Source organism: Chaetodon auriga, chromosome 1, assembly GCF_051107435.1.
Source record: "Chaetodon auriga isolate fChaAug3 chromosome 1, fChaAug3.hap1, whole genome shotgun sequence".
Classification (NCBI taxonomy): domain Eukaryota; kingdom Metazoa; phylum Chordata; class Actinopteri; order Chaetodontiformes; family Chaetodontidae; genus Chaetodon; species Chaetodon auriga.
The window spans coordinates 6,482,345-6,626,523 of record NC_135074.1 but is presented as its reverse complement, the minus strand read 5'-3'; the positions used below and the strand labels follow the sequence as shown (position 1 = coordinate 6,626,523).

At 41.1% G+C, this 144,179-nt stretch overlaps 1 protein-coding gene across 2 annotated transcripts; it reads right to left on the bottom strand.

Annotated features, from left to right (window-relative positions):
• Positions 1–41,639: 41,639 nt before the first annotated feature.
• Positions 41,640–132,495, bottom strand: cdh8 (cadherin 8). 2 transcript variants are annotated; one of them, XM_076736513.1, is made up of 12 exons: positions 131,907–132,495; positions 129,269–129,816; positions 96,907–97,201; positions 73,839–73,958; positions 67,712–67,879; positions 67,287–67,474; positions 60,329–60,576; positions 52,203–52,339; positions 49,745–49,866; positions 48,896–49,013; positions 44,651–44,902; positions 41,640–43,791 (listed from the first exon to the last, which is right to left on the bottom strand). In XM_076736513.1, the coding sequence occupies exons 2-12, from the start codon at positions 129,524–129,526 to the stop codon at positions 43,304–43,306; spliced, it is 2,394 nt and encodes a 797-aa protein (XP_076592628.1). In that variant the 5' UTR covers positions 129,527–129,816; positions 131,907–132,495; the 3' UTR covers positions 41,640–43,303. The 2 variants fall into 2 exon arrangements, with proteins under 2 accessions (XP_076592628.1, XP_076592549.1); XM_076736434.1 differs by having other exon boundaries at positions 41,640–43,797; positions 131,907–132,493.
• Positions 132,496–144,179: the final 11,684 nt, after the last annotated feature.

The window sequence follows — 144,179 nt, the reverse complement described above, 5'->3', positions numbered from 1 at the left end:
AGCTGCAACACAAACCTGAAGGAGATTTCTCCTCATGCATAGAAAGCTGTTTCCCCCTCACCGACAATGTCTCCCTCGGGGATGCTCTACTGCCAACTCACTGCATGCAAAGTAGTCTCTCTCTCTGTCTCTCTCTGTGTGTCTCTCTCTGTCTCTGTCTCTCTCTCTGTCTCTCAATCTCCCCCTCTCTCTGTGCAAATGTTGGGGAACTTTGTGGCGCGGGATAAAAGGCGGGGAGCGGTGTCTCACAGAATTCGCCACCCTCCCTATCATCCAGATGATCCTGAATGCCAATTACCCTCCCCAGCTCTGCAGGGAGCGGCCTGTCACTCAGGATGCGGCTCGTGTGTGTCGGGCATTGAGGAGCCAGGCGCTCAGAGTTTGCCACTGGAGGAGTCAAAAGCCACAATATAGTACTGTTAGGCACTGGACAGCTGCGGGATAACCCATAACACACTACCAGCACACTCAAGGGCATGCAGGTATACATAAGCCATCTCACAAAAAAAAAAAAACAAAAACACAAACACATACACATACACATACACATACACATCTGCAAAGCGTAACATAGGCAGGCTACATCGGCAGGTTGAGCAGGAATTTCTGGCTCCAGTGGTAAGATCTAAAACTGTTTCTTTGGATCAACACACTAAAATCAATAAAACTCCCAAAACAAAAAAAGGTTTTAAATACTTCACTAGGTGTGATTGCATCAGGTCAGCAGTTAGTAAACTAGTCTTTCTTGAGTGGTAAAGGCTAGAGCTTGGAACTTCAACCTAATTACTGTTTCTAACGTACATATCCAAATGCAGTCCATCTACATTTATCAGTTTTAGCAAAAGGCTAAAATGTGGATTCATTAAATTACCCTTTCTCCTCTTTTGCCTCCTTCTCTGGTCTGCTATTATATAACCATTAAAACTGTTACATTTCGGCTGCCCCTGCTGAAAACTCAAAAAGTTTGTATGTTCAGCAGGACTGCCTCACAGGAATGACTGTGATGTTGTTAGATTGAAGATTTCTTGAACATAAAAGGGAAAAAAAAGGACCTACATATGCAGTGCATATAAAATAATCTTAGAGTGCTTTAATCTCTAGGTTATACGATGTCATGGTAACCTATCTATAATATCAAGGAATGGGGGAAAAAAGGAAGGAATTGACATCAAAAAGCAATTCATGCTTTTTGATCTGACAGAGCCATTGCATTGACATTTCCTTACCTAAGCCTATGTTAGGATGGCCTGTGTTATCTCCCCCTCATCATTTTTTCAACCATTTTTTGATGATTCAAACAGCACTGCGCTATCGGTCAGTCTTGTGAGCAGATGCTGCCCAGATCCCTCTATGCATTGCCATTTCGCCTTTATTGCCAGTCGGCTTATCCGGCACTGATGGAATTGTTAAAAAGCAGATATGAGCAGAATCTAGGAGGACCAGCCTTTGTCAGAGCATGCGTTCCCATCAGATGAGAGCATGACGATAAGAATCTGAGCAACGCCTGCAGGTCGTGTCACTCTATGCATAACAATCTACGGTTGTGTAGCTGAAAGAAAAACAGCCTGAGACAGGAGAGAAAGGGGTGTTTTTTCGATGAATATGTATAAGGTGTCTTGACTCTTCTTTTTGGCAAACCTGACTGATCAATATTGCACAGCACTGCGTTTCAAGCAAAGAGGCAAATCAAGGTCTTGTTTGTACTGTCTGGAGCTATTTACAGGTTGATAAGGTATTTGTGTGAGTATGTGTCCTGTTTTCACAAAAAAAAAAAAAAAAAAAAAAATCATCATCTTAAATCATTAACTGCAAATGATATTTAATTCCCTGTGATGACCAAGTACAGTGCAATTAAAATACAATTACCTGTTCTTTAATTTCTCATCTTTAAAAAAAAATGCATTGCAAAATCCATCTGTCTCATCCTAAGGATATTACTGAAGGTTTAAATCATGTGGAACCAATTCCTGGGTCAGTCCGCATCACTGTTGCTACAGATTGAACTTAGTTACCGAGTATAACAACCATGAACAGAAAAGAAGCATGTAAATGCAGATCACTTTGCAATTACTAGCAAACATTAGGAGCATCCACTCCCTAATTATACGGATTTCAAGTTGTTAATTGCTATCATATTAATGCCAGCACCAAATTATAGCTCCAGCCAATCTTCTTATAGTAAATAGTAAAGACTAAAGACATAATAAAAAGCAATCTAAGATGGAAGCGTACCAAGGCATGTAAAGTGTGGCTAACCAGCTGAAGAGAACAATAGCACTGCTAGTGTTTCTGGTAGCATCTGGATGGAAACCTCTCACTGCTGTCAGTTAAACCTGCAATAATTGAATTTTTGGCCAGTAGGAACAAGCTGGGACCCCAACATTAACATATTGTCGTCTTTTAGGCCGCTAATAGCGAAATTGTTCGCATGCAGTTGCTCATTTACACATTCATCAGATAAATTGGCAAATGCAGGTCCAATATCCACTCTCCTCTGAGCTCTCTGTCAGCTCCTCGAGGAAATATCTGACTCTTCAGCTGCCAAACGCTCCGCTATGTTCAGCAGTCGCTAACTACGTCTGTTCGCTGCCTGTGGTGGCCAAAAATAACGTAACAAGAGTGAGCTAGAACAGCACAGCATGAGGCTGTAAAACCAAAAATGAGCTGAAAGATACTATAAAGCTCCACTGGGAGTAACGGCAGAGTTGAGTGATAATTGTCTGTGGATTCAATGCTTCGAGTGACCCCTTTTCACATGAAGATAGTAATGTAATCCATTGATAGTAAGATGTTATTAATAGCTGATTTGACTTCTTAACTTCAGTGACTGTTTCACAATGACTTTGTTCTTACTATTTCTCAAGCTTAATGTCACAAGACTCCATAATTAATTAATGAATTTATTAATTGAATTCATCAGTCATTCATTGATTTTAACCCTGTCTGTATAGCTGGGTCTTACAATAACAGTCTAGATTATTGTCACTGTCAGCAATAGCTTTTTTGTGCCACTGAAGTAGTGGCTGTAATGTATTTTTTTGTAATAAGAAAAAAATCTCAATTCAGTAATTTTCCACGTATTAAAAGACATGTCATTATTAATTTTGAAAGGAAAGTACAAAGCAAAGTCTCCACACAACTCCTTTGTCACGATAAATAAATCAAACAACATATTCTGAAGCACTGTGGGAGAATATGAGTGATGCTAAAAGCTTTTACGGTTTTTGATTCTGCTCGACATGCCTTTGCTGTTGAGCATGTTGAAACACCAGTAATGTCACTCTGACCTTTGGCTCTGCCATCACCTCACCATCCTCCTGCACACACAGGTAGAGCTCCGTCTGGAGGGAGAATACGAGGTGACGTGACAAACAACCCCCAGAAAACAGGCTTTTCAACGGTCCAAAAGGATGTGTGCACGTGATCAGTAAAGACAGTTGCCTGTAAAGGTCAGGCGGGGCTGTTGGTAAACACTGAAGTGAAACTTGTGATGAGCCTTGACTTTGCCTCTTGATCAGCACCCAACACTCGCCTGGTGTATCGAGCCCGGGGAGCAGTTTGGAGCATCACTGGATAGTTGTTGGGTCTTCTGTGCCGCTTGATTGGAGCAAGACTGCAGGGCAGACAGAGACAATGCCAGGAAATAAAGACAAGATTGATTAGTTTTACTTTGACACACCTCCAACAACCCCCCAACACCACCCACACCTCCACTGCCAGAAAAGCAGCCAGCTTGAGAGGACACACATCAGATCTTCTGTCTGCTGAAGTGGACAGTGGTGTGCTTTCTGGCAGACAGAGCTGTGTGAGCTGGATCTGGAATACACGTTATTCTCATGTCTTTAATTGTACACTAGGAAATAGCGGCGCTTGTGTTTAACAAAGAGACTAAAGGACCATAACTTTGCACTTTTTGCGCTTCGTCAGGGGGTTTCCCACCGAGGGATCAGGACCCCTAAATGGGTCCCAAGATAAATCTGAGGGCTCATAAAATGATTAACAAGATAGGAAATATTACAAGCAAACAAACAAATTAAAAATATTTACTCATTTTCCAGGCATTTATTTTATCTTGACTTTATTTTCATTGTGTGGTAGTGCACAATTTTACCTTTTCAGGCCCCTAAACACTACTGATTAAACAATCTGACAAGGAAAGATCGCTTTTTTTATTGAACAACGACTATACTTTCGTTTAGAGGGGTCTTCACATCACAGCTTTGCAAACCATTCCATTGTGTTTTAGGCATCAGTTCATTTCTAATAAGTCAGCAGATTCTTCTGGAAGTTGTTAGTCAGCAGTAATAAATCACATTTAACATCAAGTCTGCATAAATGTTTCACTAAGTTAGTTACAGTTAGCTTATAGCTAATATCAAATCAATTTGCAGAACTTTATTCCAAGCTAAACATCAGTTTTGGACAAAAGTGTACACAAACACTGATGTCATTGTTTACTGACAGACCCTAGAGTACACTGAAGCGGTGGAGGTCATCTCAAGCAAGACGTTCAGCTTCCGTTAAGTTGCTCTTTAATATCAAGCAATGTGGGGAGGAGGGGGGGCTATAGAGCACACTGTAAACGCCGCATGGAGAACATGCATCATCAAGCTCAAACACTTCATCCACGCCTTCGAGACTGCGGCCTGACAGCCTGTAACACACCCGTTAGTTGGACAGCAACAGCCAACCTGTTCATGTAAACACATGAATGCATGTGGCAATGAGCATTTTGTCAAGCTGTTTATTCTTTTCCTTCCTCATTAAGGTGCTGTGTGCCGTGAGGCAAAGTGCTGAAGGCAAGGCAGGCATGCACTGGCTGGTCCTATGTGCTTTTCAACATGGCAGCGCTGCACGCAGGTTAATATGATAGTCCCCTGCCTTATCTAATGTGACGAGGGGCCTTTCTTGGCCGTGCCACAAAGCTGCTTTGAAGCATCTGTCAATGCCCTCCCCTGGATAAATGTCATGTGTGGAATATCTCAGGTGGCAGCTGCGCCATTGCAATGGCAACGGCAGGAAGCCAGAAAACAGCCCAAAGCCTTACACTCCTACACTTAGGACAGGGAGGAGGTTTCTTTACTTCTCTCTTTCTCTTTCTTTCTCTCTCTCTCTTTAGAATAATCTGCAAGGTCACACATCAGCAAAGTGACAAAAAATAAAAGATTTATTTGAACTCTATTTCTCTCAGAAACAAAAACATATACGGCATCTTCTACTTTGCTGCTTTTCATTTTTTTTTTCCAGCCATTTATTGCTTTTTATTTTCATCTGAAAGAAGAATGTTTGAGTCTGCAAAACAAGACACTTTGCCATTTACAGATAATCTTTAAAAATCACAGCAAACCAAGCATCTGTCTCTCTCAAATTTCTCAGAGGCAATTTTATTCACAGGGCTTTTTGCATAATGTCTTTTTAAATGGACAAAACCCTTTGATACCATGGCTGGCAATCCTCTATACACTGAAGCTCACTGAGCCTTGCATGCTCATTGTAATCTTTGTTACCTGCCATTAGACTGAGGTGGCAAAATGGAGGAAGCCTTGAAATTCTCATCTGATTGTCTTGCTGTTGCATCCGAGGAGAGGCTTCTTTTGCAGCTTGGCAGCATTGAAAGTTCAATTCAAATGCTTAAATGAGAGTACATCATTCATATCCTGAACCCTGAATGAACCTCTTTTCCTCACCAAAATGAAAGCAGCATCCCCTGTATTAATGTCAATAATAAAGTTTTTGCAACCCAGAATGTGGCCATGGCTTACGTGAAATCACCATGAAAGTAGCATGCAGGCCTTTAAAAGAGCGGCGTTATGCACTATATAGTCGCTTAACATGTCCTCATAAAAGGGCTGAGGGTTTCAGATCAATCAGCACATGAATCATGCAGAACTTTCTGTGTGTTTCAGGGTATTGTAGGCTGATTGAACAGCGTATATTCCAGAACATTCAAACTCATTATATGGTCACATTATTTTACACCGAAAAAGAGATATACGGTTATGATCAGTCTGAGCATTGCACTACCTGTGGAATAGATTTCCACATGTATGTAGATGATTTGGTTATATCCAGCACTGCTGTGGCCACTTGGGTGCAAGTTATGAACACAGTATTGACATATCATCAACTTGTTAGTAAGCAGTTGCTTATTTACACACCCAACAGTGAAGAAGCAGCACGATCATTCATTTGGAATCGTACTGTATTCTGGCTGTGGAAGTCCAATTTTCACTCTCTTTTAGCTTTATGTTGGGTCTCTACCACCTCCTGAGGGAAATAGCTCTCTCTTCAGCTGCCAAATGCTCCATCACCACCACCGGCTAGTCAGCAAGTGTCTGCGGTTGAGCAGCTAATGTACAGTGGGGCTTTAGAGTTTTGCACCAAAGACAGCCGCCTGCTACGGCCAAAAATAATGCTATGAGAGTGGAGCGGTCTGGACAGCTAAACAGAGCTGTAGCTCACTGTAGAGCTCCATAGAGTTGAGGGGAGCTGCAGATTCAGATGAAAACTCTCCGCTCTGGTGCTCATTTTTTAAGATTTTTATAGTAATTGTATCATATCATGGTTGATGTTTTGTGCTGTTTTGCATATATTTTCTTCTGAGTTGTGTGTATTTGTATAAAGGCCCATCTAGGGACAGGCGTTGCAAACTAGCTTAGGCCATAAATGAGGTGGTACAGTATGTGGCATTGTTTCATGCTATATATTCTGTATTAAAATAAACATAAATTGTCATCATCATACAATGCAACCAGTGATTTTTGTTGTGATTTCAATAATTGTGATAAGTTCGCCATCACATCCATAATCAGACCGCGGTAGTGTTTTTGTCCAACTCTGGGTATATATTAGTAAAGAAGAGGAAGAACACACAAATCTTTCCAGAGTCTGACAGTCTCACTGCCAAAACGAATTTGACGAGCGCCAACTGATCATTCCTGAGGCAAGGAGACGCCTTCCATGGATGAGGGAAGTAGATGGATTTGGACTTACACTGTCCAAAACTATATTTTAACTGGAGTTTCCAAAAAACAAGCAGCTCAGGAGTCAGCATTAAGCGGGTCAGATTAAGGACTTTAACATTATGAAAATAACATAGCCTTGCATGGGGCCACTGTTACAGCAAAGAAGTTTCAGTGGAGCACATAGAGAGCAGTGAAATGATTTCAGCTCGGTGTGAATGTATATTGCTGTTGTTCTACTTATCCAGTGAGGGTGGAGAAGCCTTTCCACTCCAGTAAAGACTTGGATAATTGGAGTTCTGTATTAAGATTGACACCAGATGAAAGTTGGTTATTAACACGGGGTGAAGCGTGGCAGATTGTTTATTAGAATCCTGTCACTATTTACAACCAAAAACGGCAGTGCCTTGACATTGAGAGTTCAATAGAAAGTGAGGTATCAAATTGATATTCTAGCAAAGGCAAGTTTCTGCTGTGACTTTGCTTCCCTGCTCCTTTTGAGTCCACTGACTGAAACTCAACATGTACAACACATAATGCCAGATGTCTGTTTTACAAATCAAATTGCTGTTATTTACAACAACAAAAGCTGCCGTGTTATACATTTGTGGAGAGCATGTTTTGTATGGTGGACATTTGCATTTCAGCCTTATTTTAAATTCAGTCGAGATTGAACAGACATGAATCAGATTCAATCACAAACAAACTGAGCTGACATTTAAAGTAAGATGAGGCTAAAATTTGTATCAAAAGTGAGACTTATATTGTCAAAAATACATACCGCAATTTATGTTATCTGTTTGTTTTGAGGCATTTTTTTCAACTTTCAAAGATTATGTTTAATTTCCATGGAGAAACAATGTTCAAGAAAAAAAACAAAAAAACCAAAAAAACTAATGTTTTCCTTGCAGCAAACTCCAGTAGGACAAAAAGGTGACAGCTCTGAGAACACGGCTGGACTTGCCTTTGCAGTGGTTTCTTTTTTTTCCACAGAATATGAATTCAACAAACAAACCAAAAAAGCTTTTTCTGCCCAGAATTAGCTTGTGTGTCCTTGGAAACATTGGCTCAGCAGAACTCTTTCGCTCCACCCAAACCATGACAAAATAAGGTATCGCATACGTTTACATCCCCCTTCCACTCTACATCACTGATACACTGGGTGGTGGTCAGTCAGTGTTCCCCCTGTCTCCTTCCACCCAAGTCACAAACAAAGGTCAACCAAAAACAGTTTCATTATAAACATGAGGTCAAGTGGACATGCAACCCTTCCCTGAATAAAAGAACTCTACAGATCAAAACAAGCCACAAGGGTGCCATATTTTTCATTCCAAGTAGCATTTTGGAGAAAGCCAATCAGTTTGCAGCTATGAGTCTTGCTGAACTTCATAGAGTGAAAAGGAGGGACGGAGGAGGTTTTCAAATCACAAATACATGCTGTTGTGCTATACGTATATATATGTGTGCATGAGCATAAGCATTCATACCTGTGTGAACCATTTGCAGGCATGTAGTGAATTACTGCATACAATGTGAAAGCACGTGCATGTGAGAGGGGCGTTGTTTCAAACTTCTTTCCTTTTACGTCTCAGCGCTGTCTCCCCCAGCTCAGGATCCTCAAAGCTCAAAGCTGTCCTTGATGTGGGTGTGTGGGAGAGGAGTCGATGGTGGTGTGTGTGTGTGTGTGTGGGTGCGGCAGGTGGTGTCTGGCTTAGTGACGAAGTGTTGCTGCTTTACCCTCCCAGTAAGTCAACATGCAGCGATCCACCATAGGTAAGCCAAGTCTGACTCAATCGCTTTCACTTGCACCGGTACTGACTCTTTTTCTCATTCTTAATCTTTCTCTGCCTCCCTCCCTCACACACAAACACACACACACACACACACACACACACAAGTGAAAATGTTAAAACAACCTTATCTGAAGCACACCAGCCTCCTAAAAACACCACGACATGCCTAATGAATCTGCATGGATTTTGCCTGGCAAAATCTGCTCCGACAGTATGAAATCACTTAACGTGTTTTGTATTTGCCCTGTTAAATCTTGCAGCATCCTGACTTCAGCCCAGCAGCTTCAGTTTCTAGTAAATGATGATGTCATGAAGCTTTGGGCTTTGGCACAGTAGACATACCACCAAAATGGGCTTATCTATCATGCTATACAATAAAGATATACAAAAAATGCAATGTTCTGCACCCCCTCCACCCCCTAACCCTCTGTCTCTTTTATTCCCTTCTTCACAATGTACAGCCTGATTCCCTCTGATGACTGGTGAATAGAAATGGGAGCAGTGCTAAATTATGCACAATGGGGATATCTACTTTCCTGTTTTCTCACAAGATAACGGCTTGTTGTTCCATCCTTTGTTATGGACGGTGCGTGCCCATGGGATGATTAGTAGAACAAAGGATGGGAGAAAGCAGACCTGCTTGTAGTTCAAAAACAAGTTCTCCATGCCTTTGAAGATGTGCACTTACTTCAGGCAAAAGTGGGTTTGGAAGAGGAGATGTGCATGCCATTGGACGCACACACACACACACACACACACACACACACACACACACACACTTACTTCCTATACTCCCAGCAAAGTGATAACCAAGACCTTTGACCGATTTGATACCCAACCTGCTGCCTGGTGACATGCACATGCAATTAAGGAAGTTCTTGAAAGGGAACAGACAGTGCACACCCTCAAGGTGAAGGTTACGAGAGTGCAGTTTAGCAAAGATATTTGATCCATTATACATTGTTTGTGTCTACAGCTGGTACAACGAGAATAATAAATATTGTATTAGCCGTGGGACCTACGTCTCCGTCTCCCAGACAAGTTCATAACATTCTCGGCAGGGAAGGGCGGGACCGCCTGTGGCTTTTTTCCAATCCTCTTCTGTTCTTTTCCCTCCTGCTCACTGAGATCAGTTGCAGAAAAGACTCCTTACAACATGCAACATGTGCACCACAGCTAGGCGATCATTGCATTTTTCATTTGGCCAATGAGCAACCGGAACACCAGCATCAGCAGCTTGTTAAAAATGGTGATCACTTTGTCACGAATCAGACTGCTGTTGCTTCCGTTGTCTCTCAGTCCCACTGAGGTTTTGGCGTTTTCCATTTAGACTGCTGGCTGTGTTGCAGTGTGGGGTATGTACTGTATGTTTGCAATAACTCAGATTAGTTCTCTACATATGGGGATTGAGGACTGAAGATAGCTATTATTATTGGACAATTTAACAAATAAAGCATGAATGCAGTACTGTAGGTAATAATAACACACTTTAATTGTGAAATTGAGTTCACACTCTTTATTACCGGCTGACATAAATCTGCACGGCATAACTCTACAGTTCAATTCACACTTCATTTCAAACTGACGCTAAGAAAGAGTATTTCTAAGCCTCTGTTGGTAGGTTTTATAAGTTGACATTTAGTTTTAATTCAGTAAAAGTAATCCCTACCATGGGTGAACAGATGAATGAGTCAGAACATACCAGAACCTCAGTATAATTGACTGCAAGATCACTCTGCTCTTTCCTCCCAAGGTAAATTTTGTTGCTCTAACATCTGAACAAAGCACTGGAGAGCAAGGGCTTCATCACTAGCAGTCAGTCAGTCTGAACACTAACTACTATTGGCTGGAGGGGTAGACAGAGAAAGATGGATTACACCTGTACCGTCCTTCAAACTTATTCTCCCTGGCTTTGAGGGAAAAGCATCAGGTAAAGCTTTTATGCACATATAATTGATTTTTTTATTCATGTTGCTGTGACTCACAGTGATGATCACCATCATTTTACTGTGCTTACATGGAAATTATTATTCGTCATTAATGCAGTAGTAGTTGTGCATATGTTCTGCTGTCGACCCGCATCTGTTGTTAGCGGCAGTTCCTACATATGGTGGAGGATATTTACCGTGCATGTCTTGCAGTCTGCCCTGTTTATGGTGCACTGCTAAGCTATGACAAAGGTGTTGACACTGCTCTACACTTCTTTCCTCACCTATACATGCCTTGTCATCTAGGTGCAATTTCATATCTCAGCCCCTGAATAACTGGTCTGGTGTTATTAGGGTCAGGTCTCACAAAACTCCCAGTGGATAGTAAGAAGAAATCTCCTCCAACCAGTTGTCATGGTGTTAAGTACAACAGTCTGGACAATCACAGTGAAGAAGTGTGAGGACTGGCTTAAGGAAATCTTGTCAATTTTAGAGCCAACTGTAAAATCTACACCACAAAGATATGCTAATCCTTTAACAGTGACCACAATTGTTCCCACAGGTGTTTTTTTTTTTTCTAACCTAGCCAAACTTCTGTCAGCAGGAGGTGACAAACAAGAAAACGGTCCTGTGAATGATTTTTGTAATGTTCCTTTGCTCAGTTTTGGAAGGAACTGATAATGTTGGTTTGCCAGTGGTGCCTACAGATCAGAGAACACTCCTGGTACATTTTGGAAGGCAATGACAATTTGTTTTTGCATAATTTGGAGAACTTCACTATTCATTCATGCTACTCTTTCAGAGATATTGAAGAGTATCCTATAGAAAAAACACTGGAAAGGTTAGGGACCACTCTGTGATGAAGAAAACATAATCGTGACAACATAACAACTCTCCCAATAAGTATTTTGCTTGTGTAAAAAGTTGCATTTGAATGTGATGTAGAAGTTTTTTTTCTTCTGCTAAAATGCAGTTTGTGTGTGCAGTAGACCAGTGAAAAGGATAGGAGGCAGAAAATGTCCTGTGCCATGTTCATGTTTCAATATCCAAGGGAAAATCCAGGAATATGGTATTTACCTGTGGCCCTCGACTATATAAGATAAGTAAAATGTAATTTCCCTGTGCAAATATGTGTGAAATTAAATACACAAAAAAGGACAGCTTTACAGGCCCTGGATTTATCCTGACCATATTTACTTAGTATTTTATTGCATGTTCAGTTTAAGAGAGAGAAATATCACAAATGAGTTTATGACATTTCATGTCTGGGTGGTTCCGCATTTCTGTGTGGAGGCAGCTCAGAAGGAGATATGCGGTAAGTAGTTCTCTATTGGCAGTGATATACCACTCTATCAACAGGCTGAAGGAGGGTTGTGATTGAAACAAGCCACAAATCCCCTTAAAGTACATTTTATATCAATGATAAGTTGTAGACGATAAACAGGTTGGGTGCACCATGTTTAAATCTCATCAGAGGTGTTTTCGGAGGAGCTTGCAGTCCCCTGTATGCATCACAAGTTGAGCCACTTATATGCCAACTTCTCCTGGTTTCCAATCCATTTGAGAGTTAGTCCCATTTCTAAGTTTGGGTCGCATTTTCCTGCCCTGAGACGTTGCCAGCTACAATCAGACTGCCTTGAACTTTAACCAGTGCAACCATTTTCATAAGCTCCATTTTCTGTTTGAGGTGGCGAGAGCACACTCATCACTTGAACCTTCCAGGGGAGTGTTTGTCACTTCTTTTCTTTCTGTCTTTCTTTCTTTTTATAACAGTGCTGTTCAGCCTTCAATTCAACATCTTGTGCGTAACTTGCACCCGACTTTCAACCCTCATATGCTGAAGTCATCCTGTGGGTGGTTAAACATGAAGAAATGTAAATCACTGGATCCAATAACTACAAGTAGTTGAATGCTGCATAAATGGCACATGGTGCAAGGCAAGCCTTCACAAGTAAATCAAACAATTGCCTGGAGTGGTAAATAAAATCAATATACTCTGAAGAATCTTCCACATTACAAGTCCCTCAATGTTTTTCTGCCTATAAAATGGTGTCCGCAGGTTGGAAGAGTACTTTTAAGACATGCTTGTTTCCATTCCCTGAAGCCATTCCCAGTAGGACACAACCTTAAAGGACAAATAAGCAAAAAATAGCCTCACACCCCCCAAAACAGAATGACAGTGAAGAAAAGATGGTGTTATACAGCTCCAACAAGGAGACAGCTCAATAAGTATTTCATTGGCAACTATGTATCTCCTTCCAAATAAAACTAAATTTCAAAAATTGAAATCATACATCTGCACTTCCTAGAGTGATGCAGTGCAATAAATCGTGATTATACGCCCAATATCCTCTGGGAACCCCATGTCGTGCTGTGAATATACAATTCACTTGATTGATCAGTCTGAATAAAAGGAAAAACTAATCAACTGTGAATAATGTTGAATAAGTCCCTGATGGTGCCATCAATTGAATCATTTTGTGTACTTCCTAACATGCTCGCCTTTATAGCACATACTTCTTCATGTAGGCCGCTGAGAGAAGGATGTGATGCAATAAGTTTATTCAGCTACAGTCCTCCAATTACCACACACAATAGCTGTTTGACTTTTGAAAAACAATTTCAATCAACTTAATTTTAAAAGGTTACATCAGAGATGCCACAGATGGTAATACCTCACCATCTGAAAATAAATAATTAAATAAATGAAAGTGACTGTTGGGCAGCCAAGAAAAATTAACATTAAATAAATGTAGGATATGTTAATGTCGAGACCTGCATGGATCAGAACAGACAGTTAAACTATGACAATACGGAGGGGTTAAAGTCTCAATGGAGAGATGTATAGAGTATGAAAGATCAATGAATGGTTAATTCTCAGGAATGGTGTTACGTTACCTTAACAGACAGTTTGACCAGATTATCTGTACCCTGTGCAGGTAAAACTGAACACAGCCATGCAGCTAATAATCTCTGTTTGCATAGGAACACCAGTGTGCATAACTATTGTCTTATGAATAGTCATGGGTGTATTCAACAGATACTTTCGGTCATTTTACAGTTTCTCTTCCAATTCAGTTTATCTTATTTTAGTAACTTTTAGGTTTTGTTGTTGTCCGGGCACACAGGTTTGCCCTGTTTGACCAATATTTATTAACATGTCCCCAGCAATTACAGTTGATTAGAAATTACTATTAATTGATGAGTAGAATGTCATCTGACAGAACCAATGGTCAACACCATTAAAATAAAACCTGTTTTGCAATAAGCTTCCCTTTTAAGGTACAATGTGGAACAATTAGCCACTTTCAAAGGTAACTCTTTGGCTGTAGCTACTAGCTGCCATTAGCTAGTTAGCTCTGTTAGCGGTGCAGCTAGAAGACTACTCAGCTAAGGGCTGCACCTGGAGCTTCGATCACGTGTGGAGAGTTGGTGTTTACAATGCGGGCAATGGAATCTGGCTCAGCAGCCTCAAGCAAACATGAGCAGATGGAGACCGAACACAGCTGCTGATACAGACAGAGGCCAGTTTGAAGACATGGAAAATAGTGCCGAGGTGATTTACCGCAGCTCCAACCAGGACTTTGGTGCCGTGTCAGACATGGCAGTTGGGGACAGGAGAGGCATGAAGCAGGAGAGGAGCAAGAGGAAGGTCAGGCATCAACATGGTTTAGAGTCAGAATATTTTCACATTTAAGTCAGTGAATAAAGGTTTATTGTGACCAAATCAGAGTTAGTGATTGTTGCAATGGTGGAAAGACAAACCAGTGAAGTTTGAAGGAGGAGGAACATATGCATATATTCGACCTCAATCACAATCTTGATGGTGTTTTGCAAGCCACTGTGACCCAAAGCTAAGGTAGAATTTTGGATTTATTTGACTGGCCAGGTCAGCTTGTTGCCTCAGATGTGATTGGATTTATGTTTAAGTTCAAGATAATCAATTTTCACATAGAATTAATCAAAAATATTTATTTCATTTTATTTTATTTTTTCCTGTATTTGGTGTCTAACAAGATAAAACAAAATTTAACAGATGCATCAATTTGGTCACAGCCAGTGTTTTGACCCCCTAAGCCCCAAATATCATTCTTTGTACCAAAATCATAGTGCGTCACCAGATTGCCATATCCACTACTATGCCTCCCTCTGGGGTGTACTTTGAGTCACCAAGATACCAAACCAGTTGAGGGAATAATCTTAGTGCATTCAAGGAAAACCTTAGTTGGCCAGTGCAACGCTGTGTTCCAGGGCCTGCACTAACACCAAAATGGAGCCAGTAATGTCAGTGTTAAAGCTAAATTCATGTTTCATGATGACTGTACACTGTACTGTACTGTCGTGTGCAGCCGACGAAATGGACAGGAGACACAGGAGTGAAGATGCTGTACTTTTGCCACATTCTGGGTTATAAGGTGAGCAATGAGCCAAACTCATAAATTGGAAGTTGCCCTTTGAGGCAGACCTACACTCGTAAAGCTGTTAAGTAAAATCCCCCAAATCCTCCCACAACAATAACAATAAAAACAGACCCACTTACTGTGATAGCAGAGGCTCTGCTTTGGTCGACATCAGAATGTCAATAAGAAGACATCATCAGCAAACTAATATATCACTGTAAGTGAAAAGTGATTCTAGGAGGAAGCGTTAAGCAATGTCTATGTATGTGTGAGTGATAGAGAGAGACCGAGAGACACAGTGAGAGAATAGGAGGGAAAAATAGAAGGAAAGCAAAGCAATTTGTACATCTCCGCCCACAGCGCTGCCAGCTCTGTGATGTGAGGGTCACAGTGTGACTAACCTACTAGCACTGGCTGGGCTGCCCTTTCTGTCTCGCTGCACCTGTTTCACCACATTAAACACTTCACATGTTCCTCGGGGTCCCAGCTCCACACTGTTCTTTACACTCAAACACGGACGTGAAGAAATGCTCATACACACATACACCTATACACAAGCACGCATTTGTAAACACACACACACACACAAAAGTTGAGCTGCTATAAAATGGAGTGAGAATGAAGGTCGAGAATAATAAAGATGATGTATTGAGTAAAGGTTATCCTGTCTCTAAGATGCTAATTGTTCTGTCAACAGTATTCATTTGCCAGGATTCCCAAAGGGCATGCATCCATTTTGTTTGTTCCAAGCAGATGGGTTCCCTGTGTGTGTGTGTGTGTGTGTAACAATGGTAGCTCCATGTTGATATGTGACTTTATTTATGCATATGTTGTGTGTTTGTGTTTGTGGTGTGCACACATTAGCATGTGTCTCTGTGTACCAAAGAATGCAAGTTTGAATTAACGGCCTCTACATCTGCATATGTTTGTATGCATGGATCCATTTGCACAGTGCAGAAACAGTGAGCTTGCACTCAACTCTGAGGGTAAACTGAATAATATGTCATAATGGCTTCAGCAGTGGCCCGGCTAGGATTTGAAGACACTGGAGAATAGTTGGTACCTGCAATACAGTCCAACAATCCAATACATCCTCAAACACAGTCTCCCCAAACATGGAACATGCTTAGCTTCAAAAGGAGAAGATCCACTGAAGGAGTTGTGCACTGAATTGTAAGGTGAATAGTGGAGTTGAAGTGAGGGGTACCCAGGGCCACAATTTGGTGAGGGCCCTAAAGAGCGCTGCAATATGAAAGGTTTCATTGTCAATTTGAAAAAAGTGGTAATAAAATATATAGAAATGATAAATCTATGAAAATAGTTTGACAGTTTGCATCTTTAACAGTCTCTTTTTATTAGGCTATCAGCTTAAAGGTATACATAGTTTTATCTACTTCTGTGGTGGAGCAGAAAACCATCATTAGTCTCCAAACAGAAAAGAAAGGGGTTAGACTGAAACCAATCAGAGGTAAAGCAGCTGTTTTATGAACACTAATTGCTGGTAACGTTTCAGAATGCTTTGATAATGGTATGTTGTGTGGTTTGTTGGCTGACAGTCTATATCTTGCAATTAAATGAAGCAGCCCTGCCCTGAAGACAGATCATGAGGGAATAAATGCCCCCACACTTACTTACTTACACAAGACCATGTGGTCACATAGGTTTATAGGGTGAGCCTAGTGTCATGTACTGTAGTGAAGTGGAAGTGAATCATTTGTACACTGTGGAGCATAATTTGTAGACATTTTGAAACTTAAATTTAATCAATTACATGATTGATCCTTGATTTAATATTCATGTTTACCAAACACCAGTCATTTTATTTTCTTCTGTTCATTCCACTTTGTGAAGTCTGTTGCTACATGAACTCTAAACTCATTGATTCCCTTTCTGACATTTGATGATGGCATCACTGCTGATGGTCAGCCACCATGTACATGTGATGGATTAAGGACACTGTGGGAGCTATAAATACCCACAGCCATATAAAACGCATGTACATAATGATGGCTGCTCTGGAACTGTTGGAAAGCTTTGCAGATAGAACACAGATAGCTGGTTGGATTGCTCTTCTCCTTTGCTTTTCATCAGCAGGTCTTAAGACCGATGGAGCAGGTGGAAGTATTGATATGCAAACAGCTGATTAGGGTATTAATTTATGGCTAACTGTGGGAGTGAAATTCTTAACCCAGTCCACTCACTAGATTCTTGTTTCACAGTGATAGTGGTTTATAAAAAACAGAATCATGCTTTTTGGTCAAAGATGTGTTTATGTATACAGTGTTTTTATCTGCTTTTATCCAGAGTTGAAGTCCATACCTGCATGGCCCCTTGAGTTAGGGACGGACTGATCATCTGGCATTGCGGGCATTTTCCCGGTGGGCCGACGTGCTATTTGGGCCGACAGTCGGCCACATTTTTTTATTTTAAATATTGGTCTGACTGGCCCATAATACCAGACAGTTGATCAGCGGCCCGATTGACACTGGGCTGGCCCAATCACATCGTTAAACACCAACCTCTTTTGCTTTGGTCCTGCCGGCGTAATGCATTTGGCAAAAAAAACGTCAGCACAAGAGTTTGTTCATAACCACCGACCGGCCCTCGACACACACGCTCGTCTGTGGCCTATAGGTTATCTTCTTCACTGACACCTGACGGGGCTCATCTCGCCCAATCATATCATGAAACACTCCAGTCTTTTGCGTCGGTGATGTAATCTGTTAGGATCTTTGAAAATGAAGAGAAAATGAAAAGGAGGTGCAGAGAAACTGCGAGACAAGAAGAAGCTGGCTCTTCAAGCCAACGCTGCCAAATGTGCAAAAATTTCTGATGTGTTTACCACGGCAGGGCCTTCATCAGCTCCCATGGCCGATGACAGTGGTGGTGGTGGTGACACTGAACAGGGACACGCAGTAAAACCTGCGGTAAGCTGGACTGCTTTCAGAACACTTGTAATGAGTAAAGCAACCCAACCCCTTGGTAAATCTGATAATGATAAAACATCCAGAACATATTTTTGGCTAATGTTCAATGACCAGGTTAGTTTGTATTCTAGTTAGTTTGTAATACCTGTAAATGCAGGTATTTATAAGACACTGTGTATGTAGCCCTCTCCCTCATTCATGTGTCATCATCCCTCTTAAGTTTTCAGTTTCTACACTGCTATTTTTATCTTGAAGACTGACCAATAATTAAATCTCTCTCTCTCTTTCTCTCTCAAACATACATACACAGAGTTCAAAGTTCATTCAGGAGTTCAGCTACATACATCCTTTTGGACTGGGTAAGTTCACAATTTATTGAGTAGTACTCTTGGAAGAGTTAGCATCTGATCTATCATTTCTCATCTCTACTCTTTCTCTTTCTCTTTTCTTCCTCCCTGAAACACACAGGTACACCCAATAGGATGAATTCTGCTTTAAGATCCATTACTGTGATGGAGTGGTGGAGTATACTTTTTTGTAGTGTTAATTAATTACACTTTTTTGGAAGTATTTAATGTGTCCACTCTCACTGATTCCCGTTAACTCATTGCATGGCTTAAGGTATGTAGTTTTAAAGAGTCGCACAGTTGGTATACATTCAACAGACCGAAAAGACCAAAAAGGTGTGCGTTATTGAATGTGGTGGGCTGGTCTGGTCATAAATGCCAGGGCCGATTTTTTGTCCCCGTCTGCACCTGCCTGGAGTTGTTTCATTTGTGTATAGATTTGAACTATTAACTGAATAGTACTGAATGAACAACTGTGGTGTTAAAAAAATTAACTTTAAAACCTTTACTATTCTGTACTTGCTTTGCATGTCATTGGCTTGCCTCTGTTGCGTAAGTTCTCGAGAGGACTGGATGACAGAACTTGGGGGTTTCACTCTGATTGCCATATACAAACTGATGATTGACTTCACTTTATTATTATTTTGCATTTATTTCATCATTGGAGCTTTTGCCTCTGTTTCTCTCTTGATAATGCTAATCCAGTCATCATGTTGACTTTCTTGCACTGCACCTCACAAAGATCAGCTGTCAATCAAGTTGAATGTCATGTCTTACTCCTCAGATCTCTGTTCAGTTTCTGTGTGTTCATTTGAGTTGCCTATAAATGCTCATGTTCACCCACCATTGCAAATCTATCCAAATAAATGTAGCCTGTTTTAATTTCTGAAAGTGGCGTGTTTGACTGAATCACTTTAATATCAAGTGAGTTCACACATGGTTAAGGACAAATATTGCAGTAAAATAACTGCAACCTAAAGGCAGGAAAACACTTAACTATGAAGAGGTCTATACAGAATATGAGAGTGCTGCATGTGCTCTACATGTATATAAATCTCATACATATTTTAACGAAAAGTGTTCACATGAATGACAATAAGAGGTTGGTGGGGTTGGGTCTTCAATCTGGTGGTCATATGTTCAGAGGAAGGCATGGAAGAAATGGATCAGGGAACAGTAGGTTAGTTCCTTTGCCACAGGCTTGCTTTCAGTTAAAGAGAGCACTCTGTCAGAGTGTGGCCGATAATGAGGGGCACACAGCGACACAGCTCACACTTACACTGTACAGTCTTAAGGTTAAATGATATGACAGTCTCTAACTAAGTCTTTTTTGCTTTAAAGGTCAGCTGAATATTTTATTGCCAGCCAGTCCTGGCAGTGTATTGAAATGGTAATGTAAATACCACTACAGGACAGCTTCAGTGAGGGAGGTCCCCTGAAAGGTCAGCCAGTCTCCCCACTGTTCCCTTATATTCATACACAAAAAGCAGCACACACTGTGTTGCATGCATACACTGGTAGAGACACACTCATTCACAACATGCAGATGCATCACAAAGGAACTGAACTCAGATACTGCAGTGCCAGGGTACACACACACACACACACACACACACACACACACACACACACACACACAAACCTATGCTTTTGTGTCCTTGTATACTTTTATTAGTTTTCTCCTTTTCATTTCTATTACAGTCTGTGTTAAACTTGTGCGCACTGCTTCATTTTGCTGCATCATTAGAGCAAAAGACAATTTCCTGCCCAGAGTCCAGGCATGGACATGAAATGAAAATGACACTGATTGCCTGCTGTAAAAGATGTAAGCTTCAGGGCAATATCTGAGGTTGTGACTGGTAAGACATCATTCTACTTTAGTGCAGGAAGTGGGGGTCAGAAAGTAATCTAAAAACCCACATTTCATCACAGTGAAGATTTCAGTGGAAAATTTTAGGCAGAGCAGCCATAAGTTAATGTAAACATACAGTAGACCCAAATGACTTGGTAGTAGGTGTTTCTGTACCGTTACATTACCTCTAATTGGTAGAGCTGCTTGATCTTACGGGTACATTAATTCTGACAGGTGGAAATGATGACGGGTTCTTAATGTTGGAGCAACAAGACACAGTAGACTGATCACAAAAACACCAAAGTTAACATTCGTAAGGCCTTCACTCCATTTCTATGTGTGAATTCCAGGTTTTGCCCATGCTGGCTCACTGTCATGCTGGGACATCTAAATCATTAGTTACATCTGTGCTTTTCCTGTTACGACAAGTCAGAATGGCTTCCACTCAAAAGGTCTATTGTTGCTGCAGGTACTGCATGCCTTTCGTACACTGGCACCATGGCTGTAAAATTACCAATAAACAGTGCTGAGGGTAAAAAAGCAACACATCAGAGTAATATATTACTTGGCACTAACAAAGAAATGTATTGCTTCACTAATTTGATGTTGGCAATATTGCTAATATATATTACAAATACTGTATCAGGTGACATCATACCAATGTCAATCCCCTTAATGACATTCAGCACAAAGGACAAGGACTCTAACACACTGTTGTTAAATATAGCTGGAGTCAAGAAACATAACAGCCACTTCACTAATGGTTAAAAATATAAACCAGCACAAAAGTGGCACTTACCACCATAAAAGTAAGTAAAACTTATCTAAGCTTGTTACCAAAATCCCTGTCAAAAGTAATCATAATGTGAGCTAACAGTGCCAAAGTGACCAGTAGCGTTGTTATTACAATATGCAGCCAAATGTAACACTAGTGGTACTAGTGGTTCTATTTTGGTGAAAGTAATACTAAAGTAGTGTAATCAGTAATGCATTACTACACATACTTATGTATTGTACTGTAAAGTAACTCATTGCATCACTAGTGAGGAGTGACATTAGCTAAAATATTTTGGTCAAAAATGAATTGCCAGGTTTTTCAATAGGTGAAAAGTTATTTTCATGAAATCAGTTGGGTAGTTTTGGCTTTCTGGTTGCTTTTCTGACCATTGTGCATAATCTCCAGAGCTCTGCAGGCTTTCCACCACAGAGCTAAACTGCCGTGCGGCTCACACATCACTGTGGCCTGCTCTACACATAGGGACCTCTGCTGAGCAATTGAAGCTTCTAGAATAGTGCAATCTCTGAAATTAATGAACAGATGTCAGTGAAATAAGTTGGAACTATTCAGTGATGTTCACTGGAACAGCTAACCAGTGCTAGCCGATGCTACAGTGCCAACCTTAGCAGCATTGTGGTTGTGACAGACAACCTGCCTCTGGAGGTTCTCAGAAAACAAGGACTATTGAACAGAAGTTGTTCAAATGTGGTGTCAAATGACCCTTACTGGCGTCAGATGGTCACATGGCATGAAATGGTCTGATGTTTTAACTGGTATGGGAGTAGAGTGTCACAGAAGCATGTATTATGTATACTATGTATTAATGCCTACAAACTCAGCGACAAATGACCCTGTAAGAGAGTGAAATTAAGTTAAATAAAGGCAAAATCTATGTATTGTCCTCTGAGCTCTCAGTGTTTTGTCTATTATGAAAGCTATGCCTGATATAATATGGCATTACATTCGTCTAATTACAGCCTACACTGTCTAATTAAGCTATCATAGGCCCATGTTGGTAGCATTAAATGTGGTCTCTAATTACACCACAATTTGATAGTGAAGAATACCATCTAACGGTAGCATATTTTGGATCTGATATGGGATTGTATTTGATTTCATTGTATATCATTTCTTGTAAAATGGTGTCTAATAGTGTATTGAGATCTATAATTTGGTATGATAGTCTCTAAGTATAAAATATTTAGGATCTAATTCGGCATTACATGTGGTTTCTAATGGCAGCATAATTAGGGTGTATTGTGTCTAATTATGGTATAACTGTGTTTGTTTGCTGTCTAAAAAAAGAACATTTTTCCTGATTTAGTGTAATTTGATACAAAGTACAGCTTGTTATGTCTTATTTGTGTACTGAAACATAAAGTGCAACCAGAGGAGCATATTACTCTGTAAAAACATATATCTCCATAAAGTAAACTTTTCATGAGCTAGAAAAAAGCATCTCTGTTATGTGCTTTGTGTCAATGTCTTTTTCAGCTGATCCAATGCATTTCAAGAGAATTTCTTCAATCCATAAAGAAACACTTAAATATTGAGTTATCTGAAAAAAATGAAACTCGCCAAAACTTGGAGATATATGTTTTGATTTGACAGTGAGAGTGGAGTGCTGAGGAGCCCTTCTGTCCTGGGTAAGCTGCTCTCAGTACGTGCAGTCATTTCAGAGACAGCTCGCAAGACCTGCAGGACATGGACACAGCCGAGGGTTGAACACTAACCTGCAGAATTTTTATGGATATTCTGCATTTGTGCATTTCACACACACACACACACACACACACACACACACACACACACACGTATATATAAGTCTGCAGGGGGTTCAGAATAGTTACACAAATGGTCACTCCTGCTCAATACTTTATTACAGCCGAGGACTTTAGCACTTTAGTCAACTTTGGCATTAACAGCTTGAATTATCTTTTTAGATAATTTGAGAAGTACTACAGTAATGTTTGACTGTATTCATTCATGATGAGAGGGCCTTGACAGGTGTAAAACACCGTTAATGTAATTCCATTAAGCATTCAGTGCCCACTGTTTATTCCTTCCGTCTGTACAGATCATGTTGGAGATGCAAACAAAACAGAAAACTTGCCATGAACCATGAATGGTTTATGTAATTTTCTTTTTAACTGTGTTCCTGCACAATAAGCAACTCTGAGAGTGTGTGATATGTGGAAAGTGGGTAAGTAGCAGAAGGTAACATGGTCGTTTTGTCAATAGACAGGGAATCATTAAAGTTTAACAGCCACATTTTAATCCTCTGAAAATGGAAGCCTCCACTCCCTCCACTCTCACACACACACACACACACACACACACACACACACACAAACACAAACACACACACACACACACACACACACACAGAGACACAATCACTTCAGAGGACATTACAATGAGTTACATTCATTTCCTGGAGACTTACCCTAACCATAACCATAGCCACTACTAGCCCTTACTCTTACCCTTACCTTAACTTACCCAGATCTAAGTGTAAATTGAATGATTTATGTTACAGGGACTAGCTTTTTGTCCTCAGAAGGAGGGCAAGGCCCCACAATGTGACCGTGTAAACACATTTATGTCCCCACAACATGAGTAATACACGTCCCCACACACACACACACACACACACACACACACACACACACACAGTGCCTTCATTCTCCATCCCTCTCTTCATCCCTCACCTCCCTCCATTTGATTTTGTCTGGGGTCAGCAAAGCTTCCTTTGCTCTCTTCCTCATGGATGCATTCCAGGCTGAGTTTCCACATATGCTAGGTGGTAGGGAAAGTTGCTGACGCTGGTGTAACAATGTGGAGCCCTGTAGAGCACATCTGTGATTTCAGCCCTCACTGAGACCATGCAGCACAGCAGAAATTAGCCTACTCTTGTACACATTGGTGGAAAGCTCGAATAAGAAGTCAATTTTTCACAAATACCAAGTTTTTCTTCCCTTTATGATTGATTGTTAAAGCTGCACTTGTGAAAATCTGCACCCATTTAAACTGGGAAACTAAAAGACACTCCCTCCCTATTAACACTTCATTTGGTTTAATTCTCACAATGAATCTCTGATGTCATTTCACCTTAAAGAACCCATGAATTAAATATTAGAAGTCAAGAAGATGATAAACCCACTAAGATTTACCAGCTGACTCTACAATTCCCCTGAGATCTATAGCATGGGTGGCACCAGGGGCCGGCTTACAGGGCTTAAGCTACCAATGTTTTCAACAAAGCCCCACATCTTTGCTCTTCATCACGGTTGGCATATTTGTACTGAACCCAGATCATCGCTGCTTTGGAACTAAGGTGTTTTAAATGGAATAGTCAAAGTGAAGCACTGACAGAATGGAAAACACAGCCCCCCCCCCCACAGTCTTTATCCTTTTTGCACTGACACTGGGAGCACCAGGCAGCAGCATTTTTAGTGGCCAGCTCTTAAGAGGAACACTGTAACAGACACCACCTTATTTCCTGGAGATGAGTTGTCTTGCCCAGTCTGAAGCCAACCTGCAGACCCCCTAACTCTGCCCCTTGGAATACAAACTGCTGGAAGTTCCAGAGTTGTGCCTTAGTACAAAATGTTATCCAGTTTTTGCTCATTCAGAGGCAGCTGATAAGTAATAAATGACTATTTATTTGCTTTTCATTCAGAGTGGCTGCAATATTTGTTCAAAACTGGATGAAGCATTTAGTTATGTTTGCCATAGAAAGTCACCAGATGCTAATTTTACTTATTCTACAATACGTGCCTTGGAGGCTTTTTTAAATTTTGTTGATTTTTCTTATTGAAGTTATTGTTCCATAAGGCACACCAACTGAAGTTCACTGAAGTTACATAAAATTGCAATTTGGTCAGATTAGAGGCTAAAATGAGTTTTTAACACAATGTTTAAAATGTAGTTTTGTCTTAGTTAGTGATGCAGTCAGGGTGCCCAGGTCGGTCATCTGGTAGAGCCAGTGCCCAATGTGATGAGGCTGTTAGTCATACAAGCAATGGCCACTTTATTAGGTTGATGTGTGATATCCAATACAACAGCTCAGTCATAAACTCTATCTTTATAAAGATAATAATGCTCAGTTTTCATTGAAGCTGTCAGAGAGGTATTCAGTTAATTAAACATGTTTAATTAGATGTTGGAGTTTGCAGTGGTGTTGAGCTGAACTGCATTACACTGAGATTTTTTTAATATCTAATGTTTTGCACACCTATTTTACGAACATGAGGGTAGAGGATTATTAGAAACACTTTTCACTACAATGCAGTCCAGCACAACACCACAAGCCACAGCCTCAGTAATAACCATGCAGTTGAATAAATACCTCTCTGACAGTGTCAACAAAAGCAGAACATGACGGTCTTCTTCAATGCAGAATTTGTGGCAGATATGTTGTACTGGACTACAGAAAATTATATAGGTGTGTTACAGGAGGCAAGATTTGTTTGCTAACAGCTAGCAGTTTGTTTGAAGTAATAGTAATAATAATAATAACTTATAGAGCAGCCTAATGTCTTTCAGATCATTGTTTGGTTTTACGTCCCACAAATGTAGTTTTTGCCACCAGCTGGTGAACAAAGTGGAGCCTTTAGTACATATTTCCCTGATGAGCTCAACGACATGACCAAACAAGAGCTGAAAGGAGGGTGAATATTGGACTCATATAGGTAGACAAGCAACTTGACTTTTTTTTGCCATCAAAAAGATCAACAGGGTATTACCATGTCAGTGTTTAGAGGTTGTTCTGCCACTCATACTTCTTTAAAGTGCTGTAAAACTGTGTCCGGTAGAGTCACAGCAGCCTCACACACCAGCAGGGAAATTGGTGAGAAAAATCTTATCACAGGTGATGGGAATGACAACTAAAACTAGAAAACATCCAAGGTTGTGAAAAAAAAAATAGTTTCCTTTAAACGTGAAACAGCTGATTTTTTTTTTTCTTTTTCTTATTTTTTTTAGCAAATAGTTGCTTACTTACACATTCAGCAGGTACGAATCAACATTATCATTCATTTTAAGTTGCATTTGTGTCCTGCTGATAAATAGAAGTCCAATATTCACTCTCTTATAGCTTTGTTGTTGGTGTGTACCAACTCCTGAGGGAAATCTGTCTTCAGCTGCTAAATGCTCCACTATGTTCACCAGCTAATTGCTAACTGTGTCTCTCTGCTGATTGCTGCTGAGCAGGTAGTGTGCGGTCGGTTTATCCGAGCTGAAAACAGATGCTAAAAATGACAGCATAAGAAAGATGAGAGTGAACCAAAACAGTAAAGTTGTTGGCCGGACAGATAAACAGTGAGCTGAAGCTGACTATCAAGCTCTCTAAAAACCACAGGGAGCTGCAAATTCTGGTGGTAATTATATGTAATCATATTTAGTATCAGCATGACTAACCTTTTCACATTTTCATTTGATACAATGACATAAGAATAGTGATTATAGCAGCTTTAAAACAAGAATGAAATGTTCAGTCAGACATTGGGTGGACCGATGGGGGGTCCGAGCCGGCTCCTCATTCTTATTTTAAAGACATGCAGCCTTGGCTATCCACAGTTATTTTGAGCCTAAGACTTACTTTTAAGATTTGGAAATGATTTCTAGTTTTTCTAAAGCTTCTAATTATTTCATAGCTATTATAGCTATATGATTATATTATTTACATTTCACTTTGTTGAATACCACTTTTAACTGTCACTCAAACCATTTTTTTGCATGGAGGCTATCACCTGACCATTACTCAATACTTCATTCATGGCTCTGATTATGTGGCTTGTGCTGCAGCGGTTGACAACCAGTTCTGCTCGGAACTTGAGAGCCCACTTTTAACAGAGACGGGTGATAACCAGATAACCAGATCATGATACTGGTTATCCAGGATCACCAGTGTAAGTTTCAGTGAAGCAAGTCACCCAGATAGAGAGAGACCTCAGGACAGAGGCGAGCGATATGGAGATTGACTGACACATGCGGTGACAGGGTTCTAAAGGGAGGGCATATTCAACATAGTTTCTACTGTATATCGGAGGGGACAGATTGGTATTTTCATGGTATCTTGGCAGAGAAAGTGTAATTATGTTTGAATTCCTCACTTAACTCTCCCTGCCATTTTGAGCTAGTCGCTAACTACTTTGTCTGTTTGCCGTTTGGTGCTGGGCAGGGAGTGCACATTGATTTATCAGTGCTTTTTTGCTAAAAGAAAAAAAAAAAGAAAGCTGCTTGCTGTGACTTGAAACCGGATCAATGAGAGCTGAGTTTGTCAAATCCCGCCCCCTTAAACTATGTGCTAAAAGGGGCTAAAACACTTAATAGAGTTGTGTAGAGCCCCAAAGTTGGGCGGTGATGCTTTGTGGACTTGTCATTATGAACATCTTTCACATTACAAATAGTCATCACTGATGGTACAAAATATTGATTGCTGCTGCAACTTTAAGAACAACCAAAGAACAATCTCTATTGGTAAAATAAAAGACAAAATGAATTTGACAAACAGAGCCAAGCTGTTTTCAAATCAGACTGGAAACAAAACAGCACCAAACCATCTTTTCAGCCGTTCCTCCTAGCAGCAGCTCTGTGGCCACACATATTTAGATCAATAAGACAAATAGGGACGGTCTGAAAACAAAGAGTGTGCCGCCCAAGAACTCCATGAACCTATTTATAACTGAGGCTTTGTCCATCGGAATAATGATCCCACAGCAAGGCTGAGACATCTCCCCAGGCCGGGATCCATATCCCTGTTAAGGCTGCCACCGCTGCAGCCAAACACATGCCAGAAGCAGGAAAATAACCCCTGGCAGTGGCCTCTGTCATGTCTTACGCATTATTCAAACATGCACTGTGGGCTTCATCAATCATCTGAGTTAGTTTGAAACACCCAAAACTTGACTTCATCAAACCTGACTGAAAGAACACGGTCAAGCAGAAACAGTGATTTGGTTATTGTGGAAATAAAGTCCAAATATTTAATTCATGCAGGCTAAGTAAAGTAAAAAAGAAAGTGCAGAGGAATGGCTCAATGTAAATGTTTCATTTAGGGACAGAGTAATGTGGTTTTCAGGGAAGACAAGGCACTTAAATATTAGTAAATTCGATAGATAGTCTCATCCAGTGTGGTCCCTATGAGAAAGCAAATGCAGAAAATTAAATTACATACTGTGGTTTTTTGTCTTTATTTCCTTAATGTGGACCTATAATGGAATTACTTCACTAAGAGCAGGATTTTCATTTATCATTTGAAATTCAGATGGGTGCATTGTGGGGAAACTTGCTGACAAAATTGAAACACATAAAAGTGAAACACAAGGCTGTCCCTCCACTTAATTAGAGAGAGCAGGGAGGACAGACAGAGAGAGAAAGCACGGAGACGTTCAGAGTGCGCTTGCAGAGGAATATTATTAACTGCTGTTTTTTAACAATGCTGCGGAAAATTAAGACTAAGTACTCTGCTTGATCTCTATTATGTCGCTATCATTTATGTTTGTGCACACACACACACACACACACACACTGGTGGACAAAGCTATTGGATTTATAATGCATCAAGCTAATATACTCGCACAGTCTAATCATTAAAGCCAAGGCCAAAGCTTTGACGTATTGATCATGCGAGGATTATTCTGGGTTAATGTGTCTGTTTTCCTCCAGCATTCTCTGTGTATACATTTTATGACATTTTAGTTGCTGTGAAGGAGCTTTTCCAGTTAATTGTTGATGGGGAAGTGGGATTAGAAAAAAGACGAAGTTAGCTTTTCTTTCTTTCTTTCTTTCTTTCTTTCTTTCTTTCTTTCTTTCTTTGCTGAAGGGACTGTTTGGGGAGTATATATAGCTAGTTGAACAAAAGTCAAAAGTTGTGTTAAGGACTGATGATGATACTGAAATCTCTCTAGAGAGAGTGCCATTTAAGCTAGCCCACTCTTTTCCAGCATCAGATCAGAACTATGATATAGTTAAATGCGCCATATAGAGCTAGCATAAAATGTACTGCATGTTTGTTACAACCTTACCTGTTCTGCTAATGGGTAAAGTGAACATATTACGGTGCTGAAGCCCCTCAGTAATGACAGAGATGCTGCCTGTGCCCCATTTGCTTGTTCAGTGACAATACTAATGACTATCATTTAGTAGCATTTGATACCAAAATCAGAGTGGCTGGAATGCTTGGTGATCAGCACGCACCATTTGTTATGTTTACCATAATTTTGCACTTTCTTATTGCTTTCCTAATGTTTGATTTTCGCTATATAAACATTCTTGTGCCATTAACATAGTACGCTTGCAGTCAGGGTTGAGATAAAAGGGTAGAGTTGGAGTTTTAGAGAAGTCAAGCATACCGTTCACTTGATTTCTTACAGTTCCTGAGTCAAAATAACTCCCTACAAGAGAACAAATTGAGAATGCTGCATTTGTCTTTGGTCATCAGTGGTAATGGCCACTGCAGACGCAAGCTCATCAGAAACATTGCTCCAAATGATCACTCATGGGTAATTCGAATGGTACTCAATATGAAATCATACTAGAACTTTGAAATGCAGACGCGGACACAGATACATTCTACACGATGTGAAAAGTGATTCTGCTCTGAAAAGTAGCGTGTATGGAGAGCAGCACACTGCAGAGACTGAAGCACTTTGCACACTTAGCCAATCAGTGGACGCTCACTTCAGTTCTGCTCTGCCGCCTGGCGCTCCAATTCACGGCACATTCTGCAGTCATCTAAGTAATCAGTTCGTACTTCCACCCTCCACACACTCCCAGAGCTGCATTTAGAGAATGTGCCATTTAGACCTAGAACACAATTAAAATTTAAATGTGAAGCTAAACTCTTTGTGCATTTTTATGTCACTTACCCTTGTGCAGTGATCACAGTGATGAATGTTGTAATTCATTCAGTTTCTCCTTTCTTTGCCCCAGCTTTGGACAAATCATGGGATTCATCAGATTTCTTCTGAAAAGCAATTAAACTACAATTATCACAGCTTCATATCATGTTATTGGTGTCAAAGGAGTGTCACACATTTCCCATTCACTTTCTATGCAGTGCATTAGAGATGAGCATTTCTTTCAAAATGTACAAACTAAGATGTTTTCCCCACCCAGGCACAGATTGACTTCATTTTGAATGGAATAAATGCAGTGTCAAAGGGAGTCGATACATCTTCTGCTGAAACAGGAAGTCCACATAGATGCAAACGTGTCTGTGTTTACCTTCTAAATGTTTAAGCATAGCCTAAAAGCCGAGTGAACCTTTCCATCAACTAGTTTTGTGTAAACGTTCTTCATATGATATAATGAGACTATATGAAAAACACACTGTACCTTTGTTTCCTTGGCACATTGTATTTACTGTAACTTTTTCTTCTATTTTAAGCGGCATTTCTTTATTTCCTCTATCGACAAACGCCAGGTGGTGTATTTGCTGGAAACCTTCTTATTCTTTATGTTTCATATTGTTTTTTGTCTTTCTGGTGCAGTGAAGGAATTTAACTGGCAGTGACATCTACTGGGCTGCTTATTGGTCATTTGGTTATTTCTGCAATATCCACAATGTAGCCCACTAAAGTAATGATTGAATGGTAAAGTTCAATCACAGATTCACTTCATTCTGAATGGTTTAACTGTAAAGTCATGAAAGGGAGTTGTCTTGTGCCTCTGATGACACCAGAAATCCACATAGATGTTCGTGTCCCAACTTGTTTGAAACATGTTGCTGCATCAAATTCAGAATAAGCAGATATTTACAAAAATGAATGCAGTTGATGAGGTAAAACATTAAATGTATTGTGTTTATACTCTTTTAAACTAACTCTATGTCAAACAGGATAAGCTACCGTAATTATGATATATATATATATATATATATATATATATATATATATATATATATATATATATATACACACACACACACACACACACACACACACACACACACACACACATAGCAATGGCAAAACAAAGGATGCCGGGGCTGAATGGTTACAGCCAACAGAAAACACCTCTACCTGCTGTATTCACCTATGATGGTCACACTAATTTCTGCATTGGCACTGAATGTTCTGTCTGGCTGTTTGCCCAAAACATAATCGCTGATGCAGAAGAGATGTGAAAGTGACTTTTAGAAGATGAAGGGTTTTCTGGCTGAGGCTACAGAAGCAGCCATCAATAGCTGAATGTTACTGTAGCAGCATGTTAACCATTCCATTCAATATTACATTTGTTTTCACATTATTTCCACAACGACCCTTTTTCCCCCTTGTATTTAGTGCGTAAAGGACTAATATCCACAGTAAATAATGGAAGTGGCACCAACATCAATCCAATATTTTCTTTATGTTGTATATAAGGTGAGCTCCATTATTTTCCCAAATAAATTAGCTGCTTCTATTAAATTCGTTCAACCTGACTTCAACTTTCAGAAACCAAGAACAAAGTAAGGATTGTGTTACAGAAGAACACACTTTATCAGCCCAAATGTGTCATGTTTGCACTTGACGATCACCATCACACTCCTTTTACTCATAACAGCTTGCCAAATTGGCATCTGTTGGGTGGAAGCCCCACCTCTAGAAGTTCAGAGGGGCCTGTATGCCTTTATGACAGCCTTGAACTGTAAAGCAATGAGCATGTTTTATTCAGATTTCAAACTGAGGTGGAATCGGGTTGCCTTCACTTCCATCTGCGGCTGAGAGATAGCCAGGGATTGATGCACAATCAAGGGAGGAGGCTTTCAATGTAGTGGAAATCATTTCTCTCTTTCTTTTTGTCATCTTTGTTGCTCCCAAAAATCAGCATGGTTCATGCAGTTTTCTGCTGCTTGTCGGCCTATCCTTACCTCTCTTTCCCTCTTACACACATGGTCATACACACACGTACAGGCACATACACATACACAACCCACTGTGGATGATTCAGGCTGACTTGGGTTACTTGGGGAAAACGGTCTGTGAATGGATGCTGCTCATGTTGAAAGAAAAGAAAAACTAGAGTGTCTGTTACCTGAGAGAGTGAAGGAAAGGGCCTGGGGGTGGGGTGGGGGGGGGGTGGGGGTTTGAGAAGGAAAAGGAGGAAGAACAGAGGAGGCGAAAAATGAGAGGGAAGAGGAGAAAAGGGAAAAAGGTTTTGAGCCAAGAGAAGGAGAGGAGTGCTGTTGTCCCCAGGGACATAATTAGGTCTAAGAAGGCTAATCATTGGACATAAAATACAACCTCTCCTCCTATATTAACACATAACCTCTTCTCCTCACTGCCGGGGGGAAGGCGGCGAAGGGGGGGATTATGGGAGCCCCCATAATCATTTATCTGGTGTCACATCACTTCCAAAGAGCCTGAGCGGAGGGCTGGGACAAGGCGCTTTGAGGCAAAAATCATCTGCATCAAAAGCTTCCAAGAATCAAAAGCATTTCCATGGGAATGCGTAACTGAAGTGCTCTTTCTTTCTTTCCGAGCTCCAGCTATTAGAGGAAGGGGAAGGAGAGGGCTGGAGAGAAAGATGGAGAAAGTGTGAGGAAAAAAAGGAAAGAAAAAAAGGAAACCTATACGTCTGGCAAATTAGTAAGCCTCATATGTTCTGTCTTCCTATGAATGAGTTTTATATCTGGCTGCTGTTCGGTTCCTGAGCTCCCCTGCTGTTCAGTTGCGTGGTAGGTATCAGCCATTTGCCAGCTCACTGGGGTGTCTTTAGATCTGTCTCCCAATGCCCATATTGAAAATAAATGATCTCGGGTGAGAACATATTTGTAATGATTAAAACATGCAGCAGTTATAAAAGATTCAAATCAAATTTTGAACTTTCAATCTGTTTCATCAATTCAAGGTTGTTTGAGGAAATGAATTGATTTTAATGATGCATGGGTCTGAGATGAGTCAATAATGAAACAAGCTGCTGTTGACCTGAATACCATGCTGTATGTATGCTCTCAGGGTCAATATAACAACGAAAGTGTAAACTTGACAGAAATTCAGCTCGACCAGCGTGCAGTGTCTCTGGACAACATTTGGCCTGCAGTAACCTTAGCCCTGTCTCTTTTTTCCCTCGCTATCTCTCAGTATCTACCTAATTCTCTCCCTCTTCAAACACTTCTCAAGGCATTCTCTATGGGCCTCTCCCCAGATCGGCTACTTATTCTACTATCTTTGCGGCCCTCCCAACGTGAGGGCCCTGTATACTCAGCCCCCTTTTCCCCTCAGCCTGATGCCCCTGCAGTCACTCCATGTCCCTCGACCCTGTCCCATCTTTCTCGCTCCTTCTTGGAAAATACAATATTTATCTCAGTCTGTTTGAGTTCACTCACCCCTATCATTGGGTGAGCTCCCCCTGGCTCCGAGGTGGATTAGTCTAGGACTCATTGACATTACATTGGTCATGAAATATGCATATCACGATCAAAGGTGATGGCAGGAGAGACGGCATCTCTACAAGAGCTCACAACCTCGTTGAAACCATAAGCGGCAGTGGATCACTTTGTGCAAAGCCGCAATGTTACAAATAAATTACTTAAATAAAACATGATTTGAGTGGATTGATGTGTGAGGGCTCATGTGTGTGCAAAGGAGAATGACAGAGAGACAATGAATTTATCTGTTTCTCATACACATAACACTTTGATTTGGATACTTTGATTTTGATATGAATTTAATGGTATTGATCGTTTATAACGGAGCCCAGCTGGAGATTAGTTCTAGTCATTTTTTTTTACCTGAGGCTTTGGGCAGAGAAGTCTGCCAACTCTTTCATTTCCCACATCAAAACATCTCATAGAATGAATAATACATTTGGGTGGAAAGAATATTAGGTTTAAACCAACAGGATTACACGCCAAGGAACATCAGTAAATGCATAAAGCCTGTGAAAATAGTCTCTTCAGTTTGGTATATGTTCAAATCGAAGACCTCAAATCTAAAGAATGATTTACCTTGACTCATAGTTCATAGTCGATTCTTAAAAATGTATGTGTACACAGAAAGTTTAGGCAAGAGTAAAGATACTAAAGAATAATCTTCCTATAGTGTCATTTACAGTGGTTCTTTGACCTTGATGCAGTATGCTCATGTCCACGGTGACAGTGGTAACATACTGATGTTTGGCAAACAAAAATTTGACCGGAAGTCATTCGGACTCATCATCTGGGTACTATGGATATCTGTACTTAGGGCTCTCAAGTCTCACCCCGTTCACACGCTACGCTCACACGCCATACCTTGTATTTCTCACAGAGAAATTACCAGGATACCGCCCACCAAGTTGCAGCGCTATTTTTAATAACAGTGGAACAGGTAGAGGAATTAGTGATGTGTCGGTCATGAACAAAACGGCTCTTATATCCGGCTCTTTGAAGTGAACGATTGGAGCCTGCTACGGCTGATTTTTTTGTTTTGTTGTTTTTTTCTCGACTTTTTTCTGTTCAAGCCGCATGTGATTGGTCAACTATATGATGTGTGGTGGCTTCTGTGTGTATGCACTGAGCAGGAGGGGGAGGGGCGGGGACATGAATCATCTTCAGATGATTCCCAGGATACTCCTTTCTGGGGGACCTGGCTTGCTTTCAAGAGAAAGGCCACAAGAAAGAGAGTCAAAGCTCACTGTCATCTAGATACCTTTTTTCTGCTGGATCTTGCTCTAGAGAAAGCCTCCAGACTGCTAGCTCTGAGCCTATTGACCAGCCAGCTAGCATGAACCCAGCCAGTTACCTGGCTGATCCCACTCTGGGGCCATCATCTGGGAGGCCCTCCAGAAGGAAGCGTGGCTCCTGCTGATGTCATGCCTGTCAACTGCAAAGCTCCTCGACCTCATCGCTGCCCAGCTCCTTGTCCTCACTGCTGCCCAGCGTCATGGAAGTCCCACTGCTTGGCTTCCCAACCTCCTGTTCCAGATGAGTTGCAGCAGTCTTGTGTGGTGGTGTTTCATTAGCTTCCTGTTTCCCTGCCATCGGTCTCAAGACCTTTTATCGGTCCCCAGCTCAGATCTCCTGCTGCTGGTCATTGGACCTGATCTCCAGCCACTTCGACAGCCTCTTGGACCTCCAGAGGGGTTCCACCTTTGTTGCTGATCTTCAGCATTGCCCTCAGACCGGTAAAAGTCATAATGTAAAAACTTAAAATTCTTAATAGATTTTGATCAACATACTGCCTGAAGAGTTTCAAATAGGCTGAAAACTTTGCATGGATTCCATAAGGCATTTTTTTTTAAATCCAAAGCAACTGATATAATTCCCCTGCAGATGTTACAGTTGCTATCATTTGTTAATTAATTCACTTCAATAACACAGTTTCACATATGATATATTTCTGTCAACACTTTGATGAATTACCAAACGATGCCAACATGTTCAGGCATTGTAATGGTCATCTCCACCACTTAGGACATGGCACATGTTCAGGACATGAAACCTACTGGGTGTGAAGTCCTCACTCCAAGCAAAGCCATGTCATGTAGAGAATCACAAAAGATTTTTTAGAGACACCCTAAGCTAAGCCTCACATTCATACAGAATTGCAGAGGAAAATGCAGATTCAAACACTTTTTTGTCTGTACTAAATGGGCACCAACGTTTGCAGCCAGAACAATTATAAATCTGTTCAAGAGTACTTAAGGTTGTGGGTCAAGGATCATGTGGAGGACCCAGGGACATCTGCCTACCCTACTCTACCACCTAAGCTACAGCAATCTAAATTAAAGAAAGGTGAGACCACAAAATTGGGTTGTACTAGCTGCTGCTAATTTTATTCATAATATAATGTTTCTGGATTACTTTTTTTGGACACTTGGGGACGGTGGAAACAAGCTGTGAACACAACAATGACACCCCCTTTAATGTTGATGTGATTGTTATCTTACCTTGCCTGTTTACACATCCAGCAGATACAGAGCAACATTAGCATTCATTTGGAATCATGCATATGGCATCTGATAAATCTTAGTCCAATATTCATTCTGCTTTTAGCTCCGTCTCCGTTTCTACCAACAGCCATAGATGGAGCCAAGGGGGAGCTGCAGAATTGGGTGATCATTTTTTGTGGGTTCAATACTATGAGTGACCCCTTTCACAATATACTACATAGTCATTTGATCCATTGTTATTATGAAGATATTAGTAGCAGCTTTAAGGATGTGAGTGTTTTTTCTAACCGATATATATTTAGCACCAGCATTTATGTGTGTACCAGTAGACTGCAGTGCCTAGTCACACCATGGGCATTTTTTTGTAAAATACAGAGCAATTTGATACAAATACAAATAATATAAAATCACAGTACTGTACAAAGCCTCATATATTCAGGGTGTTATCTCCGAAAATAAAATGATCAAACGAAAGCTGTGATCTAAAATAACCAGCTGTAATAACTTCCAACAGAGTAGTGTCAAACAAAGATAATCCAAACACACGAGACCTGCTCTGTAGTCCTGCAGGGCCAAGCTTCCTTCATGCCACGAGCAGCTGTGAGGAGGCCCTCTGGCTCAGGAACTGATTTAGGTCCCAGCAGTTATTTGGCTGAAGCCGAGACAGCGGTGCACCATCGAAACGGCAGGACAGTTATGGCGTAATTCTGCTGGCTGTGCTATCCACCAACAGAGGTGCTAATTAATGCTAATTGCGAGAGGGGGGTCAATTATACACTCCATGGTGCATGATTAGGACCACCGTGTTAGCGACCAATGAATCAAAACAAGAGCCATTCTCTCCTCTGCTGAAACCAGAACACAAAAAACATACTGGTGTTCAATTAAAAGTGCAATAAGAGGGATTTTCTATTCCCCTCTGTACAAAATGACCAGGGTATTTGTCCAGGGGAAGGATATATCTATAATTCAAAACCAATAATTTCACAATTACTTGGATTGTGCACACATTTTAAAACTTACTGCTACTGTGATTCAGCACAATGACAATGATGTTCCTCCTGGCCCCCACTCAATATTAAAAAACTGCATTCTACCTCCCTGGCAGCTGTCGATGTTTGGACAAACATCCAGCATGCAGAGACACTGTCCTTGTACTGGACATTTCTTTTGGGGACATACATTACAAAAACATGACTTTATGTTGTTTTATTTCCATGGTGCCATTGTTAAGCAAGAGAGTTGACAGACAGAAAGTTCTAACTTCTGCGTAACTGGATGTCAAAGTTTGCTGAATTAGCTTTGGCCACATCGTCCTTCATGTCAACAAAACTTTGAGAACTGCTAGCAGAATGAATTAGACCAGCAGCTGTGACCATATGGTGTTTACGTGGTTTGGCGGTTCAGTGACCGGTGGTGAGAACACAAGATTGTTTAGATCATTAGTGTGATTCTTTTCCAGTACAGAACATTTAATGGGCCCCAAAATTCTTCGTCCACTTCGGAAAGAAAGTTCGAAACAGCCCGCCTTTAATCTTTGCTGATTTTCATTATCCTTTGTTTAGACAAGTCCACTTACTCCACTACATATAGCTGCACCTGATTGCACTGTTTACTTTGATTTTCTTTTGTAGTGATGTTGTGGAACATTTCACACAACAACCTCAGAAGATGAAAGTAGACTAAATTAGACATGTAAACACTGTTTGATGGAACTTAATTAAAAAGTTACAGTTAAGGTTATTCTGCCTGAATAAGTTCAATCATAATGAGGGAATAAATTCATATAATAAAGAAATGGGTTTATTTGTGAATTCTGTTGGGACTCTGTAATTGAGAGGAAAGGTAAGAAAACTATTTGTCGAAGGGAAATTGCACAGAGCTTTTTTTTTTTATTACAGATATATGTGTTTGTAGAGGCTAATGAACTAGTTCTAGCAGACACAAAGCCTTTTGGAATAGTGCTGTGATAATTAATCATAGTCATTTCGGAATTCTAGAACATGCTGTAATACATTCTTCAATTGGCAAAATAAGAACACGGACAATGCTTCACTTGGTCAGTGTTCATTAATGTAAATTTGTTTGGGAATGTGCATCGTGTATGCATAATTACAACTAAAATGATGCCTTGAAGGGACAGTTAAAGTAAATCATAAAATGTATTTTATCTTTCTCACCTCCTGTGGTATTTATAATTGTGGTCATGGAGATATTTATTTTAAAATTCATTTGATTAGGCTTTGAGATTTTCACCATAAAGAAACTGAACTGACTCTTTTTACAGTGGTGTCAGGACAGCCAATGTCCATCAAGGATAGAGGTTAAGAAATCATATTAAAAAAATGCCCCTTGTACAGTGAAAATGATACAGGTGTGCCAAAAATGTCATCAAATGGACAAAGGCCACCAAAAATGTTCAAACTCAAAATATCCTCGCAAATGGTGCAGTCAGATTATTGTTTATAGCTTTTGCTTCTTTTCAAAGACTTTGAAGACAAACTTCATTTTCATCTGGACCTACTCCAACTGCATGCACAAACTTCTTGAAAAAAAATAAAATTAAAAAAGGTCCCATGAGCTACTGTCAATAAAAATGTCGACACTCGTAAACTATGCTGCAGTTGATAAAACACTGAATAAAATAAGAGGGAGGTTGGTGAATTATCCTGAGTAACTGCCATATTGTTTGATTAATTTTGCAAATGTCATTTTTTATGCTTTTAGTAAAAATAAAATTCATTATGGCCAAAAATGAATGTGAAAACTGGAACTGCTGGATACCACTGGATGGACGTGGGGAAATATACAAATACTGCATTATTAAGTAAACTTGGGGCTCTTACTCATGGAGGGCCCATCTCGTTTTGCAACCTTACTACTTTGTTGATGCATGTGCATGTTTCCAAATGAATCCATATTTAATCAAATTCCCTCAAACTAACTGCCACGCAGCAAACTTGGGGTTTTTAATACAGGACGGATGGTTGGTTTGCGGAGGTTTTGACAAAATGTATTTGTATTTAATTGCTCATTTGTCATCTGTTGTGTTCTTGATGGACACTTGAAGGGGTCAGGCTTTGTATTCAATGCACAGACCAGTAGGAGCAGGAGGTCAGGAGGGGTTCATTGCTCATTTCTGCCCTACAGCCTCCAAAGAACGGTTAATCCAGTCATGAAAGCAGTACAATGGTAAATATGAAAAAAAGAAGAAGAAGAAAAAAAAAAGCATGGTATCCATATCTCAAAATCCAGAACAGAAAGCGGCTTCCTTAATTTGTATGCACCAAAGTTTGTTTGTAATTGAGGGCATCTCTGCCAGGCAACAGTAATTACAGTTTCTACACCACGCGAGCCGGAGCCACAGGCCTGTCTTATAGAATCTGGCACATATCAGCAGGGAACAACAAGTGCAAGGTTGTCACCCGAGGGACACTTCCATTACGTGACAAAAGTGAGAAGATAATTTGATTTACTCTTTAGTTAGGCAACCTCTGTCAGACCTGCAGCCATACACAGCAGTGGGGATGCATGAAGATTGACTACAAATGAGTCTGCTGACCTGCCGGAGTTGCACATTCCAGAAAACAATTTGTGCTATCATTAAGCGGAAGATATCAGTTGGGAAAATGTGTTCCATGGCTGATTTTTGACTAATGGATCAGGTGTATAAAGATAGCAGCCTCCAGGTCTAACATCACTTCCAATTCCAGAGGGCAAAGGCATCTGAAATACCAACACCACTGTGGCAAGTTTTGAGAAGACATTGCAATGTGGAATTAGATGATAACGCCTCTGATATTTCTGATTTCTGACATCGTCTCATCTTTGTGACTAGACTCAATATTGTTTTACAAGAACATTAAGTGCAGTACTTTCCTGTCTTCACTGAGTGTGTGTGTGTGTGTGTGTGTGTGTGTGTGTGTGTGTGTGTGTGTGTGAGACACCACGCTCTATATATAGGCATATGTGCAAGTCGATTTGTGTGATTTTATACGTCTGAGTTCAGTGAGGCACAGCTGTTAATTGATACAATCAAGAGCTTTTGTTATTTAGGAGAAACCTCAATATCAGATAAAGCTGAACAAAAGCCTAATCTTTCTACAAGATTAACAAAGAGGAGACTACAAGAAATAAAAATAGAAAAGGCAAGAAACTAAAAATTGCGTTATATCTAATCTTCTTTGCACTTAAAAAAAATGTAATAAATAACAGGGGTAGATGAGTATTACTGTAACACAACACCACAATTTACATCCCAGACTAATTAATATAATGAAGGTCTTTCTCGTGCAAAGCTTTTATCTCCCTGGGCACATACTCTGTGAGATGGGGATAGCAAATCAGGATTAATACACAATGGTCCCCAAGCCTTATTTCTTCCCTTTGATAAGACAAAGATAGTGATGTTTTATTAATGTAGTTATACTGTCCGTTAAAAGAATGTTTAGAATCATATATATACCGTCTTGGTTGGACAAACTAAGTGACAAGAGTACAAGCCACGTTTTCACTGCTTGTTGATTATATCCTTGATTCCTTCATTGCAGCCGTATTTGAAAGGACTGTTCTGTTGCAATCAGTGTGACAGAGCCATGCACCATTCAATCCTACGAGTTATTTGAACAGCACTGTCGGCTATATCCTTCTACACGTTAAATTGTCCAAACTTCATAATGTCAAACTGATAAAGCACATCCTTAAGACAGTATATTTTCTGGACAACTGGAACTTTTAGGGATGAAAGGTTGCCTTCAACATCAGAGACATTTTCAAGCCACAGAAAAGCTGCTGAAAGGGGAAAATGATAAGCATTTGACATTTTTTTCTCCTGTTGATGTGTTTTCCTATCTTGTTGCTGTTTTGGGGGTGCAGGTTCAATCTAAAGCTGTAATAATAATGGAATGTTGAGTCAAGTGGGTTTGAAGTCCTTTTTTTCCTTTTTTGCACAGCATCAGGAAAGACAGGCCAACAGATTTTTATAGCATTCAAGGAGTGCAGAGACAGAATATGCTAGGTGACTAAGTGAGGAACAATCAGGGGGGAAATGTAATGTTACAGGGCTGCTTTTTGTCTTTTTCACACTGTTTGATGACACATTAGCCTGCCAGAAGCATTTTTAGGTACTCAGCACAGCCGCCCTATTGTTTTGAGGAAGGGTCCAGTTGTTTTCCATTTCCTGCTCTTAGATTCTGTTGCTCGATCTTATTTTGTGATGTTCAAGCCTTTCAAGGAGATATTTTGTGATGAAATGCTGCAGTATACTTATTTGGTATATCCATTTTCAGTCAAACTGCTTTCCCTTTTCACACCACCAAACACCAAAATATACCATGGAATTCATTGCAGGGCACAATGCTGTCAGCTTTTATAAAGGGGTATTCCAACAATTTTTAATAGTATTGCATGCCCGTAAAGTTTATGGAATTGCAAGTCAATTCCAAAGATACTGGTTGCTGCATTACCTGTAACGCAACCAAAAACATCTTTTGTTAGTCCTTCCATGCCTGGTTGAGTCCTGTGTCTTCAACCTGTGTCTTTCTGTTATGAATTAGTAGTCTCCAAGCCCAAACTCAGATAATCCTGATGAGATCACTGTGACATCATTTGGGCTATTTTCTCAACCTTTAGACAGCTCACTCCAGAGCCACAGAAGACAATTTACAATGATTTTCATAGGCTGAATTGGACTCTTGTCTGCAAAATTGGTGAAAAGCCTCATCAACTGATGTAGAATCTATGAGTTTTGACTGTCTGTGACCTCTCATCTACATAAGAAAACCACACCCATTCAGCAATATTTATAAAAATATATTTCACAAAGTAGGAAACAATACAGGGTATCTTAGATTACAGTACAGGGAGTAAATAATTGAACATACACATTTATAAGCATTAAAGCACAGTAGAAAATATGATCTGCATGTAGGACTATTCCATATATATTGTTTAGTCTACTGACTGCCATAATACTGTATCAGTACAAACTGAGTATGCACGCAGCTGTAGTGCCATTGAAGTTCTCATTATGTGCAAGAGCTAACGTGCAGAGACAAAACCTACCACCTCATTGAAAGCTAATGACGTTAGCAGTAACTCTATGTACAGTACAAGTCTTTTTTATTGATATCATACAGTGGTAAGCAGAATATGCACATGATTTGTGTCTTCATTTTTCTCGGGCTAATGCAATCTGTGTTTCCTAAATGAGATTTGATGTTTGGAGGGAGTCACATACTCAGATATCAATTGGACTATTGTGCTCAGATGCTCACTGGTTGTGTCTCAGAATACATTATGAGATATTTTACACAGAAGTAGCAGGTGTCAGAAAGGTCCCATTCCTGCAATCCCAATTAATCAGATCATCTGTAATGTTAGACTAACTTCGAGCTCCTGTTCGCCTGCTTACATCTAGTCTATATTATCAATTGCAATAAATTCATGATATGGTTTGGCTGTTATGACATAGTGTTCAAGTGGTTGAAAAACAGCTGAATGTGAAATAATCTAAACACACTCACTTCAAATTGTCAGCACAGAAAAAAATTATTTAAGAACAGAAATACAAAAACTCATAGAACAATAATGAAGAATCAACACGTTTCTTGTCAAAAAACAGTAGATTACAATTGTATTTAATGTTGCTTCTGTAAAAAGAAGGCCTCAGAGTTTCTACATTTCTCTTTTTTGTCTTCACTTCAGTCTTTTATAGGCTAGGAACACTTGCGACCCACACCTGTAGCGTGTAAATACAAAGAGTTGTATAAAGCAAGCCTTTCTCGGCTGTAGATAGTTTATAAATGTGGCCACCAGAGAAGATATCAAATGATAACAAATTCACCTTAAAGCCAATACTGGTTTGTCTTTTTGCTTTTTTCAAATCATACATACATTCATCATTGTAATGTAGACCATATATTGCTTTTTCATTGTCATTTTGTTTCAGATCGCCGATCAGCTGAGTGGCTTAGGGAGACATGAAACAAGAGTCCCTCTGCAGCTTCTGAGGTCCAGCTTGCTGTCCATGGAGCATGGGGTATGGTGTCCACTCAAGCTTCAGACAACCCAACGATATTCATTGTGTCCTTTCATCGAGCAACTACCAGCAATCCCAGGGTTTTTCTGCAACTGGCAGTCACAGCAAATGACTAACACCCAAAATACTGCTAGACACCTCACAACGGAATCTAAGTTACACTCCACAAGAATCATAGATCTCCTAATAAAGACATTGTTTGGCTCAACAATTACAATGCGCTTGACATAGTGGATGACGACTGCTATACCTCACTCTAAGAAGAATACAAAAAGGTGGCCTCCCTTGTTATTAACTGTTTTTTTTTTTACTTTTAAACATCTGTTTCTAAAAGCCAGCAAACCCCCTAGCGTTTAATACACAAGTATGTGGACAAAAAAAAATCAGAAAGGTCTTTTTTCTAGCAAACCAAAGGTCAGGTCTCACGGTCGCTCTCGCCCACAGAGTAGAGCTCCCCAAGTCTTCTGAAGCGTGGACCCCACTCTCTGAGATAGTCATAGTTCTGGTCCGAGTCTGACGCCGCCGTCTCCAGTGAGCTGAGGGAGCCAGCAATGGATCCCCGGCCCTCGTATCCATAGATCTGGATGGAGTCGTAAGGCGGGGCTGTGGGATCATTGTCTGCCTCATGGAGCCGTACGTTGATGAATTCATCCACATCCACGCCATTCGGTCCCGAGTGCTGGCCAGCCCGAGGCATAAACTGCAGGTCAGGCTTGATGTCCTTGCGTGGCAGGTACCCATTGATTCCATCCGGGTTCTGCAGCGTTGCAATGTCAAAAGCCTCCGTGTCCTCCTCGCCACCTCCTTCGTCATCATAACGAATAATATTCTCCCTCACATCTTCATCATCCTTTATAATTAGGGGCTCATTCTTGTGTCTCCTCAGGGTCACAAATAGTACTACTATTACTGTCGGAAAGAAAGACGGAAAGAAAGGAAGGAAAAAAAAGAGGAAGTCCAGGTCAAGCTTTGACAAGTGCATTTTTGGTTAGTACAAGCAGATCATGATCAGATCCAAGGTCAGATTATGAATGCTGAGCCTGGTCTCATTCCCAGAGCGTTAAATACGAAGCTTTGTCGCACCCCTCAGTGTCTCATACAGACGTGAAAGGTACCCTTTATCATCTGTATGAGACACACTGGGCTTTCATCTAACTCCAGTGTAAATCCATCTAAGGCAATATTAGATGCTCAGAGCAAGGTGACATAGTATAAAGAGCAAGACTGTCTGCAAATGGAGAAAGGTAGGGTGGATGGCTGGGTCAAACAAACACACGGCTTTCACTCAGGAGACCAGGGTTTATATCCTGTGATAAATCACAAGTAAACAATCTTTTCTCATATCTAATGAAGCAGTTTTGATGCCTAAACCTAACAAAGTAGTTTTGTTGCCTTAACCTAACCAAATAGTTTTAGCACAAAGACCTAACCAAACTGCGTTTCACAACATGAACCATGTGAGAAAGGCTTTCTAGCAGATAGGGTTTTTGTGTCACTGGGATGAGAATGTGTTTGACATCCAGAGCAGTTGCTCTGAGTGTTTAATATTGCCAGGAATGGGTTTGTGTGGAGTTTGTTGAAAGTCCAGTGTGTCGCATACAGATGCTAAAGTGTACCTTGTAGACCTGAATGAGATGCCAAAGGGTGTCATAAAGCGTCAGTATTTACTCTGGGAATGAGAATGGGTTGGAGTGTTTTCATCAACATCTGTCAGACCACTTCATGGTTAAAATGTTACAATGCAAAAAAAGAAACACCTCACCTAACAGCAGTATAATGCAGGCCAGGATGGCAATGAGAGCTCCCATACTGAGGCCAATAGGTAAGACGTAGGCCTCCACATTGCAGGACTGGACAATGCCGTCCTTACTGCACCCACAGACTCGGATGGTCAAGGTGTTGGTGCTGCTCATCGGTGGATTCCCATTGTCCGTCACAATGATTGGCAGAAAGTACATCTCCTGTTTCTGTCGTCGGAAGGTATCATGCTTGGCTACAACGCTGATTGAATTGTCTGTCAGAGAGAGGTAAAGCCAAAGATGAATTTTTGTGAGAATGTGTGAGAAACTCATTATTATTCATAGTGGCAACAGACTGAAGTTCTATTATTAAATTGTGTGAAGATCAGTGCAGCATGAGGGTAAACTAATTTCACATCAATCGTCACTAGGCTTTCAAGGACTCTCACATTCCAATGCTGTAGATGGATTTCAGCCATTTTCCTTTTTCTCAACAGTCCAATTTTGGGAACTCTGAAGGTAGGCGAGCCTGAGTTTGCTGCCCCCCCCTTTGAAAGTTGAAGAAATGAAGGGACCACGGCAGGCTACACTGACTTAGAAGATGGCACATGTCGACCCAGAAAGGTGCCAGCTGCTCTTTGATGACACTTCTGTGAAGCTGTCTGCTCATTAGCTGGCTCTCCTTACCCTGCTCACATTATCAAACACTCACATTCCCATAAGAATCTACTCCTGCTGATCTTATGGAAAACGTAGGAGATTTCTGATAGTCTAACCTTTGCCTCTCTGCATGATGGTGCACTGAAGAGAGAGGGGAAAAAAGAGCTGGTGATATACACTATAGAGAGAGGGCCATGTTGACACATTTGCATTGACAGCGCAAACTTAATCAAAAGATGGAATGCTTCATGATAGAATTATTTGCTTTGCACGATCTGTAATTGATGTGAACATATGCTCAAATTTATTTTCTTACGAGTGCTGCCACAAAGTGATAGGCTGTGCTTTGTGAGCAACAACATGTCCTGTTTCATTTGGATCGTTCAGCAGTGAGTATGCAAGTATCCACTACACAGTAGTAAAGCATTAGGGCTTGTCCTTGTATACAGGTCATTTTCAAGGCAACTATTGATGGTAAAAATAGAATTAAACATTTCTTGCCTGTCAGCCCATCCACAGAAACAAAGTCTCAAAGATAAAGACAGCTGTGCAGATAACCTTCAAAAAAACTGAATTCACTGGAGTTGCTCTTTTTATTATATTTTATGTATAAGGCCATAAGGAAAGTGTTTCATCTAGCTAATGACGAATTAAGATGAAGAAATATGTACATTGAAATATTAATCATCCCCATAACAAAAGCAATCACCCATTTGAATAAACTGTTAACTATAAATAACTTAATATGTGGGTGGTTCCAAATGACAGCAGTGACAGCAGAAGAGACGCTGACAGTCTGAAAACTTTCTAAAGTTCTGAAGTCTCTAAAGATTATGTGAGAAACTACATGCAGCACATTCAGGAATGCCAAATCAGTAGGATAAATACCTTACAGGAACATAATACCAAAGGATATTCACTATTGGTGACTGGAGGAACACTTACCACATTGTGTGTTTGATTTCTTGACCCTGCATACTGATTGCATGGATTGTTTGTTAGTATGCGTTGTGTTATGCAAATTAAATATGTAAATGGAGCTGTATTACATGTGTGTGCAACACCGACATGAAATAATTGGTCCCTACTTACTTACTTATTCATAAATCATTCAACCTTCTATGCAGTATATCGTAATAATATAGTATTTAGAGATTTGCCTGAAATCATACAAGTCATCCTTTACCAACAGTCAAAAATTATTGTCAAAAGAATTTTTAGACTGATTTTTTTTTTTAACTATATTGCTCAAAGGGAAAAAAGGTTTGAGAAATACACCAAAATGCCCCTTTAGCCTCCAAGCCTCGGAATGGATGAGCCAATAAAAGCGAACCTCTTCTAGAAAATGTAGCTTACAAACTATGAACAATGTTGGGTTGCCAGTGGTTTTTAAGGAAAAGGACTACAGTATTTAACATCCGAACTGACTGACGCTGACATGTTACAGATGGGTTTTTAGGCTGTTCAGTGTGCTATAGCTGACTAGTTAATTAGCCCCGCCTGTTTGTCTGGTAGCTCATTCAGCAAGCCGAGGTACATTCACTACAAAGCTACAACTGGTTCTGGTTCTGTCTGTGGGTCCGTTGTGTTCTGTTGCTATTAGTTAGCAGTGTTGTTGAAGTTACTGTAATCAGTTACAGCTACTAGTTACTTTTCTCAAAACTAAAAAAAAGTTAAGTGAAAGTTTAGTAACTCTACCAATTACTGAATATAATAATATTCAGTAATTTTATATAATATCTAATATTGTGTAATATAAATTATATAATAATTGATTTGCTAGGAGAGGACCCATTGTTCTGGGAGTCACTGGCAATTGACCTAATCAGTCATTTAGGTATATGGATGAGATTATGATAGTAGAATATATGAAACTGCATAGTACGGTGGCACCGTCATGAAACCAAAAATGTAAAATATTAATTTCTCCCTTTTGGGTACAAATCACAGACCCACATTCCCACACCCTCATTTACAACAAGTCTATGTAACTTTTGCTAAACAGTAGCCAGTGGAGTCATACAGTCAATGAACTGACTCAGTCATGTCACAAATAATTGTTATCGCAATTGTGTTAACTTTAAGCAGCACAAGGTACAAGTCATACCAGACCAAGTTAAGCTGTAGCTGTGTTGAATTTAGCAGGGCTTTCACTTTTGTACACATTTGTAAGAGGAAATCTGAATAATAAATAAGTTAAAATGTTAAACATGGAGTGTGAAAAGAGTTTCTATCAGCAGAATTTCATGGTTGGCACTATGCGGAATGTATGTTGTCTCACTTAGTGAGGATGGGATGCTCTGTTGCAACCCCGCCTCCTGGAGAGAGAGTTGTCAGAGTGCTTGATATCTTGTATACAGCTGGTCAGAGCCTTAGCCATTTTCCACAGTGTGGACAACCCCTAACCTCTTCACTGTTCAATCCCTACAATTAGGCTCATCATCACAAACAAAAGCAGCACACAGAGGCTCACAGGAGCCTGACGCTCTTCACTGAAGTGTCTCCCACAGCTGACGATTCAGATAGAAATAGTCACTGAAGTGCTGGGGGATATGGTGCGATGGGCTTCTTTTCTCTGTTTGGAATTAGCAATACCATAGACAAGTGGTTGCTGGGGTGTGTAATATATGGAGCTGAACCACAACACATATTTACTTTGGTTTCAGGCAAGTGAGAAAAATACAGACTTTTTTGTTGTTTGGACTATGCAGCGCTGTGCTTATAGTTGCGAAACATTTCAAGCGGGGCTTTATCCGTTATATCACCTTAAGAAACCATCATGTCTCCTGTCTGTCTGTTAGACAGCCCATGATATTTGAATTTCAATTTTATGACAAGATTTTTGCGCATATGTTATAGAATAGGTTTTTTCTTCCTTCAGTTATTTACTTGCGTTAAAAAGAAATATGAACTTACTTAGCCAAGGCTGTGTTTGCATTGCATGTGATTATTGCACTGGCATCTCATCTTCCTGCCTGCTAATGAACCTGTTTCAACAGTAAAACATTTTTATTTTTGTGAAAAGATGGCTCGTCCATTTGATGACCTGATTTTTATGGACTCTTTCCTCTGTTAGAGAGAGGTTGCAGCAAGTTAGCCTGCAGCTTCTGCGTTGCAACAGAAGGCTAGTACCATATGAAGATTTTTCTGCCCCAAGCTGAAAACATTACACAATGTCATCATGAACACAGCTTGTTCGTAGCCTCTTATGGAGGGGAGGCAAGAGAAGAGGAATGGAATAAAGACAGAGAAATCCGGCAAATAAACCAATCACAGTATTTAGCAAATAAATGTAGTACCATCTGCCACGTGGTAACAGCTCCTAAGAAGTCACCCTACATTGAGCTGCAAGACTACCAAGAAAAGCCATTTGGATCTCATTCATTTAGTTTCCCTCAAAACGCACTGGGGAGTAAAAAGAAGCTGGTGTCCAGACAGTTTCACATCTGCTAATTGTGAGCTACACTGATCCACCAGATTTCATCTTGAGTGTGGCTAACATGCCGCGGGTTAGAGATTAGACTGGAAAGCCATTGGAGGAATTTACAGAAACTTCAGTCATTCTGCCACAAAGGAGTTACTTCTCCGTGATTTCTTTTGTTACTCACCCTGGTTGTTCTTGATGGTGAAATTGGGGTTGTTGAGCATCTCCGGCACTAGACGATAGTCGAAGTAGTGGCCCTGGATTGGGTCGTCTTTGTCCACCGCGCTGACAGTCTGGATCACCTGTGTTGAAAACAGAGAGACAAGAAGATACAGAGGAGGACTCAAAGCCTTTAGAGGAGGCAGCCTATTTATTACTCTTCTTTTTGCCACCGCAGATTGCCTCAGTCTAATACTGGCTGGATCACACCTGATGAAATATATGCCCTATTCATTCCTGGATTTTGAGATTATTATCAATGAGGGCCTGTCTCGTCTGGCACACTTTCAGGCTCCTGGCTCTATCTGTTAATCTGTCATCATAGGTCTTATCGTGCTGTATGTCTTTATGATTGATTGGAAATTAGAATTCAGGCCCTGCAGGACAGTTTCCCTTTTTCAGTTCCCGCCGTTTTTTCCCCTGCTTTCAATAAAGCTCCCTATTGTATGTATGCAGGTCCCCTGAATGAGGTCGATTGATGAGAAGGAGAATGCTAAGTACTTGTCCAGAATTTTTGGCTGGGGGAAGCATTATGCCATCTGGAGGAAGACATGAAAGACAGTCTTGAATTATGAGCCACTCTGATCAATCCTGACTGCTCTCATTTCCCCTTTGCTCCGCACACACTGTGTCAAGGGAGGACTGTTGCAGGGAAAAAGGACCGTACTCCCACCTCTGTAGTTTCCCAGTGAAATAAATAGGCTATAATTCACTGTGGCCAATCATTACAGGGGAGGAGAGAGAAAGAGAAAGGGAGGGAGAGAGAAAGAAAGATAGATCACTGCTTTGATGAATGAGCCACTTCTTTCCTTACCTGTCCAGTTTTTCCATTTTCACACAGAAAGGCCTCGTATTCGGTGGCAAACTCAGGGGCATTGTCATTAATGTCCATTACTCTGATGGCCACAATTGCTCTCGATATCTGACTGTGGTTTCCTAATAGACAATGTGAAATAAGGATAGATAGATAGATAGATAGATAGATAGATGAAATCAAAACAGAGGAGAGACAAAAGGAGATAAATAAGAAAATACAACATTCAAAACTGTGGGGAAAAAAAACAAGGTTATACATGAAATCCCAGGTAAATTCTGTGACCTATTTTTAATTTCCTTTATTTTCCATCTTTATTTCTCCCTTCATTTCCTGAGCTGATGGGAGGACAGATGATAAGCCACATCAATCTACATTTCAGCTGGTATCAGCGATGCAAAACAGGATTCTAGGCAACAGAAAAGGAAAAAAAAAAAAAACATTCAAAGTGCTTTTGAAAATCCCCTGTACACTGTAATGTTTAAAACATGAGGGTTAAAACATGCATATTAATGAGTCATTGGTAACTGAAGTCTAAAAAGACAATAAAAGGCAGTTTAATTAGATTAGATTTTGATTGGAATTATTCATCACTGGTAATTGACAGTCCCTTTCGAGAGTCCCCGTAAACGGTTGTATTTATTAATCAGCTATGCAATGCCCACTTTTAAAGCAATTATCCATTAAAGTGAGAGCAAGGTGGCTGTGTCACTGTGGCCAATGATACTGGTGTGGTTTTATTTTTTATTTTTTTTCATCTTATTGATTCAGTTTCAATTTATTTCATGTTACCCCTGTCGTCGCTTCATAAGGAGGATGATGGCATGTGAAGAACAGCAAATGCACGAAGATTTGCCGTTGCCTCTAATGGTAGCCATTGAAGATTCTTTGGGATTTTTTTTCCCTTTTTCAAAGACATTTTTAAATCATATTACAATGTTTGTTTTTAAAAAAAGTTTTAAAGCAAGTTTACATAGCTTGTGCTGAACAGTGGCTTTTGTAATTGCAAGATAATGGAAGATTGAAAAGAGTAACTAAATAAAAATGTGTTTGAATGAAAATGTCTTTGGGTTACTTTTACTGACAAACAAATATGGAGCATTGGACAGGCCAGCAGACGGGCCAGGAGATGAGCTGAAAAAGAGGTAAGCAGTGAGGAGTGTGGAAATTGACAGTCTGATAGACAGTGATAGATGGATTAGGGTAAAGGGAGACACCCGCCCCCCCCACCAACTACAAAAGTGACTTTCCCCCAGCAGCAGACAGGGAATAGAATCTGATTAGTCAGATGTCAACTGGTGCGAGGCGGCAGAACGCGCCTCCGTTTGGGTGGCAAATGGCATCGGGATAGAACCGGGAACACATCTATTCCTCTTCACGCCAGAGAAGACACCAGCTTTCCCTCCCCATCCGTGAAGAATAGCAAAACTGCCATATTTATTTTGGCAAATTCCTATTAGGTGTTCTCAGAGATGCCACTATCTCGAGCCACAGTTACTTTGCCAAGAGGCATGAAAACACGCTTTAAATGTATGGGTGCAAGAAATGACAAGGCAACCCGCTTATCAAATGAGACACGTTCAATTACTCCAAAGGGCTGCTACGATGGCGGGATTTGTCTGTGCTGCATGGCCAAAACATTATGACAGCGCTTGGGTTTTCATTTATTGTGACAATTAATGTGTGTTTCCTTTGATTAAGGAAAGAAAGGGACAGATAGGGGATGAGACAGAGAGAGAGGTGGAGAGAGAGAGAGAGAGAGAGAGAGAGAGAGAGAGAGAGAGAGAGAGAGAGAGAGAGAGAGCAGGAGAGGACAGGAAAAAAGTTACAAGCTGTGTCAATTTCTATTCCAATAGCTTTAAGGGGTACATTAAGCTTTATCACAACATACAGCCCCCCTGAAACAATCTGTATGCAAATAAAGCCTTACATATGGTTTGAGCTGTTTGTAGCTCTGCCGGCAAGATTTTCTACGTAGTCAGTGAGTTTTGCGGTTCGCAGATGTTCTTTAATCTGTAATGGATGCTGGCGTTGGAGCAATCCACTCTGGAGCATGTCTTTAAAACTGTTTATTTGATACGTCTTAATGTTCTTGCACTTGCACAAATTGACTACTGAGCTGTTTAATTCAATCAAAACTCAGCAAATCAACGTATTTAATGCCTCTGTGGATTCAAATGCTAATTGTTTGTGCCACATTCTCGGAGCGATTAAAAGCGCTGGTTTACAAACCGCCACACTGTTGAGCAGAGGATTGTGTGTAGCAGGTCAGTGATTCCTTTGACTGAGGCAACCCATGAGGTCGCTCAGAAGAAGATATCGTACGTGTCCTCCTGCTGCTCTCAGTGTCCCCGCCAGTGAATGTCTAATCGTATGCTGATTTTGAAAACAGGACATTACAACCGACGAGGAGCAATGTTCACAGCAGGGGTGAACGGAGTCAGGAGAGGTTACTTACTGACTTCTGTGGCGGTTACTGTGATGTTGTGCCACATGTCTGTCTCGCGGTCCAGCGGTTTGGCCAGTGTGATCTTCCCATCGTCCACATTGATGTTGAACTGCCTCTCCATGTCTGTGTGCCGATCGATGAAGTACCTGCAAAGACAATCAATCATCAGAAATTCGAACCAAAACTCTCTGCAGTCCTTTGGGTGTTGTGGCCAACAGGGCCTTATCCATCAAGAGAAACCTGTAGATTAATGCACATTAAAAACAGTAGGAAATCAATAATTATCTGTGGAATAATTACTGCCTTCACATGAGCAGCAGGGGGCATTAAAGCCTAATAAGGTCTGAGATCCCCCCCCCCTCCAAATCACAGCAAAAAAAGACCATTAGTACATGTTATGTCAGGATAAGAGATGGGATGTTGTTAACCCTGTTTGGTATCTGTCAACACTGAATGGTTCCCAAAGGCTTTGCATTAATGAGTTAGGACAGCATTGTGTCAAACATGAGCTCTAACAACACAGGGGGGTGGGTGGGGGGTGTTTGGGGTGGAGGGTGGGGGGGCTTGGTGTGAGGGGATAATGGATGTGATGGAGAAGAACCAGCCATGAGCCGGTTATGTGTGACCTTGTCTGATCTTATGCAAAATGAATTTGGTTTCTTTTTAAACAACTAGCAACTTTTAGGTCCTTGTCAATAAAGCAGCACATTTTCAAAATTACTCAGACACCGTTTCAAAGGGCACGCTTGTAAAACTTTCCTTTTCCTGAGACTTCTTCTCTGTGACCCTGCCTGTGACACACTGACTTTTGGAGACTTGTACAGTTTTAAAAATACAGTGGCAAGACATAAAACTCCCCAGAAAAAACTCCAGCGGCGGGTATGAAATTGGAATGCACATAAAAGAGAATTTTCCGATTCCACTTGAAGCTGTGAAATTGCTCTTTCATGTTGCAACGCGCTGAGCGCCAATTCTCGGGACAAGCCCACACAAAACGGACTAAAAAAGAATCTGTCATTATGGGTCATCTTTGGTTTCACACGTTTCATTTGCCATTATGTGTGACTGTCATAAACATCCTACTCAACCAAAACACAAGGCCGCAGTGACTCACGTGAGCTAATTACACTGTGTACCGCACAAGTGTTTCAGGACAAACTGTCCCTGTTCCTTTCCCTCTCTGTCTCACTCTCACATCTTCCCTCACAATCTCTTCCCCCTCTTACGAACAGTCACAAAGCATTTTTTTTATTTTTATTTTCCATCTATCCAGCTGGGTCTGAAGCTTTTCCTAATCCAATCCCCCTATCCAATTCCTTGCAGACCCCTTCCCCACACAGACATCCCTCGGCCACCAGATGCCCTGCTCACCCTGTCTCCCTTCCTTCCTAACCCTGGGTCTTGTACCATCTCGCAGTGGAACCGCTCATCCCTATCAGTCCAGACCTGTTGGCAGGAACCCTACAGTGTTTATATGAGAGAGAGAAGAGAGAGGGAGGAAAGAAGGGATAGAGAGGGATGGAAAGAGAAATAGAGAAAGAGCACCAGAAAAAGCCAAAGACAAAGTCACAACAACAACAATTTATATGAAGGAGTATGCTGCTTATACAAGAATGGTAGGAAATGAAATAAATAAACCACTGGCCCAGATTCCAATTGTTGGAGAGATGTACCGAGCCGTGACATTTCCATTTTTGAGATGAAATGGTGTAAAATCCTCTAGACGCCGAGCTGGGAGAGGTCCATGAGGACCCCCAACCCCCCGCCACCCCCCTCTCTTTTTCTCTCTTGCCCTGCAGACGCAGAGCACTTTCAAGACAGGCAGACAGCAGCAAGCCACCTGGGAGCAGCCTCTCTCCTGCAGACTGAGTGGATCCCAGTCAAACTCTGACAGCCTCACGTGGAAGCGAGGAGACAGACCCTGAAATGTTCTGCCACCTGTCACTCAAACTGACAACGTGATGTGAAAAGAATTAAAAGCAAATAAAAAATGATATCCAGCATTATACGTGCGCGGTTTCCCTGAGTGCGATGTGAGAATGTGTGCAAATGCGTGCACGTCCGTCAGTGTGTGCGTATCATCTCGTTTCAGCTTTGCTTTACTCTTCACAGGCCTTAAACGGCATCAGGCTGACCTCAGTCGAACAGTGAAACATCACGTAGAGGTTGTTTGTGCCAAATGTTCCAAAGCAGTGGAGCATTTTTCACAACTGACGCAGCAGACATCCAGATACGTTCAAGCCAATATCAAAAATATAATACTCTAATCAGAATGGCAGAAGATGTTCTGTGCATAAAAAAGAGAACTAAGAGCTGTAATCTGTGGAATCATTCTTTTTTTTTCTCCACTCATTCATGGTCCTTTTGGTGCATTGATGTGACACCTCTGCACTGCATTTCCCACAGATCACCTGTCAATCAAACAGTATGGCCAGGACATCTTCTCTGTTAGACTTTCTGTGGGTGGCAAGCCTTTGTCTCCGTTGCCACGCTGGCTATCATTGCTCATGCTAACTACCCTGTGATCTTTCTTTTCCATCACATAATATGTGCCAAACAATTGTCTCCAGGAAAGACACACCAGACACTGTACAGCAAGTGTAAAATCTTCATCAACTAAATGTACAACAATAGCTTACTACTGCAACGGCAATTTTTGTGACATCAGTCATTAACATGCGCCACCAACACCGACTGGTATTATGAGGAAGTAGTCTTTAATGGTAAATTTAATGTTAAAATTACGAGCAAAGATGTGAAATAACATCTTGAAACCTCAGTGGGAGCACACAATGAACCAAACTGGGAACACAACAATAAATGTAACAGTCCACAGCATCTGCTACCATCTAACCATGAGCATTGATCATGCCACTGTAGTATGGCTTCTGTATCAGAATGATACAGTGCAAACTGACAGCTGTTAAATCTCACAGAAAAACACTGAAGTAACCCAGAAATCTGCTGTGACCTCTTGTTGTATGGTATAATAAGAGAGGCTATGGTTTGTGCACTTGCTGGCATATTCAGCATCATTGTAGTCGATTCATTGTGAGTCCAACAAGTGCAACACTAAATCACAGCAGCACACATTTGAAATACAAAATCTAATTGAGTCTGAATGAAAGTGAAAAAAATTACTGTATACTAGTAAATGCTTCACATTGTATAAGAGCAACACAGGTAGAAAACCAGAGAGAACATTATTCACCAATACCTGCTGGTTTGTGAATTTCATTTGTTATTAGAAAAGATTTTTTCCTTCCACTTAAAATTTGATTATCAAAGAATTGTGACCAAAACACATTACAGTTGAAAAATAAACTATGTACCACTGTGACCTCTGAATTCAAAAGTATTTCTGACATTTCTCTTCTTCAGTTTCTTCATTTAATTATTATTAACTTATCAGCTCCATACTAATATTCTGTCACCAGTAAACGACAGAAGCCTGAAAGCTAAGCAGCAAAGGAAAGCTTCCTGCTTGTGCTTTTTCACGTCTGTGTGAGCAGTTGGACTGTGAATGTGAGCGAATGTGTGCCTGCGAGTGCCTGTGCCAGTCGGAGGGAGAAGAGGTGAAAAGATCAAGAACAAATGCATTCTTTGCTTTTTTCCTCCACAGAGAACAAAATACCTGTGTGACACTCCTGTTTGTTATTAGGTCAGCACTGTAATTCCTCTGGGAGGATAACAGATGTAGAACTAATTTTTGCCATCCCCTGACTGCTGACCAGTTATAATTTAACAATACATTTTATTCAGGTTGGATCCCAGGCCTCTGTAGCCGGAAGGTGATTTTCCTGAAGAGTCCAAAGAAAAGCATAAGTGACTATAAATGTATACTGAGGATTGAAAGCTGGCATGTTTTTTAATATACTATGCTACTACATTAAAATATATTCAAACTAATCAGTCCTGCGAAATAGGGCCTTCTGACTTCAAACTTCCTTTCATTTCAAAACCTTTTTTTTCTAGGCTGCTTGTATCACCATAGGCAGCATGTCAGCTGTGTGCGGAAACAACATATGGAAGCCTGCAGAAAGAAACAAGCTTTACAGGATTCCATTATGTTCCTGCAATTTCCCTCAACTATAAAAGAAAAAGAAAAAAGAAAAAAAAGACAAAGAATAAGAAGGTGTTAACCAAAAATGTTTGAAATCCAAACGCAGTCACAGCTATTCTATGAAAGCAAGAACTGTGTGTCATACAGCCATAGTGACTGCCAGATGTCACAATGTTTTTTATTTGTGATCAGTCAGGTAGAAAACGACAGCGCACAGGCTCCAGAAGCAATACTGAGGGAGTATTTCATGGAGTGCACCTGAAATGTTGTTGGTTGGATGCATTAAGTACAGCTAAGGGGTTGTTTGTCTCCTGAGTGCAGAGGACATGGCAGCCCACCAGAGCACTCGCCCCGAGTGGTTTAGTCTCAGACTGGTTTATTCTGGTGCGGCTGGAGGGGGGATTGAGACGGAGAGCGATTCTAATCAAAGGGGTCGACTCGAGAGCTCGTTCTGATGGCGGCCAGGAGAAAGTCCACACTAATGCTGCTATTACTGCTGCCACTCCTCCAATATAGATCTGCTTTCACTAACTGCAGCTTTCTTATGGGGCGCTCTGTGTCTGAGCATTTTCTGAAACAGACAGTTAAAGAACAAGAGATGTAGAGGGAGAAAAGAAGAGAACTGTGGGCTAATAGGTAATTCCAGTATTGTTTTCACAAGAATGTTTGGTTTCTCACCTGGTTTGTGGACAAAGAATACTTGAAATATACACAACTGTGCAAAAAGCCATCTATTATATTAGCCTTTGTCTTCTTTCCTTCAATAACGGCTATTTTTACATAGATAAATATATAGAAATAGTATAATGCAAACACCAAATGTATTTTGTATATTTGAAATAGATTTAAAATAATTAAAGAGAGGAGAATAATAAAGAATAGTTAAATGATTAAAACTTGTATTTAGTCCATGTCCCCACAGTGTCACATGACAGGACAGAATACTGTCCTTTGATTTTGAATTTGTTTTCCAGTCCAGAAAAGCACAAGTGACCCGAGATCATGATTGAATTATTGAAAGCTGGGCTCTAAATACTTTTCTTTTAGCCCTCTGCAGTCCACTCAGTGGTTAGACTGAACAGATTTAAACTGAGATTTGTCAGTCCATAGCATGTTCAGCTGATACTCCAACAGTGCTAACTCCACACCGACCTTCTGTTTCTGTTTTGTAGTTTTAAGGATAGCTTTGCTGAAGCAACACGTCTGTTAATTCCAGCTTGTTATTTCCATTAATGCGCACTTGAAAGGGAAACAGGAACCTTCTGCTCTTTAAATGTCCACAGATTTTGACACCAGGCTTCCAGTTTCTAGTGATTTCTTCTGCTCTTATCTAGCTGTTGCTCAGAGGTATCTTTGTCGCTGTCTATCCTTTCACTTGTCAGTCTATTTGACCCATTGTACAATGTTTTGCAAACCCTTCATGTAAAGAGGACATATATATATATATGATTAGTGCAATAGCTACTTTTAAATCAGTCTCACAGGAGAGAAATAAAGTCTTCTACAATAATAGCCCAACGCATGTCTGTTTCCTTCATTTGTCATTCATAAAGAGCAAAATAATTTTCATTACACATTTAGAGCTGCATTGATTAGCTGGTTAATGGATAAGTCAATAAGCGGAAAAATAAGCAGTAGTTATTTTGATAACTGATTAATCATTGAAATCATTTTTCAATAAAAATGAGTGAGCAATTCATGGTTACATCTTCTCAAGTGTGAGGATTTACAGCTTTTCTCTGTTTTATATGTGTCTTGTAAACCTGTATGGGCTGGGCAGCATATGGTGCCGTACACTTAAAGAAACAAATCAGTCAGTGAAGACAACCATTCTGAACGGAGTGTCCTCTGACTTTAGACACAAGATTTAAGATGCTACCTTGGACTAGGAACCAGTTTTCTGATGTGATATTCACCAAATGATCGATCGCTCAATCTAAAACTGATTGGCAGATTAATCAATAATGAAAACAATTATTAACTGCAGCCCTGTATGCAAACAAACGAACAAACTTTCAAAGTCTAATCACTTGGCTTATTGTCTTGTGAGGCTTTTGTCCCGATTTTCCATTATTTAGAACATACTTCTGATCTTGTAAGAGGCATTACTGAGTCTACAGCCTTCTGTCAGACAGCATATCTGGATGGATTAAAATCTTGCACACTGTAATCATTTTTTCAGCCCAAAGCTCAGAGTTACAGGCTAATACAAACCCTGGCTGGAAGTAAAATCAAATGGTCGCTGGTGATAGTAATGCATCATATTAAGCCCTCCACGACAATAACTTGTTTCATCTCAACCCCCACAAAGAAAACACTTGACATCTGTGGTAGATCACACTCATCTTGAAGGTTTGCAGGGGGGATAATAACGTACGTTTGAACTTCAAAGAAAATCACATGTTGAGGTACAGCAATTGGTTGCGACAAAATGCAAACGGCAAGAAAATGTCTGGCTGTGTGTGTGTGTAATCTTTGAGCACTTATTTCTGATCCTGATGATCAGCGGCTTTACAGGAGTTGGCAGATGATTAGTGCAACATTCTATTAGCCACTTACGACTTCTTCTTTCTCTCGCAGAGTAACATTGAAAGTTTGAGAATGAGCTGCATTAAAAAATCTAACAGCTCAAGATATTTTTCTAACGGCTCTATTCTGCTTTTCTTACTGCAGTGGGTTTTTTTTTTTCCTTTTGGCCTGACAGTCACACAAAGCCCTTGAGCAACAATCCATTCTGAAAATAACAACTTAACAAAATTGCAAAATTGGTGATTAAAAGCATAATGAACACTGTGAGTGTAAGTGAATGACCTGAGGACAAATTAAAAAAAAAAAAAAAGAGAGAAAGAAAGACGGAAAAAGTCTGCAAAAAGACAAATGACCTGGTGCATAACAATGGCAGCCTGTGACTCAGTGGCACTGCATCATGCTCAAAACATTTAACAAGTGCAGAGATAGTATTGATACCTGGACACTTTCATAGCATCAAATAAGAGACATCATGTCAGCAGGGCTCTGCCATTTGCATGCAAACTCATCCATTATTTAGTCCCCTTTTTTTCAACAATGATTCACTGAAGGAAGCAAATGACAAGGAAGCAGACAACATAACTCCCTGTTAATACTGCACATAATTCTGAAGAAAAAGTTTAATTTAACAGTACACTGGACTATTATAAATTTAAGATGTAAAAAAACCCCACAAAATTACTAAACTGATCTCTCTAACTTTGTCACACATAGAAAAGCTCAACAAACATAGGACCACCATGACACAAAATAAGGAGAGAGAGCGGCGAAAGATGCCATTATACATGAAATGTACATCTCTTTTTACCAGGGGAGGGACATCATGCAACCTCAGGGCTCAATTCCTCCTGGCAATCTCATCACTAAACATGAGGATGCCACCAAAAAGACGGGAAAAAAAGCAAAAGTAAAATGAACTGGCCCTGCTCTATAGCCTCAGCCAATCTATGAAACCCAGCCTGCTCTCTGCTCGCCATGCAATTACACACAACCTGTTGAGTGTTGTCCCGGGAATGCGGTCAGCAAGTCACTGGAGAATTAATGAAATGCCAAGATGGAGGAGAGAAATTGCCTGTATAACCTATCCTCAAGGTGCCCTTGTGGTATTTCCAAGAATAAGTCACACAAGAGGAGAATATAGCCGGGCTGGTCACACATTGAAGGAGAAAGTTGTGCTGCCTTCAACTCATAATCTACTTTCTTTTTTTCTTTTTTTTTTACATCTGTGGAAATGAGAACAATCACTGAATGGCTTCCTCTCTGCCAACAACACTACCAGAGCCTCCAAAGGTCACAGGCATGAAGAGATTTAATTGCATGCCTCAGTGTCAACCTTTTTATTAAAACAACTCATTACGGCCTGAAAAGGCTCATTTGTTAACTTCTTCTCTCCATCACTTCTTGAAATAACACTAAAGACTCTTTTCTTTTTCAAGTTGTCTTACTGTGTTGCTTTGGTCAGTCAATAACAAATCAGCTTCTTTTTTTCTTTCTTTTTTTTAAAAGTAAGTCTTTGTTACTGTAACTGCATCCACTCTCTTACCTGACAAGGCTCCCAGTCGAATCCGGATCCCTGGCGGTGACTGTTCCTATGACCGTGTTGATGGGGGCGTTCTCATTCACTTCCAGTGAGTACATTGGTTTGGAGAAAACAGGGGGTTCATCGGAGTCTTCAACCACAATCTTCACTGTAGCTGTGTCCTTGAAGGGCCCACCGCCGCTGGGCTCAGAGCGGATGTTGGTGGCTTCAACCTTCAGGGTGTAGGCTCTCTTGCTCTCAAAGTCTAAGATCTGTAGGGGGACAGAGGGAGAAGAGGTCAAGAACTGCTTCATTGTCCAACAGAGGTGTTAACCTGCTTCATTATCTGTCCAAGTCACAATCCACTGCTGGACAGTACATTTAGCAAGTACTGCACTTGAGTACACACATGTACAGTGCAGTGTTGAGGTTTTTACTTAAGTATTTTGAGAAGTCGTCACTTCATACTCTTTATACTCTATGATGCTGTGTTACAGAGGAATATAACGTACTTATGGTCAATGCCATTCGTGTGAAGACGACAGGATTACATGATGTATTGTTGTGGATAAAAGGGGCACCTGCATCACATCCACTTTACCTGTCACAAGAAGTATCACTCAAGGTTTCTCTTCTTTTATTTGGAATTTTTGAGAACTTGAAACGCTACATTTAGCATTCTCGTTAATATGAATTAATAGTGAGATTAGCTACAATTTCAATTCAAAGAACCTATGTGCAAGATTTGAAAATGTCCAACTTTAACACCCCCAGTACCGGTATCCAAAAAGACAATGGCAGACAGCAATGCATACTGCTAACTCATCCTTCCATGGATCTAACCAGGGAGACCGAGCTGAGCTGAGCTGTTAGCTGGGTCAGAATTCATACAATTTTCTTTTTTTTTCTACTCAAAGTCATCATAATTATTTAAAAAAGATACAATCACAAAAAATACATGCACAGAGAAGGCTTTAATCTGAAGAGATAGAGTTTGTGAGTGACTGTGATCATGTATATGGTGTCCATGTATGACAGCAAACACAATTTATTTGATCATCATTAGGATTTAAATCAATGAAATTGTCATTTCCAGTACTGCCCAACTTGAAAATATTTTCCAACATTTATAGGCATGAAATAACACAAATCTCCCTGCTAATGCTCTCATTTACAGCAGATTATTAGAACTTTCACATTGATATCACAACCAGATCACATACAATAAATGAGAACAGGTGCTTACTCAAGGCTATCAACAAAAGCTGTCATTTTCCAAAGAGAAATGAAAACATGTTGAACAGGACATGTCACGGTGTGACTCACATATCTGTTTAATCACTATTTTCAATTGCTATACAGTATTTCTTTTACAGATGGCTTGTCATTAATATTTAAAAGACAGGAGAGTCACAATTTTACTCTCTTGGCATCTCAGAGGACATCCCAGACTGTCACAATTTCATTCTGAATCACCTCTGGTTGCTCTCATACTACTAGAATAATGGGATCAAGTCACTTCCACGGTCCATAACCAGGATTTATAGGGAAATCAAAACTGGGCCTTGCTGCTTGAGGGGATAGGAGCTGGCTTGGGGAGAGAGCAGGACTAAGAAGAGGGATATGAATGGAACGAGAAATGTATTCAGTTGGATAAAGAGGGAGAGAGTGAGAGGACTTCTCCCTGAGTTCAGACAGGGCCAGCGCTGAGAGCTCTTGGGGCAGAGGGGGCAGGTGGGTGGAGGGGTGTCTGGGGGTCCAGCAGTGAGACGGCAGCAGAGCCGGGGGGACGTGGGAGGCGACCCAGGGCTTTGCCTTCCACGCTCCTACGTTCCTGGCATCAGGGCACTAGTAGACAGACCGAAGCCCCTGAAGCCTCTCCAAGCCCCACTCCTCCATGGAGAAGCTATTTGGAACACTTTCATTATTAACCTCCCCATCTTCTTCTCCTTCTCTCCCTCCTCCTCACTCCTGACACCCAACCCCTGCCTCCATTCCTTCCTCTCTCTCTCTGATCCTGCCGTCTGTGCTGACAAAAGCACGAGTGAGGCTGGACCTCAAGCCAATGGATTACACTTGAATTCAGATGGCACAGGAAAGTAAGAGCACCAGCTCAAGGCTGGATCGTCAAAAACATTATGTGGAATAGTGTTCATTTTGTTTTTGTCATTTAGTTTTTTTTATTATTTAGCTTTAGTCCTTGTATTAGTTAAGTCAACCTCACTCTGTTTTTAGTCACGTTTTGGGTGATTTTTAGTCATCAGGCCTGCACAGTCAATCTTGTCTTGGCAAAACCTTTGTTTTTTCTTGTCTTTTTATTCAAAATGATTTCCCATAAGATTTTATCTTATCATTGTCTGATGAAAAACACAGCTTGATTGATTTACAATGCAGCTTTGCATAAAGTGTCTGGTCTAGTGGTCTGATAATATCAATTTAAGGAATACATCCAAATCTATTTTGATGCCAAATCAAATCAGATTCACTTTGATTGCAATGTGAAGGACAAATAAATACAGCAATTTTGTGTCCTCGAATACATCAGTTAGTAATTTAGCTGCTCTGGTTTTGGTGCATACCAGGCTGTTTATGACTGCACGGCGTGTGGCTGTTAGCCAGTCAACTCGCTAGTTTTACCCTGAAGCTCCAACTGCTGCTTTAAATAAACTTGCAATCTAGCTGAAACTTCAGTGTTTCCCATACAGTTTGCTCTGCTACTGTTTGACGTTAACCCCCCAACCGACACATGCTCTCTTTCTCAAACACACCGAGGTCTGACTGTGCTCATTATATGCTGCCGGTGGTCCTAATATGGCACAAGAAACGGAAGTACTGCATTGAAAATTGAACTGAATATCACTTGTATAATATTTTGTCTCCTCTTTTTGCCAATGAAAATAAGGAGATTTTGGGAAAGTTTTTTAGTTTCATCTGTTTTTGTTAACAATATTGCATGTTGACATAGTCACAGTTAGTGTGTAATGATGTCGGTGCCATCCTGTCTTATTTTAGTCGTGGAAAAAAGGTCACTGGCGAACACATTCAGTCATAGTCTTCATTTACAAAGTTAACACTAATATGGAAATACTGAGAGGAAAAAGGCTTACGTTTTAATTTAAGTAATTTAAGTCTAAGTTAATTTAAATTCATATTCTTCATAAAATATTCCAGTATTATCCCATCATGTAGAAACAACTCATTCTATTTGTTTCCAGTGTCCTACTATAGGGGGAACGGGGCGAGGGAGAGTCTCACTGTTGCTTGCATATTGAATTACACCAAACCCACCATATGGTTGAGGTAAAACATAGAGGTAAACAGCTTCCCTGAGTAGCCTAGTTAAGTTTGATTAATTATTCTATAAATTGTCAAGAGTTGATATTAATTATAAAATCAAAAAAAGCATCTATGCAAACTACTGACTGTATAATACCCAAGGAATCGGAATACAAGCCATATTTTAATCTGTTCAAATTATTCACTCAATAAACGCACATGGTGCTTTGATGGAGTAATCCAGGGAGAGTAACTTTGATTTTTATTAGTATGCATGGTGGCACTGTTGTACAGCTACAGTTGATTATTAAGAGATTCGTGACTGCAAAAGCAAAACAGCAGAGCTTTTTGCCAGACATATTGGAGTCGAGGTTGCATAGCCAGTTTGCATTCTTACATGTTACCACTAAACAACATGCCTTAACTGAATGAAGCTAAATTTCTAAATGTGGGCAGCAGACTTACACTCAACAACAAAGAGGCATTCTCGCTTTTCTTGTGTTAACACCCCCTCACCGTTGTCCCACCCCACAACCCTGCTGTGTCATTTTTCGGTCTCTCAAGCGTTAGCATCAAATCAGTATGTACACACAGGCCATTTAGAGACTTAAAAGTTCAGCGTTGGCTTCAGGGGTGAAAGCTCAGCATCCCACTAACATCCCTCGACAGGCCTGGGGGCTGGCAGATAAAAAGCTTAAAACCCAAACAGCAAAGAATCTCTCCCCTGGTTTGTGCCTCTCCAGCCTCAGTTAGATCAATGTGTTTTAACCTTGCCGCAAAGGATCTGTAATAATTTGAATTCCACGTTAGATGGCAGTTTATAGACCTGTACAGCTGTTGACTGGGAGGGGGTGTGTTAGGGAAAGAGCTACACTGAATCTTTTCTCTCCTGTCACAGTGGTTGGAGGAGAACACTGGTGAGGATATGGAACAAAGAGCTAAAGCATAACAACAAGCATAACTTTTAACTCATTTCAACTTGAGACGATGCCGTCTGGAGGGATGCAGAAACAGTAAGTGAGCAAATGCCTTGCTACGTTCCCAAAACATTATCGTCTATCTTGCTTTAGTGATGTAGGCAACCAACACAGGGCCACAGAGAGAAAGCTGAGCAGACAGGGGAAGAGAGAGGCTCTCCGCGGGACACGGAAGTGGAGGGTGCCTAAAAGACTAACACATTTGACATTTGCTTTGTCAACAGTTGGAGATTTTTTGACTTTGTGTCGAGTTTGTTCTCCAGCACTGATGTTTTCTTTGGTGGCAGTGAATTGTGGTCCCGGCAGATTGCCTTAGCTCTTATACATTCCACCTCCCACGCAGTTCATTGTTCACACTTTGACAAAGTCACACCACATGTCCTTGGGGTAATGTCATTTTACTCACAACACAATGGCACTCCGCATTTGAGTGACGTATAGCCTTTTTCAAAAGACACTGAACCAACCATGACTCAAGACTTAAGAACGCCCATTCATCAGTCATGTGTATGATTCAATATATGCAAACATTCCCGACCAAGCAGGGGACTTATGGACTTGGAATATAGAATACATACATATATAAATAGCACGTGCTTTGGTATCTTTGACATCATGTGTTCAGATCTCAGCTTCATTTTCCACAGATGTCCTTGAGATTCAGCTGCAGCTAAACTTGCTTGCAGGTCATAGTGTTATGACAATGCACTGTGGTTTTGAAGTGAACATTTCACACATTTCATACTGAGCAAAACACGGAATCAGGTGCTCTAAATGTCTTCAGGCAGGCAATGATTTCCAGGCTCAAACGTCTACAGCCTTTGTCCTGGAGGAAATATTGGTACTGCAGCTATACTCCATATCTATAAACTTAATACACTGTGTGAAAATCACTGATCAGTCAAGCATTGATGAGAACGCTTGCTTCATCAACATCACATTGTACCATTATACACTAATATGTTTGCCTCAAAATTAGAGTTTCAGGTTTTGTGACAGATATGCTGCTAGCTGGCTTGCCTCAAGACCATGCACCTGGGAATATCCTGATGAACAGGTTTAATGAGCACTGTCTTTTCCTCTCTGAATGACTACTGCTAATGTTCCCTTGAGCAAGACAATTAACCAGCAACTGCTTCACTGAAGTTGTTTTGGGCCCAACAGAAGAAGATTTCAGCTCTCATACATGGATGTATTACCATTGCAAAGAACAACAGGCAACTTTAGGTTCGGTCCATCTGTTCTTATGGTGATGGTAATGTCAGTATCAGCGACACTGGATTTAACCAGTGCAAGATTGGGGACTGAACCAATTTACAATATGTAACAACTTGCCTTGAGCTAAGACAACTACAGCTAAATGTGCAAGACTGTAATGAAAATAAGATTATCTTGTCCAAAAATGATTTGGTTATGTCTCAGAAAAGGTCAATTTAGGAAGAGCCTTTCTGGCAATTGTTTATTGCAAGACACCCTCATACCTAAAGGACTGAATAGGTTGACTGTCAATGACATGTGTAAAGACATATATCACCATTGGACAGTGCTAGCGACAAACTATTACAAAGAAGGCAGACCTTCATCCTCACGTCGTTAACATTGCGAAATAGTCACAGTTTGCTTGGGATTAGGCACCAACACTACTGACTTAGGTTTGGAAAATATTGTAGCTTGGGTTAAAATCAGTATGTCACCGTTATGTATGAGACATAAGTTAAGTGTTTTATGTAAGTTGAAATGGGTCAGCATTGACTTATATACACAACACACAAACAGCTTCTTCTTGGGTAAAAGTCCAGAGACTGTTTGATCCATCCACTCACCCCACCTTCCTCCAAATGCAGACTTTCTTGCATCACCTGACTCTCTCTTTTAAACCCTGCTATCCTGGATGAAGTTACTGTGTGCGAACCACCGCTCTATCCTGACCTCCACCCCTCTGAGCACACAGTGCGTGTCATACAGACACCACGGGTGCCTCGTGTTTCTGTGTGAGATGTGAGGGCCATGAAAAAGCACGACCTAGAAATGAGACCAGACTGGTATGTACCAAAAAGCAAATGCTCCTTTAACCTCCAAGACACTCAGGGAGCAGGGGGTAATATTTAACTTCTGAGTGAAACCTTCTATCGACAGGCACAGAAGTTTTATGCTTACAAAAAAATTAGCAGCTTGATGCAGGGACAGTTCTTGGGTAAAAGGAGAGCCACTTCTGAGCCCTGAATCTTGGGTCATGTTTGAATTAATAAATACTGCAACATACATTAGTGTATTATTGTCATTATTATTGTCATCATCATCATCATCATCATCATCATCATTATCATCATTATTATTATTATTAATAGTATTATTTCAAACACAATGTTAACTGTGAAAAAGTCACGGACGCAGGGCTTTGTCATCTCACAGCACTTGTTTGGGGTTCAGGGGGCACAAATCAAATGGTCTGCAGGTTGGACTCAGACGGGGCAGAATAACTGCAGCCTTCAGTGACTTCAAAGCTTCAGGATCATCATTATGATCATTACCAGGTACAAGGCAGTGTCTTTTACTTTGCTCACCTTTCTGGACTTTCTGCTTGGTTATTACAGTCAGTCTGCGCATGCATATAGACACACTACGTGCACGCGGATAAAATGCACTATTGCGTTTTGTCAGTCAGTGACTTCCAGGGACAGAGTGAACATGAAGAGTTGAGCCATTTTCAGCAAGTTTCTCGGGCTTACCTTCTTTAGTCGAAGAATCCCTTCTTGCGTCTGTGTGTCCGTAATAACCTCAAACATGCCTTGGTCATCTCCCTCGACAATACTGTATGTTGACTTGGAATTCTCACCGATGTCTCTATCATTTGCTTTCACTTTGCCACCCATTTTTCCTGTCGGGAGGTCTTCAGGAATCACAAACTCGTACAAGCCTGGGGAGGAACAGACATAGTCCCAAAATTACAGAAGTTTATTCCAGCACAACATCATCATCAGACATTACAGCTGTTAGCAGAAGTAGTTTCTGAAAAGCCTGTTTGATTAAATTTCCAAAATAACATTTGTTTTCTCCAATTATGACCAATCAGAGGAATACTCGTTTAGAGCAGCAGTAATTTGTTTCATTTCCCAATTCAATTTGGGATATTTAAGGTTCTGAAGTTACTCACTTTTAGAGAACTTTGGTGGATTGTCATTGATGTCTGTCAGTGTGACGGTGACAGTGGTAGTTCCAGACAAGCCCCCCATGTGACCTCCCATGTCCTTAGCTTGAATGACCACCAGGTACTCCTCTCTCATCTCCCGATCCATCCCATGGAGAGCAACTTTTATGGTTGCTGGAGGTGGAAACAGTTCATAACACATTAATGCAATTATAAACATGACTGATACTCTGCACATCTTTTTAATGATCCTCATGCGAGTATGCACAGGCAAGCACAAGTGAGGCATACAGTAACCTTCACGCGCAGCTTACTCCTATTATCTTACACCACGACTTTACAAAACAAGGTCTCCATACCAAGCGCAGGTAAAGAATTCTATGCAGGTTTATTGTCTGAAAAACCACAGTCTATGTGAGCATGGCAAGGTGGTCATGACTGAGCCAGTCCCAGCACTGAAAATCAGCTGTGTTTGTTTTTGAATGCGTTGTTCCGCCGTCTGCAGTCATTTGTATTCTGATTGAGTGTGAATTATGCTGTCTGTCTTGTATAATCTTGAATATTGTATGCAGAATGGACCTTATTGACTCTGCCACGGCGCTGAATATAAAAAGGGCTCAGCACAGGCATATACGGATAATCCACTCAGGAAACAGAGGCCCGCAGGATCATCAAATGAATATAAAACCCCTCATAAAAGCCAGGCTTTGGCATGACACCCTGCCTTGGTCCTGAGCTGCCTCAGACAATGAGAATATGCTTGGCTATGATGAAAAATGTGGGAGGGGTTGTTGTCTATGCCTGCATTTCCTATTCTTGAGACAGATTTTCCTCAGAGATGCAGCACAATTTCAGGGTCAGTTTTGCTTTTGGAGGTCATACACAGCACTGATGATCTAAACAACTCAAAGATGTGAAGAAGAATTGGATATTTTAAACAAAATAGCTACCTCATCTCATCAGCAAGCCGGCAGCGGAGCAACGAGCAGTAGCCTTGTTGAGATAATTTATTAAATAGGTATCTTATCAAATGCAAAAAGCTTTTTTAGTATTATGTCACTGGGGTAGGGGTTTTTCCTCCCCCTCAAGCATTGCACGTTGCTATTATCACTGTTCCCTCAGCTCTATCAATTAGCATCTTCACAATAATGACAGAACAAGCCACTTTCTTGAAAAAAAGGTACACATCTGGTGACCATGGGATCAGCACAGCAAATGGAATGGCCACATCACTGCCAAAGACAGAGATTTTCCTTATTATGTCTCAACCTTGTAAGTGTGATGTCCATGTTTGACCCTTGTTTTTTGTTGACATTGACTTCACTGTTTGGGGTCACTGCTATACTGTATGTCTAAAAATAACATAGAATAACTGTGTTGTATTGTATTTCACCATATTTTACAGCAGCAGTCTGTCACAGCCTAACAGCACTAACAAGTCATTTTCTACACTGGACTTCTGACACGTCATCCGTTCAAAATCAGGTTTGTGATACTCATGCTTTAAGAAAACATCATAATCTTAAGAGGCCACAGTTGTCTACCTTCCCAAAAAGAACATTAGGGTTTGACTTTTTTGGATGTTTTGTTGACTGAATCCTGGGACCAGTGGCATAACATTGTGAATGTAGTGATAGATAAGCCATCCCACAACACACTGACCAATTATATTCCAAAAAATGAATGTCTCAAGGCCATGGAGTATTAACACATGGAGACTTCAGTATATTTGATCTATTTTACTGCTACTACTATTACTACCAATAATAATAATAACAATAACGATAATGATGACAATGATGAAAAGTGCCAATGCAGTAAATCCAGAGAGTCTTAAGATCCTCTTAAAGATCCGCTTAAAGAGAAAAGTGAAACTGGTGTTTTAAGCACTCTTACGCAAGGAGAGGGACAAACAGTGAAAGCCTTTATTTAGTCAGACATATTAGAAGTTGTTCTCAGGTTTAAGGACTTTAAGGAACTATTAACTGTGACACCACATACAGTGTGTAGTTTATCATCTCACTTGTTCTTGGGGCACATGGAACCCACAAAAAGACGTCTGAAGGACAGAGTGAGTGAAAATAAATCAACAGACAACATCAGCATGCCCAGTTAAACAAATTGGATTGTAAAATAATGTTTCACCTTATTCTGACGTCTGCTCTGCTCAGAGAACTAATCCAACTTATAAGGGTATGTGCTTGGTGTGCATAAGCAACCTTGATATGCTACCAACTGTGTTATGTCACTGGTCTAAGCAGTAAAAATGCATAACGAATCTGATTTCAGTGAAAGCTCTGAATGGCATCAATAAGGTAGAGCTACCTCTCCGTTGGTTACACAAACAAATGAATCCAAAAGAGTGACACAAACAAGTCACTCGTCCTGCCTCTTCCACGCACGCACACTCATAAACATACTTCAGTCATCCTGCTAGAAGCAACACTCTCATCTCTGTTGATCATCGTTAATTATTCAAATTAATTCCTAATCACTGAAAAGGGAGGATAGACAAACACTCATTTCCATAGATATTTGCTTCAACTTTTTTTTCACCGACCATTAACCAAGTGATGAATTGGGGCATGATGTTTATTTATTTATTGAATGCTTTTCATTTCCAATGTGGTGTTGTAAGTGTCAAACACATTCTAATGGTTGTTTTCCCCTTACCTTTTATTTTTCATTAACATTCATTAAAACATCTGGCTCACTTGAATGAGCCATCTGCATGTGCTCCGCAATCACACAAAGCATGAATGCTAATCCTTAAATTGTCCGTTCAGTGCGTTTTCTAAAGCCATGTTCCGGCTGCAGATGCTTCCAGATTGTGAGGCCTATAGCAGTGAGGACGAGCCCAATTTCTATGTGTTGAACTGAGTGTTCCTCCTAATTATGTACATAAATTTTGCGACTCCCTTTCTTGAAGCTTGTTTATTGTGTGCTGTTTTCCAAATTGTGAGCAGTCGATTTCCATCTCATTTCTTATTAATGTAATTTCACCATTATTTAATCATATTGCTTACAGACACATGTTAAAAAGTCAGCTGAAAAAGCAATTAAAGATCCAATCTGGAATCTGTTTTGAGATAACTTTATGCATGATGACGCTGCTGAAGAGTTTGCCTTGTGAAAGGAAGAAGTAATTATTATTATTATTTTGAAGTCATAACGCAATGATGTTACACAGCAGCATATGAGTACTGGCCCATTTAGCATTTAGGGCGACCAGTCAGCTAATAGAAACCCACAGCTCAGTGATGGCCAGCTCTGCTCATATGAATTCTATAATTTTGTGGATTTAATAATGAATTTCACGCAGAGCATTGTTGAGCCGTGCCGTGTATCACCGACGATCAGTTGACCTAGCTAAACCAGGACAAGCACAGTAGAGAAGGCATTGCATTTGTTTTGATGTATCCCGCTGATAGCGGCTTACTTTTGTCCTCGCCCAAGTACATGCATAGCTTATACTTCCTGCTGTGAACGGCTACACGTGTATCAGTCTTATTAAGCAGTGTCCTGTCTGATTCAGCATAAAGGCCACTGTGATTTTATCGTCCTCATTGCAATCACCTGTGAGTAATATTGTGTGGGTATGACACTGTGCATTTGTGATGTAACTGTTGTCTGACAAAAATCTGTGCAAGATGAAAATGTTACGTTATTACATTTATTGGGAGTCGCTGACATGTGTGCAGATCTTATTTCTGTTTCACTCTGCATATCCGCAGATGTGGCTGCATTATTTCATATTTAGAGTAAAGCTACTGTATACCCTCTTTATTTTTGTTGTAATGCACCCATCAATACACATTCTTCCCCGAGCGTACTGTTCGTGAACTCAGACATAAGTGTGCAGCTATAGAGAGACGGGGGAGAGAAATCGAGAGAGCCTGGGAGTTAACAGCAGCCTCATGCAGTGATAATCTGCAAGCATTTCAAAAAACAGATGGGCTGAGTTACCTGCAGTCCTGTTGTTGTTATACAACTTTTTAAGCAATAACCAACATCGTCAGCTCCCTTTCAGCATGTGTTTGTTAATGTTTCCCCTTACATGTTTGCTGAAAAGAGTAGTTACATAACAAGAGCAACATTTACACACTGGTGAACAACACTCGTTAACATACTTGCCATGTGGTCTCCTGATAAGTGTGTTTTATTTTTTTACTATGACTCCCTTTTTGCTCCTTCATGAAAATGCACAGCAGCAAAGTGAGATTATCTCCGGTGGGCCAGCAGATGGGGAAGCATCTCCCACCTATAACACCTGTCGGCAGTGCACATGTACGTTAAAAAGCCACCCTGTCACTCACCTCTGTCTATCTTTTTCATTTAAAGCCACAGTGTTGGCAACACAGAGAGCTCTGCGGCCAAAACTCAGGCAACACTATAAATGCATTTAAACTGATTTCAAACTATAATTATGAATGAAATATTCATGAATTACATTGAATTTGTTGGTCAAATCCCTCACAAATGCTGCAAGACAGATGACCCTCTCGCCTAAATGCCAGCTGAGAGGAGCCTCTGCTGATATACAGCATAATGTGTATGTGTATTCATATAATCAGGACAAGCTTGACTTAACCAAAAAGCAAAACTGATTTGAATATTCAAATGTTTCTATTGTGTTATCCAGTGATCTCTTTTAAATGCATTCGTTGGAATTCATCTAATTCTTCTCTACTGCTGATCTTTCTGTCATCATTTTTCATTCAGTTCCCTTTTTATTTAGCTTTTTTTTTTTTTTCCAGAACAACAAGAACAATGCCTGATGCATCCAAGCTGTCTGCTGAAAACCATGCATCTCCAAAAATGTCAACTTTTCATGGGCTAAGAAAACCTGACATGTTTGCAGCTTTGTCTGATGCGTTTCTAAGGAACTCCATTAGGTTCTTTAGTGGTTTATTCTGTTAAGTAATAGAAATGTCCCAGTCTATAAAGGAAAACTTAATCCTTCAGATTATCTAAATAAAAATCTCCAAATTTGAAGATATACCATGGTTTTACCTGGAAGACCAGTTAAGTGCAGGGATTTTTGAGAAAAGCTAGTTGCCTTAAGGTGACTGTGAGTAGCATGAAAAAGTTGGTCAGAACTTTACAAATTTAATATTTAACTACTGTGGAATGGTTGTACTATGTAGTATCGGATACTATTAGCTATTATTCAAATGACAATGCAAAACTTGCTTTAGAATTTTACACTACATAACGCTTGCTTAGTTGTGGCTACAGTCCCAACTTTCAGTTTGCTGGAGTTCTGATACACATTTTGGTCCTGAAAGCTTAAATCAGGCCTCACAGTTATTGTAGGACTTTACGTGAAATATGTGAATCATCCATGTACAATAAGTGAAACCCTCCAAAGGTAAAGTTATTCCTAAAAGTCAGTTAGACATACTTACCCAGAGATAACCCACAGCTTGACCTGGAGAGACTTTGTAAGCTCATTTATCTACATTGAAGCAGGTAATAAAACAGGCTGGATGTTTAAATACTGAAGGTTCTGGCCTGATGTACCTGGCCCTGTCTACAAGAAAAGGACCTTTGAAATAATCCCACGATGTAATCATGTTCTCACTGTAAAGCCTATTTCTTTCCTTTTTGTCCCATTCTGGGCGTGGCGTTCATTCATTACATTTTGTAATACATTATGCTCTCCATTGGTTAGAAACAGACAAAGGATTTGCGCACTGTATTAATAGCTCCCATTAAATTTAATGAAGCAGTGTTCGATCTCACAGAGATCTTCGTCAGGCTTTGTCAGGCAAACAATGAATAACAGCACAAAGAGATTTGCCTGCGCCACAGAGGTGTCCTCCTCCCGTGTCTCCTTTTTTTCAGAGTCATAGTGATCACACTGGACCTCTGTGTTATTGTGTGTCTAGCATTAGCATGCTGTTTATCATGTAATACTTCTGCTGGTTGCAGTAAATAACTTGGCAGGACCATCCTGCACAGGTGACTCTTGAATCCATCATGTCAAACATGGTCCATGGTGGCCTCCAGTATATGCTGTTTTGTTTTTTAATCAAATCTCAGCTGGAGGACCACACCTCTGACAATGTTTGTGCCCACTGAAGGGAGATTTGTCTTAAAATTCTAAAACACAGCACAGAACGGCACTTACCAGAGTTGGGGTCTATGGAGAAATATGGTTGTCCCTCCAGTATGCTGTAGACTAGTTTAGCACTGTTCCCGTACACTGGATCATCAGCATCTGTAGCTGTTACCCGGGTAACTGGGGTACCTGCGGGGCAGAAAGATAGAGTTATGAACTATGACTCTACAGGCAATCATTGCCGCATAGCTGTGAACTGAAATGTAGAAGCCAATCAGGATGAGACTATTCAACCCACTGTGGAGAAGATTTGTTCAAAAATCCCATCCCATCTGTATCAGACATACTTGATATTTGCAAAGCATTGCCAATTGTGTTGCTCTGAAATATCAGCAGTCTCCATGAGATCTGACCATTTTTTCTCGATATATTTTTAATTTAGTAAGGAAGGAACAGTTTGAAATGTATTGGGATGGAGAGGGCTCGGCAGCTGAACCTTGTGGTTCAATTTTTAAAAAATCAAAGCACTCCCTCGCTGTATCACAACTTTCGAAGGATATTGGAAAAAAGGCTGTAACACCCTAACCCTGTAACATCTCCAAATACTATACCATGTTGAATTTGTACAAATCATTAAATAATAAAAACTTAAGATGCATAAATAATTTAAAATACTTTCCAAAGTTAATATGTACAACTGGAACAATAACTTTCACAGTGTACAAAAAAATGTCATATTAAAATTTTGGCAAACATAGAATAATGGCCCCAATAGTTGCAGCAACTTTATTTTTCAATGGAGACCTCTAAACTGAGCACTTGCAGCCACTGTCAGTCAGCAAATAAGCTGGCCACAGGCAGCAGCTCTGTCAAATACAAACGCAGGAATAAAATATAATATTGGTGTGAAACAAATTTAAAAGATCCTTCCCTGCTCTTCCAGAAATTTCACACTACCCTCCCTTCACCAAGGAGAAAAAAAACACACAACTCTCCCCCCTTTTTAATGCCTGTCCTCCCTCATAATTTTTGTACAGTCCCTTACTGCAGTGCAATAATAAACATATTTATTGTTTGAGACATTTTAGTCTCAACTAAAAACAGCTCGATATTGAACAAGCATTTGTACTCACAAGCAAACTGTATCTTGTACCACGCGTGCCCGCAATTCATCTTCCAATCGTGTGTACAGTTCTGCCGTCAAAGTGTCAATTACTTGAGGCAAATGTGACATGACTTCAGATGAAATATGGTATAATGGCTGTTTGGCCTAACTGAGCAAACCAGTCATGTCAGTGTTGATTAGTCATTTAGCCTCTTGTAATGCTAGCTTCTGCTGGACATGTTAGCTAGTGTGCAAATCAACTTGACAGTGATGGATGTGTCACATGCTGATTGTAACACAGCAGGGAAAGTAACCAGATTGGATAGGCAGACCTCTAACATACACACCAAAACCAAAACATCCCTTGAAAATACGGTTGAAGGCTACACATTCTCACTCCCAAATCATCACACGCTGAAGCTTGGTTCGGATCACTTGGCATCACTTTTTAAGGCACTGGCTCCCCATTTAGCATCATTTTTTTTAACATGCTCCACAGCCAAGTTAGCAATATTATACAACTACGGTTAGCAACGTTAGACTTTCAAAATAGAGCTAAATTGTGAACATTGTGACACTTTTGGTTGGGTTTAGGTACTAAAGCTACTTGGTAGGTCTAGGAAAAGGTCATGGTTTGGCCTCAAAGTACATTAGTTACTTACATTACCAATATATACTAAGTTACGTATTACGACTTTTCTCACTTTAGATATATATCGACGTGTAGGAAGTGCAAACGGGATGTTGAACATTATGAGATAATTGAATGTGCTGTCTTTGACCCTTATCACTTTAAGCAAACTTCAAGCTTAACATACAACGAAAACACTTTACCTTCTAAGAAGAGTTTGCCCAATTAAAAGTTTGGCTACGTTAATGTAATCGTTGGCACATGTATTCTAAATGCTAATCGGATATCATTCCTTTAAAACTAGAGCAATTAGCCATTACCTTCACACCAACAATACTCAATTTAGCAGAATTAGGTTCTTTATTAAACCGGCTCTATGAGGCTTGCAGAAAATGTAGGCAAAGACCTTCATCAATATATCTACTCTGCCAAACATTCAATGCAAATCAGAAAATAGATTAGTGACAATTCAGTCCACCATTCAGGGCTCTATTATACAGTATCAGGAAAAAGTGCACTGAAAAACTGAATATAAAGAGACTATTAACGCAATTAAACTCATCCATTTTAATTCACAGTGACCTAGCTCCTCATCAGTCTCAGTGTGAGGGAGTTTGTGTGAGAGGGAGAGAGAAAGAAGAAGAGAAAAGCTGACATGCTGACAGTGAGCAACACGCTGGCAGGAGGCTACAGATGGTATGGTAATTGTTTCTGTGAAAGATGTTTAGAGGTGTTCGGACAACAAAGAGAGGCGTCCCTCGTCACAGACAGCACAGGTCCTGCCACAGGCATCGAAGTCTGTCCACTGCAGACAAAAAGGCTTGTAGTGACCTGTGGGTTCAGTTCTGAATTAAAACATGTTAAAAAAAAAAAAGAGGAAAGAAAGCCAGATGTGCTGGAAAAACAGAGCCTGCGAAGTCTACAGTGTGTAACCCACAAACCAGACATTTGCATTCTGTTGGCATATTGTTTTTTTCCTGCCTCTACAAGCACTGAAGCAACCTCCAACTGATCCGCTGACCAATGCACTGGACCAGTGCAGCTGCCCTGTGTTCAGAAAAAAAAACCCAGCATACTCTCTTGGACGCCCCTATGGAAGATAAACCATGATGTGCCCTCTACAGTGGCCCACTGCACAAAGAGCGTGATGATCCCTCCTCCAGTGGAGAAAACCATACACTGCTATACATGCTAGGCCTCTGCATGCCTCTAAATGTTCAAATAGCTATTGTACTGTAATGTGTTTTTATTACAGATGCGTAGTTGCTGTACTTTAAATCTGAGTCACATAATCAAGTGATATTAATCTGAAACAGGGTTTGGAGGTGTTTCACTATAAATGCATCACAACTTTCTGCATGCTGGTGCCCTTTTTGTCTTTTTCACCCCGGCTCCTCAGACTGCCAGAGTCTGCCACTGGGCCAATGTGCAGCACCGTGATGACTTTACATCTCACATACAAGAAGTTCAAAACAACATTTTCTCTTCAAATCAAGCCACTGTAAAACACAAAGGGCCTTTCATGATAGCTAGGATTCTTTCAGCTCCATGTGGTGCAGTTTTTCAACTCATCTCATCTGTATGACGTCAGCTACACGTTTCAAAGCACTGATTAATAGTCACCGCAATGGCTGTGGTCTTGTGACAGCAAAACAAAGCAAAAGCTACCTTTGCACCTTAACTGGAGTAGCAGTTTCACTGTTGCAGACCAATTATTTTACATTGAGAGAGCCTCAAGTGGTCCTCTGAGACAAAGGTGTTCTAGTAAATCATAGTCTTATGATGACCCAGGCTGTTGTGTTGCCAAAGCTTACCTTGTGAATTTCACATCCCTTGTTAGACCCCATGCCTTTTGCAGTGTTTAGATCACAGCAGATCAATGAGCGCTCACTCTTGTTCTTTGTTTCTGCTCGCTGTGATAACACTAGCAAAAAAATAAAACCTCACGCTATAAATTGATGTCAGCTGCTGATAGGTTGGGATTTTCTCAACTTGAACTGCCGCTCAGATCACTTGCTCTCAATTTACACAAAGAAAAAAAAATAGTGAGCATGATATTCCAGGTATCACATTTCATTAGCTATTAATAGTGTCTATCATTGCAGTGACTGTACTTACCATAAGCTGCATGAGTGTTCCTGAAAATATCACATTACTTTCAGTCGACACACCATATAGGATGACACCTCAGTATGAGGTTATGCATGTGTGCTATTCACACTTCTGCCTGAAAATCTGGCATTATGTGGACATTTCCCACAAACATGTTCGATAAGTAAATATATTAAACACATTAGTTGACAGAATGAAGGGAAACATTCTATCAATTATATCCCACAAATGTGTGCAATAACCCAAATTGGTGTGCTCATGCAGTAATGCTGGGAAGCACATTATATCCAGTATGCCATAGGTGTTTGCCAATTGTCAAATGAATAAAATGAGAGACAGCCAAGGAAATTGCACCTTCTTTTTTTCAAAGATACAGAGCCTTATCTGACTTAAAGTTAAATTACTACTACAGAGGGAGAAGGCAGCCATCTACACATCCCTAATTATGAAAAGTACCTTCTTACTTCTAAAAGGTGTCTGACTATTGCAAACAGGCTTTATAAATTCAGTTACACTATGGATTGAAGTGGGGGAAGTAGAGGGTAGGAAAATCTTCATAAAAACAGTGGAACCGGTGAAGCATGAAATAGCTCCCTCTTTCTTTCCCTCCCACAGGGGTAAAATGCTCCTCACCACCCCTGATAAAAAAATGAGGGATTAGGAAAGCCAGTGTTTTGGTCCTGTTTCAAATCAGTGCAGATTAGCTTGTCCTTCCCCTTGATAATGCACAGAAATTTCAGGGACACTGCAGAAACGGATGCAGCTGTAGGCCAGGCAATGGGCACAGAAACTCAATTGTAGGAGGAATATTGTCTCTGGCTTTTATTTGAAGCCTGTAGCATTGTGGCGATTACAGCAACACAACACCTATAAACTTCCAGGGATGAAAAAGATGAATGGTTGCTAAAAACAAAAACCGTGCAGGGAGGAATTAGGTATGTAAGAAGCCTACAATGGAAAATGGAAACTGTTCACCCACAATGCAGCTAATGTTCTGTGCAGTCTACTGCTTTGGCATCTCTCTCGCTCTCTCTCTCTTTTTACCCCAAAAAGTGTTAAAGCGCAGCATTCTTGGTCAGACCTGTCAGAGATGTGCAAGTAGGTGCAATCATGCCGTTTCCTGTCTAAATGGATTAGTCTTACTTCGCTCCCGCTGTCTAGCAGATGCCCAGACGCTGAAAGATTGCATATAACCTTGTCCTGGGAAAGCAAATCTCCCTCTGTTGGTTCGGGCAGTAGTCCACAGAGTGACACGCATTAAACATGTATGGAAACACAGCCTGCATTTACGGATGTTTTCCCACGCTAAGTGTAATCTCATTAATCACGTCCTGGAGTTCACAGGATTTATACCACACCAATAATTTAAACACACATCATTTTCAAAGTATGCCATTACTGTATGTAAGGCATTTACATCAAATTTACAGCCACTGCTTTGTTGGTTGAAGGGCCTGTGGTTTCTAGAACAAAGACATGGGGGTCTAGCCTCCTATTTTATCAACCGACAGAAATAATAGGGCACACACTTCCTATTTACTCCGTAAACTGGCCCAGTGATAGGAAATCAATAGGAATCTTCCTTGAACCAGAGAGGGGATAAATTGGTGGATGCAGCCCGATGTGACACACAATGGCTGCAGAAGGACATTGCAGCTTATATCTGTACAACACTATCTCACAACACAGCCTCATCTGTTTAGCCTGCTTATTTCCTTAGAAGTATTGCAAGGATAACCAAACAGCGGAAGGTCATAAAGATGTAGCTTGGAGCAATCACAAGATGCTCATTTACACACATGTCCTGTATACTGCAGGGTAGCAGGAAAGGAAATGAAATGAAATACACACTGCAGGTGTGTACTACACACTTTTCACTTCTATTAAAACGCCCAAATTTCAGTTGACAATCAAGAAAGTGTCCAAAATGTTCCAAATGTTAGATATTCATTTACCCTTGTGAAAAAAAGGCTACTTGATGGTGAAATAAAAATGAGAAATACTGTATTTTCTTGTCAAATCGACACCATTCTTTACAACCATGTGCAATGGACTCCTGCACAATTAAGTGTCTTCAAAAACGAAATAATAAAAAAACTAACTTATTCAAAGATATGACTCATTTTATGATATTTTGCAAAGTGCAACACACTGTATTGAACAAAACTGTTTGAAAGTTTTCATTACAATGTTTGTATGCATAAAAGTTCTATTTTCCGGTTGATCTAGCAAGAACATGCGCTGCTTTTTTCCCCCCTGTTGCCCAGAATTCACCCTCAGCATGCTTAGTTCAACTCAGCAAAGCGCACCACAGGGAAGCACTCTCAGCTCAAGTACCATCATACCTATAATCACTCAAAAAATGTGTCATTACAGTTCATTTACTATTGCTGGAATGCTAGACTTTTCCTCCATATCCCTCCATCCAAAAGGCATGGCAGCTGTGTAACATCTCAGCTCTGCTCAGCTTGGACCAGCTCAGAAGCGTGAAGGGTAGAAGACAGGGGGCATTCATATGTATGCAGGCACTGAGCCATAGAGAAGGGATATCACTGAGGCATGGGGAGAGCTGTGGGCTGCATGAGGCGTGGGGCTAACAGTGCCCTGCTGTGAGCCCTACCAGGGTAAAACAATACTGTTTATGTCTGACTGGCTTTACACTGCAGGGGTCAAAAAAGAGAGGGAGAAACACAGGGATAAATAGAGAGAGGGGCACAGGGGCAGTAAGTGTGCATGACAACACAGACTTTTTGGTATTGCAACACTAAGATATGCACAAAGCACATATTAGATATTAGAAAGTTTTATTTTTTTTTAAGACAGCCATTTTGGAGGTCTAGAGCTCGTAGGAAACACCAACTCTGGAGCCCCGTTTGGAATCATTTTTACCCATTTGCCCCTTAAAGGTCATGTCAAGGCCTACATATTGCCATGATGATAGACAAGCTGCAATAGCTCGATGCCAAACAAGCATGAGATCTTTGTGAACCTGTTCAGCATCTAAGTGCTAACAAACCATGCAATTATGATGCAGACCTGTGTCCAATGTGATGTTTATGCTATTTTTCACATATCTTTTTCCCTCACGTACTCTAACATGGGTTTCGTTTATCGTCTGTTTATTTCACAGCGTTCTGTGGGGTTTTGTTGGCCCTATACCCAGCGTTTCAAAATCTATTTCAAGTAAGCTGTCTGGAATGCAGAAAGACTGCTGAGCCTCTAACTGGCATCATAATGTTTCATGCGTGCAGCTAAATTTGACATTGTATTGAAATTATTTTTTTTTTTCTCCAGTAGCTGTCAGTGATAATTTGATTACTATGAATAAAAACAGATTCATTGACTTTGATAAAACAAACATGGAATGTGAAAAAGCTGTCTATTATTTAGAAAGTGCAAACCTCAGAATGCATTAATTGCCAATTAGACAATTGTTCAACAAAGCCATGTAAAAAACAATGTTAACTGTACGCTTACTGGAGACAGTGTTCAGCCTGTTGGTCAGTAAATGTTTTTCTGGTCTCTTTACCGTGTCTTTTCTTGCAAACTAGTGTAATGAACCCAAGCATAGTTGAAATGTGATAATGCATCCCATGGCAATGAGTGTTTGGCTGAAAATGAGTCCAGCCTTCACTTAGCCACTGCCCACCCCCCTCCCGCTTTTCTAGGTCAGAAAGATGGCGTGCCAAACCCTTTTTCTAAAATGGCTGGTCTGTGGGGCTGGACTGTCCCCTGATAGCGCCATTGTGGTGACAGGAAAGTGATTATGTATTGATCATGATCACATAGACACTGGTGTAGCTCTCTCTCTCTTGTCTGTGGGCAGAGAGGATAATAGCTCATGATCAGACAGGGAGACTGACAGCCCATCTCTCCAGGCAGTGCCACCAGCACTATTTTTGGACAGTACCACCTATTTGATTGAAATGCATGTGCACGGATGGGGAATAACGCAAGAATTAAGAGGCGATTAGCGCTGTGAGGCAGAGTATTGTCAAATACAAAGTGTAGCGCTGTGCTGTAGTGTGGCAGGCCAAAGCTCTTGATAACACAGAAACGGTTGTAACGAGGTGGAGAAAACAAGCGTGTCGAGGCATCCTTTCATCCATCCATCCATCCCCGTCCGTCTATTCTCTCAGAGGAGAAGATGACATACTTGGAGCACCGCCAGTTGATTTTCCTACAGTAGTCAAAGCCAGTTTTAGATTCCTGGGCTGCAGATGGGCATTTATGGCAACACTGCAGATGGGTATTAAGGGAAACCCTTAAACAAATAAGCATGCTCATAAACAACTGGCATGTGTGAACTTTTTGTCATTTGCCAATGCAGCCTCAAACCTCCCACCCCTTCATTTGTCACCATTTCCACCAAACACTCATATGATCTACAGCCCGGGCTGTGACTAAAAGTGGCGGCTCTCCTCTACCATGATGTTTGATATTTATATCAGGAAGATGGGAGTATTTCAGATTTCAGAGAGGCACAGTAAATAATTGCAAGGCAGGAAAAAACATGGTCTCCCCCAGCCCATCAGTCTTCATAAGAGGACTAATGCATACTCATGCTAAACTGCGTGTTTCAGCAGCTGAGGAACACGGCAAATGAATGAGGAACACTCTGCTGAGGCTGAAAAGATCAGGATATATGTGTTTACTTCAGGCCCTAACGCACATTTCAAAATTAGCCTTGGCCAAATACAACATGGGCCAGAGGAGGACTTACAACACGAGGAAAAAATATCTTGAAGATAAGATATGGTTGTCAGCATCCAAGAAATTGTTCCCCAGAGCCAATGATGGATAAGGGACGCTGCTCTTTTGAAGAGTAAGGGGACCGTCACACTTAAGCACTTACATTGTCATTGTTGTATTACAATTACTAGTCTTCTATAAGACAGAGAGGGAGCTGTCACAGAGAAACTGGGGACAGTGTTTGTGTGTGTGTCCGTGTGCTCGTTATATGTGTGTTTGTGTGTGCATAATGCGTGTATTTGTGTGTACATGACATCCCTATTTCAAGGAGTTGGCTACTGAGTCTGCCGCCTTGACAAGCCCTTTACAGGAACGGCAGGAACAAAATAATTAAGAGGGTCCTTTGTTCCCTACTGATGGCTGTGACATATGCCGCCATTTTAAAGGGTTGTGTCATTGATTCACTTTAATTAGTTCATAGGAAATGTGTGCAACATGCAGATAGAGTTCAGGACTGGAAGTCGAGGACGGAAAATTGGGCACTTCACATGTTTAATTGCTCCCAAGGCATTTACAATGGCAAGGTAATAACAAAGAATAAGGCAAAGTATATTGTCTAATGAACAACTTTATCATGGGTAAATGAACAAAATGTTGCTTACCGTAATTTGAGAACTCTGCCACAGGGGCAAGGGCGTTTAATGTGAATTATGCCTCCTCGATAAAAAAAAAAAAAAAAAGAAAAACGAAAAAAAAAAAAAAAAAACAAGTCTCAGCATAATGCAAAACTGTGGTGGGAAATGAACTTGCGGTTAATATTTTTGCCACACTACATCAGCACTAGCTCCTGAGAGTGCTAAACCAGAGATCAAAGTTATTACTTAATACCAGAAATGAATTACTTATGTATACACTGTTGCCAAAATGCCCTTAACGAGGCGTGCAGCCCAATCCTGTTCCAGCTGAGCTGCTCAGTGGCCAGCGGTAGACAACTCCCAGTGTGTGTGTGTTTTCTGTGAGAGCTCAGAGCTATGGCACACCATGGAATAACACAACTGAACGAAAATAAAAAAAAATCCCCCATATAGACAGAAATATATAGCAACGAGGGAACTCTGAAGAATGGACTTATATCAAATAAAAAAACATGTACTGCCCACTTAAGCTTCAATGTTAGTATTTTTGTTGGACTGAAAACAAAGCACAGTTTGTCTGCTGGTTTCTCAAGTTCAAGCTTCTCACAGCCAGTTAGCAGTAAATGTCCGCAGTATCAGATCCTCCTGCGAACCATTTGGCAACGTCAGTATGCAGGAAAGGAAAAACTAAAACAAAAGATATGTCAGCAAACTTCACTTGAAACCCAGACAAGAAAAAAGCAAAAAGGAAAAAAAAGCCACTGTGCAGACAGGAAAGAAGCCTTGCCAATTCAAGGCACTGGAGCAACACCACCAAATGATCAGAAATCAACAAAGAGATATTTTTACTGCGGTGGGCGAGGCAGACAGTTTTCAGCTGTAGTGTTGATGTTAGATTGGGATTATTTTCAGGCTCTCGAGTGACAGTTGTGGGGTCCTAGATGAATTTTATAAATGCTAAATTTGGGGGATTTCACATGAGAAATGACTGCATTGGAGATTCTGTCTGTCCTCTTATCACTCTTATCACTTTGAAGTGGGCAGGGCTCAGTTAGAAGAAGGTTGAAATCAAAATGTTGAAATATTTGAATCTAAGCCTGATGACTGATGGTGGGTGGTTTGTGCTCATGTTACCGTTCATTGTCAATCAAGTCTGATCAAACCACACCCACACAGTCCTGATGAAGCAGATGAGCTGAGCTTTTTTAGTGTTAAACCCTTAATAAATAATAACTATGAGTGTTTTTGCCCCCCACAAAACTCTAACTTTGGTACTGCTCATTAAGACCTGAATATTTATTGTTACTGTGAAAAACTTTAAAAGTAGAAAAAAAAGGTAATCTCAGATCTGAGCAAAGATTTACATCTTAATGACTGAGTACTGACTTAAATTAAAAGTGAGGTGTAAGAAAAGAATTATATTTAAGTGAAAATTAAAAAAAAAACAAACTGCCACTGTTAAGTCAATTTGATGATCCACAGTCCCTTCAAAATGCACAGACTGAGTTTACAGGTAATCCTCAGGGGTGTTTTTTAGCCATCTGTAACAGAAAAAGTAAATTTTCTGTAGGTGCCAGCGTGAACATTCACATTCTTTCAGCGTGTGCTATTTTCATATTCTGGGGGCAGCACCAGCACTGAAGATGACGTTGCATTCAAAACAAAGGACAGAGTTGGAGAGAAGCGTTGCCATCCCTCCCTCAGCAGTGACTCTCCCAGGCTGCTGCAGTGCTAGATGTTCTCAGTCGATTACATATTTTCTATTCTTACAGTCTGCAGAGGTAACGTTAAAAAAAAAAAAAAACACATACTAAAACCACTCATGATGGTGGTAGCATGCAGTCTGTTGGCCACAACCCCAGCAACTGGCCTATCTAAAGGTAAAGTGTGGCAGAGGCCCTCAACCTCCCACACAGCAGCATTAAGACACTGAGCTACGCTGAATCCAACCCTGTCGTTTGTTTTAGCGCAGAGCACCTTCTGAGTAATACACTCTGTCATCTGGCAGCAGTCCTGGAGTGAGAAGGGTTAAAGCGTGTTCCCAGAGGAAAGTCCAAACGTACTACGTGACTGGTGACTTAATATCTTCGTCAGCCGGTAAGAGTGCTGCTATGCTGCCGTCTGACAAGCAATCCATCACAGAGAACACACAGACAGAAGGCCGCATGCCGCCACGTAAAGTGTCCTCACGCCAGACATGCTAAAACACATGCCTACGGTGCGCCCCTACTGACTCACACCGACACACACATGCACGCATATCGTTGACGGACATAGACACACATTCATGCACTTGCTAGCATGCTGACAGTTCTGCAACACAGGAAGACAGACAGATGCACAAACACACTCCAAATACTGAGCAAACAGCTAACCAACCCCAAAACTCTCAAAGTAGGTGGCCAACAGGAAAAAAAAAAAGGGAAAAAAATGACAGGGGGGGAGAGTGACAGAAATGGTGGAATGTGGATTTACACCCCTAGTAATCCCAAGGTTTGTTTACACTCCCAGAAGTGAAGTGAAATTTTAAAGGGCTATCTCTGTAGCGTGCTGGAGAGCAGATTCACCCAATTACACAGCAGCCCCCAGTGTGACATAGTAAACCTGCTGTAGGATTGACTGCGTGTGTGTTCGTGCGTGTGGTTTTATGTGTGTGTATCTTTGTGTGTGTGTGCGTGTGTGTGGACACCAGACTGTGACTGTGGTAAAACCACAAACTGACTAAATCCATACTGCAGTGTTGAGAGCAATACAGCTGCCAATGCTCCAATACACAAACAGTCAGAGCAAAAGAAGGCTGTGATGCCACAAATCAGTTGCCTGCATGACAGCAAGACAGGAGGGTTAAATACACACACACACACACACGCACGCACGCACGCACACACACACACACACACACACACGCGCGCACACACACACACACACACATACACACACACACACAGTAACCAGACCTGGGTTTGGTAAAACAGAACATTTAATGTAATACCTGTGGAAGAAATGAGAAAAAAAACGAAAAAGAACAAACTAAATTACAAGCTGGGCCATAAATTTTGATGACAAAATAAAAGCAGTAAAAGCATGGCAGACAAGTCTTTTTTTTTTTTTTTTTTTTATTTTCCCTTTATTGTGTCAGACAGCTGAGGCGTGGCAGTGACTGCATGAGCCAGGCGAAGGCTTTAGTTAATGGGGACAGACATCAAGAGGAGGGCCTTGCCTGTACTGGAGATTTGATCCTTTCGTCTTATCAGCTTCTTTTTCAAATGACCTTGCTGTACGGACTTTTATGCCTCTCTCCTTTATTCTCTGCCGGTGATTGGATGGGCCTCTCTAGTCTCAAATCTCTGCCACCTTGATGAATGTGTTTCACCCCCATTTATGTTGCATTGAACAATTCCCCTTCACTACCAGCTACAGCGTGGCACATGAATCTTGGCTGGAGCCACTTGAGTATGTGCTCACACACACATAATCACACAGAAAAAAAAACAGCTAATAAAGACATTTGCTAAGCCCATTTTTGTTTCACTGTCATTTTTTCTTTGTTTCCCTTGCAGTTAAATTAAGTCTACACAGTCTTTTGTGGGGGCAAAATGTAACTTTAAAGAGTGTTATTATGTCTTTCAATGGGATGCAATCGCTGCTTTTAATTTTAGGTACTGAGAACTGGGTGCCTGCAGGGTCCAAATAGCTTTGGTTGGTACCTCAGACAATTAATAATGCAGACATGGAGGGATGAGAGTACAGGGGATCCTGTTCGTGCTTCTCAACACTGTAAAATCACCTGAAGCATGAAAAGGGAGCACAGCCTCCAACACACACACACACACACACACACACACACACACACATTCATGTTGACTTTTGTCTGCAGAGCCAAAAGTTCTTGCTTTTTTGAAAAAAGCAGCATGTTAAGTGGGAATGACATGCTGCACAATACAGGATACAGCAGGAAGGAGATGCAAAGGAGCAAAGAACAATGAATGCAGAGCAGGAAAAGTGCACAGAAAGGCCCTACAACACAACATTAAATATCCACAACTCTCCTCCTGAATAATTAATAGGTGAGTCACGGCTATGTACTGAAGAGTGCGTATGAGAAAGCATCCTGGCATCTTAGCAGATATGAGTAAGCATTTGCCAAGTCAGAGGTGCGAACTCAAGCCCTCCTCATTTTGCCAGTTATAGCGGATGCAGAGAGGACCTCCCACTCACCAGCATGACTTCAAACAGTCCCTTGTCACTTCTGGCTGATATATAACACAGCTGATAAGGACACACACACACAGGAAAGTTTAATTAGATTACTTCCACAAATCTTTGAAATGGAACTTTTACGAGTAGAATTGAAGGATTCTCTATCAAAGTCCATAAAATGTGCCCTGTCTTCATAATATCCTGCAGAGGTTAACAACTAAAGCTCTACTATTACAGAGCTATATTGTGCATGTGTAAATAAATGAAGAAACATCAACAGTAAAATGTTTTTTAAAAGTCATTGTCTGACATTGTAAACACGGATATGCCGTATGGTTCAGCAGTACAGCAGAGAGAAAGTGCAGCGAATGATCCCAGCTCAGTGTGTCATCTGTAGAATAGGGGGCCAATAGGCAATTAGTGAGTAAGTGTATGACTGAGTGAGTGGGAAAATGACTGTTTCAGCTGGGCTACACCAGATCTATCTCCAGTAAGATGTGATATGTGACCAGCCTAATGAATGCAGCTGGCGGCATTCGCAGCAAACTTAACAGATCTCACAGGCAGGTGAGGTTGCAGTGGAGCGCTCTGATGACACATGGCTTTTATTAGTGTCAACTGCACAGTGGTTGAGCTAACTCATGTTGAGGCTACTCTGTCACATAAATATTTTGCCCTTTTTGTCATCTGCACATCAAAAAATGAAACGGCCGTCGCAGGCACAACAATGTTTTTCTTCACACAATACGTCCCAGCTTCTATTAAGTCGCACATTATTATGGAGCATAGAATAACGTGAATAATCTACATGCTGCATTGAGATACAAAACACACCGGAACACATCTGGAGATGTCAATTGTTGTATATTGTATAAAGCAATAACACACTCAAGGACAGGCTACACTGTGCGGTGCTGGTGGTCATACTGCAGGGTCACGGCTGAAGGCCACCTCCTGTAGATCAGTGCCAGAATACCACTTCTGTGTTAGTAATATTTTATGCCGTTGAGAGGCTTTGAAGCAAAAAATAAAAAAAGCAGAGTGCGAAAAGCTTTATTTACACTACACAAACAAAAAGAAGTCACATAAAAGAGGTAAAATCCCTTTCAGATGGATAAAAAACGCTCCGTGGCTGCTTACATGTGCAGTCGCTCCCACTCCTGCAGCATCAGAAGGGCTCTGAGCAGAGGCTATAAGCTGTGGCTCGCGCACGCACAGGGTGTGCTTTTTGACAGCTGGCTCTCTTTAGGGGTGAAAAATGAAGGCTACTCAAATCATTAACTAAAATATCAAAAGCTCAATTGAATAGCACTCCATTAACAGTGGGGCTCCACTGAAATTTTAGTGAAAGGGAGACTCCACCAATTTTACATGTTTCAAGTCATGGTGAGAACTACACACAATGTGAAAACAGTGGTGTTATTCTGCGGCTCAGGAGGAGTTTGGTCAGCCTGAGAAAATTCTCTGCCTATAGGCGAGGAGACTCACCAATTTTTAACACAAAGCCTGCATTACAGGAAGTGAAGTTCAAAAGATGTAGGCATTTACCAGACATGTGGGTGTAACAAAAGATTGTAAGAGAACCACATTAGGAACAAAAAATTAGGATGTCTTGGTCTCCCCTTCGCTGAATTTTCATCATTCTTTTCTTTCTTTTTTTTAAAAAAAAATCTGTCTCATGCAAATCTCCAACTTTATGGAAGTACAATGCCACATTGATGCAGAGGTCTTTCAGAATGAAAAGTAGTGTAATAAAAGTTCCCTTCACAGTGTGAAATTATTCTTTCATTGTGCACAATCTGTCTCTGGTACTGCCTTACGATGGCATATCAGAAGCACACAGATTCAGATCAAAGCCAATAGATAACACAGGCTTTACCACCCATTTTACACCAGTAGAAAGCCAATGACAGGTAGAATTAGGGCTGCAACTTATGATTATTTTTATTATCTGATGTTTATTACTCTCAAAAAAATCATTATTTGGTCACTACAAGATCAGAAAGCAGTAAAAAATACCCAATACAATTTCATTAAGCTCAGATCTGAAAACTGTGCTTTGGACTGCTGGCTGAACACAACAAGCAAAGAAAAATAGCGCATCCTTAAAATTGAGGGAATGAATTTGTGTCAGCTTTAGCTACAATAACATGAGACTGTCCGCCTGTAAGACTGTTTACACGTTGACTTATTTTCAGAAAGTAATTCAGAAAGTTAGTCATTCATTCATTCATTCATTTATCAGAAGGAATTACAATGTCTTCAGCTGACACACTGAACCGGGATCAGTCCCCCTTCTCCCCTGCAGTACTGCTGATGGGAGGATGCTGTGTCCTTGTTTTCACTCTCAGATTGATTAACTGACCTTGATTCAATGATCAGCAGTGTGTGACAGTATGACAGCGAAAGATGAGTCTTACATGCATTTCAGGGCTGCAAAACCTTTCATTACAAACACTTAATTAAACAGAACAGTAACCTGGGACGTGGCAGGTTATGCATTTTTGACAAAAGGTCTTTTCGCGTATTGATTCTAACACTGCAGCCTCACAAAAAAAAAAAAAAAAAAAAAGCATTCAGCCAAATAGATTTCATTTTTAAGCTTTGCATCCCTCATGTCCCATTGTGCCACTGTTGACCCTGTTGCATGAAATCCATTTAATCACATCCACTCAGCGCGAAAACACACACGGTGGCATTTCTGACAGCCTTGGCTATTCGCATCCTTCTCCTCATCATCACGAACACACACACACAACAGCTTACACACATGCTGTGACAAACAAATGTGCACACGGTCTCTAATTTACCTTCTCTTTCATGAACTCTGTTTGTTATTTAGCTTTTCATTTTTCTTCTCTTGCTATTTCATGGGCACAGGAAAAAAAAGAGCCAAGTTTGTTTGAGAAACGACACTGTGGCTAAGTAGAAGTCTGCTTTTTGTCCTTAGTCTCATTGAGAGTCTTTTGCTATTCATTGGGGCAAGGCAGCCAGGCCAGCAAGGGAGGCAATCTTATGCAGATCACATTGAAGGGCTTCATTACCTAGAAGCCAGCTACTTTTTGTTCTCCCTCAAGGGAAGAGCGAGAGAGAGCATTAGCTTAGCAAAAGAGAGCGATGGCAAGCAAAAGGCAGGGAGAGCAAGGAGGGGGGGGGGGGGGGGGGGAGTACAGGGAGGAGAAAAAAGTGTGTGCATGAGAGAAAGAAGGAATGACTTACAAAGAGAATGCGCCTCTGCGGGCTACACAGGGGAGCAGGGACAAATTACACCTGAACAGCATCTTTGCGACTGCATGGTGGCTTTATGCTAACACAGACAAGGTATGTGTTTTAGTGCACGTGTGCACTTGCACGCACTTGTGTGTGATCTGCTTGTGTGCATTAGATACACATTTACGTGTTCAGTGTGTACATATATGCCCGCCTGCATGCTCCAGAAAAAAATAATGCCCCAGGAGGCTCTAAAAGGTTTATATTACTGTATCTGGACCAATGACTGATGATGTTACATACATAATTCAGAGGTACATTGGATAATAAATAACCTTTGATGAATTAGTAATACACATTTGTATGTGATACTGAGCAGCTGTGACTGTGCGTGTGTGTATGTTTGATATGTTGCGTTTGTTACTCCTGAAAAACACATGTGTTGGCTTGGGAATATCTGACGTGCTTTTTTTTTTTTTTTTTCTTATTTAGGCTATGTAATGGCGTGAAAGTGTGAAACAAAGAGATGGTGAATTAGCAATGACTCTCTATAAGCTGCTGGGTGTTGTGAAAGGCAGCAGTTAAGACGAATGGGTACACACAAAGAAAAGAGTTACTGTGTTATTGACAGGTGACAAATATGAGGGGTGAATAAAAACAAGCCTACAAATAAACCCACACACACACAGGGAAATGCACACACACACACAGATGCACGAGTGCAGATGCTGTTGCCAAATGAGGTGAGATAGATAGGAGTAGCAGGTTATTTACAGAGAAACTCCAGCATGTCAGTTAAATCCTTTCTGCCTCGGAGGCTGTCCTATCCCCATTTAGCACGGCCACAGAAAAGGGCAGGCTGGCACGCACGCTGCCTGGCAGTTAGACAGGCCTGAGAGAGTCAGAGCCTTGGCCAGGTTCACTGCTCTGACCCCCTCTCACCCCAGCTCAGCCTGTGAGCCGCCCACCACCATCACTGCAGCCACTGCCACGTCCCTGCCCAGCCCAGGAGCGTGCTCGTCAGATGTGCCCCGGCCCAGCACTGGCCCAGCTCTGGCCCAGCTGCCCACTATGTTAAAGGGCCAGGGGCCCCCTGCCACTCAGTCCATCTGCCAAGCTGCAGACCAGAGTCTAGGATCAGAGAAGAGAGAGACACAAACACCAGACACCCTCTCTTTTAGCTCTCTGCTCAAAGCTCAGCAGAGAAATGCCAGATAAAAGATGCACTATAAATGTGCTTCTTTTACTTATGTGGGTTGCTGTGACCCTGAAATACTGCTAGGGTTTATTCAAGTTAAACTGCATTTAATGCATTCAGACTCAGACTTTCCAAGACCAAGATATGTTCAAGATTTACTGTAAGATCAGCATAGTACAACAATATTTTTAGGTATTTCAAGGAAGGGGATTTTTATAGATCATCTGGCCCAAGTGGAGCATGAAATGCTCTCAAAATAGCTCAGCTTTCAGTGTATTGATCTGAAAGGTTCCAATATGTAGAACACTAAGTGAAGGATGTGAAATCAGAAATAGATAGATAGATAGATAGATAGATAGATAGATAGATAGATAGATAGATAGATAGATAGATAGACTTATTGATTTCTGGACCCACACACACACACACACACACGTTGAGATGAAACATGTAGCACGATTCGACAATGTTACCCTTCGTGTAGGATTATGTAGCAGTGTATCACTTATAAAACCGGCTGTGTATTAAATCATCTGTGATCACAGCGAGCTTTCCGCTGTACGTTGGAAGTGTGAGTGCTCTGATAAAGGTTTGCATCTTGCTCATTTCCATACGTCTCCCCTTGATCAAGTCTGCTCATTTATCGTCCAAATCTGTGATGACAAGCCTTTACTTATTTTCCCAGCTGCCGGTGGTGATGAGAGCGTAATCAGAAACATCATTAAGGCCCCAAATAGACGGCTTTGCCTGTTAGTCCTGTTATCCACACCCATAATAACTCCAAAAATGCAAATCAACTCCAGGTAATCTATTAATGTCACTTCAATTTTATGTCTGCACTCCAATTTAGCAAATCTTGACACATTTGGCAGGGATCTGTGCCGCCGTACAGGTACTCATTTTGCTGGGGTTTCAGAGAGTACGGCCCGTGCGAAGAGGAGAGGGGCCATCTGTCTACGCGCCTGTTTATTAATCGCCCTGATAATGAAGCACACTCGCAGTCTAACACTCCTGGGGCATCTCTCACATGAGTTCCATCCGGAAAAACAACTTTCAGCAAGTTTGTTTCGCAGTGTAGCAATTATTGTCATTCGCACCCCCTTTAGCGCAGGGAGGATGGTCTAGCGACCTTCTTCTAATTACCTGAAGCGTTACTTCAAGCAGACTTTGTAATTTCCAACTACATCACAACCCCCTTGTTAGCTGCAGAAGGGTAGCAGAGCCTCATAATTCCAGCATATGGTAGACAAACATATGGGGGAATTTGTCAGCTTGTACTGGCCTTAAAGTCGAAGACCCCATTAACAGGAAAACAGGATCTACTAATCCTCTGAGATCTGTGCAATCCATGCAAATGAACTGTCATCATGGCCAGGCGTGCACAAATAAGCAACAAACTCACTTTTAATTGAAGTGTCAGGGAAAGATAATTACCCGGAGAATACACAGAACTCACAGTGTGAAACTATGGACAGGTAGAGTTTATCAAATATTAATTTGATTAAACGAATTGATAATGATTATTGTTTTTACCCTTCAATTAAAAGAAAAGGTCACATGGTTCTTTACTTGCCTGAAGATTAGAAGCAGGTGAAAATACACAACCCCTGGATTTGTAAAAAACATCGAAAAATTAATTAAAATATCTTATGTGGTTAAAGCTGCACAAATGATGTTTTTTTTTTTTTTTTTTTTTGGACAATGGATCAAATGAGTATGTGTGATGTGGAAAGAGATCTAACGCTGCAGTTCCCCACGGTACTACACAACCCGGCCTTCCAGGAATTATATTTACAGTACACACAACAGCAAATAGCTTTTGGAAAGGCTAACGCTAAAGTAAAAATGTCACAATCATATAAGCAGAAGTGAAAAAAAAAGATAGTTAACTTAGGTTGGAACATTATTAACAAGTTGGTATCAGTGTCCCCCTTGGCATCAACTTGAAACATTTCTTTCATTTATTTACTTGTGTTGTCTGTATTTGCAGAACATTCCTTTATGTCAGCTGCAATGTGAGCTTCCAGACGTAGTGGAGCATTTTGCAGCAAAAGAGACTTTTTGAGTAAATTGTGCGTGGAGACGGAGGTAAAAGAGGAGTGAACACTTGACTTACATTTCCCAGGTGGCCAGAGACAAATCTCAGAATGAAGGCTAATGTTACTCTGTGTCTGCTGCATGTGCAACACAGCCTGCCACTGTCTGCTAAAACGTTCATCAGGTGATGTGTTAGTTTTGCATTAGATTGTTCCACTGTCCAAGTCAAAATGGCCAAAAATGATTAATGTGGCTTTAAAAGCACAATTCTCCACCTGTTTTCTGAAGTTGCTACGACATTTACATTGTAGAGATGCTGCACCACCCCCCCCCCACCCCCCCACTTTGACAGCAGCACCATGTAGTCATTCAAGCACAGCGGTCACAAAATCTCTGCAGACAACAGACTTATCCCGGCTCCTTACACTAATGAGATCAAACTCTACTCTGACTGCAAGTGTCTCCTGCAGCACAGCCACCACCTCTGCTCTCTGTGTCCTCTCATTGTTGCACTGTACTTTGAGAGACGATCCACTAAACAATTAAAATGGTTGTCACCTCCGTTCTCAGCCATTCAGGAAAATGAAAGTCAGAGAAAAGTCACAGAAAGCCACACATCTTATCCGACTGGCCCTTTTAAAGGGAGAACAAAAGGTCTTCCTCCTTCATTTCCCATTAACCTCTATGCTCCTCCGCACACAGGAAACATGGCGACCTCAGTGGCCTATGTCACATATCTCATCCGGCTGTGGGGAACGCTTCCTATGGGGGATGGTGACATTCAATGAGGGGGGGGGGGGGGTTTCTATCTAGCTGTAGTCCTCGACAGATAAAAGGTGGGTGTTGATATTTGTCTCCAGTCTCACTGATTCAGCATGGATACTCTCTTGATAAGCGAGGAGCCGGTAAGACATTGATGAAGTCTGGAGTGGAACTGACAACCTCTGTAAGTGGATAACATCGTCAAGAGAACCAGCCCGGTGTGGTCTGGATTAGATTTTTGATTATTCGACGCAGGTGGCTTCTCTCTGAGCAGAAACACATCAGCACACTCAGCATTGTCTCAACTCCATCGTCTGAAATACCAGATAATGCAGCATCTCTTAGCATGTGCCATAATTACATTTTAATGCTTCCCTGTTTCACATCGCGGTGGAGATTTGCTCGTATCCAGCAGACTTCACCAACATCCGTTTATTTACTGCTCCTTTCCTGTGGACTTTATTAGTTATCCACTGCTCAGCACACTTCCAGTAATCCACTGAGTCCTGCACAAATTCTCATTTCAGCATGATAAAGATGAAACACCACTGTAAAGAAACTGGTGATTTATGGATATGAGGCGAGAGAGATGAATGACTTATTGTTTGTTTGTCCGGAGCATCTGACTCTTCCCATAAGCCCATGAAAACTTAACAAGAGGAAAACTAGTCACTGAAAGAAAAGCCTTTCAAGCAAACAACTGAGCATTGGTGAATGTTTAATTAATCAGTAGTGACAAAAGGGAACAACAATCAACAAAGAGATGCCGATTTCCATTTCTTATGCATTATTCCCACTGACAAATCACAGAATGCTGTCAACTACCACTTTGCTCTCTACCCCATCACTATGGCTGTCCCTGCACTGCACTGCGAAAACCCTCAGAGAGATACAGTACATTTCAACTGAGATCTAAAACAATGAGCAGCAGGGATCAAGTAACAGAGTTCAGACAACAAGGGTTCACTGTTATTCTGTGTTTACATGGATTTCTTTTTGCATTGTGTTTTGTTCCTTTTTGCTTCCACCGCTGCTGCGGCAAATAGGAATCAGCTGCAATGATCATGAGAAGCTGCGGCTAAATCAGCATTAACTCAAAGAAGTGACGCAAAGGCTATAACCTACAGATGGGATTTAAGATTCCATTACATACCTAACGCCATCTGCCCTAGCATGTTCTGTCAGCTTTGTGACAGGTAACAAGCAGAAGCTTGATGAGGAAACACAATAACAAGCGCACACCGCCCAACAACAGACCTCAGCACCCTCACTGAACTCCTCCAATGTCAAAACGCCATAAAGACACACTATGATCTCCTTCCTGCTACTGATGGAAACTGTTTCTACAAGACTCCTACTGCTCTGGGGTCAGTGGTGAGGCTCCCCTGAAGAAAAACACTCAGTGTACGGATGCACGTATAGACTTCTGCCAAACCTACATGAGCAATACATTTGAATTATGTGATCATCACGCAGTGGTCATTTAAATGCATGGATGGAATAAGAATGTGAATATATGAATACATTAGCATGAAATGGAAAGTGTTTGCAGCGGTTTGTGTACCAGTTTGTGGGGGATTGAAGAACAGTCGCCTGTGGCAATTAGCATCAGTCAGTCTTGCCATGCTAAGTGATAGTTTGAGTGTAAATGCAGACCCTTTATACTTTTATTTGGCTTCTTCTAATTTTCTCTATGATTATACTAAAACATTTGAATCTTGAATTCAGAGCTATGTACACACTTTGTAAGGTGAGGTTTATTAGGCCTTGCTGCTGTTCTAAGGAAAAAAGGTCACATGACCTATTCTGGATGCTTCTGATACAAAATGAGGAAGCCCACAGTGGTTTCTGTCTCCAGTCCCTTTCCCACATAAAATATAAATATAAAATATTACATTGTGAGCTGTCTAATGTTTCCATAAATATTTGATTGTAGTGATCCCCAGATTATATCACATAACTGACTGCTCACATGAAAATGTTAAAGAATGCAATAAAAATTCCACATGTTCCAAAGCGCCATGCATCAAAAGATAGCGTGGCTCTTGACCTACGCAAAGTGGAGAAAAGCATTTTTTTAAATGCCTGCCAGACGGGTGATTGCCATATCTACATATGCATGTCTGAAATGTTTGAATGCTGCTTGTTCAGCTTCAAGTTGTTCTGTAAAAGAGTTTGAGCATGGCTCTCCCTGTGTGGCACATTTAATTTGACAATACAAGCTCACGTTTTGCGTTTGTTTGGTGGACGTCTTTGTGAGTGGGCTGTTTTGTAGAGAGTGTGCTGACACTGGGGCCAGTTGTTCAGTTGTAGCACTGAGCTATGGGTGAAGTTCTAGTGATTTGATTTGATTTATTGTTCTTGTATTTTCATTTGCCAAGATACTCATAGCAAGCAAGCATGTAAATAGGCATACTCATTTCCTCTTGTTCTTATTCGCTCATTATTTTTATGCAATAGCCCATTAGAGATCAGCCATCTCTGAAATCTCACACACTGATTAGGCTGCTGTGTACGGCGCAGAGCAGAGAGGAAGTCTGTCTATTGTGACTCACCAACAGCAGACATTTCTGGAACAGAGGCTCGGTACGGGCCTTCGACAAACTGCGGCGGATTGTCGTTAATGTCCTGGACTTTGATGATGAACTCGGACGGTGGCTCCAAGGGCTCATCTGTGTCAGCATTAATGACCTGGGCTGTTAGCGTGTACTCGGCCTTCTCCTCGCGATCCAGCCTCTTCATGGCATGAATGTCGCCTGTTAACTCGTTGATGGCGAAGATGGTGCCTGCCCCCTCACCTGCTAGGACGTACTTGATCCTCTTGCCACCCACATCCAAGTCTGTGTGTAGCTGCAATCAAAAGAAAGAAACAGATAAAGTTAAAAGGTGCAGCAGAGTCCTGAGTTTGGTCGCACTGTGCAAACAGACACGGGGGGCTTTAATGAATGCAAATCGATATGGTCAGCAGATTCTAGAAGTTTTCACTATGTAAATGCAGTTAAGTGTACAGCATGACTGTAATATGTTGTTTTTGTTGCTGTGCTTTGCGGGAACCAGTGTAGCAAGGATACTGAACATGGCTCAACATAGCCTACACTTTGCTAAATGAGGCCCACTGGGGACAATAACGTTATAAGTAGCACAGGAAATGGACCTTAGCCTACATTGTTCCTCGTTATACATCGCAAATACATCATACAAACACACGTTGTGGGGGATATTGCTCCCTACAGTCTGAAATTCACAGAACAAAGAGGTGCTTTGAATGCGCATTTCATAACACAGCAAGAAGAGAAAAGTATCAGAATCCATAAAAAATTAAAGAGGCAACTCTGCACATGATGATTCATGCTCACAAATAACTAGCCCCAAAGTTACTGGACGATACTGCATGTTCCTCATTATTTTTGTAATTACAGTTTCATTAGTTCACTAAAGCCGCATTATGTGCTAGGCTGAGTGGTTGGCTCCTGCTCTCCGCATGGGCTGAGTATAACTAATGAGTCTGACAATGCTACATAAGGCTGTTGAAACATCTGTGGACAAAAGAACGGGCAAAAACCTTCTGCCGTTTCAAGTTAAAAAGGTAAATTGGAAGGGCAGGAGATACAATGGTGTGGAAAGAAGGAGGTCAGAGAAAAAGAGAGACACCAGAGCGTTGACACGAGGGAAGCAAGGAACTTTGCTTTTATTCACATAAACAGAGAGAGCACTTCTTCAACTGTACGGCACCTTTCATATAAGCCTCTTGATCCCCAAGGTGAGTGACTTTCAGAGGGGAGGAGAGAGGCACTGAGTAGAACATTTACAAATCCAACAATGTTCAGTGTTACTGTGACATGGCTGGCAGCCCTCTTCTTTTCAGTTCCTATTTTTGTTAGTATACATGCCTCTCAAAAACACACAGCCGCACTCAAATGCACGCACGCACACACACACACACACACACACACACACACACACACACACACACACACAACCAGGCATGCTTCAAAACATTTTGTATTCAGCAGCTTTAATTTCATTTCCTGCCACAGTGTTTCAACAGAGATTCCTGTGGGAGCGTGGTTAGGGTGCAGAATCGCAAGGTAAAAATCTGTCGGTGAAAATCCCGACCTCTAAACCCCCCGCAATGTTTTTATAAGCCGGCTTTTATGCATATACTGTCTCGGAGGTGTTGTTTGCAGACACTGACAAAGCACATTCACTTAAATTGTCACACCTTGCACTTTTGTTTTCCTAATTGTGCCATCATTTCACATGAATGATGTAGCTCATTAACACAAATGCCTCGCAACATCCTGCACACTGAGAAACTCTTTAAATGAGCTAAAATTAATGATGGTCTGTCACTGTTTTTTTTTTTATCCCATGTGTGATTTCTTGTGCAAAGTGGTATGCCTGCAGCTCGGCATATATGACTACATGTGTCTGTGTTCCGCTCATGGGGGTGCAAATTGACTATTTAAGTGTGCATACTGGTTTTGGTTGTGCCATTTCTAAGATTTTTTTTTTTTTTCTTTTTGCAGCGCATCAACAATTTAATCCCGGTGTGCTTGGCAATGACACTCCACTTCCTCACTTACACTGTCAGGCGAGGTCACCCATGTACAAATGTATGCACAGATAATTTAGAATACATCTTTTCATTCCAAGCCTGCTTCAAGGTCAAAATGATCTGTCAGACTACACTTTTAAGTGAATCAGCGAAAGTTTGAACAACAACAGCTCCATGGCAACTGTGCAAAATGAGGACCATGTGACACGGTCAAAGGCTCTAGAACAAGTGATCAAGTGGACCTTAACGTTGAAACTGCTCGTCCCAAGGTCGTCAATGAACTGACTAGCACAATGACATTGATCAAGTTGCAAAACTCTATACATGCATGCAACTAAATGAGTGAGAGAGCAATTTTTGATGTTGAATGGAATTTAGGGTTGAGTCTTTTGCTATTGATGTAAGATTGTATTCATGACATCCTGATACTTTCTTAAGTGTGAGAAAAGTGAAATAATGAAAACAATACAATAGATAACAGAGAATAAAAAAAAAAAAAAAACAGTGAATAATCCAAAACCAGACTAAAGAAGCAAATTATATAGTTAGATACCATCACTTAGCTGCTATCAGATCGTCCCAGTTCTCAACCAATTTTGTTTGTCCTGCAGTTTGGAACAATTGAAAGACTTGTGCCAGATGAACTGAAGGTTCTTACTGGTTCATACATTATAAATGTCAAACAGGCTAAAGATCATGTAATGCTTTATAAACCAGTAATCTTGACTGTGCTTTTTACAGCTATGAAACCAAGGACGAGCCAAGCACAGTGCACAGAAAAATATAGATTATGACAACATGAAAGCATGCCAGTGCATATCTACCACACAAAAGGCTTACTGCTCTGGATTCTTCTTTGTGTGGACAGTTGGAACTTGAGATATCTTAATTACATTATCACCTTGTATAACTGTCTAGGTAGCACATGCCATGGTACATCGTGGCAGACAATTTAACAAAAAATACAGGTGGATGAACAACCTCTACTTAACATAAATGGCACAGGGTGAGCTCTCTTTTCAAACAGTACAGTCATAGAAGGCCAGTAATCATCACTTTGCCAGAAACTGCCACTGTTCTTTCACTGAAAGCTGAGCTGAGCTGGCTGTAACCAGCTGCAGTTCTTAACAGTGATGTCTCCTCGCTGCCCTGGTCGCCCACTTCTTCGACAGCCTTCGCACTGGAGTGCACAAATGGTCATCAAAGAGGACAATTACTTAAGGGGAGGGGAGAAAGTCTGTCACAGGTCCCTGTCATTAACCAAGTTGCCTGGGCAACTAAAAGAGCACCAACAATCAGTGACATGGACAGTGACATTCAGGAAACAAGCAGATAATGGATAAAAGCATACTGTAGTCATGATGATTATGTGTTACCTCACAAAGTGGAGTCACAAAATACCAATCCAGCGAGCACAGAGTGAAGATTGTTTAGATACACAGATCATCGTCCTGCCCATATTTTTTTTGTATTTGACTTGTAGCAGTGGTAATAGAGTTGTTAGTAGCCTGTCCTCCCTGGCTTTAACATCGAAAAAACCTTTCGATTCTCTGAATAATACTGAAATATACCATAGCCATGATCTTATAGTTTCATTCTTGCAACCAAACAAAACAGTGCGACTGTATTACTGTATTAATGTAAAGAGAATCTCATAAAGAGGAAATGATTCAGCGGGTGTACACAGACTGGGAAAGTTAATGTGACTCCTGCCTTAGCTGTTGCACTGTGGCTGTTGAAAAGACAGACATCCATATATTTTGAAGCTGCAGTTCAGAATGATAAGGAAAGCCCCGGCAGACTGAAGAAATACTCTTGTGCACGCCCATGGGCACGCACGTGCACACCTCCATTTGCCAACCACAACTCCCAATCAGGGGCTGCATAGCACTGCTTATTCTGTCAGCGGAGGAGGAAATATGCCAGTCCCTACTTTTACAGCAATCACTTGAGCAATCACTGTGTCCTAATGAGGAAGATTCCAGAGATTCTACTTCAACCCCCAAAACCTAGCCCCCGCCTCGGGCCTGGGTTCCATACTTAAGTGCAGCCCTACAGAGGGAACTAATGATTTTGCTCCTTGTCAGGGCAAATGGTAGATAGGACATGTCCTCCTCCTCTTTATGTAACCAGTAGGACTGGAGAAGAAGAGGCAGACTGAAGCAAGGAGCGGGAGGGAGGAGACGCTGTCACTGTGATGCAGCTTGTCAGCTACTGTCTGCTCGAACAGACTGCACACAGTACGTCGGACTACCTTCTCCAGATTCCTCCTCAGCTAGTCCTCAGAAAAGGTCAGAGATTACCTCTTTTGCTGAATGTACAGTTACACACACACAGTAGACTGGATGTATGCTATTTATCAGTGGAGGAGGTAGAAGTCAGATGAGCAAAGTTACCACTGCAACAACGTAAAAATGCTCCTTTCCTGCACACAAAGTTCTACTAGAATGTACTTCAAGCTCCAAATGTACTTGAAACAAACACTGAGAAATGGCCCCTGTGACTGATATATTAGTGTGCAGTGTATGGCATTATTAGATTGTCAGTTCTGACGTAACATTGTGTGAGTAGCATTGTACTATTGTAGCTGGTTATTTTGTAATTTAATTATTTTATATACATAGTTAAGTAGTTTAAGCCAGTGAATCCCAACCTATGGGTCCAGGCCCTCCAAAGGGACACAAGATAAATCTAAGGGGTCATGAGATCATTTATGGGGTTGGAAAGAAGAAAAGACAAAGTGCTATTTGGAAAATTTGCATTCATATTTAGGACTTTTGTATCATTATTGATTTTCTTTTTTGAGAAATGTTTTATAAGTTGACCTCTTTGAGCCTCGAACGGTTATTCAAAGTAAACTGTCTAAGAAGTTTGGGACAGAAATGTCGGATAAAAACGGATAAAAAACTAATACACATCTGAAACATACGACAAGATGTACCAAGTACACATTTCTTTTATGGGTATATTCTTAATGTAAAATCTTAATCTGGCAGCTAGCAGCTCTCAGATAAATGTAGTGGGGTAAAAAATATAATATTTCCTGCTGAATTGTAATGCAGTAGGTATAAAACAACATAAAATAGAAATACTCAAGTAAAGTATTGTACAAGTACCTGAAATTTGGAATGAAGTACAGCACTTTCTTTCCACTGCTGTTGTTTGTAACACTATGCAGCATTGGATGTAACTTAATGTAGCAAATGATGCAAACTGGCAAGGATGTAGAGGAGCATGAAAATGTGCTGTGTTTTGCATCCTGATGTGGCAAAGATGACGAGCTTGTTCAGCCAAGGCTGCATGACCAGACCGTGTAACCATACTGTAGTAGATAGATGCGATCTACCACATTAAATATGTAGTAGATTGCATGTTGTTATGTAAAATGAATGGGAACCCTGAGGCCATGTGGACTAGTTTACACAGTACCTTTTGTAACAGCCAGATGTGAACCTTTTTCTTTTCAGTTCAGTCAGTTATTATTGCCGAGGACTCCTCATATGGTCGATGTGACCCAGTCTCACAGAACGAATCCAAAGAATTCACTCAAGAGGGCTTCATACTGCAATGAAGGATCAACATGGGGTAATTCATTGCCAAAACTGGTAAAATTAGAGCTACCATTTTTCCCCATCTGTACAGCCTTAGGCAACTGTAGCCTAAATAGTTACTCCAGATAGACTCTGCTCAAACATGTCTGGAAATTAATTGTAGCTTCCTCCCATTTGTTGGATTTCGACTCTGTTAATTACACCTACATGAATAATCTGTAATTCTAAATATTGCAATAACATTTTGAATGTACGGAACAGATGGCGCAATGCATGATATATGATACACTTAGCTATTCTTGGGAACATTTTCCCTCCAGTCTGTCTCATGGCATGTAGCGTTTTATCACATTAGACAGAAAAGTTCCCTTCTGGTGTGAACCACAACAGACTCAATTGGAGGAAACCATATAGTGAACATCCAATGTGCTCAGTTACTGGAAATTAAAAGTCCCATTCAGAAATATTGCAGCCTGGAACTTCGTAGGGGCCTTCAATTTTTCATAGCGCATGCCAGAAGCCAGATTCGGAGATGTTGAGAAAATGTCTAAATAGCTATAAGATTAATTATTCTTTACTTTTGTTGCTAACAGATATAGATTTTTGTTCATTACTCAGAATACAACTTCAAATGCTATATTATCTATTATTGTCCTCTTGTACTGACTACAAAAGAATTAAATCCAATGGGGATTTGTGGGCATCAGTTGCAATAGAACAATAATCAATATTGCTCTTCAGAGAGGTCAAATGCAGTATTCATGGAGGCCAGAAAGGGGAAAGAGTACCTTGCATGTTTTCCTGTTCATTTGTTATCACTGCAGACACTATACCTTTATTGAGACAATGGGAAAGAGATGGTGTCATGACCCACATACAAGCAAAGGTGACAGTTCGTAATTGAAGGCAGCTCCACTCAGAAAAGGTACTGTGATTACAATCAGTACAGACCCTCCCTGCCCTGTTATACCTTCTCCATACACTCTTACTTTGTTGTAGTTGTTGTTGCCTTTGTTGGACAAAGAACTAGATCATGGACAAGCTTTTGCTTTCCACTTTTATCCTGTTTTATTTTCCTCTTGGACAATCACAAATTAATGAGACAAATAAAAACAAAAAAAAACAGATAATTTGTACTGGATTTGTGTGCAATCTGTACCAAGGTCAATCAGGGATAATGTGTTCCATGTCCATTCCTGCACTCTGAGCAATGGCACATGTGTTGCATTCACTGCCACCAGTGCATTATTGCTTCCAGAGAATAAGTCAAAGTCAAAGCAGCTACCTTCAGTACAAGAGGGTAACACAATTAGATTTAGCCACCCATGAAAAGCCTTTTGTTTGTGAGTGTGGATGCATGGGAGGATGCATTTTAATCATAGGAGGGTACAGTGTCACACCACTGAGACAGAATTGGAAATGAGAAAATAAAAACAATTCTGCATAATACGTCCAGGCTGTCAGCTACATCGGCTCTTACTTCAAGAATGACCTATTGTATGCACGCAATCTTCAGTATAGATTTTGCCGCCTGCTCATTACATCCTGTTGTTACAACAACAGAGCATTACACAATCAGTCTATTTATTGGTGTGCCTGACGCAAGCCTCAATGCCAGAAAACAAAGGTAAATAAAAAAACACGACTTCTGGTATGAAGCATTTGTCCCATTCGTGGTGGCACTACATGTGTCCTCTGAACAGCTCTGCAGACAGAATTAAGCCTGCAAGAAAAACCTGTGATTTGAGCAAAACAAATAAATAACCAAAAGAAAGAAATGTTCTAAACAATAAAGAGACAGAGCCGTGAAAAAAGTGTAAATGAGCTCAGCTACGGGGGCTGGGGCGCACATGCTGAGTGTTAAATAGAGGGAGATTTTTTAGCATTAACTTCGACTACTGTCATTACCCTACCTGTGGGCCCAAAACTCATCGGTATACACAGCATGACGAAGGTGGGTGGGTGTGGAGGAGTGCAAAACAAAACAAGCTTAATCAAGGAGCACAACAGTTTTCTCTTTCTTCTGTGCGGCTGACCTAATCAAATCAAGGAATGAGATTGATTTCACGAGGTGCAGATGGATCCCGTAGCAAGTCTAATTCAATGTGCCGGCTCTCCACTATGATGTGTGTTTTCTCGGTCCAGATGGTGCAGCTCGGGTTTGTAATTCATATTTCAACATTTTACTCCCCTCCCCCACTTCCTCCCGCCCTCTTTCTTTCACTCTCTCACGGGCTCTTTTTTTCTTTTGCTCATGGTTTAACCACTGAGTAAATGAGTGTTGATGTGGATAAGTATCACAAAGTCATCTGTCAAACATGTGATCCTGTGATCTTGTGAAATGTCACAAACAACAAATGCAGACTGGTGAGTTTCACGGTGGAGATGTTATAGCTCATGTTTAGGAAGGTAAAGCAGAAAAAGAGAGTGTCGCCAGATTGACTGAAAATGTAAGAAACTGCATGAACACGGTTTTGACTGGAGGTAAGGTCGTCTGACTTTTCTGGGTGGCAGCGGAGGGTTTTTCTGGTCCTTAATTTATGTTTCATTTCAGCCTTTCTTTGTTATATCATTAATAGCAAGATAAATAGCTACATCAAAAGGGCAACTTTCACCTGTGCAATGGCTCTAAAGTGAACTTTGCTATTTGCAGAGATCAGCGGTTCAGTCTCTGCATGAAGGTTTTATTAGCTTGTCCTGTGGTGGTGCATATTAAAAGCCCTATTAAGATATTAAGCTTTAAATTGGGATGCAAACAAGTCAAACAATATAACACTTATATTATTTTGACATGTTGTGGGGAGGGTGTCAGGAAGAGGGCTCAAAGAAAAGGTTAACAACCCTGGAGGGAACATTTTTTAGAGCTTCTTAGAGTGAAATTTGTGGTACCTGTTACTTAATTCTTAATACAGAGGAGTGAAAGGTTCAAGATTTCCCTCGGAATTGTAGTAGAATGTGTAAAATACCACAGAACTGTTCTCAAGTCCAATATTTGAATAAGTGTACTGATTAACTTTCCCCTTGAAAACTGACCAACACATTTCATGCTGAATCAAATACTGTACAATATGAGAGGTGGTGTATTGCGTAATCTCCTCTGAATCTGGGATTAATTTAGTTTCAAATAATAACAATGAAAAAAATAGAACTACTACTTGTTAAGGAAGAAAAAAAAAAATAGCGAACGAACCTGCAGGGAACTATAGTCATAATCTTGACCTAATATGCATTTCAATCTGCATGTTTGAAGAGGAGTTTCATATATAGAATATATATAGACATGCACAAATTTCCATAATTGGAAGACATGCAGTGCTGTAGCCATTCTTTGGGGCTTATTCCTGCGGAAAAATGCAGATGCACTCCACAGTGCCTGTTTGAGCTGTCAAAGTCATTGTTCTAAACCTGAGAAGCCTTGCAAATTAGCCGGTTTCAATGCCAACTGCCACTGCTGGAAAGGCATGCACTGCTGTTGTTGAAAATTCGTGCAGGTATACAGTAAGTTTTCTGCATGGGGACTTGAATAATGGGCTTTGACAGCTTTTGCTTAGCCCTTTTGTTTGTCTTATAGTAAGTCTCTAGAAAAGCACCACAGGCACTTAGGGTTATTACAGCAATTGATAATGTGCAATAAATGCTGGTGGTCCGTCAACTCTTTCTAACTTTGACAGTGAAAACCTGCTCCATCATATAAGGAAAGCTGTCTGATTTATGAGTAAGTTATGGAGCAAGCCCAATTTCTGCCAAAAAAGGATCATGACCTGTATGTGTAAAACATCTAAGAAAAGGAGTACTGATCTCATCTCCAGCTGGATCGGTATCCCAGCTACATTATTTATCTGGGATAAAGTAGCTTCTATGTACATTAGTATCTTATGCCAGCATTCAATCTCACAAAGAGAGACACGTAAAGACTTTGCATATACATATCTACTATTTTCCACATTCAAAACCAACATATCTATGGGATACGGCTTTTAATAAGCAGGTATTGGAAAGCAGCATTTGCTCAGGCCTAAGAACAAAAGGCGGTATAAATGAGGGCTTCATTGGCTATATTAATAATCATCTGTGCCTTCTCCTTTGAGAGGCCTGTGATATCGAGTATCATTAGACATGCAAATAACAGCTCCATTTTCCCGTCCCTGGGATTACGAAGGAAAGAGAGAAAAATGAAGAAGAGGCATGGCTGTGGCAGAAACAATTAAGCCATCCTCTTTGCGGAAGCACTTGGCAGCCGGCTTCAGACTGGTAAGGGGGGACAGGAGGGGTCCTTTGGCTAGGCAGCAACGTCAACACGCTTGTCTGACTGAATGTGCAATTGCGCAGAGCATCGCTTTAAGATGTCAGATCACCTTGGAGTGGACGGCAGCTACAAGCACAAGCACTCGTTCTGTGTGTCATGATGCCACTATACGTGTTTCACACTCTGTCTGGAACACAGACCCGGAGAGAGAGAGGGTGGGGAGTGAGGGAGAGAGGGAGAACAAAGGAGCAAGGAGCAGAGAAAAAGTAGACAGGAGAGCGGAGACAGTCATCTCTGTTGTCTTATGCAGCGGACAGTGATGACATGTTCCTCTTATCCCTTCCCTCACCCCACACGGGCGAATATCGAGTGCATTACCACGCCGCTCAGAGACAAAATCCCCCAGCCTTCCTCCGCCGTAGCAGACAAATATCCAAGGCCTCTCTCGCTTACATAATCATATCCTGTGGCTAAACAGGGCAAACTTTTACATCCCGTTGCACCACTCCAATAGCACAAAAACAAGACTCAGCAAGAGAAATGATTCCAAAGCCCTTCTGGAATGGTGCACTTGAGATGAAGTACAACTAAATATTTTCATACACTGAAGTAAAAGTCATTTACTCTTCCCTTCAGTGGAAAGGGGCGTGGGCATGGAAATTGCCTCTCATAACCCATTTCCCTGATTCCCTTGTTACCTTCACTTCGTTTCCAAGTTATCTTCATCTTCTTGCACTTCTTGCTATCACATAACAAAGCTACTAGAGCTGGAAAAAAAAAAGAAAAAATCAATCCTTGTCTGTTAAAAGGTTACCTAAAGAAAAGTAAGAAAACAGGTTAAGCCTAGAGGGTATTATAGCTGTAGGATCCAGTGGTTGAATTAAAGGTGCTTTTTTAAGACCAGTAAAAACAGGTAGTTTCTCTGTGTCAGCCTATAAAGGAGCGGAGAAAAAAATCATTAAACATGCCAAATCTCAATGAGAGACTAGGGATGAAAGCGTGCAGCCCACTGAGCTCACTCCATCATCCTGGAGACGAAGACAAGACAGTGAGTCAAAAAGTAAGAAAGTCAAAAGTGACTCCCTGAAATGCTCACGTCTCCTCACATCTCTCTCTCTTTCGCTCCCTTTCCCTCTTTATCACTCTCTTCCTCCTCTCCCGCTCTCACTCTGTGTCTTTTTCTGGAATCGCCCGTCGGTAATGTCAACAGAGATTTCACGGCACAGTGCCGGTGCATCAGCCGGGCTCACATTTCCCCTACCTGTGATTTACATCAGAGAAGAGGCTCATGGGGGATTTTCCATGCCAGCGAAGGGAGGGGAGCGTTGACGGTGGTGGTGGTGGTGGTGGTGGAGGTGGCGGTGGGTGAAGGCGGGGGAGTGGGTGGCTAGCGCCCTGGGGCTTGACGCAGTAAGGGACTCTAACAATGGTGGCATAGACCACCCAGCTGAGAGATGCTTTTACTGCAAAGAGAACCTGCATGACTGCATTCAGGCCCTGCTCCTTAAATGTCACATCCTCCATATACAGCACACAGGTCTGACTGAGTTATTTCTGGCATATTTGCAAACAGGAGCCTGCATGTTTGCATGAATACGACAGATTGAAGCTATTGATGTGTGGTGTTTCTGTGAGCTGTAAATTGCTGTCATTAAAACCACCAAAACCAGTGGTTTTTAGTCAGATTTCAGAATGGTACAAACTTTCTGAAACAACACCCAGACAACTACGATCAAAAATCACTCTGTTTTCAGTATAATTACTTTTTACAGAACTGTGTGTTCTGTGGGTTAAACGGGGCGCTGCCTCTGATGGAGATGTTGCTCATTTTTGGTGCATTTTTTGCACAAATCCAAACACAAATTAAATTTATCTTTGTCGTACTGAAACACGTACACATCATAAATCCAAATTTGCTTTTTTGTTTTTGTTCATTTGTTTTGTAATATGGGTGAACCCACTGACATTAAGAACCTCTATGACACAAACAGAAAGAACAAGTGAACGAACAAACAAATGAAGCCCCAAATCAGCTTGATATATGCTATGATTACATTTGAAATCCCGACATGTGCGCTGTCTGTTTCTCATGTTCAGTGAACAGGACAGGTGGACACAGCTAAGTGAAATGTGTTTCAATGGTTGTCATGTCCGGAGGTAATGAGTCGGGACACGGCGTCGGTACGACATGCCATTTGTCTCCCATAATAAGACATGAGAGCTCGCAGACTTTTGAAGGAAGTCAGCATCACAGAACGACTCCTTCCTGGAAAGACACACAGTGACGCTTGCCAGGAAACCTTTTTTTTTTTTTTTTTTTTTTCTTAGTCAGTGTGTCTGTGTGTGCCTGAATGGGTGTGTGCACACTTGCCTCGCATACTGTGTGTGCATCCTCGCTAGCTAAAATGTGTGGAAAACACAGGCTGGAGTGTGGGTTTGTGTTGTGTGTTTACGTGTGCGTTTGTGCATGAGCGCGTTAGTGCGTGTGCATGTGCGTCCCTGTACAAATGCCCCCTCCCTATTACAGCTGACTAGTAGATGGATGCTGGCTGTCACACCTGCCTGACTTTGTTCCTGCCAGATGCGGTGGGGTCACAGGGAAAGCGCCCAAACACTCATCAATCTCAACCATTGTCCAACATTCTTTCGGCTCCGGCAAAAGCTTCCAATATCCATTTAGTCGCTCCAGATGCTGGCAAAAATGCTTACATACACAGAAACGGGTGGCCAAACCTATTGACCTGCACTGTCGGCACGGGTGGATGAAAAGACAAAGGACGCCACAGGATCAGGAATAACGTCTAAGAACTCCTGACAAATAAAAGTTTCATTTTGCATTTACTCTGTGAGGTCGTCATCGTCATTAGGCTGGCAGTAATAGAAATTGAATTTGGTGTGTTCCCAAATTCTGCGAGTCTGTCGAGTGCGATGCTGTGAGCAAGTGCCAGTATACTACATGCAACCTGGGGTCTTTTCATTTACAGACATCAAAGCCAAATGGAGGAGCTTGGAAGTGACTTTAGGAGGAGAGTGGAGAAACTGGAAGGTCTAAAGGACGCAGGTATAAAACAAATCCCACGACATTGCCAACCCGTTCCAGGTGAATTTTGGAAGGAAGGGGATATAGCTGTGCTAAAAGTTTGGCAGCATATCCAAAAGCAAAATAATGTGCATCATTTTGGTCACAAACACAGCATTTCGCCTTTGTGGATGCACCAAACTCAATTACATTTGAAATACACTCCTGGCCTTATAGTCGCACCACACAAAGAAGCCAGAAAAGTAATTTCCATCATTCTGGCTCGTGCAGAGTTTTGCAGATCCCTTGGTAGGAAGCAGCGCTTGAGTAGCCAATCCGCTAATGCGAGGAAGGGAAATGGAGATAGAAAGCATAAACCTGACAAATAAATTTTATCCTGCTGGAGGTTTTGCTTGCTTCCTCTCCCCCCTAAAAAAATGTTTTTGATGAGTTGGAGTGTGAAATATTTATTGCAAAACATGTAATAGCAGCCAGAAACAGGAAAACTTGTCGCTGAGCAAACACCAGCGACTGTAATGTCCTTACATGTGGAAAATCATTCAAGTCCTGTTTGTTGTTTGTTGGTCAACTGCTATTGCTGTGGGTCACACTGTTGTGTTCCAAAAAGATGTTTTCATGCAGCAGCACATCACTTTCTTTTTTTTGATATAGCATAGTAACTCAGGGTGCTAAAACGGTGTACAAGCAATAACAGCGTGAAAATACAGCTCTCACACACTCTCCCTGCTCTGTCTGCCACTCTCTTCTTCCTCAGCAGTGTTTCTCTTAGCGTCTTGTCTACTTTTTCACTCCTCAGCTCTTTCTCTCCTTTTTTAATTCTCCCTCTCCTCCTCTGGGCCTCTTGAGACTTGGGAAATAATGTACACAAACATAACAGGCGAACGGGATAAGCACTCATGTTGCTTACGGGCGGAAGGAGGAAAAGGAGGGAGGAAAAAAAAAAAAGGGGGAGGAAGAAATCATTGAGGCTTGCGTTTCCATTCCCACACCCACTTTAATTGTGAAGAAATCAGAAAGTTGGGAGAATTCCCTGCAGTATGCAGATGCACTTTGATGCTGTCACTCACATGGTGTGGGGCTTTTGATTAGGCCTTGTCTGTGCACTGGAGGCTTATGACCACACTTGGCAAGCAGGAGCCATTAAAATCCCAGCAACTCTGGCTCCCCCCTCAGTTCCTCTTTGTCTTTCTCCCTCTCCCAACTGGGTCACCCACAGTGAGACACTTGATACTCAAGGTAACACATTAATAACTAGTACTTACTTGAGTATTTCCAATCCATGCCACTTTTTCCTTCGACTCCACCGCGTTTCACATGGAAATATCTGTCACTCCACTACGTTTTTCGACAGCTGCTTATTTTCAAAATTAAAACTCTAAAACACTTTCTGGGTTCAAAATATGATGCAGTGTTTCATATTAAATGAACTGACAGTATGTGCATCAGTTAGAAAGCTGTCAGCTCACCCACTGTGACATTAAAATACTGACACATTAATGCACCAATAATAATCTTCCAATAATGACATATAATACTACACTATAGTGACTACTTTCACTTTTGCTATTTTCAGTACATTTTGCTGCCAGAGCATCTCTACATAGCTCTGTATAATTTTAAATAATAAGAAATATTGTGACAGTATTGCTGCTACTAACGTAAAGAATGTGAGAACTTCTTCCCCGACAAGAATATGCCCAGTTCTGGCCTCATAACATCACGTTTACACATTTTCTTCAGTTTTAACGGAAATGCAGGTTACTCTGCAAACCAGAGATTCTCCTTTCTAGAATGCAGAATTAGCTAAATGCCAGCTGTAGGTGGAGAATGCAGAGACTACATGTGAGCACTGTTTACATCACCTACAGCGTGATGGGAGCCCTGGTTCTAAAAAACAAACAAAAAAAAAACATGTTAATCTCAAGTGGAAATGAGAAAAAAATAGAATAGGCGTGACAAAAAAACTCTGATTTGTTTGTTTTGCTTATTTATTATATTTATTTCAAATGATTTAATGTTTCCACCAACTAACCCTTCCCAGGACCCCAGTAAATGAGATGCACACAGAATAACTACAATGTCCCCAGTTCTCCTCCTTTTTTATCCTTTTCTGTGCATCACCACTTCATCGTACCCATTTGACAGATGGGATGGCCTTCATGGAATTGATTTTCTAGTATTGTCTGCTTCCCAAAAACTCACATTGACGTAGATCTCTCCCATGCAAGTTTTGTTCCTTGTTCTATTTTATTTTTTTGTATGTAATGTAATGTTCGACAGAACTCTGAGTCACTTGAAGGGACAAATCCTAATTGCACTTTTGGACTCTTTGGACAAAAAAGATGTTTGTGTGTGTGTCTGTGTTTGTGTTCTGCACACTGAAATCGTTGTCACTGCAGAGTAAACACAGTCGCTGTGGAGTATCTGTACCTGGACCATACATGTCAACATTTAATAAGTTAAAAATAAGGGATGTTTTCTGGCACCTTACTCTGGACTGTCCACCACCCTCACCTCTGTCCACGTACCCGTTAATTTAGACAAGGCTCCACAGTGAATCCTAAAATTGCTCTAAAATATCAGAAGCAGCAAGGATCGGGTTAACTTGTTCCTACATTGAGAAAGTGACTGCAATTAGGTGGTCAGAATCAGATACCTGACTGAAAGTGAAATGCTTGAAGGATATTTATACATCACTTACACACATTGTGATTTTAAAAAAAAGAGATGATTATGAAAATAGGTGGGAGAGAGAGTAGAAATGCAGTCACTGGTGGAGCATGTTTCTGAAGCCTCTTGGGTATGCTTATGCTTGGCAGACTGGACATGCTGTTTCACATCGCTTTTCTACGGTGGCTGATAAGGGCAAATGTGCTGTAAAAGCCCAAAACATTTCCATTAAGAGAAACATGTTGCAGCTTCAGAAACGATGCCAATTCCAAAAGACATAGAAAATCCAAAACAAATACAACAACAGAAACGTGCCGCAAAAGAGTATAACGGGCTGCAGAAAGCTAAAACTAATGCATCGAAGGCACCAACGCTGCAAATACAGAAACGATGCAGTCAAAAACACACAACCTCTGAAAGCAAATTCAAGAGCAAAAAACGCTTCATATCGAGACAACACAAAAAACTACTCCAAGCCTGTGGGGGGGGGGGGGGGTGTGCTTGTTTTTGATGGTATGTTCATTAAGCACTAAAACAGAAAACCTCATTTTACATCATTTTACATGCACAAAATTCTCATTCATAAAGATGACCTCCAAAAAAAAAGAAAGGTATAATAATGATGGGTAAATATCAAATTCACTTAGTTCCGCTTAGCACTCCCCCTAGAGGCCTGGAGCACTTCTGTTAGGTTGTCTGGAAATACAGTGTTTTCCTCTGTACTTGCACCATGGCTGTTTTTAATGCATTTATTTTTCTTTTCATTTTCAGCATGTTTCTGTCATTGTACTTGTTTTGGTTTTCTGTGTTTGGAATTTCTCAAGCTGCAGCATGTTTCTCCCAATGGAAATGTTTCGAGCTTTTGCGAAGCATTTGTCCTTGTTGGCCACTGTACTTTTCCCTTTATGTGGTGCGTTCAAATCTGTGTGCCATATTTTTGTACATTTGGCAGGTACTCCATTCCTCTCATGTTCATTGTTCTTGCTTTTTTTTTTTCTTCTTGTTCTATTAGCAGGTGCCAGTTCAATGAATGGCCTCTCATCAATAGATGTTACAGGTAAGATTCTACATACTGTCACCTGCTGTACTGGAGGGGAATGTAGCAAAAACATCAAACAGGTAGTTATAGTTATGCCTCCATTAGCATTACAGCTCCCCCTTTTTTGTAAGAAATACAGGAAAAATATTTAAATGGGAGGACATCAGTAGAGAAAATACAGGAGAGTCTTGAAAAGGGTTGACAGGTCTGACCTGGACATTTGAATCCACACAAGACACAGTGACCATATGGTACTGCCAATGTTAAGGTCTTTTTTTTTTTTTTTTGTTAAGTTTCATTTGTAATACTACCACACTTCCACATTTGCTTGTTTTCAAGTTGTTGCATTATCAAAAATTGGTGTTAAGAGGTCACAGCTGACAATATATATAGCATAGCTAGCTAAGATATGCCGTGACCATGACAGAGGCCCGTGGAGAAAGAGTGTAAAAGCAGCCTAGGGTTCAGCAGGTTAAAAAATGTGCATTTATGCGGTCAAACATTTGGAAAGTGACATCAAGTACGAAGCACAGATATGGCGTCCATGTGCAAGAGACAGACAGTGAACCAGTGACAGAGTGACACTTACAGAGAGGATGACACTTCCACTCTACCGCCCACTCCTCTGCACGACCACACTTCCTCTCAGCCTTGCCGGGTCCCGAGGACATCTTCCATGCACGCTGGGTGTCACAGCAGACGGATGACTAGCTTCAGCAGCACCATGCCATTTCCCCTTCTCACACTAAACTGCATCCCCCCACCCTCCTCCACGCCTTCCCGGCTTGCCAGGCCGTACTGTTTCTTGGCCCGGACTGGAATTCACACAAACACTTTTACACACACACACACACACACACACACACACACAAGCAGGGCAAACACATATTCATACATGCACACCCACACAAGTACAAACATCCATTCCTCTCTCTCTGTTTCTGTGATTTATACTCAGTGGGAAACCAGTCACAATCATCCCACTAACTGGCTCCGGGAGCCTCTTTGCCATGGGTAAGTGAGTAAGTCTACAAGATTTTCATGCTAAAGGTCATGCCACTACCACGCAGCCCTTATGACTCAAAGCAGACTTTGGATGTCACTGCTGGATTGTATTTTTTTTTTTTTTTTGCTCAATAATAACGAAATGCTTTTCAGAAAATAGCATAAACCGATGCTTCTTAAAAGTCTGGCTTGTTTTACAAAATGCACCCTTTGACCTCACATGATTGTTGCAGCAGTTTGTGAAGTATAAATGATAGATGATTTGAAGAGTGATGCCTTTTGTGAACGAGTGCAACAAAAAGACATTCCACCGTGTACGCACACACGCCCTTAAGCTGTGTGCCCAAGCAGCTTCCACTACCAGTAATTATTGTTAGGACAGTTGCAACCACAGCCAGGAAATTATCATAAGCAGCCTTTTTGCTGTTCCCTCTGCCTTCCAATGATTGGAGAATAAACTCGCGAAAAAACGAAATTGAGCAAAAAACAAATGTTACGACCGACTCCACACACAACAAACAAAATATTCAAGAGAACTATGGAAAGGGATAAAAATGTCTCATCCAAAGAATTCAAGATTCGCCCATATAAAAGCAGCATGCTCTTACAAATCAAGATTTGCCACCAATTTGCTCTTGTTCAGACCTCTGGAGGGGTCACTGGCTTGTTTGTGTCCCCTGTCAGAGTCTAGAGGGTTTTGAAATTAAGCCTGTGACAAAACATGCACAGTTACTGTACTGGAAAGAGGTCGCCTACCAGCACTGCAGAGCACCATTTATTCTTATCAATACTCGCGCATTAGAGTTCATTTGCACAACCGCATTAACGCCTCTGGTAAAATCTACCCCTCCTCTGTCTCTACTTTAAATCTCTCATAAATCTCAGAGCATCCCTTCTTCCACCAGCATCATCTCAGAGAGCCACACTTCTACATTTGTGGAGAGAGAAAAGGACAGGGGGGTAAAAAGCCTCTTCCAGTATTACATCTTTTCTACTTTATTACTAGTCTTCTGGGAAAATGGGGGCAGCTTTGCAGCCTGGCTATCTGTTTACATTTTCTTTACAAGACTATATTGGAATTATAATTGTGTTCTATGGCACCTTCTTTTGGTGCCTTGCTCTGTTTAAAGGTCCTGTGGACCTGGGGAGATGAAGAAAAATGGACCTCTTTTGAGGGATTCGATTACTGAGGAAGAAAATGCAGCTGCACACTGGCCCTTTTTTCTTTTCCCCTCTCTGTTTTCCTCCAGGTGCCAATCTCTCGGGATGCTCGATATTAGAGCTGGAGTGGCGCTGAAGCAAACACAACAGTATCAACGCAACGGAAAATAATTTCTTTGTGCAATTAAAGTGGAAACAGACAAAAGGAAATCAAACTGTGAGGCAGATCATTATGAATTACATCGTGAAATTCATGCGATTGACCAGCTCGAGTGATATTAATAGCTTTACTAACTTAGGTGACACTTAGGTGTCTTTTTGTTTTTTCTCAAGGTTACCAGAGGTCAGAAATGCTGCATCTTTTTGGTTGGTTTGATGTTGCTTTAGAGTTGAAATAGCTTTGAAAACTGGCCTTAAAAATACTTCAAAAATGAGATGCATTTACAAAGAATCCAGCCTTTGATTAATAATTCATCAGAGATTCCTATATTAAAACAAACTGAGCACGTGGGTACCTTAAAACATGATGTCCATCTAAATAAACTAAAGCTGACGAGTCACCTTTTCCATTTTGCAATATATTATACACTGTAAGTGCAGTCAATGCTGTTCTTCTAATACCATTTATCATCAGCTGCAAAAAAAACAAAACAAAACAAAAAAAAAGACTGTTTGAGAAATTAATTTGTTTTCAAGATATTTTCCTACTTCTCAGTTTCAGCATGTTAAGAGCGGAAACAAAAGCTTTATCACTGGTCACGACACACTGTGACATGGTGGTGACACAAACACAGCATAAATATTCCATCACAATTGCTGATATTCCTGCAGCTCAACTACATTGCGTGGTGCAGTGGAGTGAGACAGTGAATTTGTATCCTTAATAATGTTTGGAATTAATTAAAATGCAAAGCCACGAGCCCAGAGTGCAACCACAGGTGGCAGTGAAGAGAGCGCAGTGAGAACAGCCGTGATGAGTGCAAGCCTCTGTAACTCATGTCCATTTAACTGATGATTTCTAATTTTATTATTGTTATTCTTATTATTTTTGGCTACCACTTCAATGAGACGAGTTTGCCATTTTATACACCAATTTCCTGTGTAATATCATTCTATCAATAAGTAATTACTTGCTTGGCAAATTGCTGTGCAAAATGTTCATCGGAGGGGAGAAGATCCATATCAATTGTTCATTTGCATAATGCAAATGAATCCACGGAGAGGAAAAAAACAACTTTGCTGCCATCACTGACAGTTGGATACCAGCACTGCTGCTGGAAAAGCATAAGTGCCTCTACAACAGAGCAGCACAAAGGTCTACAGCATTTTGCTGTTAGAGCAGGAAAGTAAACTGAGTCTAAGCCCCAAGCTAATGGGATGATTTTTTTTTTGTTGTTGTTGGTTTTTTGTTTTTTTTTTTTTACAGATACAGTTTCAACTGGCAGGAGAAAAAATGCCACCGATGTTTGACAAGTGGAGTGGGGGTTTGTGAGCGGTTGTCCATTTGTTGGAGCTCAGGCATTAACAGAGGATGAGCTCCCCGCCACTCCATTAGGCTTTCCCCTGATAGAGTAACACCATTTTAGCCCGCTGTTTACTTAATATGCAGGATCCGGCCCCGTCTATTTGCTTCTAATCAACTGATAAGACGAAAGGCCTTTTCTACGGCCCCTGGAGGATGAAAACCAAACTCCTAATGGTCATTAGTAGCAATTATGTTCCGTAACTGGCACACCCCTCTATGCTTTTGCTGCGTTGGCTGCTTAGGCGCATGTGGATCCGATTTGGACGCAGGGGACCCTGAACGCAGCTCCGGAGCTTTTCACGATACACTTTCACCAGCTGAGGCTGACCACGGCTCATATTTGATGATGGATAAGCTTAGTTTCCTGTCTGATTGCTTGCTGCAATTGGGAGAAGTTGCTTTTTGCGTGTCTGTGTGTGTGTATGTGTGTGTGTTTGTTCTATTTAAAAGCATGCTTACAGTGTGTCAATTGCTGTATGACTCAAAACACCCTTCTACTCTCCTCCACTCTGAAAGCATCATTAACACAGCAGTCTGACTTTACTGTAATTGCGGCGTTGTCAAAGGCATCTTGAGGACACTACATGAAGCTACAGTGTGTCCATCCCAGCACGCAGCAGCACCTCCCAATTAGCTAACTCAGCTCCTTTGCTAAAGGATTCAGGAGACTTGCGATTTTTATGCAAAACCACCAAGATCAAACGGCCTCTGCCCTAATCCCCGGAGTTGAACCTGGGGAGTGTGATCCTTATCGACAAACGCTGAGCTGCTGCAAAGTAGGATCCCATTACATATGCACAGAGACCTTTTTGACGTGCATTTTCCCTTCACACCAGTGATGCAACAAAGGCAGGAATCCCGCTCCGATTCCTGCATTGTAAATGTTAGCTCACATATTGTGTGCAAAGATCCCGCTCGAGGCACCTGATCCGAATTCTAGCTTGATCTAATGTGGTATTTGTTGAGGTACTACAGCACACTCAGGTATCTGCTCAGTTAAATCCCTCCATCCTATTTTCATCTACATGTTGGACTGGATATGATCCATTTATGAATCCCCTGAGATCATTTCTAAGAAGCTGTCTGAGTAAACGGGATATTGTGGATATTATGACTACTGATGAGCAGAACTGACATGTAAGTAAAAGCAACATCACGCATTTGATCCTAAATCTTTATGAAATGTGTGTGTGAGCAGCAGCATGTACTATGAGGACTGCTAGTGTACTGTAGGATTCAGCTGTGTAAACAGGTCAACAGAAGAGCCTCAAACACATCAAGACACACACACACACACACACATACACACACAGGGCACTCAGCGGTGACGAGGAAGGCCATTGTCAGAAAACTAATAAAGAGGCAGTGTGTTGCTGCGGTGCGGTAATTACACATCCCAGGATATCAGCTCAGTATTTATAAAACCATTGGGCATCAACAAAGAAGAAAAGGTCATCAAGACAGATAGGACATTAGCATTTTGACTGCACACACAATGTGCGGACACATGGGTGCACACAAACACTGACACAACCGCATGTGGGTGTGTGCGTGTGCATGCACAGGTACACAGACAAACCAAAAAGATAATGTCATGTTTTCTTATCTGGCTACTCAATGAGACACATAGACAATGTGTGTTTGTGTTTGCATGTGCATCTGTGTTTATGTGCCTGCAGGTTACTGTGTGCAGAGAGAGACACTGATAAACATGCCACATCTTGGCAAGTGGTGATTCAAGCAGGCGCCGGCTTCTGTAAACACTGGGAGTGCTGCACAGATTGAGATGGAGGGAAATGAGGACCTGTGTGACTGTTTCCATCCAGATGGAGGCTACAATGGTTTTGGGGTTGGCCCAGGTCGTTTCCCCCGATGACAAACCATTCAAAGATCTGTGGAGCCATTAAAATATTGCTGCCTCACCACAGCTGCTCCTCGTCTTCATCAGCTAACAGCAGCAACGTGGCTTCATGACGCACAGAAAGTAACATAAAAGGGCACTGTGCCATTTGGCGGTGTTCCTCTTCTTAGAGGCGAGGAGAGTCATCTCATGAGACTCAGAGGGGGATTCCCTCCAAGACACTGCTCCCACTTTTTGTGAAATTTAAAGTATCTTTACACTCCTTAACAGCTCAGTCTGTACGCAAAGAGAATTTACTCAAATCATAATATTGTTGACAATGTGGTATTTTTGTTTTTTCAGTTCAGTGCATTACTCAAATGACATTCATTAATGGCACAAGTGAGCAACAAATCAGCCCTCACTTTTTTTTTAGAAAGTGTGCCGGCAAAAACATATCTAAAAGATACCATAAAGGCAGCACAGTGATGCTATGTGGACTCTGCATGCTCGTCCTGCGTCGGCTTCAGTGTCCGCCCACAGACATGGAGGTTAACTGGTGAACTGGAAATTCTAAATTGCCTGTAGGTGTGAATGTGAGTGTGAAAATGTGTTAGCCCTGTGATAGCATGGCAGGCTGTGAGGGTGTACCCCGCCTCTTGCCCAGTGCATGCTGGGATAAGTGCCAGCCCCCTGTGACCCTGCAGGAGCAATAGCATAAGCTTAGAAAATGAATAGCTGTTTTTCTAACAAAGTAATTTATGTACTTACCCATCATTCCTGAAGTGCTGTAGGATACTCAAAGTTGATTTTAAGCATCATATACTGTATCTGTTTGTTTTAATTTGTGCACTTCAAAAAGAGTAAAACTATCATTTCAAAAAGAGGAAACTGAAGTTTTATTTATTCGTCTGCAGTGACAGCGCCCTTTACGATAGAGTTCTCCAGTGGGCGTGAATCTTTGGTTCTGACTGGCAGCGTTGGTGCTGTAATTTGTTTGCTTCAAGCAGTAAAACTAATTTGTTGTATCACTTCACTGCCAATGGGCAGACAAACAGCTAGTCAGCTAATGTTAGCAAGCTAGACTTCCACTTTCTAAAGGCAAGCTAGTTAGCCTGGCTTGCCAGCTTCCCCTTTGCTGAGTGAAATACAAAGTGAACCATGCAATACATCCTCCGAAACGTTTAAGTTGTAAAGGGACAGGAGAGCTGAATTGAACAGTACACAAGCAAATCTATTGAGCTAAAGAGAAAACGAGAGCGTGACATTCTCCAGTCAGTTAACAGCTTATCTCTTGCTCCCTCAGTCAACTGCTGCCGTGGGAGTTTGGAGCTTAGGCGCGATTTCCATCTGCAAAAATGATTTTATCCCATTTAAAAAAAAAAAAAAAACGATAAAAAAAAAACGATAAAAACACAGTATGTAAAATAGCTGCAGTGTCATCAGAGTTTAGATTTCCTACACAAAAAGTGAAAGGAGTGTAAACTTCAGTTCAACTTTAAGTTCTGTTAAGAGTAACATAAAAGCACTTCACAGTGTGCCATCTCATGACGTCATCATCAAATCACTCAGCGATCAGCCCACATCATCCTCCTACAGTCAAACACTTTGATAACTTAACTAAATGTTCTCACTTGTCTAACATTACACCAGTCCAGTCTTTCATCAAGCTCATCTGCGATGATGTTACACTAATTGGATCTTCTATTATTCATAATAGCAGAAGTTTTTCTTGGAACTCTGCCTTTCATTAAAACACAATAGAGAAGACCGGGTGTTAGCAAAGATTTGTTCATATTTCATCAGATAGACCATCGGTGCATGTCCAATCCACAAGCACAACAGGCAGTTGTGGCTAGGATAAAGGCAATTAGCCAGACTTCGATAACAGACGGCCTCTACCCCCTAAAAGCTTTTCACATGTTTCTGGCATCCTCTATTCAGTCCCTCAACACCTCATTTCGTTGCCATCAAGAGAGGAGAGAGCAGCTGAGAGAGGCGACGTAACATGCCATGTCCCTTGTTGTGCACGCAGGGCTGGCAGACAACGCACATACAGCAGGATTTTTTGAGAACAATTTCAACATCCTGCACACTCGGCCCTGATTCCCATTAAGCATTCATGATTCATCTGGATTTTATATTATAACGTTTTGAATTTTTCATGCATGCACCCCCCCTCCCTTCCACTTCCCACCCCCTTTTCTGATCCGACTGGAAAAAAAAAAGAAAAAAAAAAGACGAATTAATCAAACATTGGGGGAGGAAAGAAAAAAAATCCAGGAAAAGTGTCACTTTCACACACACAAAGAAGCCTGTGTTTGCATCATCGCCACCTGCTTGTGATATCCAGGGTGTATTTTCTTGAAGTTGGTTCATTTATAAGGTTCAGGATGGATGTATCACATGCACCTTGGAGACACAAACACAAGGCTGAGGCATTATTTGAGGGATACAGGTGTCTTCACAGGTAAAGTGTAAGTGAGGTTGGAGAATAAAGTATGGGGTGTGTGGGTGCTGCCCTTTTACGTTCCTGCCTCTCCTCCCTTGGCTATTATTTCAGCTATCTTTTTGTTCTTTCTGCAGAAGGGATCATTAAACAGAAATAATTCATTTGTGAGAAAGGTCAAAGCCACAGTCTGTTGGCACCCAGATACCAGAGTTAGGAGTGGTTGCATTGAGAGAGGGAAGAGAGCAAAGGACGGAGCCATTGATTCTTCTTGTGTGGTTTTTTTTATTGTCAACTCAGTGATTGAGGTGAGCAACCCCCTGCCTTCTGCTCAGCAGTGATGATAATCATCATCTTTAATACCTGTTATAGGTGAAGACACCGATCTTCAAGTAAATGTCACATCCACTGTTTACTGGGGCCTCTTTGTTATCATTACACCATGTTGTATGAGGCGGTAAAGGAAGGTAGAGAAGCCAGAGAAGGGCTGAGGAGGGAAAGTAAGGGGGCGGAGGAAGAGGGTTGAGGACTGTCATCTTTAAAGTGCCAGAAATAGGCACTCACTCCCGCCCCCCCGATCCAAAACTCCCTCCCCATTGTCTCTCCTGCTCCAGCCCACGTGTGCTCCCAGCTAACCGTGAAGCCAAATGCACATCCAGTCGCACAATAACAACATCCATTCTTAACAAGATTACTCCGGCAGTCCCAGTTTGGCTGATGGGACGTGTATGGGAGCAGAGGCGCAGGGATAAGCTGCCTGCAGCCGCCTGCAGCATTTCACATACGCTGGGCTCTATCCATAGGAGAGGAGCTGCCTGGGGAGTTGAGCCAAACATCGAGCCCACAAGAGCACACTGGCACAGGGAGCAGGAATCTTTAGCTGCTACTGCTACTGCTGCTGCTGTGGCTTATGCTCACAACTACAGAGGCAAGGGCCAATTAGCAGGTTTCAGATAATCATAATCTTTTGATTTGAATAATCAGATTTGAATAATTGTAACCTAATTTACTGCTGCTGATGCTTGGCCAGTGTTTTGACTGGGAAGCACATTTTGGATTCATAAGTAAGCAGAATGTCCAACATCATTCTGTTTAATGTTGCCTTAATTCACTTGTCTGTTGCTGCCTTTTTAAAATATCATTATACACGGGCCTGTGTTTTGTCTGGGAAATCAACAATCCTTTAAATGTCAGCACAAGACAAAGGCCAAGACACTTAAGCCTGTTAAATTGCAAATGTATCTCTTGGTGCTTTGAGAGAGATATAATCCAAACAAAACAAAATCCCCTATTTTGAAAAGAAACTAGACTAATTTAGCCAGAGTAGCTCACGAGCCAAGCATTTGAGGTGAACTGCTTTAATTCCTATAAATTAGTTAGAGCAAAGTTCGAGGCAGAGTGCCAGACGATTTAGCCTGCTAAGCGCTCCACCTCCGCACAGCCAGCCCAGGCCAAGCCCAGTGAGCCAGGGAGTGTGAGGGAGGAAGGAGATGAGAGGAGAGGGGAAGGAAAGCAGTTAAGGGGGCTGGGGTGGGGAAGAGGTGGGCTTAATGAGACGACAGGGCTTTTCTGAATTCCACTGGAAGAGTTTGACACTGCTGACTGACAAACACTGACATGGGAGAGAGCTAATCGCAGCAAAGCAGTCCAAGGTGAAGCCATAAAGGGGCTATTTGCTATGAATTAGCACTGATGTTGAAGCTCAGGAAAGTGGCCCCCACATGAGCTTCTCACTGTACAACATGGATTTAATCACACCGAGGCACAGATGTGAGTGATAGCAGCAAGCTTGTTATTTTGCTCAGGGACTCTGAAGCTGTGTGAATGGATGTGCTTTCCTGTTAAATTATAATTGCAGCTGATGCATGTACACAAGAGAGCTTCCAGGGATCGCGGACAGGACGCGTCATGTGCCTCCTTATGATACACTGAGCTGAAACATGATTTCAGCTCCCTTATGAAAATACAGCGGGAGAGAATACAGAACATGATTTAATGCAAAGTGGCCGCGACGTACACGTGAGAGGAAAGACGGGGCGTTGGGAGCTCTGCATGTTTCTATGTGTGGGTGTGTTTGGAAAGACTTATAGAGGGAAACAGAATGAGTGACATTTCAAAAATGACACATCCGCCAGTGGTAAAATTTGAATATTCTCGACGGTACTTCTATTAAATGATCACTGACAGGCTGGTAAAAACAAAATTACTTGGCAATAACATTTAAGATACAAGCAATGACAATATGTTTCCCAGAAAAGTAATAATGCCAGTGAGGATGAGGTCACCTGTAAATTTGAAATACCATGGACTTCTGTCTGCAATTTCTGCTCAAACACATATGGAGCAGTTTAGAGAGGGAATCTTTCATAAATATGACCGCGCTGACAACCTAGCAAATGTTTGCAAAGATACACCAGCTATAAAGCTTCATGGACACACTGTATTTACTGTTGCACACACAACCCTCATGTCTAAATATACTCCATCCAAGCCCGCGTCCGCTCATCTCATTTTAGTCTATAACATCCCCGAATGGACTACTGTCCCACACACACATGCACACACACATACACAGCTTGTTAATGGGAACCAGGATGACAACACAAAGCCATAGACAACCTGTCAAGCTCTTCGAGGGCAACAATAATGTGATCCCACAGCTCTATCAGAGCCACTGCTGGCCTCAGTGTTTTATTACAGACCAGGAGGGACAGACAGAGGGAGAGATTGGAAAGGAAGAGGGAGACTGTGACCATGGCCCATTGATATAATGGCCCTGCCGGCATTAGTGATATACTGTACAGGTGAGCCTCTGGGAAAGAGAGGAGTGTGGTAACAGAGCAGGGAAAAGAGGTACAAGCAGAGGACAGAGGGTTGTTAGCATGGGTTTTTTTTTGTTGTTTGTTTGGTTTTTTTCTAAATTACACAGGAGGAGGGAATGGGGATCTAAGAGCTGAGAGACAGAGGAGCTGCTGCTACACTGCAGCTCAATACGGATCTTCGTGGTTCTGCCTAAAGAGAGATTACAGAGCAGTATTCCAGGAGCTGTTGTGGGTGTGAGAAACCAAATGGAATGAAATGTGAAGTCCAACAAACATTGATGGGCTTTCCTTTCCTGGATTGAATGACAGCTTTTTGATTCAACCCTCTCACTATGGCACTGGAACCTGTGTCTAATTTGGGCTATATTTCAGAATTTATTATATTCAAGCCAATGCTTATAATTTATGTGTCAAATTGGCCATCAATCACCGGCAATAATTCGGCTAATATTCTCATTAACTCCCACTCCTCATCCATCACTCAAAGGCAGTGCCAGATATCCGCTCAATTGCTGGAGCCCCAGTAAATGCAGATTAAGGTGGTGGATCTCCGCTAACCAGAGGCCACATCGGCACCACTCAGTCAAGGAGGGGGATCAACCTTTGATCTGCTGTAAACCAGCAACAACAGGGCCAGTGGCAGGACGAGGGAGTCTCAGGGAGCTCCGGCAGCTACATTCAGGACTCAATCTCGCCTTAGCTTTGCCTCGCTGCCTCGCATCACCAAAGCCAAACACTTGGAGAAATTTTAACAATGTCATTGTACCCCACCCCATCGGCCCTGGAGGCAAGCTTACATGGGCTCAAGAGTCGCTTTCTCCATAATCACACTGTCAGAGAGAGAGAGACAGAGAGAGAGAGAGAGAGAGACAGAGAGAGAGAAAGGCGGAGGTGGAGGTGGGGGACAGACGAGAGGCAATCCAGCTGAGCAGAAGTAGCTCGCATCAGTATTTATAGACTGATGTCCCACATCTTGTACTAGCAATCCAAAGCGCAGAAAGCAACAAAAGCAACAAAAAGGTCTGAACTGAATTCAGAAAGCTATCCCAGATATAGATGGTTTACTCAGGTCAAGGTCGTAAATGGACAAAAAAAAAAGTAATTCCAATCCTAAATTACATCTCAATTTTCACTTGATCAGACACACCATTCAGTAAATAAATAAATACATACATACATAACAAGGGCACCTGCTTTTTCCAAGGAACACACTGAACAAATAAATCCAAGATGTGATCTTTTACCAGTTTCACCTGAATGTACCTCTGACGGGGAAAACAAGAAAGACGGATCGAACTATTTCAGGCAAGTCTGTACAAGAAAAGGTTCTTCAATTTTGGGGGGAACACAATAAACATCACTTGTATTACAGAATATCATCTCTGCTTCTAGCAAAACGCCCTGCGGATTACACCACCAATCTGATACTACTGTGGCCCTTCTTGTTGGGAATCCTGTCAAACAGCTTGTTTGGAAGAATGAAGGCTGTGTTTCAGTTTCCCCCCAGCACATACACACACACACAGAAAAAGCTTTTTTTTTCTTCTTCTGGACATATCAGTTTTCTTTGGTGAATCAATAATCAAAGACTTTTTCCTTTTTTCTCTCTCTGTCTCTCTGTATTGCTGTCAGTCCTTGCAATCTTGCAGTTCAGCCTGAATTGATGAATATTAATGGTTGATTATCAATTCTCTTTGTGCAACAACACATAGAATGCTGTGGCGGATGAAAGTGTTGGACAATGGGAAGAGGGATCAGTCAATTTACTACATCTGCAATACAATTCAGCAGGCTGGAACCCATCATTATCAATCCCCACACACCATATGCTAAATGATTGCTGGGAAGTAATGTAGAAAAGTTGCTTCTGAGGCTGTGAGATATTCCAGTGCTAACTGCCATCAATCTGCCTCACACTACAAAGGAAATACATTCTGATTTCTCTTTGGTGCAAACACAGCAATTTGTTCGCTGTTTGTATTTGGTTCTAAGGCAATATTGTGCCTTTAATGGCCTGATGTAAATGAGTTCCTTCTTTGTATGCTTGAATAATTGAAACAGCTTTGATTGAAGAGGCAAAACAATTGAAAAACTTGACAGACGTCGCAGAACGTTTGGATAGGCCTCAAGCTAAAACAAAAGGTCTTCAACAAGACTGCAACAACCTGATATGCTCCAGAACTCGCATTCTGTTGCAGAACCCAGGTCACACTTTTCCATTATGGTTGTGCAATGATGAATCAAGAGCTGCTTTGCCTAAAATTACCCTGCGCTTGCCTTCAATTGTGCATGAGAGTCTTTGTCCATTGAAGTGGCATCCCCCACTCGTCGTCAACAATGAGCAAACGTCCCCTGGCTCAGTCCGTGTGAGTGATCTGTTCAAGCCTATCTACCTTCACACTCCGTTTGCCTATTTCTATTCTTAATGATGGGTTATTTCTGAACGGTCCCTGGCTCATGATGAGTAATCCTAAAATCCCTTCCAACACCGTGTTCCTTTTAAACTACAGCCGAGCAACAAGCTTTCACAGCTGTCTCCCCTGCTTCACTTTAACAGGTACTGCATGTCTGCCTCCCCGACGCCAACGGGACAGACGGGGGCTGACGAGCGTGCCGCTCAGTGAATCACAATGTCAAGAAACGATGCGCTGAAGAAGAACAGCAAAAGGGAAGGGTGCTGTCACAGCTCGTGGCCGTCCTTCTCACTCTTCCACACCTCCGCCTTCCCTTACCCTCCTCCCCCTGCCGTCCTGCGTTTATGCTAATAGTCTCTGCTGAGAGAGAACACCAAGAATGACACCACGTTAAAAATCAATGGCACGATCTCTCTTTGTCCCTCTCACAAACACTATCTCTCACTGTCGTTGTTGGTGTAGTTGGGGGAGCCCGGTCACAGACAAAGATGGGGGACGCACGTATAATTAAACCTCAGAGTACACCAGCACTACAAAACTAAGGGATGGAAGGAGTCCAATCTTGGCTTGGACTTCCTTGATAATCGGCCCACAACTACAGACAGAGACGGCCTCACACACAGCAGAGGAAATTGTGCAAAATACACAGGGAGCTGTATGACCCGTTTGAATCACACCTCCTACCCATTTGATTCATTTTTTAATTAAGTGTGAGAAACACAGAGAAAGGGGAAGAAAAGGAGACACAGGGACTGAGGGGGGGAAGATTTATAATCTTAAACTAATACAGTGCCATCTTGGTTTAACATAGGACTTATCTTAGCTCTGCCAGGCATACTCATGAGCACTTAACCTTGCAGCGAACGCAACCCATCATCATCGCCTCACAAAAGGCAAGGCGAGTTCTTCTTCACCCAGAGCTGCCCCCCCACCCCGCTCCCAATCCTTGCATGTCCTTCAACAGGAAGATGCCTATACCTATGACTAACTTACCCTACAGTCCAATTTGTTGCAAAGCATTGACTGAGGCCTTGAGAGAAAGCGTCCTTCATGACCTGGAAAACAACTTGATTTTGTGCAACCAATCCTATGTTGAAAATCTCAAGAACATTTCACTCCGAGGTCAGAGGAACACAGCCAAGTATTCCAAGCAAAGGAGTGTGTGAGTTTAGGATTATGTATCACACGTGTGTTAACGTTTGTCCTCATTAAATGTTATCTAATGCTTGTGTGGATTTCTTTTTTGCCTCTTTTTTTTTTCTTTTCTGAAAAATGTTTTCAAGTTAAATATCTATAAATACTATGCAACAGTTTGATAGGGGATGTGTCATATCTTTGATGCTCAGTATCTCACATCTGAGATCTAACCTTTAAATTCCAAGCTCACATATGGCCACTGTGGCCCCGATGAGTGCTTGTTTGTTTCAGCATTCTGATGAACAGCCATTGTCGAATCCAGCAGAGGCTTCCTAATTGACTCGCTTGAAAAATTAATGCATCACTTAACAGCATTTTTGTGTTCGTATGGTATTTAGCAAACACAGGTGCAAATCCTGCATGGTAGGAAATGTTTAATTGATGCAGCCATATGATAATGCTTGGGAAAAAGAAAAAACAACAAAAAAAAACAAGAGGAGGGGAAATTGAAAGTGCTTCCTTGGACCAGAAGCGACTTATTTTTCTTGTGCAACAAAAATGTAAACAGTTTTATTTGCTTTACTGCTGCCAAGCGCCAGATCTGAAGGGTTGAAAAAATATTTCAATGCACTGCAATAGCAATGTGTCATAAACAAGAAAGACATACCCACCAATTATCAAATATTAGGCACGAAATACTGTTTGCAAAAGCTATTACTGAACAAGATCAAATATTATGCTTGATGGCCTGCATTCCCGCCTATGCCAGAGTGGTTGGGTGATATTCTGGGGGAGTGAAGCAAGCGGCTGCCAGCCTGACTCTCCCCAGGTGAGTCCCAGCAATGAGCTGTGAACAAGCTGCTTTGGCCGGGCTGGCCAGCAGCCTTCCCCTCCCTTGAAACCTGCCTGACACAGGCCAGGGAGCAGGTGGCCCTTAGCCGCAGGATTAGCCCGCAGTTCTGTTCATTACAGAGCCGCAATGAAAAAACTAGCCATAACTAAAATAGCTATCTCTTAGACTTATTTCCAAGAAAAAATTGTTGTGGGCAAAAATGGAGCATTAAAATAAAAAAAATTAAAAAAAGGCATCCTATCCCATGCATCTGTATTTTGTACAGAAGATAGTGACTGTGATTGAAAAATAAATAAATGAACATAAATATCTGTGTGACTGCTACACAGTATCTTGGATTTCAAGGACATCCAACACTGCAAAAAATGTTGCTACTATTATTTGATGGGAGTTTAATTATTTCCAAAAGAATTTTGTGCCCCCCCCCCCCCCCCCACCTCCCACTGCCTCCCTCTCTCTTGTCCTCATATCTCTGCTTCCCCCTGACAACCAAAACCCTCCCACTGCCCATGGGAAGCGAAAAAATGGAGGGAGCATTCAAATGGCCGAATTAATGTTTCCACACGATAAGCGAGCTTAATATAATGCTGACAATCACAGCACTCACCCTGCCAACTAGAATTGGATCGGGTCCAGAAAATTCCTCCAGCACAAACATTTGATTCCAAACCCATCCTCTCTTGGCGCGGCTCAGTAATCTTTGTCCTTCGCCAAGACCGCTCGCCACCACTGCAGACCCACCAGTTTGTGTACTTTCGGACTGGCCTATGATAGGAGTCATAGACACGCAGGGAACACAAGTAATCCACACCAGCAGCAAGGACATCCACAGATCCATGAGCATCTCCTTGGACCGCTTTGGCATCCTGTCGTTCGTTGTTTGTTTGTTTGTTTGTTTGCTTGTTTGTTTGTTTTACGAGACTCTTGTCTCTCGGTCTCTCGTTTACAACTCGGAGGAGTCGTAAATAGAGATTCAGATCAACAGCTCCTTCTTAGATAACAAGAAAAGGTTACTTGTGTCCTCTTTGAACGGCAGCGCTTGCATTCATGGTGCGATAAAGGTCACTTGCATGGCTTGGCATGCCTCCATAGCAGTTGGTGAGGGGGTGAGGCGCTCAGCACAGCATCCATTTGGCGTTATTCCGAGGGGGAGACCTATAAGGGAGCGATCACAGTTTGTTAGTTTGCTTTTAGTCTTGTGAGGAGTTGTCAGAAGGTGGGGAAAAAAGAGGAGGGTGGAAATAAGAAAGTGGGGTCAAATAAACATTTGAACAAATCAGACGAGACACCCAGAATGAGAAAAAAATCTGTTTCTAACAAAAGCAAAAAAGATGAAAAAAATATTAGAAAACAGGAAGGAAATTCTCATTCCAGTGTAAGAAGTCAAGATGTCACTTCATCATTACAAATGATCTATCTGTAGCAGCCATGACCCTTTATTCCAATCTCGTTTTCATATTATCCTGCTACAATTGAACAACAAATGGGTATGTCTGTACTCTGAGGCTATTCAGCCCACAACATCAGATTGCCTTGCTTTAATCTGTTGTTCTGGGGATTATCCTGGAAAGATTTTGAGCAATTACATGTTCCTCATGATTAATGTTTTGATGATACATTCCGGGTGCAATGTTCCTATATGCTTCAATCATATTCCTTAAACATCTGTACGCATGCATGCAATAGTGACAGCTTTAGATAGAGAGGGTGGCTGCAGGTGAGCTCTACAATATCACAGCGCTGTAGTTCACTGATATCACAGTAATCCACATGAGATAATTGTGAAGGTATTTAGACAGACGTTTAATCGCTGAATCCAATATGTGATATTGACTCTTGATATTGACTGCTGTTTTTTGATAAGCACGGCCAGAAACGTTATTTTATATTATTCTATTTTAGTTTTTTTTTTTAGCACAGGGAGAGCGCAATCAAGTAAAACTAACACAATTAAACACAGCAGAGTGAGAGAAATGTAAAATAAGGTTTAAAAAAAGATGTAGCCTAATGTAAATTTTGCCCTTTAATCAAAAACAGTTTGAGCTTTAACAGCCGTTTAACTGGCTCAGTCGTCTCAGTGTACAACACGCTGATGTGCATTATTCACCAGAATGCAAAACCAGAGGAAAAAAAGCACAGACACCAAGCTTTGAGCTTTGAGTTGTCCTTGGCTAAAACTGATGCAGGTGGACATGCTATCACAGCAGCGAATGGCTTGCTTTCAGCACGGTGTCAGTGTTAGTTCTGGTAACTTTTACTACACACACAGTATGTCACAGCGGTCATAGGCTCCGTTGTTCCAGCAGTGCAATTCCAAGGACAATAAGCTGTAACACGTATTCCACCTGAAGCCAGCTGCTATATCATGAAGTGTGGAATGATGCCAGTTACTGTGACATTCTCCAACTATAGGCACTAACCCGGAGACTAAAAGACGCAGGACCAGGTTAATAAGTAAAAAGGGTGAAGAAGAAGGGCATGTAAACCTGTTAGAATACAGCATTATAGAGCATATAAATTAAACCATGAATAAATGACATGAAATTGTATTTTTTCCCCTCTTTTTAGTGCATTTGAAGTCACTGTGGTGCGTGACTAAGCAGCAGTTTCAGCACCACGGGGTTAGGACAGCTCCCCGCCAGAAAGCAGCCGGTCCAGACAGCTCAGCCGAAAACCGAGTGCCGGAAGCGAAGGAGCTGTCCGAGGTAGTCCACACACAGGAGCTATGCATTCATCAATTTGTAGTCACCCGGTAAGGGGGGGAAAAAAAAGGAAATAAATGACACGAAACATGAATTCACCCACAAAGTTTGAAGCTGTTCTTTGTCTTTTACGCATCTGCAATAGTCTGCAGCTCAAACCCCGATTACCCAAAATCGCCCTCTCTCTGAAGTTTTACGCTTTGAGGGAGAGGTTCTTTCCAATGAGTACTTGTCTGTGCACCAAATGTGGCACCAGAGCGCAAAAGCACTACAATTTACGGAAAATCAATCCGACACAGGCAGCATATGTGCGACCTACAGCGCGGCAGATGCAAGTGAATTGTGGATAAAGAAGGTGCCTAAGTTGCAGACCTTTCTGTGGACTTGCTCTGTCGCTCCGTGTCATCTCGCTCCTGTTAATGCACCGTATCCCCGCGGTGGAGAAAGGGGCTGTGAGAAGTCCTGTTAAACCCTTCTACGAAACACTAATGAAAATCACTAATACCTGTTAGGCTTATATACATGGTGGCGGGCTGTACTTACTAGTGGGACTTGCATCCTTTCCCGCTGCTGCATCATTTCAACGTTTTTTTCATTTTTTTTTTCTCTCCTTCAAAATACGCGAAAAAAAAAAAAAAAAAAAAAAAAAAAGTCCAATGCGTTTCATTCGAGGCGGTGGGAAAATGAGCGAAACGCGGAGAGGCGAGAGGCTAGAAATCCTTCCTGCAGTTTGCCGAGGCTGAGTGACAGTGTTGGGGTTGTAGTTAAGAGCTCCGACAGGCTTGCTGGCCGACTGGAAAAGTGAGGAGGAGATGGAGGAGAGATGCACGGTGGCGACGAGAGCCTCCCCTCCGCGGCGCTCATTGGGTTGATGAGGAGCCGGGTCAACAGGCGCACAAATGAATGCATGCCGCTCTTCACGGGCACGGACGCGCAAAGGTTATCGTCTCAAATTGCCGGCTATAGCTGCAGATATTACATAGGTGTGTGCTGCTGAATCCTCTCATTACTCTGTCTTTTTTTTTTTTTTTTCTACATTTTTCTCCGTGTTGTAACTCTTCTCCTTGTTGAGGCGACGACGCACGAGTTGGCCCTCGCTTCTCTTGGTCATTAGTCAAATGAAATAGGCCATGCGATCAGTGAAACGAAACCGAGGCTGCTCATTGACACTGTCATCTGATAGGCCTAAGCAATGGACAGATGGACACACACATTGTAGCCCTGCTGGCACGATAGAAAGTAAAACTAGTCATGTGGGCTTATTGCATTTCCTAGCCCTTCCACTGACAGTTCTATTTCCTTTATTTGTATTCTGACTCATTAACGTAGAGGAAGACACAAAAAACTAAAGACTACTGACAGACAAGGACCTTGGAAAGAGTTACACAGGTCTTATTAAGACGGTTAGTGAAAAGGTCATGCTCATCATTGCATATCTGAATGTGAGTGTTTGTGTGTGAGCGCAGTAGAGTGTTATGAGTGACAGCAGAGGGGGCTCATGCTGCTGTCCACGGAGAGAGCCCTCTAGTGTTTGTCCGGCTGCTTGGCAGCAGCCAGGCAGGCCTTAGGGGAGCAGATTTTATTAGCGCAGCAGGAGAGGATGCTCAGTGCACTGTCTACCACACATGGCTTCTTTTTTCAGCACTGAGAACCTCTTTATGAAACTCATGTCAGCCCACCGAGTATTAAACTCTGCCTCTCCTGTCCAATGATCACAGCGTCACAATCCTACCCCGGCAACCCAGCGCTGAGGTGTTTGCATGCATATTCGATGTTAAAAAGTCTCAGTCAAAGACTGAAAGAGTTTGTCTGTGAGCACAACATGTTATTGTACTTTACCACCTTGCCACAACAGAGCTCGTCCTCTTAGGGTTCGCCTGGTGGAGGCCTTTTGACCCAAGTTCCAGAGATCCCAATTAGCAAAGACATCAAGTCTACCATTATTTATTTCTGTACCATTTAATTTTCCTCCCACTCATGCTTTGATGTTGCAGCTGCGTCTCAGATGGGAATTCTCCAATCATCTTTTTTAAAAGCTTCTGCTGCATAATACATTAGACTGTAAATGTTGAGCCATGTTTCTCTTGCTCGATATGAATGAAGATTTCATTGAAGGACACACGGAGCACATTGAGGATGTGAGGATATAGTGAAATGTGTAAAAAGTAGTCCTCAAGAGGGGGCCGTTCATTTAAAATCACTGCAACTGTTCAAGCAAATAAACAGCCGAAAGGCACATGACAGTAACTGAACCTGTTGGCATGGTGTAATTATTAGATGCTGTCTAACGTCTGTCAAACACATGGCTGAAACAGCACAGTCAAAGTGTCAAGCACAAGCCTTAACTCATGCTTAATACAACAATATATACTGTGATAAAACTGAGCGTTTAAAAGGCAGAGGAAAAGCTGCGCTGACATCAGGTGAATCTGAAGTTAACATTTCATTCAAAATCACCTTCTGTGAGTAGAGTGTGGTGCAAATGAAAAGGTTCCAGCTCTAAATTAGTGATTAATTCCACTGACATGGCCCCTGCCAGTGATCAAAATATCAGATGGCTTTGAAAAAGGCAAAGTAAGTGAAGGGGAAATGGTCTTTAGAACCCAAGCATCCTCAATCGATCATTAGTTACTGCTTTGTCAGTGGTATTAATCACAGAGCTGTTGCAGTGTGCGCCACAGACTTCCACGTCTGAAACTCTGCACAACAAGTCACCATCACAGGGACTGTTACTATATACAGATTTTATCGCCTGATTTAGATTTTCTGCTACGTTATTTGTGCAACAGCCAATCATTTTAAGCACAAGCGTTCCCACTCTCATGGATATTCACACCAGGGTCTTCTCAGTTGCAAATGTATAAGCGTGTTAAAGCAGGTGCAAATGTCATCAGTGACACATATTTGCAAATAACCCCATCATTGCCGCCCCCACACTCTAATTTGGCTAAGTTTCCAACTCAACACCTATCACTCATTTTGATGAGCGGCCTACCTTGACTGAGCATCCAGCCTGAGGTTGAGATAACCAGCAGCTGTACACTATGCTTTTAGCTTGATGTTCCTTCTTTACTTTGATTTACTTCTCCTTTATTGCTGCAGTTGCTGGTAAGCCCCCCTGCTGTGTGACTACTAGCCTCATCTTAACAGCTACAATTGGCTGACGACTGGCCAAGCTCATCCGTGGGAAATGCTGCAAAATAGTTTCCTCTTTGGAAAGATGCCTTCAAGGGAAAACTGTCAAAACGAGAAAAACAACTGCATGTTTACGGTTTTCTGGCCAGCAACCCGTGGTGGTCATGCAACTAATGACTCTTTTCATAAACTGAGAGGTCATTTTAGCTTCCCAGTTTTAAAAAAAAAACAAACAAACAAACAAACAAAAAAACATCTTCACTCGGTTATTCAGTCCTGTTATTTTCAGTTCAGAAACATTGCCAAGCTCGGGCCCTTCTTGTCTTTCTAACAGCTCAATCAAGTCATACATTGTTTTGTCTTCTCATGCCTGAGCTATTGGAAAGGACTGAGTTCTTACTTAAGCCAAGAAGCTGTAGCCAGTCTACATGAAGTTAAATTCTGTTTTATAATTACTAACTATAACTCCACAGTGATCCCATATTACCCTGGTGCTGGTTTAGGTTGAAGTAAAAAATCTGGTGATTTTTTTTTCATGGTGTTACACAATTTGGCTCCACCATATATTATTGCGTAACTGATCCCATATACAGTGGATCCAGTTGAATAAAATATTTATTCAAGTGATAGTGACAGTGTTAGCTATTTCCTCAATTCATCTAATTGTTTTGTCTAAGAATTGTCAGAATGTAATGAAAAATGCAAATTCAAATTTCCCAGAGCCCAAAATCACACATTTAAAAGCCTCGTTCTGTCTAACCAACAAAACCCTAATTTATTCAGTTAACAATATAAAATAGAAAAAGGTAGTAAATCCTCACATCCGACAAATTAAACCAGAAGATTTGTACTGTTTTTGTCAGAAAAGATGACATGATTAATCAGTCATAGCATTTATTGCTTATTAGTTTTCTGTCAATCCGCTATTCAATAAATCAGTCTTGCAGCTCTAATATAAACACACTTTTATGACTTAATTACTCAGATGCAAAGATGGAAGTAGCACAGCACTGTTCAAGTGCCACAAAACCTCTTGTGAGTGTCCACACCTGTGTTCTCATCTCGTCAATATCAGTTTCTTTTAACCATGACCACAAGCTGTCCTCAACCTTTACAGGTTGGTTTTAATCAGAAGCAACTCTTAAGCCACAGAGATGACAGATCAGAGCCAGTTATTGAGGCACTGCCACATGGTACTGAGCACATCTGACCTGGACCTGTGCAATATATCTAACTCATGTGGTACCATTTTATTGTTAAAAAAAAAAAAAAAAATCTCACACTGCAGCTTTAAAGGAAGTGAGGCCGCAGGGACCAATGTTCATTCACTTCCTCCTCCCAGGATTTCCCAGGTGATCAAGAGATTGAAAATACTGTAGTTTCCCTGCGGTTACAAACATGTCTCACTAATGTTTGGGCTTCTGCCACAGTCATTAGGGCAAACGAAAGGGTTACAATGACATTATCAATGAGTTACGACGCAGTTCAGGTGTTAGTGTGGTGTGGGAGATGGATGTGGGGGAATAGCTCTGTGACTAAACAGATCAAAGTGTCTTCTTCTTCTGTATCTTCTTCTTTTTCACCTTGTCCCCCTGTCTTGGTCAATAAAACATTTGAAATAGAATATCAGTCAAAGTGCTCTCCTCAATAGGTATGTGGGTGGCGGACATGAAAGGCTTGGAAATACTCATTGTTCTTCATTGTCAAGTGTTGCCCTCTCCATTTTGACAGTATAATATGAACAGCACAATTGAGTACCCGGGCTGGGTCCTTCCATTCGGCTCCTTCAAAACCACCGTGGCTGATTTCAGGCAGGTTTTTTTTACAATCCTTTTTTGAGCTACTGTGAATTGTTTAAAATGTCAAAATATGCAAATCACTCCTAACCTCTTTTGAATTACAAAACACAGCATAAAATCAAACTTACATTTGATTCGAGTGTGAGAAAACATGAAAAAAAAACCCTCTCCTGCTTTAACATGTTAGGTTTTGCTGTTCAGACAAGCAATCCCCTACACTTGAAGTCACTAAGAAATTTTGGGTGACGTCTGTGTTTGAGCAAGCCAAGATGTAAGTACAGCATGTGGCACATTAGCATTCCTAAAAGTCATACTTTAATTGGTTGCAGATTGAAGTTAATTGATTTAGCTGATAACTTTAAGGCTCCTGAAGATAATTAAGTGCAGTGTTGAGAATTCTGATATGTTGACATTTTGAGAATGAACAACCTGTAACGTGTGGGTACAACATAACGTTAACTAACATCTTAATCATGCAAATTGAAAAACACGGCAGATTTAATTATCACCGGTCGAATCATTGGTCCTCATTAATTACATTGGGCTTATTTATTCACATTCACATATCTATTCCACTTACTTCCCAATTATGCAGGACAGTCCTCAGACCCCTGCTGATATAACAAACAGTAATTCCATTCCTGCTTCATTAAGGCATGCATGTAATAAGACGCTGATAGGATGGAGGGACAAATGAGTACCCAAGGTTGAAGAGCTGCAGCAACAAGCAGAGCATCAGAAATGATTATTAGAGTTTCTTAATACTCTCATATTTATACATTGAGTCTACTGTAGGGGTAATGAAATGTGTGACAGGGAGCCTCAACTCACGTCTATGGCAACACACATGAATTAACTCACATTACACCCAGCCCACCCGTAATATATATATAAATATATATAAGCATGTTTATGTGGCTCTTCTGAAATTGCAAGTTGACTCAACAAATAGTGAACAGTTGTTGTTCAATATACCAAAAAAAAAAACCATAGCGAGTGAACTCATTTAATACAGTTGATCAGATGTTGAAGTAGGCTATCTGAAGCATTAATAAAGTGAACTAATTCATGAACAATATTCCAATTCTATTTGTTTGTCAGGTGAGAATATAAAACAGCTGCTGCACACTCCAGATTTTTTATTTTTATTTATTTTATTTTTTTTTGCATGTACTGTTTGGGGGACAGGACTGAATTTGAATTTCACTTCCAATTCAATTGAAAATAACTGTAAATATATTCAAAGACCTATAACTGATATAAAATGTCTTCATAGCAATCCTAACTTAGTAAAACTATGAATATCTCTCTCTCTCTCTATATATAGATATATATATCTATATATATAGAGAGAGAGAGATATCTACATATATATCTATATATGTGGAGAGATAGATAGATAGACAGATATATTGCCAGCCACACTCATTGCTACTCGCTGAATAAAATCCAGCTCATATCTATGAAATCTCCATAGACAAATATTTAAAATTTAGAATGGGTTCAGTGACTTCAAACCTGGTACTGTCATAGGATGCTACCTTTGCCACAAGTCAGTTCATGAAATTTGTACCCTACCAGATCTGCCCCGGTCAACTGTAAGTGCTATTATTGTGAAGTGGAAGCGCCTGGGAGCAACAACAGCTCAGCCACAAAGTGGTAGACCACACAAAGTCACAGAGCGGGGCCAATGGGTGCTGAGGCGTGTAGTGCTTAAAAATTGCGCATCATCTGTGCATGAACTGTGCGTCGGGAGCTTCGTGGAATGGCTTTCCATGCCCGAGTAACTGCACGGAAGCCTCATATCAATATAGACAATGCCTTGTGTTGGCTGGAGTGGTGTAAAGTACTCCACAACTGGACTCTGGAGCAGTGCAAATGTGTTCTTTGGAGTGATGAGTCACACTTCACTATCTGGCAGTCTGATGGATGAATCTGGGTTTGGTGGATGCCAGGCCAGCCAGCTGGACTCTTCCAACTTTGTGGCAACAGTTGTGGCACTTTTCCAGCATGACTGTGCCCCTGTGCACAAAGCGAGGCTCTTTAAGACATGGTTGGATTACCAGCCAGGCCTTCTTGACAAAGATCAGTGCTTGACCTTTGACTGAATCGGCATAAATTCCCACAGACAAAATCTTGTGGAAAGCCCCTCCTAAAAGAGTGACAGCTGTTACAGCTGCAAACGGTTGCCCAACCCCATATTAATGCCCATGGTCTTAGAATGGGAGGTCCAACAAGCTCATAAAGGTGGGATGGCCCCGTGTCCATTGATTTTGGCCACACAGTATAGCTAATGAGGCCATGAGATTCTCATTTAACTTCTAAAGCGAACAAAGGCAGTGAATTTATTTTTTCCTAGGTTGTGCCAACATAGCTGTAGCAGGAACGTGTCCTCCCCTGCCCCACTCCAGTACTGTATGTAATGTTGTTAATCACTTCTGCAACATTATGTTATGTTACCCAGAAAAAAATACATAGAAATAACAAAATACAGATAAGACTTTTGGAAATGTCATTTGTTTTAAAAGTATTGGACAAATTAAAATTTCGAGTCTATGATGGCGGTGAAAGAAAAGTCAGCAGATCACCAAATTAAGCAGATTCCTCCTCTGAGGGCCATGATCATCAAAATGTTTTAGTGATCCATCTAATAGTTGAAAACTTTGCATTATTTTTACCAAAATAACTGTATAAGTATGACTAGCGCTTGTATGTGGCTATATATCATATGGTGTGTAATAATAATGCTATCACTGATGTAGCCTCTGCACAACCTGGTCTCTATGACAATGTTAGCTTACATCATGATTCCTTTTGACAGGAATTTTGCTGACAAGTGTTATCAGATGCATTTTTCCTACTTGCACATCTCGTACAACAGATCTGCTCTCATTTTAATCTATGCAGCCATCTGCACCAGCTCTGTGCAGGCTCACGTTTCAGCTGAGTCTCACAGGTGTAACCGTGACCTGAAGCGTTTATTTACTCTTTAAGTCTGTTTTTTTTTTTTCTCTCCCAACAATATGAGCATAAACGTGAGGCTGATGCCCCAGAAAAGGATAGAAAAAATATGTTTATCTACATTTTTTACTATTATTTATGACTTTTCTGCTAACCCTTACCCAGGCGGAGCAGAGTGTGCTGCTCTCTGAACAGAAACAGCATTGACAACACTGGCATTGTTGTGGATACCTAAACATGTAATTTAGGGTGGTAATGTGTTACTTAAAATAGTAAATAAGATAGCATTACTGATTTCCTGTTGATAATACATTCTAATGATATGTTACTATTATAAGGTATTACCCACTTCTATGCATCGCTTGGATTAAAGGTGAGTTTATTTTATGTAAGCTCACACTCAACACCAGAGAGTTACATCAGAACTTTACATGACCCAGCTGTCATCGGGCTGTCTCTCCATGTCAGTCTGCCTCCGTGACAGTTGTGACGCTTTATGAGCATGGGGATACAAGCAAAACTGAATGTGGCAAAAAAAAAAAAGGAAGCATCTGACATTAATCTAGTGCCATGTGAGAGGGAGGTTACAGATAAAGACAAGTGCTGGGAGAAGAGTTCTATGATTAGATGAAAATGGACATCAGTAGACATTGATGGCTGTAATGAATAGACAGAGTGCTGCAGTAATGACACTTTGCCTTTAACAGTGCTCATTAAGAAGACTAGCCACTTGGTTAGCGAGGATGAAAGATGAGCTCAGCCATTTGTCGTCAGGCCATAGATAAAGGAAGGTCTGATGAGAGGTGCTTATCATCAGGTGTAAACCAGGAGCAAGTCAAGAAGATTTTGAATGAGGGGGGCATTTTACATATAAAATGTAAAATGTAAAACTTTACGTTTTCCGAATTAAATAATTTGAAATAAGCAAATATTTAATTTTACTTATTATTTAAAGATCTCACAAACTTCATATTCGTCTTCATCATCATATTCAGACAACTGAAAATTGTTGACGTCTTTCAAAGTGTTGGCGTCATGCAATGAATGTTCGTTACCAGTGCGCCTTTACTTAAGTCATTGAAACAGTGTCACACATCAGACTTGGGAAGTGTCTGTGTGTTCATGACTCTGCTAACTAAAGCAGCAAAAAACAACACATCCTTGTTGTCTCTCAATCGTAATTTCAACCACAGCAATCACTACAGAATTGCAGAATAGCAAAATTATGAATACACCTTAAAGTAAAAGCAGCTATAATCAGTATTTTCATACAATGTGCCGTAGCAAATGACAATGTGGAAACAACGCAATAATGTGAGAGGAGTTGCTCCTACTGATGAATCCACAGAGAATTACTACCTAAATTTACAGCTCCCTGTAGCTTCATAGAGCATTACAGCGAGTTTCTCCCAGTTTGACTGTTTTGGTTCACTCTCACAGCTCTCATAACATCATTACAGGAGCAGCAGACAGCTGCCTTCAGTGGCAAATGTCTAAATACCTGCTGTACACTACCTGCTCGACACCAAACAGCAGAGACTTGCTAGTTTCCCTGAGGAATGAGTAGAGACCAAAAATAAACGCTAAAAGAGAATGAAAATTACATTTAAATTTGCCAGATGGACATAAGCACGAGTCCAAATAAATGCTAATAATGGATGTGTAAATAGGCATCTGTTTCTTAAGAGGTTCAAAATATCACTTTAAAAGGTGATTACATGCCGATGATGTTTCCACAGCTTGTCTATGCTGCCCCCAAGTCATCAAAAAAAAAAAAAAAAATCAATTACTGTATGTTTAAATGGTAAGGGATGAATAATGCCTGTGATTGATTCAGTGATGATGATTTTTTTTCATCTGGGTAATTTCTTCCCATTTGAGCAGACATTTGGAGATGCACATTGATGGAGTTACACAGCAGGGTAATGTCTACCTCCAACCCAGAACTTAAAGTTCATGTAAACATATAATCTGAGTGGAGATGTTTTGATTTATCTGCCTATACATCTCTTGTGGGTTCTTGGCAGTACAGCCTGCATTTGAAGATGGACTTGAAATGGCTTGCAGCTTGGCAACTATGGGACTACCTAATTCTTTTTTTCTTGCACCAAGATGAGATCTCAGAGGGATTTCCAGTTTCTAATTAATAATTGGTATATGTGGCTGACACTCTGTGAGATTATTTGAAGTCATTAGAAACCCCCCCCACCCCCCCACTGACTCTAGGAGAGAAAGAAGGCGACCAGCAATCCTGCAGGGATTGCACAGCCGCACCAAAAGTGTTTTGTTCAGGAAATTTAATTGCGACATCCACAAACTTGTTCCTATGAGTATTACAAAAATAATGACTCTGTTCTAACATGAAATTAAAAGCAAAAATGTTTTTTTCTCCAGGCTGGAATAATCTTAATGGAAAAATATTAATGCTAACACCCTAAGTCCTGTTGTTCTCAGTGACTTACTTCATTGTTTGATGATAAATTGCCACTTGTCCTGAGACTCAATCAAATTCCCTCTGTGTTCGGTTTTCCATATCTCATGGCTTCCACAGTCCAAAAAGGCTTCTCCCATGGTTCTGCATACAGAAAGTTTCCTTTGTTCTCCATAAAATTAAACCAAAACAGACAGCCAAGTGTGAACTAATGTTTGATGACAAACACTGGGAAATTCTGTGAAGTACCATATCATGACAAATTAGCAGACGATGCAATGTGTAGCAGCTTTTAGATCACGTCTAAGAAATAAGCTTCAAAATTAGATGTAAAAGAAGAACAAAGAGACATGGCTATCAAAGACAACGTGTCGAGGGTAGCAAAAGGAATGAAAGGTGCTTCAGGACAGGATCATGTAGAAAGGGCTTGAGGAGAATGGAGAGCACCAGGACAAACACATCTAGGCTATTGATTTATTGGAGGGTATAGTCTTAGAGACGGGTGCAAGATTGATCAAATGGAAGGTTATCCTTACTCACAGAGGCAAGCTGTTTGCCAATATCCATCACTGGAAACTCAAAATGGCTCAAAGGATCCTTGACATTCCCCAACACTGCAAAGGAAGGAGCTGGTCAGATTAGAGGAGCCTCTGTGTGAGGAGGGAGTGTTTTAGACTCCACACCAAATCAAAGGCTGTACAGTATCCTACATGGTGGTAAAACCAAGGCCAGCGTCAGTGTGTTTGTAGTGTCAGAACAAAGAAAGAAGGAGATTTATTGTTTTCTCAGCTGGAAATACATTGTGTTATTCAATCTAGCTGCATATCTATATCTACATACATATTCACCTTCTATTCTATCCGCCTACAAGTGCTGGGGATACGGTTAATCTAACTGACTCAATATTTCTGGTGGGATTCCTTCCTAGAAGGTTCAGAACCTGCAAGATAACCAATAACTGAATCTATTTTAGCAAACACATTAATAATTGATACAAAAATAAACAAAAATCTCAGTGCAATTTATCATAAACATCTTGGCCTGGTCATATTTATCACTTTCTATTTTAAACCATGTGTATCGATTTGTCTTTTGCTATTATAAAAAACAACAACACTGTAATGGGTGTTGCTCCTGGACATCGCTGATGGTGTACTAGCACTGCATGTGTTTTATTTGATGGCAGTCCTGAAGGGGATAAACTGAAGCTGTATTCAAAATCACATACTAATGGACTGCTTCATAGATACACAATCAGTACTCCATTACCAGCAGGCTGTTCACACTGAAGAATACTCAAGCAAGACAGCCACGCAGTGCAGTCACAGGCTTTATTTAGATAAACTGACCACATACGGGGAATCTAAATGGTTCCTTTCTTGCCTGAAAAAATATCAAAACTTAATAAGTGACATATTGACAGCTTTTAACTTGGCTCAAAATCTCCAACATTTTGCAGTCTGAAGAGATGCAATACATTGTGGGGCAGCTGAGCATGTCCATCATGCTGCATACTCACAAAATTCTTGCTAGGATAATATACATCCATGCATTTCTCGTGTACACAAAATCCACATAGTATGCAGGTGGAGCATGCTACACACTTAACTTGACATCATACTTATTATGAACAGTACGACATGTGTTTCCAAACAGCCTGAGTGTTGGAACATATTTTCAGTAGCGTTAACAAAGTTTAGCCACTTGGGGGTAGTGGAAACAACACAACATTAACAAACACCTTTTGAGTTGGCTATCTTATCAAGGCTAATTAGCAAATACTTACCTAGTTACATATGAAGCAGACTCACATCAACATTCAGCATCCACTGGAGTTGTGTTTCTGCCCACCTGATGAATCTAAGTGCAATATTCACTCTCCGTTTAGTTCTGTTTTGGGCTCCACCAACTCTTGAAACACATATCAGGCTGCCAAATGCTCAACTATGTTCAACATCAGCTAATTTTTTCAGACTGCCATTGGGTGCTGGAAATATAATGTATTATGGACTGAAAGTGATGCTGAGAGCAGTGACAGTAAACCAAAACAGTAAAGTTGGGGGACATAAAACCACTATTAGCTAAAATGAAACCACTCCATAGAGCTGAAGGGAACTGCAACTCAGGAGATTTCTCATGAAGATTAATTACAGCCAGTAATCCACAATGCTAGAATATGTATAACGACCATGTACGTTACGTGCAAATCTCTCAAATATATATATATATATATATATATATATATATATATATATATATATATATATATATATATATAGACTGTGTGTGTGTGTGTGTGTGTGTGTGTGTGTGTGTGTGTGTGTGCGCGTGTGTGTGTGGAGCAATTTTCATTCCCACTGAGCAGAGGATAAAAATTGTGGCCAGACTTACCACAGCCGCATGCGACATCCCCTCAGTTCACTGGCAAAGTCCCATTGGAAGAGTCACTTGCAGTCGTCAACACAGCTCTATACTATCCCCACCACCATC

Bases quoted from the DNA above. Each gene is read 5' to 3' on its own strand.
- cdh8 (XM_076736434.1), bottom strand. From the start codon at position 129,526: ATGCCAAAGCGGTCCAAGGAGATGCTCATGGATCTGTGGATGTCCTTG. The intron at 97,202-129,268 runs GTGAGTGCTGTG...TTTTGATTGCAG, and splicing joins ATCCAATTCTAGTTGGCAGG to CTACACACAGACTTGGATGT. The intron at 67,880-73,838 runs GTAAGTGCCGTT...TTCCACCTCCAG, and splicing joins CTCCATAGACCCCAACTCTG to CAACCATAAAAGTTGCTCTC.